This window comes from Paracoccidioides lutzii (assembly GCF_000150705.2).
Source record: "Paracoccidioides lutzii Pb01 unplaced genomic scaffold supercont2.46, whole genome shotgun sequence".
In the NCBI taxonomy this organism is placed as follows: domain Eukaryota; kingdom Fungi; phylum Ascomycota; class Eurotiomycetes; order Onygenales; family Ajellomycetaceae; genus Paracoccidioides; species Paracoccidioides lutzii.
The window spans coordinates 1-118,774 of NW_015440992.1; the positions used below are offsets into that span (position 1 = coordinate 1).

At 36.6% G+C, this 118,774-nt stretch overlaps 14 protein-coding genes across 14 annotated transcripts; 7 read left to right on the top strand and 7 right to left on the bottom strand.

The window, feature by feature from the left end:
* Window positions 1-1,051: 1,051 nt before the first annotated feature.
* On the top strand, window positions 1,052-4,031 carry PAAG_08767 (hypothetical protein; the record flags this gene model as incomplete). The annotated part of the gene is made up of 4 exons (XM_015846615.1): window positions 1,052-1,124; window positions 1,185-2,668; window positions 2,735-2,839; window positions 2,910-4,031. 4 exons carry the CDS (start codon window positions 1,052-1,054, stop codon window positions 4,029-4,031), a joined length of 2,784 nt encoding a protein of 927 aa, XP_015701412.1.
* A 1,002-nt stretch (window positions 4,032-5,033) lies between these two features.
* On the bottom strand, window positions 5,034-6,123 carry PAAG_08768 (hypothetical protein; the record flags this gene model as incomplete). The annotated part of the gene is made up of 3 exons (XM_015846616.1): window positions 5,034-5,453; window positions 5,490-5,851; window positions 6,075-6,123. The coding sequence occupies 3 exons, from the start codon at window positions 6,121-6,123 to the stop codon at window positions 5,034-5,036; spliced, it is 831 nt and encodes a 276-aa protein (XP_015701413.1).
* A 926-nt stretch (window positions 6,124-7,049) lies between these two features.
* On the bottom strand, window positions 7,050-9,431 carry PAAG_08769 (ATP-dependent DNA helicase 2 subunit 1; the record flags this gene model as incomplete). The annotated part of the gene is made up of 6 exons (XM_015846617.1): window positions 7,050-7,157; window positions 7,292-7,519; window positions 7,594-7,697; window positions 7,777-8,620; window positions 8,677-9,288; window positions 9,363-9,431. 6 exons carry the CDS (start codon window positions 9,429-9,431, stop codon window positions 7,050-7,052), a joined length of 1,965 nt encoding a protein of 654 aa, XP_015701414.1.
* A 503-nt stretch (window positions 9,432-9,934) lies between these two features.
* On the top strand, window positions 9,935-11,344 carry PAAG_08770 (ferrochelatase; the record flags this gene model as incomplete). Its single annotated transcript, XM_015846618.1, has 3 exons — window positions 9,935-10,177; window positions 10,237-10,819; window positions 10,887-11,344. 3 exons carry the CDS (start codon window positions 9,935-9,937, stop codon window positions 11,342-11,344), a joined length of 1,284 nt encoding a protein of 427 aa, XP_015701415.1.
* A 1,176-nt stretch (window positions 11,345-12,520) lies between these two features.
* PAAG_08771 (hypothetical protein) lies at window positions 12,521-14,606 on the top strand (the record flags this gene model as incomplete). Its single annotated transcript, XM_015846619.1, has 3 exons — window positions 12,521-12,784; window positions 12,918-14,358; window positions 14,446-14,606. The coding sequence occupies 3 exons, from the start codon at window positions 12,521-12,523 to the stop codon at window positions 14,604-14,606; spliced, it is 1,866 nt and encodes a 621-aa protein (XP_015701416.1).
* Window positions 14,607-15,223: 617 nt separating this feature from the next.
* Window positions 15,224-18,133, top strand: PAAG_08772 (pentatricopeptide repeat protein; the record flags this gene model as incomplete). The annotated part of the gene is made up of 1 exon (XM_015846620.1): window positions 15,224-18,133. The coding sequence occupies one exon, from the start codon at window positions 15,224-15,226 to the stop codon at window positions 18,131-18,133; it is 2,910 nt and encodes a 969-aa protein (XP_015701417.1).
* Window positions 18,134-21,283: 3,150 nt separating this feature from the next.
* On the top strand, window positions 21,284-22,817 carry PAAG_08773 (squalene monooxygenase; the record flags this gene model as incomplete). The annotated part of the gene is made up of 3 exons (XM_015846621.1): window positions 21,284-22,448; window positions 22,527-22,677; window positions 22,727-22,817. 3 exons carry the CDS (start codon window positions 21,284-21,286, stop codon window positions 22,815-22,817), a joined length of 1,407 nt encoding a protein of 468 aa, XP_015701418.1.
* Window positions 22,818-25,639: 2,822 nt separating this feature from the next.
* PAAG_08775 (PAP/25A associated domain family) lies at window positions 25,640-29,229 on the bottom strand (the record flags this gene model as incomplete). Its single annotated transcript, XM_002789264.2, has 4 exons — window positions 25,640-28,137; window positions 28,209-28,427; window positions 28,485-28,556; window positions 28,620-29,229. The coding sequence occupies 4 exons, from the start codon at window positions 29,227-29,229 to the stop codon at window positions 25,640-25,642; spliced, it is 3,399 nt and encodes a 1,132-aa protein (XP_002789310.2).
* An 8,834-nt stretch (window positions 29,230-38,063) lies between these two features.
* PAAG_08777 (hypothetical protein) lies at window positions 38,064-39,594 on the bottom strand (the record flags this gene model as incomplete). The annotated part of the gene is made up of 8 exons (XM_015846622.1): window positions 38,064-38,139; window positions 38,230-38,239; window positions 38,334-38,391; window positions 38,441-38,758; window positions 38,810-39,087; window positions 39,164-39,330; window positions 39,393-39,418; window positions 39,514-39,594. 8 exons carry the CDS (start codon window positions 39,592-39,594, stop codon window positions 38,064-38,066), a joined length of 1,014 nt encoding a protein of 337 aa, XP_015701419.1.
* A 3,640-nt stretch (window positions 39,595-43,234) lies between these two features.
* Window positions 43,235-44,048, top strand: PAAG_08780 (hypothetical protein; the record flags this gene model as incomplete). The annotated part of the gene is made up of 3 exons (XM_015846623.1): window positions 43,235-43,399; window positions 43,531-43,667; window positions 43,754-44,048. The coding sequence occupies 3 exons, from the start codon at window positions 43,235-43,237 to the stop codon at window positions 44,046-44,048; spliced, it is 597 nt and encodes a 198-aa protein (XP_015701420.1).
* Window positions 44,049-52,967: 8,919 nt separating this feature from the next.
* On the bottom strand, window positions 52,968-53,435 carry PAAG_12641 (hypothetical protein; the record flags this gene model as incomplete). Its single annotated transcript, XM_015848107.1, has 1 exon — window positions 52,968-53,435. One exon carries the CDS (start codon window positions 53,433-53,435, stop codon window positions 52,968-52,970), a length of 468 nt encoding a protein of 155 aa, XP_015702279.1.
* Window positions 53,436-56,854: 3,419 nt separating this feature from the next.
* Window positions 56,855-58,027, bottom strand: PAAG_08781 (hypothetical protein; the record flags this gene model as incomplete). The annotated part of the gene is made up of 1 exon (XM_002789270.1): window positions 56,855-58,027. One exon carries the CDS (start codon window positions 58,025-58,027, stop codon window positions 56,855-56,857), a length of 1,173 nt encoding a protein of 390 aa, XP_002789316.1.
* Window positions 58,028-72,358: 14,331 nt separating this feature from the next.
* PAAG_08782 (hypothetical protein) lies at window positions 72,359-73,747 on the bottom strand (the record flags this gene model as incomplete). The annotated part of the gene is made up of 2 exons (XM_015846624.1): window positions 72,359-73,429; window positions 73,532-73,747. The coding sequence occupies 2 exons, from the start codon at window positions 73,745-73,747 to the stop codon at window positions 72,359-72,361; spliced, it is 1,287 nt and encodes a 428-aa protein (XP_015701421.1).
* Window positions 73,748-80,794: 7,047 nt separating this feature from the next.
* Window positions 80,795-81,056, top strand: PAAG_08784 (hypothetical protein; the record flags this gene model as incomplete). Its single annotated transcript, XM_015846625.1, has 2 exons — window positions 80,795-80,968; window positions 81,024-81,056. The coding sequence occupies 2 exons, from the start codon at window positions 80,795-80,797 to the stop codon at window positions 81,054-81,056; spliced, it is 207 nt and encodes a 68-aa protein (XP_015701422.1).
* Window positions 81,057-118,774: the final 37,718 nt, after the last annotated feature.

Consider the following 118,774-nt stretch of genomic DNA (forward strand, 5'->3'; position numbering starts at 1 on the left):
ACCCCAGTCCCCAGTCTCCAAGTCCCCAGTCCCCAGCCCCATTCCACTGATCCCCATCCCATTCACGGAGTAGTTACGGATACGCTTCAAAAATTCTAAATTTGTCGCAAATCTCATTTTTTTTACTCTCATCTCTGCTCCTACCTGAGAACTCCTACTCTTACCCTTCCTTCAGTTTTCTTCTTCCTCTTCTTCGTCTTCGTCCTCTTTCTCCCGCGTTTATTTTGATCTAGTTATTCGTTCTCATCCCGGGAATTTTCACTGTCACTTGCTAGCAGAAGTCGTACCTTGTATTGGACCTCATTTAAAACCCCTTGTCTCACAGCTTTACTTGTCCCTTGTTCAGGTTTTTGCTTGCGCACGTTAACTACATCCCTTATTGATGGGCTTTCCGACGCCTCCAGTGCTGGCCTCTTCAAAATATTAATAAACTTGCCACAATTAAAATCGCCCTTGCCTGGACCAATGAGAATGTGAGGAAATTCAAGTCTTCTTTGTCTTTCTTTTCTCTGACAAAAAGAAAAAGAGCTATCATCAAATCATGTTCTGCAGTTGTGTTTGGTTTTGGTGATATTCTCTCTTGTTGTCATTTGATTTGTCTGTTTGCTTTATTCTGTTGTCCTTTTTCCTCCAGTCTCTTACTAACTACTTCGTTCTTAATTTCCAATTGTCTCATTTCTTGTCGTCTGGTATATTCTGTTTTCTTTGGTCATTTTTCCAGAGTCTCAATTGGCTTCTCCTGCTTACAACTTACTACGCCTCCGTTCTATATGGCGTACTCCCGGCGCGGGTACGCAGTGCACTTTGTCTGAGAGTGGTTATACTCTGATGCGGTGTTGCTTAATCCCTTTGCCTTTCAATTGTTTTCTTTTTTTTCTTTCCTCCTCTTTCCTGAGACTGCTCTGTTGCTCTTCTGTGTTCTTCTTTCCCCTCCAATACAGTTCGCCATACTCTTCCAAAACATCTCTTGGAACTGTCCAAAATTATGGTCACGTGAACTGACCTCATCCCTTTATAGCGGATATACATACCAGAACACTTCCCTTTCATGATGACAGGCCTTAAGCGCAAGCTGGACCAACAGCATGAGCTGGCCAGCGCATCTGGTGCTGATTCTTCTCAGAGTAAGTGTTACTATCAGGAGCGCACCGGTGAATATCTCCTGTTAACCGCTAATCATCTAGCTTCACCGTTTTCTCCATCTACCGGCCGCTCGCGTGGTGGAAGTCGTGGTAGCTCACGGTCACGCACAAGAGGGAAAGGCCATGTCTTTAGGGGCCGTTCGAAATCCCTTAATGGTAGTAATCTCGACAGCCTCTCTGTTCAAACACACTTAGATCCGCAAACACCGCGGGCGAAAAGAGTGAAGAAGGCAAAAGAAGATATCGCTTCGGAGAGCAGTGTTGCTGAGTTGCATATACCACGCCCAACTCGCCAGTCTGCTAGGATTCTTTCCAAATTCCATCATATGGATTGTGTGTCCGAGCAAGCTGATGAACCGGGGATCCAGCAAACAAATTTCAATGGGCCTCATGAGATCCATATTGGCTCCTATGAAACGGAGGTCAACGATAAAGAGGCCTCCCTAAAATTTCCCTGTGTGAATACGAAGCAACCAACTTCTGACTCCCAATTATCTTCATTTAAGTCAACATGGGCGGACCCTTCTCGACGTCGTCGGAGTTCGGGATATAAGACGGAAGTAGACACTTGCCCTGACACTGTTTCGAAGCTCAACAAGTCTGTAGGTGTGAATGCAGAAAGTGGGGATAATACTCCTGAGATAGCGCTAGCAGCTACTAGCGGACTTGTGAGTAAGAGGTTGAGTCCTGTAGCTACGAGGAAAAGAAATTCCGCTGGCATTGGCGCTACAATTGAAGAGACGCAAAACCCAAATCCAAGCACGAAGAAGTTGAAGGTGGAAAAGCTGGACCCTAGCTCTGGAACAGATTCTCCGCCATTGGGTGGAAATGGCAACCGTGGCAATAGTAATCATGGTGATAGTGATAGTGATGGACGCCCCATCCACTCTGAGGCTGAGCCTACGAGACAGGATCCGAATCTTAGTATTCTCGATGCCGACTTCCCCTCTCAGACAATGGTGGTTGAATCCTTTCAAGCTGCACATGAAACCACACCAACAGAGGCATCCGCCTCCCGGGCGCCGACCCCATCTGAAACCCCAGAGCTGCCTGCTACCAACCTTCCCAGCGGCGCGGGCAGAAGTCGTGGGCGCGGTGGATTCAGAGGAAGGGTAAGGGGTCGAGGAGGCTGGACCCGAGGTCGTGGAAGGGGTGGCCGTGGTCGAGGTTCTGGAAGAGGAGGTCGTGGCGGACGTCTTCAGGCAATCGATCGCGACATGTCGTTGTCGCCTAGCCCAGTAATCAAGCAGCTCCGCGAGAGACAAAAGGAACTTGATAGGGTGTTCCGTCGAGTTGCATCTGCTCAGCGAACAGCGCTCACCGTAATCGCTAATCGCTCAGAGGCTAAACTTTTAAAGGATGCTAAAGCGCATATGGCTGTGCCGGAATATGATCAAGTCATGAATGACCTTAAAGCCATGCTACAGAAGAGATTGGAGGTCATTGAAAATGAATATAATTGGCGAACAAAAACCGCGGATGCCCTGTTCGAGGCGAATAAAGAACGGGTAAATGCGAGTTTCCATGTAAGATATCTGGCCCAGTATCCCCTCTCTTTTTGCAGGACAATGTAACGTCTAACTTTTCAACAGGATAAGTCTCGACATATTAGAGAGGAACATCTCCTTGCGGCTCAAGGGAGCTATATGGCCTTTGTGGAACAGTGTCGTCAAGCAGAGGATGACGACCACACCGAGGTGAGCGTAAGAAATTTGGCAGCAAGGTTTTTAAGTTTAGCAATCCGAAATACTGACGAAGGAACTCCAGGCTGATGAATCGGGCCCGGAGCCCGAAATGCCACCCCGTCGACTTTTTGTCCGTGGATTCAACAGTTCTTTCGTCAGGGATCCAAAAGGTGCTGCTCTCTACGAACGAGCTGCATATGGTTGGGATGACTTCATACAGCGCGCGAAAATTGAGACAGACATATCTCCTCAAATAAAAGAGATAGATCAGGAATCCCGAGCACCAGTTCCCGCCAGCGACAAAATTTTACAGCTTACGGAGGCATTAACTGAGCTTTGCCAGCAGGAAGAGCGTCGCGGGGATGAAGGCAAGCCGGTGGCGACAATCCCCAACGAACCACCTACCGCATTGAGTGCATTAGCCGACATCGCGGTGGGCGACATTGGCCAAAAGCTGGTAGAACAGCCTACCATGCATGGGCCCCCTCAAGGGTTGCAACTCGCACCCTTCCGCAGCCTTCCCAGCATCACGCAGCAGCTTCCAGCACTACCACATCACCCACCCCATCTTCCACACCCATACGAACAACAACTTCCAATCGAACAACCTCGGGGATTCCATCGAACAATTCTCCCCCAGCCAGTTCTTGGTCAAATGATACCCCCAACAGACCCACGGTCATTTCTCCCACCGCCATCTCACCACCAACCACCCCCTCCTTCCCCCCAACGAGGACCACCTAGCATACCCCGCCGCCTTCTCCCAGCCTCCAGTCGATACCCTTCCATCCCACACCTACACGAACTCCCTGACCCATTCTCGTCCGCACCACCGCACCTCCCCGCGCCACATGCCATGGTATATCATCCAGGCTCTTATCCTCTTCACCCACCTCTGCCCTCTCCCTTTCACCCGCCAACTCATGCGCCGCCGCCACATCCACCCCAGTACATGCATGGACCTGTCGGGCATATGACGTTACCCCCGGTTTATCACCCAGCAACGTACGGGCATCTGCCGCCTCCTCTTCCGCCCCTTCCACTTCCACCCCCTCCGGGCTCACAATACCAGCACCAGCACCAACACCAGCATCAAAATCAGCTTCACCAACCACAACCACCCCCTCTGCCACAGCATCGCCACTCGTATTATCAACAGCAGCATCAGCATGCGCCCACTCCGCCACCGCCATATCGCGAGTAACAGACGGTTCACCTACAACTTACGTGATTTATTCCACCAAGAACAAATGCTTCGGTTTGGATTTTGTTTCACCGTATTTACTTATACGGTATTTCTGCACATTATTTGCTTTAGCCGATTTGTATAAAAGGGATAAAAGAAGGATACAAAATTTGGCCTTTTTTGATGCCTGGGGCTGCTTTAATTTTAAGTCTAATTACCTGTCTTTTTACCTAGTTATGATGGGATGGATGGATGTATGTATGCTTCCAATACCAACCGTTTGAACTTATTAATGTAAGATTATTGTGAGATATTTAATTCTTCGTGACGTTGCCCCTCCGGCTCGTTATCTACATCATCTGAATGCGACTGAGTATTCGTGTGTTTGTTCCATCTTGGCTCCTACTTTCCTTCTTCCAGGTCCGCGGGCCAGAGACCAGATATGTTCGTAGATACAGGTAAACTTTTCTCTTTACAATTCTTCCTTTTCCCTTTCTTCTCTCTCACTCTTTTTCAACGCCCGGAGCGCCGAGAATGTGGACTGCCGACTTTTCGGGGTGGGGGCTTTAGCGGATGTCCTCATATCTCATATTTGGCACCTTAAGCAGCCACCAAGTCACAGGAGCTGCAATCTAAATTAACAAGCCCCTGAAGCCGCCGACGAGCTAGTACTTTTTTCATTTTTCATTTAAAAAAAGAATAAATAAGAAAAAAAAGAAACCCTGTATGCATATGCGCGATAATGAGCACTTTCTAATATATAACCACACTTCTAATTATTAACTTGTTGTTCTGTCAACCTGTAAAAAAAATAAGGCAGTCTGTAGAAGATACACGTAAAACTCAACAAATATTGAAATACCCATCCTTTTAAACCAATGCATTTTTATAGAATAGACTCGATCTCCGATCGCCACTTCTGCCCGTCGCGAAGCCCAAGAACAGCCCCACCTGACCAACTTTTGTTTTATAAATCGCCATCCCCTCTGGCTCTCTATACAAAGGCTCTGCCGGCCTTCGTCAGTGTAGGACCCTTACCATCTTTCCTGGATTCATATCAATGCAAGCAACTTCGGAATTCACCTTCCCACCACTTTCATCATAAGATGTGACAGTCATAATATACAGATAGGACCCATACGCTGCATACCCCTGGAACACCTTGGATTTGAACTTGTCCAACGAGGGTTGCTTGAAGTTGGTTAAGGGTTTAGAGAAATCACCCCTGGTGGTGGCCTTCAAGTCGAAGACGGCGATATTCTTGCAGCTTTTGTTGTAGCGGACGATCAACCTATTCTGTACCGGGTCAATGGAGGCAATATGCTCCGTCGCGCCCTTGACAGGTGTGAATTTTCTCAATGTTGATGAAGTGTTGGATAACGTGGCCCTTTTCTTCCACTTAAAGCGTGCAAGCTTCTTGCCGTACCCATTGCTATTGGTCTTGACTTTAGTTCACAGATAGGTGTCAAAATTTACCTTCTGTGCACTGAAGGAGATGTTATGGTTGAACTTATTCAGGTGCATGTGGCCGATATACTTTCCGGAGATATCGAGCTGTGTAATGCAGAGGTGACCTGCGTCCCCACTGCCGTCGCGCAGCTGCGCAACGAACAAGCGTCTGTTGATATTGTCGAAGGCAAAGTTTTGTTGAACGCAGTGTTCGTGCAAGTTTTGGCCGCGGAAGAGGTCGTAAGAGGGTTTGGTCAGGTCGAAGTGTTTGGACGTTGGAAAAGCAGCGAGGGTGGGGAGGGTTAGGCATAAAGCCAGAGCGCCCATAGGGCGACATTGAAGAGTCGCTTTGCGGTATTTGAATTCTTCAGGATGGTTGAATTTCACTCCTGGTATGGACCTGGGGTAAAATCAAAGCGAACCAGGATTGACGGTAGGTTTTTATAATTACAAATGACTTTAGAACTTCTTCCCAAGAGTCCTGATGGATGTATATGATCCCGCATGCCCGTATACGTGAGATGGGCGCAGCCGCTACTGGAATAGAATCCACTTCGATCCACCCGCCAAACTGGAGGATTCCCATGTCAAATTAGACCTTGTTCTACGAACTCGACAACATAAGTTCGAGGAAGATTGAGAACGCGAGAGCCCAGAACATGTTGCGATTATAAAAGCTCGAAGGTTGCGGAAGCGAGTTAGGGTAAACGAGAAGGATGCGACAGCGTGCATTCAGCTGTTGTTGGAGCCCAAATAGCAACAAGGGTTAAAATTTTGATTGTCAAACCAAGGGAGTGTTCTATTATACGATCTCCCTTCCTCGCCCGGTTATCTCGGTGATATCGGCAACGCAGGGATAAAACTGCTTCGATTTTATCCTCACTGTAGAATGCACGGGAGACAAAGGTAAACAAGACGTCTGCCTCGTAAAACAATTGCCTGCTCACTGTTAACTTGTCATTGATAATTAGCTATTAGTTATCGGTTGTTTTGGGGGGACGTGGACACAAAGGAGAATTTTCCTGGAATAATTTGGGAATACAGAAATCAGAACTCGGATGCGATTCATTGGACCGTCAATTGAGCTCCACAGAGATTGCTTTTTGTATCCATGGATCGATTAGACAAAATGGCCAGAATTCTAGATAGGATGACCACGTGTTTAGTATTCATTTTGGAGGGAATATGAAGCTTTCCTTTAACAGCCTAAGCCAGGCTGCGACTGATCAACCATGAGTGGTTTGGCTTCAACACTGGAGCATCGACCCAACGAAAGGATCATTTGTATGTACCATGGTTGGTAGCCGGGCTATCCCTTTACTTTTCCGAAAGGCACCAATGGGTACTGATAAGGTACCAATCAGTAGTGCAGCGATGAATCACAACAAGATATAACTCCTAATTTCACTCATTTTCCAAGGAAAGGTTCCGCACAACAAAGTCGAAGGGGCTTGGTCAATCACTAGACGGAAAATATAAACCCGGGTATTTTGAAACCCAAAAGAACCGTTTAAGCAAAATGAACGTTAGCATATTCAAGCGCGAGGATATACCAATATAACAAACAAAAATGACCCATTATTAATTTCATTTCTGTTCAAAAAGTTCTTCAACCCTTTCAATCAAATCTGCCTTCTTACCCGTCGTAGACAAATTTTGAGATTGTAGGAATTCTTTCAGGAAAGTAACGGTTAACTGTTTTATTTTTCCATGACACGGTATCAGTTAGCTTGCGTATAGTCTGTCGGCACTCACCGCGTGCAATGCCCGATAGGTTAAGGGGTGTACAAAGAGAACATAACACAGGAAAAGAACCTGACCAAACTAACTTTATTCAAGGCCCCTTTTTCGTACTGTATTCTCACTTCGTCGCCGGCGCCAACAGCATCAGCATCAGTCTTCGCTTTTTTGGCTGGACGTGGTTCTTCCTTGGTTTGTTCCTGAGACCTGCTTGCGGGTCGCTTGACGAGCGTTGAGATGAAGGGTTGTTCCGTTTCCATTTTTAGATATTGGGATTCTAATTCCTCCCCCCAGGCTATCACATGCTCACCGGCGCGCTAAAACAAGGAAATGAAAGTTGGGTTAAAAAGGTAAAATGTTTTAAAGCGAAACATCTTACGAGGAATCGAACCTTATCGATTTGACGATATTTGGGTATCGTTTTGTCTTCAGGTTTTTCAGGGAGATCTTCATCAAGGGCCAGTGCTTGTAAGATGCGGTAGTGCCATTGCAATGCTTAATAGCGAGAAACAATTAGCTCTTAAAATCACTGCGGTTTTTAAAAGATGGCTGACGTTGTCGTTTGCGCACTTACAAGGATTTGGGTATTTTTGAGGGTCATACTGCGCCTTGGGTAGCTGCAGTAATTGGACGACAGTTCGCATTTTATCAACCAATTCATCCGGAGCGATGATGAGATTTGTTTCTGGATATTGTCGGATATCGTCCGCGAAAGGTAGCGGCAAGATCCACATGCCCTGCGGAATCATTTGCTCTCCATCCTCGTTCAGCTTGGTCTTTCCAGGAATCATGGCAGCCATAACTGGTGCGGCGTTTTTACGCGGCACGAACCACACAAGTGCTAGTTTCCGCTTCTTCAAAAGTGTTTGATAGAGGGCGGAGAAGACACGGGTGGAACCAACATATCCTTCCTCGGACGGATATATGAACGTTGGGTGTTTCATAGAGGCCCATATTGGGAGTGATGAAATTGGCTTGAATCCGATTATTCGGATAGTAGGGTCCCCAAAATTTCGCAACGAAGCCTGTTCATCTAGAGTGAACGAGATCTGCTCCCCACCAAATTTATATGCTTTCCGAATCTCCCACTTTTCTACTTCACGTGCAGAGTCGTCAGCCATCTGTGTAGTGATTCCTTTGCAGATTTGGGGCTCCTCTCCTCCCAGCCACACGTAACAACTCCGTGCAGGTTCTTGACGTTTGAATATTAAATAACCTGTCACTGAGATTTTGAAATCTGGTCCTATTTCCAACGGTACATTGGAAAATAGCGTTCTACGAGGCACCGACTTGGAGTTTATCGAAGACAGTAGTGACTTCAAGAGTGAGATACCATCACCACCGGAGGTTGAGGACTTTGTTTGAGTAGAAAAGGCAGGGGCTTCTGGATCTGTCGGAGAGGCTTTGTATATAATATCCTGATGCCAGTGTTAGCCCAAACCACGTAGGTCATGATGAATGTATTATAACATACGTCAAAGAATTTCGATCTGTCAAATTGCTGATTGGGTCTGGATATTGGGAATAGTTCGATGATAACACCAAGATCGTATAAATCTTTCGCTCGAACCGTGGCAGCGGACCTCAGACCCCTATCTTTAGAGTGTGGATCATCGTTGTCCGTTACGATAAATAACCGTCTGGAGGAGAAATTGGGAGCTTTGGAGCTAAATATCTGGTTCGCGCAGAATAAAACATTGGACATTGACACCCGTTCCTTTGAAGGTACCAATATCTGATCTGCTTCTTCCTCATCATGTACTAATGCCCTGAGTTTCTTCACATCCTCTGCGGCTGGTACATCAAGGTCTGTAAAGAGATAGCAGCGGGGGTATGACAAGTTTCCCCGCCCACTCTCTTCCTCATCGTAGAACTTGGATTTCTCAGTACCGTAGAGCAGGATCCCAATCATGTCCTTGGGGTTTGATATTATGCGCTGTTGCATCATATGATATGCGCACTTAAGGGCAGCAGTGGCGGGCGATTCTTTATCAGCTCTCTTGGAGTCACCATCGGGTGGCGGGGTTAACATGGACTCGCTAATCTCAATGGCGAAAAGGACAGCATCTTTGACAGTTTTATAAACCTTGAACGATTTACTTAGTATTAACAAACGTCAATTGAGTTCGCGCTCCATGAGAATTATCAAAATATAATTACCGTTTCATCAATATCTTCCTCCTCCTCGAAACCATCATCCTGCTGCCAAGGTGCCCCCTCGTCAGCCATTACTAAGTTTTATTAGAATCAAGGGCCGAGTTTTCGCAATAATTGTTAGAGAGCATATTACAGAATCACGTAAGGATAAGCGGAGTGATCTGTGTTCAAGTGCCCTGATATACATATAAGTTACCCCTGCGGCTGCTGGCTTCTGCCTGATATCAAGCGCGGCTAAATTCATTGTCATTAGAAGCGAAATAGCCGCAAAGGAACGCGGTTTCCCGGAACGCCAAAAAAGCGGAGAAACGTCAGATCACGTGATATATTACTCTACGCAGCTTCTGATTGGTCAGAGCAGACGAAGACTTGGCCAAGCCTTGGAATGTCGTAATAATCAAATATTAGACGTCAGCCCAACTACTCCGAATAATGACGAACTACCATTGACACAGTCCCGCATCATAACTCTTATTTGAGAATTTAGCTTGCTGCTGCTGCTCAGTTACCAGATTCAACTCACCCCTCCTATTCTGAAGTTACTGCGCCCACTGCCGTTCAGTGGCGCCCGCGAGATGTCGCTGCGAAAGTCCCTCACGGCCCTCCCCAAGCAAGCATTGAGCGGACATAGTTGGAGGCAGACAGTGTCAAAATCACTCGCAAGCTACGGTGAACATCAGCGATGTGGGATGGCAACAACTGTAGCCCCTGTTACACAGGATTCGATGGGCTCTCAAGGTCCCACTGCGATGGTGTTTCTGAATATGGGAGGCCCTTCAACAACAAAAGATGTTGGAGATTATTTGAGCAGATTATTTGTACGAACAACTAGCTTATGGTTTACTAAAGCCCTACTAATTATTCACTCCTCGTTCAGGCAGATGCCGATCTAATACCTCTAGGGCGACTCCAATCATATCTCGGGCCCCTCATCTCGCGTCGTCGAACTCCCAAAATTGAAAAGCAATACGCAGCCATCGGAGGAGGTTCACCAATTAGAAAGTGGTCTGAGTACCAGTGCAAAGAGATGTGCAAAATCCTGGACAAGATTTCTCCAGAAACTGCGCCACATAAACCCTACGTTGCGTTCCGATACGCTGCCCCGTTAACAGAGGAGATGTACGAGCGGCTGCTAAACGACGGATTCGGTAGAGGCAAGGGAAGGCGTGCTGTTGCATTTACTCAATACCCCCAATATTCCTGTTCGACGACAGGCAGCTCACTGAATGAGCTGTGGAAGTGGCGAAATCGACTCGAGGGCAAACGTGCGAATGCAGGCCAGGAGCCCGAGGGAACTATTCAATGGAGTGTCATTGATCGATGGCCAGTGCATTCAGGCCTAATAGAGGCATTTGCTCAAAATATTGAAGAAAAACTTGCGACGTATCCTGAAGAGCGGAGAAACGAGGTTGTTCTCCTCTTCTCTGCTCATAGCTTGCCTATGAGCGTCGTTAATCGAGGTATGGCTCCACTTAAAACTAACGCCACTACCTCAGGAGCCAGTAATATGTTAACATAGAGATTAAGGTGATCCATATGCAGCCGAAGTCGCTGCGACAGTCTACGCAGTCATGCAGAGACTAAAATTCTCAAACCCTTATCGCCTCTGCTGGCAATCACAAGTCGGACCCTCAGCCTGGCTAGGAGCTCAGACCAGCGACACAGTCCAAAACTACGTTAAAAAGGGCCAAACGGACCTCCTCCTCGTCCCGATCGCATTCACTAGTGACCACATCGAGACGCTCTACGAGCTTGACCAAGAAGTCATTCATGAAGCGAACAGTCAAGGCGTCAAACGGGTCGAAAGTTTGAACGGGAGCCCTGTTTTCATAAATGGACTTGCCGACATTGCAGCGGCTCATTTGCGCAGCGGGGAAAATTGCTCACGCCAAATGACGCTGCGATGTCAGGGCTGTACGAGCGAAAGGTGTCTGGAACAGAAGAAGTTTTTCGCGGGGCCTGAACTTGCCACTCTCGTTCGATAGGACAAGGCGAATGAATCTCTGTTTCTTAAAGCTTTCTCGGGTTTGAAATCAAAAGGCAGTCGCATGAGGTATAGAAACATTTAGATGGAATTGTTTTGCTGGATGTGCGAGTTTCTCGTATTAGATTTTGTTTTTGAAATGAATATACATTAACAAAATACTGCGGTTTGCATAAATTTATGTTCAAACGAAGACTTTCTTCTTTTCACTTTGCATATGTTGACTACGTGTGTCAGCCCTTTCTTCCTCTAACCACCGACACATTTAGCCCAGCTAATTGCCTACACGCTTCCGGAAGGACAAGTTTTTGTTGCAATTCTAACTCTTGGAAATGAACCCAGCCCTTTATCCCTTATAATGATGTGAAGCATATGGGGTCTTGCATTCGAAATATTCAAGCAGAGGTGATGTTCTGAAGAGTTATGATTTTCCTGCTCTGTGCCTGCTCAAGACTTGGACTAGATAGATCAAGTTGATGCACAATTTCGACTAACAATTTTGAACAGATATGGACCCGCAAAATCTTGACATTTTAACAGCGTATTGAAATGTAAGCACCCCTCCTCCTTGACCTTGGTTCATATTTACTCCGTACGTTAGAGAAAATAGCCCAGTCTCCTGGTTATGTCTGGTAGCCGGTTTAATGAGCGGTCAAAAATTTAAATCCATCTAAACTACGTCAGTTGGTCGTTAAATAACTACGTGACGGTCTCTTGATAATTTTATGCATCTTCATGCCTCGGCTGGTTTCGATGGTTCGGTTTGGGCCAACAGCGTATCCGAAAACCTCTTTTCTCATCTCATCCAGTTAAATAACTACAAACTCGAAGTTAAACAGTTCAGACTTAGCACGCTGGGTAGTTAATGATAATAGCCTTGAAATATAGAATGACGTTGGGCGTCGCAAGGAGTTTCATATTTTAGCGGAGAATTATTAGAATCAACACCAATAGCTCGTTGGGATCCTACAGGTTAGTGATTGATAAGCCCTATGACATGCATGACATGCCAGTATCGCTTCCTCTCAGATGTCATTGATACTCTATGAGTTAGTTATTAATCTTTTCTAGGTTGGTTTAGCCAATCGTAAACACTTGCTCGACATTTGTTTGAACTTAATGTAAAGTGACCGGTTCGGTTCCACTACAACTATTACATTCCCTATCCTCCGTCAAAATGGAGGTGAAGAATGTTCTGACAGCTAAGGGAGAAGAAAACATCCGAAGGGTAACTGCTAATACTACTCCTCCAAGCCGGCAGCGCTCAGGATCCAACTCAGAGGTGGGGAATTCCGCAATACCGACAGAGAACACCACGTTGTTGGAGAGCAGTGATCTCACAACATTGCTAGGAGAGGACGGTACTTGGGACGATGGAGGTGAAACTCAACATACGCCGTGGAAGGAAAACGATTGGAAGCCATGGTGGAAACGACCGTCTGTGAGGACTCGCTCTACACACACACATATATATATATATATATATATTGTTTTATTTATTCCATTATTTTTTTGTCGCTCCATCTGTTTAACAAATGCTTAACTAACCGTTCACCTGGGAGATCGGCAAATAGATATTCTGGGTCCTGCCACCCCTTCTTACCTTCACAATTGCCTTCGGAGGTATCGTCGTTCCGCAGATAAATCTCTCCTTGATCCTTATTTGTCGCGAGTATCTCTCCGATAGAGCCGTACAGGATCCTACATTTACGTATCTTCCAGTTGTTTTTGGAGATAATAACCCCCAATGTCGACTCCCCGAAATCCAGGCCCTCGTATCAAAATTTCAACTGAAATTGAACTTAATTATTGGCATTCTCGCAGCTATAGCAAGCCCAAGGCTTGGAATCCTAACAGACGCTTATGGAAGAAACAGAATCATTGCCCTGTCGGCTTTTGGAACCTTGCTTGCTCAAATTGTCCTGCTGGTGGTGGCATCCCAGGATGGCCGGCTCTCGGTGAATTTTCTTCTTCTCGCAGCAGTGTTTGATGGAATGTTTGGGTCCATCACAACCGCCGTAGCCCTAACGCAATCATATGCGGCAGACTGCGTTACCACACACAGCAGGAACGTCGCATTTGGATATTTCCATGGTGTTCTATTTACTGGTATCGCTCTGGGACCTCTGATTGCGGGGTACCTCATCAAATGGACGGGGAATATTCTCGTTGTGTTTTATGAAGTCATATGCTGTCTGCTGTTTTTCATGCTTTTCATGCTATTTGTCGTACCAGAGTCACTGTCTGAGGACCGCCAGCACCACAATCGCGAGCACCTCGGGATACGATTCTTCAATTTTCATAAGGTTTCTCACTGGTTGTTGGCGGATTTTAACCCATTGAATCTTCTAAGGCCCCTCTCCATCCTATTTCCCAGTTCCGCGAAGTCACGCTCTAGGAACGCCCTGCGAGATCTACAGGTGAACCTGATTCTTCTTGCATCCATTGACGCTGCGATCTTCGGTGTCGGAATGGGAACTATGTCGATCATCGTGATATACTCTGAGTACATGTTCAATTGGGGAAACTTCGAGTCAAGCATCTTCGTGTCTATAGTCAGCTCTGTCAGGGTTGTCATGCTGCTAGTGATTCTCCCGACAATAACTCGCTTTGTCCGTGGCCCACAGGGCCAACGGAAGCAGCTCAATACAGGCTCTGATATGCTGGACATAGTCCTGATTCGACTCTCCACACTCTTCGACTTGCTTGGATGCGTTGGGTATTGCGTCGCGTGGAATGGTGAGCTCCTGGTTTTCTCAGGCGCAACTGCAGCTATGGGCGCAATGGCTTCCCCAACACTCACGTCTTCATTGACAAAGCACATTCCGGCCAATCGCACCGGCCAGCTTCTCGGAGCGATTGGTTTGCTCCATGCGCTTGCTCGTGTGGTGGCGCCGACGGTTTTCAATCAGATATATAGTTCGACTATCGATAATCTTCCGCAGGCAGTGTTTGTATGCCTCTCTGCGACCATGCTTTTAGCTCTCGTCGGGTCGTATTTCATTAAACCTCATGGTATGCTATGCCACATATCTAACCCCTTTCTCCTATTCCAATGTCTGTTTATTGACGTTTCTTACCTATTTTTTTTCTTAAAAAAAGTATATATGGACGACGAGACCGACACGCACTACAACGGTTCCGAAACAGTTGAAGAAAATCAGTACAGGGTATTTATGTTTCACGTCGGAGAACAGATGGGCCAAGATAAAAGACTTTCGATACATCGCAGGTCTAGTCCTCAGTTTAGAACATTTGGTTGACACCTACCATTTTCTCATCTAAACCTCCATGTGAACCAATTTTCAAGACATTTTTGGGTCCCAGGTTTCGTTTTCTGTTTGCAGCATTTTGCTATCATGTAAAACAATACTTCTGTACTTAACACTCCCTTCTTCTATTTCTATTGTAGGTCATCACGTTATACATTGTACATACATGTACACACCTCATGGAGGCCGTCATCTCTATATAAAGATTTCTTCTATTATGTCTAAGACGATTTTGGAAGCATCCAAGGGATGGGGTGGAAGGAATCGAAAAAATGATGTCATGTGAGATATTTATTACTAGTTGTCTTTTTGCAGAACATAATTTTACACGTTCACGTGAATATGCCAAGAAACATCCAACTTCAGACTAATTCATCGTACCACTCGAAAAAAAAAAAATCAACGGTAACCAACAACTTGACAACACGCCGGCCTCCTTTCATCCATGTCAGCACACCTTTTACTTCAGGAGTTTCCGGATGCAATCTCCTCTACAGAATACAATCTCCCGTCTTCGTGTCCGGCCCAGAATCCCTTCTATGGATTTCACTTGAGGGGCCATCTCCCGAGCTAGTTCATGACCCCCTATTACCCACGCCTTGCTCACAATGTTTCCCCGCCAACCCGCTCGAACTGCGGTCCCGTCGCGGAATGCACTACGTGTTCTCCGGCAATTGGCATTGGCTGGGTCAACCATTGGTGCCATTGGAGGTCTCTGTACTGTTGGAACTATCGCCTATGACATCCACCGCAGAGTCCAGGTTGTTGAACGCATCGTTGAAACCAAGCGAAGTCTCCAAACATCATGCCCAAATTACACTGTGGGGGCAGGGGCTGCGACGGTGGCTCATATGATGGAGGCTGCGGAAGCAGGAGAGTTCCTTGGGATAGCTTCTTTTAAGAAACGTAGCGAGCGGCGCAAACAACAAACAGCCGGCCACGAGGATGTGAAGATTGATCGCGCAAATATGTATGCTATGGAGCCCCAGGTAGTGAGAGGGAGGGAAGGCGAATTTGGCATTCCCAACGGATCTCCCGACGCTCCCGGTCAACCTTCACGCAATATCTTGAATCCCTCACTTCATCTGTTGGAAACCGGGGCACCTCAGGCCATTACTCAAGAACCTCCCCAACCATTATTCCTCTTGAATAAATACAAACCAAAATTGAGGGGTGATAAGGAGTTCTGTTCAGACCCATCCTATACCATAGCTGTCTCTCCAGCTTTTCGAGAGAAGTATCAAAACCTCCCAGCAAGTGACCCTGCACTCTCCGTTCAAAGGCTTCTGGATCACCACATGCTGGACGAAGCTATATTGAGGTTCCTACGTGACGTGAATAGAGGTATCGAAGCAGATGAGGAAGCCAGGAATGACATCGCTACCCATCTTCTGTACACAAGTTTGCATCGGAACAGGCTCAACCTTGCACAAAAGCTCTTCTACTGGTTTGAGACAAACCACAAGGTAACTCCAGCACTGTGGGAGATAATGATGCTAGCTTTTTGGAAAAATGGAAGGTTCGAAACATTATCCACACTATACTTGAAATACGCAAAAGAGTTCGAACTTAATCCGGTTCTACTGAGGGTGGTACTCAAGTCTCTTATAAGTTCCTACCGACTGTCTGAGGCCAAGGGCGTGTTATTCAAGTACTTAAGAAATGATGTGGACTGTGGTGTCTGCGGCATATATCTGGGTGGACTCTGGAGCAGGACTCGAAGTATCGTCCTCCTGGAATCGCAATTCCGGAAGTTGCTGGACACCTTGACCGCTTGTAAAATTCCTCCAACCGAAAAGCTCTTTGATCCTTTGCTAATGGCGTACGTCGAATTCGGAATGGATGGGAAGGCTGATTTGCTTGTCAAGACCATGAGAGACACCTATAATATCCCCTTCAAGACACGGACGTTGGGCCTTGTTGCTTACGGGAAAGCTGTGAAATGTGATTGGGATGGAGTAAAAGACACTTTGGCGCATATGTATGAGCTTGAACTTTCCACCAAGGATCAATTCAGATTCTCGCAGATTTTTCATCGTGTTTTCCTTGAATTCTGGATCGCAAATCCCGGTCATATGATTCGCAATTTCGTTTTCGATGCAATTGATAACTATGGGTTAGTGCTTGATAAGCTACTTTTCGATCAAACACTGAAGGCATTTATTCAGAAGGGAACTGTGGAAATGGTAGAAGAGCTTTTGCAGATCGTGAAGGAAAAAGGCTGGCAACTCCAGCTCGAGCGACCATATTTCATGGAACTCCTTCAGGAAGCTCGGATGTCTGCCAGATACAGCCCGGCCGGGTTATGGCGAATGTTCCGTGCTTCCGAGCAGAAGTTCGGTTACGTTGCCGCTTCACGCCAAGTGCTGGGATATGATACAATTTCTTTTCCCATCAATGACGTGGGGAATAAACCAATTTCTCAAGAAACTGAAGCTATGTGGCGACGAGCGATGTCCCTGCCGGAAACTTCAAGGCATATCAGGCAGTTTATGCCACTTCATAGTCAGATGATGTATTTCATAAATGCGGGAAAACCTGAACTGTCCTTAACATCCTTTCGAGACGCCAGCATGTCCGGGATGGTTATGAAACATTTTCACTTAGATTTGGCAGTCACTGCTAGCATTTTACTCCATGGCGATACTCGGGATGCGAAGGCTATATTGGAGAAATTTGATGCTTTCAAGGCACCGGAAAAACCAGTTCCGTCACAATTCTTCCAGACAATAATGCAAACGAGTGAAATGGATGAGATTGAAGCGGTGAAGATGGCGGTTTTCAATTTTTACAACATCCGACAACAGAAATTTATGCCTGTTAAGCATCATGCTGCGTCCACTGTCGCTGCCCGACTCCTCGATATCGGCAACAATGCCGCAGTACTAGATATGTTCCGGACAATCAACAAATCCAAATATGCGGCTTTTGCCCCCTTCGACCCCGTTGCGATAAAATTCATTACGCGTTCATTTGCGCGGATGGGCAATTTCAAGGGTGTCCGGTGGGCGATATTTACAGGACTCAAACGCGCATCAGCAGTTAATCGCGACCTCTGCGACGAGATTAGCTTGATCGTTTCTAGATCCAGAAGCTGCCTCCATATTCCACTTCCACCAAATCACACACGAGAGAGTTTCGAGATGGAGATAGACCATATTGCAAAGCTTTCACGTCTCCTACGACACAAGGTCAAAGCCAGAAAGTTCGGACCAGCCCGCTTCATTCCATTTACCGAAGCTATTGAATTGTTGAAGAGCAAGAGCTGGATGGCTGATGCAGCGAGTGATGCTAGCAGCAATGCCTTGAAGAAGGGGCCGCAGCTGAAGGGGCATAAATTTGAGGATTTTCAGCACACTGATTACATCGTCAAGCACTGGAAGGAGAGGGCCGAGTTGGAGAAATGTTTTTTGCCTGATGATACGGAGGATCAGGATTGGAGTGAAAGCAGTGTGTGGGCAGAGGGGTTGGAGGACTCCGTTGAGGAGATACCCCTGGAGGAACCCGTTCAGATATGATATATTTCTTTGTGGTTGTTTATGTCTAATAAACTGTGCGGGCGTTGGAACCAGTCACACAGATTACATTTATTTTTCCTTATCTCCATTTCATGGACTTAATCATCCATTTCTTTTGTACATATGTTAATTGTATTTATTGTACGGAGTACATTATCCGTTTCTCTAAACGCAATTTATCGTTTTGCTAGGAGCTCATGAATGGATGGGTTTCTTGGCATCATTCTCGATGGGTCTTATCTTTCTCTTCTCAATGTGGCTTTATTGGATAATACCTAAGTGTTATGAATAGTATAATTCCGGTCCCTCCTCAATCGTAAGTCCTTCATTTGTATTTTTTGAAATCTTCAAACCAAAGTTGAAAGCCAACGGTTGAAAATGTATCCATGGTGGGTATCGTTGCGCTCCTCAAAACACCACCACAAAAGCCCGTGTTTCTCTATAGTTGTTATTAAGGTTGTAATCGTGCCGCTGCGCAACCCACACAAGGTGTGGGTGCACCACACCAAAATGATAAAAACACCAAAATGATAAAAATCTTGAATCACATCCTTGTTATTGCACTCTATATCAACAATCAGTAACTGTGATGGCGTAGAACAGGCTTATGTCCAACCTTCTCGACAGCATAATCGCCACAGGCCGAGGCGATCGGTAAACAACAATTGCCTAGGCAACGGCAAACAACCCCACAATTACCCCGTGTATGAATAACACATACACGTGGCAATCACCTGGCAACGGCGCTAGAGAAAAAGGGCTATATAAACAGAGCCTTCCCCAAACCCATCTTTTAGAAATCATCTTAGTATTCGCTCAGATAGCTTACCTAGTTGGCAATTGAACACCAGTTCACCTGCGCCTAGCTGAAGCCGTGACAGTAACTAATCTATAATAAAAAGATTATTTACATCATTCTCAGTATGTGTGCTATCTCTAAATCAATTTAAATCCTCTTCTGTCAGTGATGTAAGTGAGTTATTGTCAATTTTCATGAGATCAACTTCAAGTCTCTATCACTTCTTATTCTGCTTTTTTTCAGCTTCATTATTATTACACTACTTGATTTTTCTATTGACATCTTTAATAGTAAATACTCTCTCTACATGAATCTGATGACAGATTGTTTTAGCTCTGCAGTATTTACTGATGTTGAGAAAGTTCTCTATTTCAGTGATCTGTTACTCATTAAATTTCATATGAATTAAACTTGCTTTGAATATCTTGTTCAAACAACATGTCAAGATAAATGATTTCAATTCAAAAGTATTTCTAATACTTTGTATAATATTTTCTGCAATATTAATATAGTGTTTCAGCTTTTAAATTGTTTTTGATGAGAATAGTTGAGATAAAGAGATAGATATGTGATCTGAATCATTCTCATCTTCATAAATTTGCAGTAAAGGAGGTGATAAGATTCACTGCTTAAGAGTGTCAAGAACTCAGTCAAAATTTCATGAATATATATCATGTTGAGCTTATTCTGCAGCTATTATATCAGATTTAAAAATCTGCTTTCAAATAGCTAAGAGATTTTATAGAAACTATCATTTTTCATATTTAACAAGATCATAACATGTGATATAATTGACTGCTTTTGAATGATAATACTTATATTTCTAAAATGATAGACTATTCAGAGATTGTAGCAAATGAGTGACATGTGATGAAAATTCATATAGAATTATTTTATGAAGATTCACATATTGTATGAACTTCTCAGTAATATAAGATTCATGATTATTTATTAAAAATAATTAATGATTTTTCTTCTGTTTCTTTTTGGTAATAGTATTGAAATGTTTAAGTCATTCAAATTCAATTTCATCATTTGTAAATTCAATATCTGATATAGCAATTCTATAATTACTGAGTTAATCTGTCTATGTATATTAATTCTTTAAATGTGTTTTGAAAATCAAGATTATCAATAATGAAATGACATGATTATTCATGAATACATATTCAATGACTGTAATCAAATCTTTTGAAATGAATAAAAAAATGATAAAATTATCTTCTTTAAAAGCAGTTACAACTCATTCTTCACATTTTTATTCTTCTTGAAATTCAATCTCATTGAAGTTGTATGTATCACAGATGTGAAATTGATACTGTTCAAATAGAATTCAAAGACATTCAAATCATATATTAATATATTCAATATCTTCAACTGTCACTTTTTTTGAATTCATTAACTTCTATTTCACTCTCTTATACTCAGATACGCATTTAATGAACTTATAAGTTCACATCTTACTAACTTTTAAAGAGAAGATAGTAGAATTCATATGCTGATGTCTGAGTATTGAATTCACAAAATCTTTAATATGTTCAGCTATGAAAGAACAATTCTTTTCATCAAGCAGCTTAACTCATTGTTTAATTGTGTTCTTCTGACTCTCATTTAATCTCTTGTTAACTGGAATCTTTGCAGTATTCAGATTTCTTCCATTGATATGCACTTAGAGACATTGATAAGAAATCTCAAATTCTTATGACAGAGACAGTATTTTGAAATTTGAGTTTTTTTGATGATAAGTGACAGCTTTTTGAATACAGTATTTGATATTTTTATTCTTATTTGACATTGTGGTGAGTTATTAATTGATGAAGATGATGAAGATGATGAAATTGCAAGATTTTTATCATTTTGATGTGGGTTGCGCAGCAGCACGATTATTATTTAGTTTATGAGACTAGATTTTTTACCCCTGGATAATTAGGCTTTAAGGTGCATTGGCACCAAGCGCATGGTTTGGTTGAGTATCCAGGTATCATTCTCAGGGGAAAAGAAGCTGTCTCGGAACAACTATGAACCGAATCAATCACATGCTTCCAGGTTCCAGGTCACGCCACTTCCTAGATATGCCAGCACATGACTCAGCCATTTTTCTAACCCCATCACGTTTTATTGGTACCTGTCCGCCAATACTTGCCCTTATGTAGCATCGCGGCGCAAAAAGCTACTCCTAACAAACATTATACTGGCAGCTAAGGAAGACTTCAACTCTTACCCTTCTCTCGCTAATTCTTCTCTCCTGTTCCTATATTTCCTCTAGAAATTATGCAACGACATATCTTCATTCCTATACGCAGCTGATATCCTTCGCTTTTCCCCTATTTCTCCCTGGACGTCTCAACATAATGACCGCTAATGGCATCACCAAATCCCCTAGAGTGTACTCCGACGAGAACGAGCGGCGGCGATATGAACACCACGAAGCTGACGTTGCGATAGTGGGTGCTGGAGTTGCTGGCTGTGCTCTGGCCGTCGCATTGGGGAAACAAGGGCGCAGCGTGGTCCTCCTAGAGAGGTCGTTGAAGGAACCAGACCGTATTGTAGGCGAACTATTACAACCGGGAGGAGTGAGGGCTCTGGAGAAGCTGGGGCTGAAGCACTGTCTTGAAGATATCGATGCGATTGAGTGCAAGGGTATGGACGTGATATATCACGGGGACGAAGTTCCTATCCCTTATCCGAAGGATGAACACGGGGTTCCGTTTACCGGTCGTTCTTTTCATCATGGTCGCTTCATCATGCGCCTCCGTGATGCGGCCAGGAAGACACCTAACGTCACAATTTTTGAGACTACGGCTGTCTCTGTGATCCACTCGTCAACGGATGATGAGGCGCTTGGTGTGCACTGCATTACGGATGGGCAGAAGGACTACTTCTTCGCTCCCCTCACCTTCATTGTGGACGGATACGCTTCCAAATTCCGCAAGCAATATCTGACCACAATACCGAAAGTGAAGTCAAAATTCTGGGGTCTGGAGTTGATTGACGCAGAACTTCCTCGGAAAAATTTTGGCCATGTCGTACTACCTGATGGGCCCCCCATCCTTCTGTATCAGATCGGTACGCACGAGACCAGAATATTGGTTGATATCCCCGAAAACCTACCATCTGCGTCGCTGCAGAACGGTGGTGTCAAGGGTCATTTACGAAATAACGTCCTCCCGTCCCTCCCCGAATGCGTACAACCTGCTTTTGCGAAGGCCCTTGACAAAGGGGCCCTGCGATCTATGCCCAATTCCTTCCTCCCCCCCACCACGAACAAGACTCCTGGTCTAGTATTTATTGGCGATTCACTGAATATGCGACACCCATTGACTGGAGGTGGCATGACAGTTGCCTTTAACGACGTGGTCACTCTCTGTAACCTCCTTAGCCCCGAGAACGTCCCTAGATTATCAAACAAACAACAGGTTCTTAAACAAATGTCTAAGTTCCACTGGGAAAGAAAAGGGTTAACGACTGTCATTAATATCCTAGCGCAAGCGTTATATTCTCTCTTTGCTGCGGATGGTATGTTCCTGTATTTTACTGGCCTCCAGCCTCTTTTCAGGTCTCCTCTCCATACTAACGATTTATCCTGCCTTGCAGACCCCTACCTTGAAGTCCTCCAAAGAGGTTGCTTCCGCTATTTCCAGCTGGGCCTGGTTGATGGACCCATCAGCCTCCTCGCGGGGGTCAACCCGCACCCGTGGATCCTCATCAAACATTTCTACTCAGTTGCCTTCCTCTCAATATGGGAGTTTGTGTGCAGCCAACCCCTCTACATGTTTCCCATAACATTTTTTCAGTGCTTTATCGTTTTCTGGACTGCTTGTCGAGTCATCTTCCCTTTTATATTCGCTGAGATTAGATATTAAAGCAGAAGTTAAAGAAAGTTAGAAATGCTGCGTGAGATAAATCATACTCACTTCCCCTACTCCCCGATTCGTGTACAAGAAGGAATATCGTCCACCTACGACGGAAACATGTGTTTGTTCATCATGTTGTTCCATTTGTCTGTGTGTTTGGTTACATTCTGGAAGCTGTACATTGATATTGTTAGTTTAGATGGTTCGTATGCGCGAATTACGTGGTTTTTCCTGCCATTAGCAGTGGAATGGAATCGGGATTTCTAACCACCGATTTATTTTCCTGGGGTTTCTTTTTTAATTCCTTATATCCTATTAATGGCCTATTTTACTGTGATATTTTTTCTTTCATGATGTATTGTTTTGTTTCTTGTCTGGCACGTTTTCCTTTTGTATAGCTTCCTCTTCCACTAACGTTCTCAATATTTTATTATTATTCTAACCCATTTATTATCTTCCCGCCAATAATGGCTGGACGGAGCAAAACTCATCTCCTTCAAGAAAAGGAATGCCGCAGCGAACAAGCACATTGTGTATATTGATTCCCTAATTCTTTCCGTTGCTTGCTTTTTGTTGCCCCTTCATCTAACCCCAATACAACTCTCTTTCTCGCATTTCTTCTCTTCGTCTTCTCTCCTCTTTCTAATCATTCTCCCCTGGCACACTTCAACCTGATTATCCACACCTTCCCATAGATAATATAGACTAATCGTTTAATTTGCTCCAGCTGCAAGATACTTGTAACAATTCATATAACGTTCTCTCCAAACTAGCGTTAACTCAGAAACAGCAGCCCACGGCGTCACCGAAGCGCAAAGTCGGGTTTACTTAAGGTGGAATAGTACTTTAGATACTAACAACATGTAAATCGCGTTCTTTACCCCGCAAGCCCCGTGGCCAAGTTACCGGTTCGTTCTATGGCGTATGCACACAATACTCCTTAAACTGAGGATTAGAACTTTAACCTACGCAAGATTTCTTCTCCCGATCAGCATATAATACCAGACTCCAGATTGCCGTGAGACAGTGGTGGTGGAGGACGATGTAGGAATCAGAGTTTCAAGGCCTCTCTTTTCAATTGTGATGTATGGGGGAGATATCAATCTCGATTGATGAGGGGAAAATAGTGATGCCAACTTCAATTTTGTATCCAGAGCGATCACACAGAGAAACGATTCCTCTGCAGATTGAAGCGGATGGAATGCTAAATAAAATGGATACAATGTTTACTCTTCTCTCAACCAGCTTAACAAGAAATGACAATAGAAAGGAGACGGAGAAGAGCTAAGAGATAAAGCAAACAAGCGGCAAACGAAGGAGAGTGAAACTTAAGAGCAATTTATGGATATCCTATGTAGCATATATGTGGCAACGAAGCAATTAAAAATAAATTAGAAATCTGAATTAGAAAAATACAAACAGTCGTTAAGCAAATAAGCAAATTTTGACGTCTACCGATTATCCTAACGGCAATGACAATCAATCCATGGGGATAAATTTGCTTAATCCAAGTTACAAAAGACATCAGATAAGATACAACACACAAACGCCCATCCATCCATCCACCCACCCGCATAGACGCGCTGAGCTTACTTAGACCAAGCAACATACACGAGGACAAGAATAAAATAGTTTAACAATCATAATAGCTAACGTGTAATGTAAGTAAGGTAAGTAACGTGCTCAGACGAAAGAGTACACCAGTTTGAGTATGAATAATGTAACGTACCAAAGAGAAAAAGGACATGAGAAAAAGGAGCAAAATCCGACCTGAACCTATGTAGGAAACAAGGAAACAAGCAGCAGTACAAGGGGAGGGGGTTTAAGGGGAGAAAACCACGCGTGTTAAATAACAAAGCATCAAAAAATTTCTTTCAAAAAAATGAAATGAAGAAAAGACGCCACCATTGAGTACGACAAAAAACAGAGAACATTTATTTAGGTTTCTTTTGGCTCTTTGCAAACTCAGAAGAGGAAAAAAAGAGGCACAAAACCATAAAAAACATGCCAAAAGGAGATTTCGATCAAACACACGCAAACATTTTCATGATTGTGCAAATAAGCAATCAAAACATAGGAGCCAGTGTTAAAAAAAAAAAAGGGCCAAACAAACAAGGAAAACCCCGAGAGAATTTCTGCCAGAGATAATCTTTCGTTTCTTGTTACCTTCTCTTTCTTCTGCCAGTTTCGTGAGCTCCACTCACTTTTTGCCCTTCCTTCTAGAAGATCCCCGGCGCCCTGACTCTCTAGCTCCAGTATCACGACAGGGAGGGGGTGGAATAACCAACACATTCAGAGGGGTTTTATTCTTTTTTTGTTTGCTTTTACACATAAAACTTCTCCACGTGAAATTGGGCGGCCAGTCTCTCAGTCGTTTATTAAATCCTTGAAAAGCTGTCATCGCATCCTGAATTTGGGAGTTTTCCCGATAGTATAACGCGATTTATATTATCAAGGAATTATGAAAGAAAAACCGACAATTTTCTTCATATAAAGGCGAATTGAGTCTCGAAGCTAGGCTTGGAGTGGGTTGATAAATTCGATGGGATGGGTTGGGATCTTTAGTTAATGTAAGAGCTTATTCAGCCATGTTTTAAAACGCTGTATATAGCACACCACACTCGGGCCAACAAACTTTCAATCAGCAAGCAAGTAGAGGCAAGTCAAGAAGACTTTGACAAAATATTTGCACTCAAATTTGCTGAGCCAGATATTCTTATGAAAAAGTAAAAAAGAAGTCATAAAAGGGACCCCAATAGTGATGATAAGAATGAAAAGCAGAAAACACACATATCATTCGCGTGAACATTTCAATGCTCGCAATCCATGGACATTCTTATTCGCTTTTACTTATCAACCCCCTTTCCTCAACGATTCATCAGCCGGAAGAGGCTCGACACCCTTGATGAGATTGTTGTGGTTTGGTTCAGCGGGGACCTTATTGCTTCTTTTAGTTTTCTTCTTCGTCGTAATCTGCCAACCAGTCGGAGTTGACCCGCAGTGATGCTCGTTTCCACCAGCTCCATTAGCAGCCGGGTGGCCGTTTGGTTTTCGACGCTCGGGATCTGTTTGCTTTTCTCTATTATTGTTGTCCGTCTGCTGGGGAGTGGTGCTACGTTTATGTCGTCCATGTGGCCCATTTTTATGACTCGTCCCGTTAGCTTTCTCAGGATCCAAACCATTTAAGCGTCGTTTCGAAGTGGCCGGGGAGGTTCGAGATTCCTTGACGGGTGAGAGCGCAGGTGCAGAAGTAGACAATGGGACGTAGTTATCATGTGCAACATGGTGTTCCTTCTCAACCATGCCATTCTCTGCGGTGCACGGGTATGACTTTCCTCCTTTGACCTGATTCATATTTAACTTCCCATGAGACTCTGCTGAACGACTCGTGTCGGACATTTGAAATCTTTGCAGCCTTTCCGATAGTGTTTCTAATCTTCCACTGTGACCATTCAAGGTAACACCATTGGCTCCAACGGAATCCCACCCATTGATATGTGCATGAGGTTGGGTATCTTGCCGACCACGCCCGTACGTTTTCTCGAATTCCTCGTCATACAGAATATGGTCTGGCAGCCCCTGTGACAGGGTATCTGATGTACTACCAGGAGTATCAAATGGTCGATCCTCGGATGCGGAGGTGCTGAGACTCATAGGGCCAAATTGGTCTGCGTTATCTACAGACATCGAGTAATGGCGTTCATTGATTGAAATAGAGCCATCCACTATAAGTGGACCTCCATCTTTTTGTGTCTTAGGCTGAGATGAGGATTGCCCATGTGTTGACAGCGGGTTGTGATCGGGTAGATGATCGTGTTCTAATGAAAGACTTGCTTGCTCCGTGAAAACTATCGCGTTGTGACGGTAATTCGTTGGATTGCGAAGGTTTGAAAACAAAGAGCTACTTTGGATGGCCAATCCATCCATGACAGATTGCGGCGAACCCATTGAGGGGTGATGGATTGTCTGGCTCTGCGGAGAATCTCCTAGATAATAACCCACATACTCCGAGGGGCGTCTTTCCTCAGCGTAGGATCTTGAAAATATAGGAATGCCATTGGGGACCAGAACATCAACTTCGGCATCTGCCCTCTTTGGGGAAGAGGGTTGCAGTCTTGGGCTGGGGGTATGGGGAGCCTCGCTTAACGGGACGGAATGATGAGCATTACCAAAGTTCTGTACAATAGGCGATGGCAGAGGTCGCGCTGGTTGTGATTGTGCCCGCATTGGGCCACGAGGGGACCCACTCGCAATAGATGATCTCCGATGACTGCGACGAGTTTCGGGAGCGGTAGGAACTATCGATGGGGAAGGAGGATTTGCGTTGGCGTCTTGTATTGTGGGAATGGATAATGGAATGAAAGAAGGATTGAAGAAAACTTGTTGTCGAACGGGTGCTGTTAATGGAGGATGATTTACCGTCCCCGCTCGAGCTCGTGAATTTTCATCTTGACCAACCGCCTCTTGATGTTGGAACGGGAATTGCAAGTACGGCTGTCGTATCAGTGTGGGAGGGGCCCTGCCACTAATGAGTGCTTGGTTTTGTAACTGCATTCGCAACTCCTGCTCCTGGGCCTGCAGAATCTGTATTTGTTGATAGAGATGGTCGTGTAAAAGATATTGTGCCTGCTGTGCCTGTTGTGCTTGGAGAGCAATATCCGCTGCGAATGAAGGGTTTGTATGTTGAATGTTCGGGCGGTTCGCACTGCTGGAAGATCGGCGGCCTGTATTCGGTACTCGGTTATAGTGATTATTATGACGACCGCCTCTACCCCCACCCCTTCCGCCTCTTGAAGAGATGGAGGGATTAGGTGCAAGGATAGGTCGAGGTTGAGGTGGTGGCCTCTCCCAATTGCGTTCTTCTTCAGGGGGGTACTCATACTGCTCGCAGCACTCCTCAAAGTTTCCTTCGGACACTGCGTTAAACGCTCTCCGTAGTTCCATATGCAATCCACGAAAAGAAGTATCATCTGCAGTGTTCCCAAGATTTCGCGATGTATTGAATGGCTCCTCAACACAAAGTCGATTATTTTGAAGAAGGTGCCAGCCTTTTCCTTCTTTCGATATCAAAGAACCCTCTCGCACTGACATAACTTTCGTTTCGTAGTCAACTTCATAACCGTAGTACCGAAAGAATTGAAACAAGAGTTCGCCCAAAGAAGATTTGTTATCCCGTCCGAAGCCAACCAGTTTTTCCAGGTCATCATCGAACGATGACTCAGAATCACCCACATTTTTTTGTTGTTTGGAGCACCGTTTTTGAAGGCTGGGTAAGACTGGGGGATTTCTCGTTTGGAGGAAACTGATAATCAAGCAAATCCACGTATAGGAGCTTAGGGTTCCGCCGAGGGCTGCACAGGGGGTGAATAAACATTAAGCCGTTGGTATAGAGGAAACAGGAGTGAGCATAAGCAAGACCTACCAGCATCGTTGAGTATTCGCCGTTTAGTCCAGTATTTCAAAATCATTGCCAAAGGCCGCACCCGTTCATCAATATCAACATAGGTCCTGATCATTCTGGTGTTTTCTAGTGCCATGGTGTTGTTGACATTCATATCGCAGGCCAGCAGTAATTCGGGGTCCCATATTTTCACTATCGGAACTCTGGCATGGGAAACACAAACAACACGTTCCATACCGCCTATATAAAAGTCAGTTGGGCTTTTACTAGAGACCTTGTCAAATAATCAATCCATACTTTTCGCAAGAAAGTCTGCCAACATGCAAACCTTCTCCAACTCCTTGTACGTGGTAGTAATGCAAATGTCAACTAGGATAGTAGAAAATATTAGTTCCGTCTACCAATCATATATTCTTCCTTGCGGATGCTTACCGTCAGAATCACTGGAACAGAGTTTGTTCCCAGAAGACCCAAACACGCGAACACGGATATTGTTACCCGGCCACTGCTTGTTCAGTAATTTTTCCAACTTGTTAACAAACTTTAACCGCCGTTGTTCACTTTCCTCAGAGGGCAACAGTCTGTCGTAGAGCTCCCTCATATCACCACTAAGCTTCTTCTCGTCAGCGGGATCCAGTTGTTTTTTTAACGGCCCCGTCTCCTTGGGCAACAATTCACTTCCCAGAGAATAGGGTATCCGCCGCCGGAAATGGGCCATTCCGGTTTCATATTTACAACCTCCATGAGGTCGTCGTGACGATGGGAGTAGGTGGGTGGATTCTGAGTGGGTAGATCGGGGAGAACTGTTTCCCCGGGTTGGAGATGGCGATCTCGAGGTAAACTGGAGGTCTCGTGGATGTTGATAAGGCGTAGAAGGTAACGAGCTTGAGTGTTGAGAAGTAAAGGTGGGCGGTAGAGTAATGTGTTGTGGGAGGTCGGCGGGGATGGACCACGCCATTTCGGAGAATGTTTTAGGCGCTATCGGTGAGATGTCACCCGTATTATGTGATGATGCGGCATTCCCATGGGTTCTTGATTTCATATGGGTCCCTGGCACTCCCAAGCAACGCTGGTCGCTTCTCCGGTAATATACCAGGAGCGGGACACGTCAAGGAAGTCCAGAGCAGAAACGAAAGGGTTTGTCGGATCCTTGCACAATCTGCACGAACACGGGTGTCTCAGAAAAGCGGCTGACGGAGGTGGACGAGAAGATATGTTTTGCAGCAATATCAGAATCAAATATGAGGGATATGATTCCTGGAGCGTAGTAGAAAGCTGGTTTCGAAACCGGAATGGGAAAGATATGGCGGAATAACTACAGGACAAACACCCAGATATCGAAAATAGAAAGTAACGAGCGTCTTGCAAGAGACTGCAGCCAGTGTCAACTGTAACCTTCCGTTCAAAATCAACCGGCTCAATACCCAGGTTGGTCGACAGCTGAATAGAATTGTAGCCCCTAATATGAGTTTCGGGAGATGGCGGTCGGAGGTCGGAGGTCCACGAGAAAACCGGGGTAAACAGAAGACTAATCGGCAGAGGATCTCATCAAATCTCTTCCACCAATATCCTCAGTTGTACTGCGAACAGAGTAGCTGCGCAGGCTTTCCCGTCTGCAAGTTGTGTGAAATAGGGTTATTCAGCAAGATTGCGTCCACGGATAGGAGAGACACAGACGGGTTGAGACTTGATGGCGCCAGCCAAGACAGCGGGAGAACTGGCCACAGGAGATCACGAAGACTAACAGACAAAAGAGGGGTAGCAAGAAGACGTGTTCAAGGGATGAGAGAAAGAAGAGGGGTAGAGGGAGGTTCGAGAGATGGGAAGGGAGAAGATGGACGGGGAGAGTCGAGGATGGAGGTTGAGGTTGAGGTTAATGGCGTTTGGAGGTTGGAGGCTGATCGCTTCAAATTGACTTGATGTTTATTACAACACTGGTACCGTACTGTACATACCTATACTAATACGGAGGGCGTTGGACGTTGGCAATACTGCGCCTATTACCAAGTCTTTACCTGCGCAGAACTCACTGGAAACTCCTATCCTGAAAGGAAATGTAGCGCTAAACCGCGTCTGGCGTTCCAGGGTACAATTGCCTGCAATTTTGGAGGAACAAACGTTATCGCTTGTACGGAAGTATGGTACAGCACGGTATGATACGGTCAGATACTTGAGGTACTTATATCATACCTCTTTATCTTATCAAGTAAATAGCATTTTGAAGTACCCTCCCGTATCCTCCCTTTCGATGCAACAATACGGGTCAAAACTCCACAGAAAACCATGGGCAAGTCCGGGGTATTTGGCGAGAACCTTATTGACTTTCAATACCAAACATTGCTATTATTTTTAGTTATTATTATTATTGTAGAAATTCTGGTAGTTTTTTATTTCCGGTGTCGGAATACATCGTAAAAAACCGGCCATTGTTTGATCAATGATCAGGACTAAACCCAGGAGAATAATACAGAGATCCCGTTTTCAATTCTCCGCTGGCTGCGGGCTTGCCACGGCGTTCGGCGAAGTTATAACTATGTTTAACTAAAAGCTAGTTTACTGCAGCTGGTCCTGGTGTTGTTGCAAGTCCTGGATGCAGAGCCTGAATGGCTATTGCTCTTCATCACTATATTTACTCCGTATATCCTTTCTATAGTCACTGAGATAAATATTCAATACAGTCAACCTCTAGCTATGTATCCATATTACTCCCTTGTATAGCTTACAATCATTTCAAATTTCGTTCGAATTTCCTGCTTCCTAGTGTCCTGGATGCACTTCTTGGCTAAATAAGCAGCAAAAATAATGCATTTGTCAACATGCTGATGTCTCAACTGGTCTCCAAGAATGAAGCATCTCTACCAAGAAATAAAAGATTGGGGGTTTTAAAAAAAAAAAAAGGAGAAGAAGAAGAGAGAAGAGAAGAGATAAAGACTTGGCGCCCTTTCCACGCCATTTGCATCTTTAACTCTTTGCTTTTGCTCGCCAGACATAGACCAATTGACTAAGATCTCGCCGTGACATGTGAGCCATTGTGAGCATAATTCTGCGCATGTCTGGGCCCAATCGCAACCCTCCAACTGCCATCATGAATAGTATTCTCTAAACGCCTATGCCTTTATATTAAAAATGGAATTGAAAATAGGGGGGAACCACACAAGTCAGCATCAGACCGTTCACCCCCCAACTGGATTCCTGGGAAAGTTTGGTTAGAAACCTAGCAGAAAAAGCGATGGTTCGCAGCTCGGCCCTTGCACCAAGGGCCAGATATAAACTTCCGTTTTTTCCACGCCTTCCTACGTTTTATATAAATTGTCATGGACGTGGCCCGTGCAAATGTCAACCTGTGGAACTTGTTCAGGATTGACCCTCCACACTCATCACACCGTCCATACACACACGCCCATATGAACACCTTAGGTTACAGTGGATCGTGGTTCTAAAAGGGGCCTATAAGTTGAGCCCGATCAATTCTGGTCACCTCATCTGAAAGGAACACGGTCTACATTTCTCTATACACCCCACATATTACTCATACATCTCTCTTCAACCTCCGCCCTCAACACCAGGGGTAGGGTAGATTATGGGTTAGGATTAGGGTTAGTCAAGGGTAAGGACCCGAGAAATGGTGATAAAATCACTACCATTACCTCCATCAAGAGAATATAGAGATGTTAGAGATATATGAGTGAGATATGACTAATGTATGTAGTTTTAATGATGGGTGTCATGGTCTTACGCTGAAGGTTTTTCTGGCCGAGATTTTGAAAAACCACGTTCAACCTCACGCCTTGGACATTTGGTTGGTTTTCCTGCATGAAAGTAAATAATCGTCAGATATCTTGCAAACACCTGAAGGCCTACCACCTTCAGTCGATCGATCGAGAATATCTCCGCCCTAAGACTAGAGCGCCTCTTGAACTCTAATCTGAGTTCAGCCAACAAGAATTCCAGAAGCATGATTTTACCCCAGGTCTGCCGTTTTCAGCTCCATCATCAACACCACATGGTAGCTCGGAAATAGTTGGGTGGTTTTGTTTAAACCCAGAATCTTTTCTGCGGCCTGCATGGCCCCTGGGTTCAGATAACGGGGCCACGGATATGCCCTTTCCCAGGCCTGTTCGCCCAGCAAAGTTTATACATGAAACAAACAAATCAGAACGCTTCAACCGTCCATTTAGTCTACCTAGGTATTCCAATATCTGTTGACTGAACTTAGGTAGGTAGCAACCAAAATAGAAAAAGATCCCTTTAATTTCTCCTCCTATTGATTCCTTAGGACCTACATACCCGGCTGCAAGGCTACCAAGCAGAACGGAGTCTACCTATCTAGTAGGACTCAGCTCGACTCTAATATGCTCTTCACCCCTCTTTCACTTCACTAACGGTGCATTTATACACAGTTCCGCCTTGGTGGCTGTTCAGCTAAAAGTGGTAAATTCTGTACGACTGCAGTCTGTAAATAAATCATTACGTACCTACTGCGTATGTACTAAAGTTTAAGGGTGATGGATATGTAGTATTTCTTGAGAAAGGCTCCACAGCTGTCTTTGCCTTCGCATCCATTCAGCTCGCAGGATATTGTTATTGATGTGCCAGGAAAGACAAAATCATATTGAAATGAATCAGTGGCACAACTCAATCGGAAACACCACGCCACAGAGAAGACCTGGGTGGGGAACAGACAAACAAAGAAAGACAGTGATGAAGGCCAGAGAGAGAGACCTGGGGAGTCTTAACCAACACACGATATGAAAGTTTTGTTTCATGTAGCTTTTAGGTGTTTGTTAATCCACGCTGCTTTCGCATAATTAGTCTTGAAAATTTCTTCAAACACACTTATATACTGATTGATTACAGATAGTTAGTTACCATACGGGATGTATCATTTAGTTCTATATCCTTCTGCCAACCCATGCTTATGATGGGAATCCAACAATACCAACCAGTAAGGAATTAAACCAGTGAGCCTCTCCCCATTTCCACCATGGTTCAAATTAGTCCAAAGTAATGCTGGTGAGGATCCAGATGATGGAGCAGGACAACTCCCTTGGGTCAATCCACTGGCACCAAGAGAACATGCCGCATCTCTTTCACCATCCTGATTGGAGGTTAAAATGGATTGTGGCAAAGCAGCTACTAACTCGCCAGCTGAGTATCTCTTCCTAGCTTCAGTAGCTAGGTAGCCTGTCTCCGGAAAATGAATCCAGGGGTGGTAGGTTGGAACTAGAGATGATCTATATGAAGTATCTAACCTGGACCCTCGCGGACGGTCGAAGTAGCAGAGTATAGAGTTAGATTGTGGCTAAGGTATACGTTGAGGTAGAACTCCAGACCATAGTTCGCCGAAGCAAGAAAACCCAGTTATGGCCCAAAAAAAAATTTCACGCCGCACAGGGATTCTGACATGGAGTACGCGATAGCATCCCTATAATGATATCAACACAGAAAATGCCGTATGTCAAGTTTCCCCTGATCTCGGAGCGACATCATACACTATGACTATATCCTGCGGTCCGTGCAGGAGGGATGGACACATCAGAGTAGTGGCATTCTCGCCGCCAACCCCACACTTATTTCTTAACATTTGGGGGTTTCAGGTGGACGTGCCGCTCCGAGCACAGCACGGATGACCTGCCGGCCTGCATCACGATGCGTTTGCGCCTGGGCACTGACCTCCTGTTCATCGTTGGAGATGTGGGTGTGGTTTTCATTAAAAGCGAAGAAAATGATATCTAATGCATAGCTGCTCGGATCCGCTCGATCTCCTTCAGGAATACAGAATGAGACTAGCGCTGTCGTTACTTTACCGCTCAGCCCGACTATTTCTGCTCATTTTCCGAATCATGGCTCGCAACGGGCTGTCCGACTCTAATTCAGCTGTAAGTACTTCTTGTCGTCCTCTTGAAAAATCATTATCCTCGTCGATATAGGAGAAACGCTGCTTTTTGACACATTCCGATATATGTGGTGAAATCTTCAATTTCTTTTCCGAGATCAACTTGCCGCCAAACATGTATCAATTCTGGTGTTCAGTCCTCTGGAGGTTAAGCTTTGGGCGAACCAAGATCTTGTACTATTTCTAGCATTCTGCTAATTGAAAAACCTTACCCCCACATTTTCCGAGTATCGGTTTGAGAAGATGACATAGCGAGTAACCAATAGCCTTTCGGCGAGAGAAAAAGGGTTCCAATAACAAGGACGACCGTTATAAAAATTATGGTAATTTGCTCTGCTGACCCCCCTGACAAATCCTTTTGCACAGAACAACCGATATCAGCACCCGTAAAGCAGCTGGAGCAAATGCCGGAATTGAAAATATGAAGTCGAGCTTAAAGCTTACGATTTGCCCTTGAGGGATCATTTGACCGTGTAGCCCGATCATACCTCTAGGGGCGAATAACGGCCCAAAGGTCGTTGTCAATATTACATTTCGTACATGATTATAGGGCCGTCCTAGGTAACTACCCAAGGGGATCTTTACCCTCGACGGGCGCATATTCTTTTCAGTCAGACTTGATGAAAAAGTGAATGACCATGTAAACATACAAAGAGGCTTTAAAAAAGACAGAATTACTCCGTATCTACCACATGATTGTGAAATAAAATCATCATCACCCATTTACCTACAGTAGTACATCACCATAAAAGTGAGACATTGTTGGCAAAATCACATGCAGTTGGTGTCATATAATAGCAGTGACTCTCGCTGCTCACAGAAGATTGATAGATAACAAAAACACCATCTCAACTTCGGCTGAAAATCAGAGACATCTTCACTTACCTGGGTACCTAGTAACCATAGATGTGAGATTGTTCATTGGCAATTGTTGAGTCCCTGATCGGCTTCCTTGAGTCATTCGCCGCCAAACTTCTCCTGGGACAGTCCACGCGGAATTAAGAATAGGGATAATTAAACCCCGTGCACAAGGGAGAAAATGCAAGTGGTTCTCCTGTTAACGTATCATATTGTGGCAACGTTAAACTTGTTTTTCTAGTTGATAAAAATAAAGAGATTAATAGGTCGTCGTCAAGATCGTAATGTAATTCAGACGAACAAAAAGGGGTTCCATATTTAGTGACACACAGACTATCTGGCTCTAAAGCTAAAGCTTAGTTAATTAACTAACTAACTAGTTAAAGTTAACATAATCCACCGAACGGCGGATTCTCTCCGAAAGTCATCAAATATTCAAACTATCTTCAACACATCATTTCTTCACATTTTTTCTTCAAAATGTCTTTTATCTCAAATCTTACATACAGTTGATCATAGTTGCATATAAATCAAAAAATTATAAAACAATGATTAAAGATGATACATGAAGCTATTCAAGAACATGAGATTATAAGATCATAAAGATGATATCTGAAACTTTGATGAAACTGACTTTTCAATGAGATTTTATAACAGTTTTCAAAGTCATTACTGCAGCTAAGTGATGAGAGGTCATGTATAGTTATTCAGAGAAGTTGTGAATGAGTCATAATTATAAAGTCAAAAGAATGTTTTATTTTATTAGTGATGATTCTAAAAGAAAAAAAAATATTAAGTATTTTAATATCAAAAATTAATTCTTTCTCAGAATTGAAGAATAGCTATGAGTGCTAATAATTGAATTTCTGATGTAATAGATCTACATTGACTTAAAAAGATATTTGAAATCATATTTTTAACACTATTTAATGAGCTTAAAGCAGTCATTTATTATTAAAAATTATAATAGTCATTTGACTATAGAATTTGAAAATTTTTATAAAGATAATATAATATTCTATTTTTATATATCTGCTTCTATATCTTAACTTCTTCAATCATTAGATATGAATGTTTTTAAGTCATTAAAATGCATATATGAAAAACTGATTGAAGAAATAATAATTACAGAAAATAATCATATTGACAAAGATAATTCTTTTTTTTTTTATTTATTTATATGTGAGAAGATTTTTACTAAAATAATATTTATAATAATTTTGCTAAAGCAAAAAAAATGATAAAGATTCAATATCTTCAACATTTCAAATATCTTAAATTACTCATCAGCTTGATCATAAGATTCATAAATCTTCTCGCAGATTGAAGCTATGTGTTACGGCGCAGCTGCTTGTATATGGATTAAGGTTGATCCGCCCCGCTATGCTCTGAAGGTTTGATCTGTTCCGACCTCAAACCATATTCGGTTGCTCATGTTGATCCGCTCCGATCCCAACCATCTCTGCTCCGAAGGTTGATCTGCTCCGATCCCCAACCACCTCTATATATTCGGCTGCTCGTTCATTTCACATTCTACTCCTCAGTTTAGTATTCTCGTCGCAGCTGCCTAGTTAGATAGATGAATTGAAGCTGTTGTCTTGTTATCATTTTGACTCTAGTTGAGCCATGACAATATGTCTCATCAGCAAGCTCCACCATGCTGCAGTGGCTGTGGGACTATGGAACATACTATACACAGTTGCTCCAACAAATATATTCAACTATTAAATAGTCTTAAGTTATTAATTTTTTTTAATATTTAAGTGTGTTGGTTGTTGAATACATTGAATATCTGATGATTTTCAGAAAGAATTCACTGCTCGGTTGTGGATTACATTAACTAATGTTAACTGTTAGAGGATGCCCTGGTTACCCGAAATCATGTGCACCTATGTATTTAGTAGTTGTAGCTAGCTCGCTTAGTCCCACAATGCAAAAGATAGATATCGGTCCTCTTAGATTAACTAATGTCATGCCTAGCCAAACCCAAAATCAGAAGCAGCTCCACCACTGGTATTCGACAACGACACTTGCGCCTCGGAGCTGAAACACACTTTCGAGAATGAAATAACTTATAAATGTCATACGATGGAACATAGAAAACTGCAAACGTGGTCCATCAGAAGTGGAAAACAAGTTTTAGTAAAAAACCAAATGGTCCTCAGGGATGGCAACTTCAAAATTTCAAATTCCCAGTAGTTACTTAATGTCATGTGTAATCGATCGTTGGAGAATTATTTACCGAAAAACAATAATGCAACAAACTACTGTTTTTAGGAGATTTATCATATTCAACTGGAATGTCACCGATTAAAATTTCCAGTGGCACAGGAGCACGCAGAGATGGTGCCGATATGTATTGCTAGGTAAAGGTGTTAAGTAGGTGGGGACACTGGGATTCCTGGAGGAAAAGGGTTCAAGACTCCTGGGAGAACGTTCGAGCGCAATTCCATTCCTATGAACAAATTATTAACAGACTAGTGTGTTAAATACTCACAGCAAATTGAGATATGAATAATAACCAAGACAGGACGAAGAATAACTACAATTAAGAAAACATGCCAAATAAATATGTAAATCCGAAGGTAGAGATAGATAGATAGATGTATCCGAAGTTAAGGCAAAATCTGAGACTCGAACACGGAAATGGAAAAAGAAAAAAGTAGGAGAGAAAGAAAAGAAGTGAAACAAGATTTGTGATGTCAAGTTCAAAAAGTGTCCTCCAGCAAGCAGCACACATAGAAAAAATCATGACAAAGTTTCCCTATATAGAGCCCATATACAAACCATAACTGATCATATTGCAATATCCTGCAGTTTTTCGTGGGATCACTATCCAATTCTGAAACCTATTATGAGAAAAGAGAAGTGGTGATAAACCCTGTGTCCCAAGTCTTCTGGCATTTTCATCCTCGTTTACCCCAATGGAGTGCTTCGTACACAGTAATGGTTCATCATTTAATATACCGTTCGCTCAATTTTGAAGTCCAACACGTTAGACGCCCAGACTTCGTGTATCTTCTTATCCTTATTAGGGCAGTGAAATTAAGCTATCATCTGTCTTTTTCGCCTCCCCTCCAAAAGAAAATTCAGTAAAATGCATTAGCTTTTTCCAAAGTAGTTTAGCATTCCGTGTTATCAGATACCAGTAGTGCCATAAGAGCCAAACAAGTATCACTGCCACCGTCACCGGAGTAGCTATTGCCCAGTATAGCCAGAAGTTATTTGAAACAGTAAATGTATGTTTCCCTGTCTTTTGATCAACAGCGAAATCAAAGAAGTTCATACCAAACAGAGTCTATGGAAGTAATGTTAGACAAATAATTGAACATGTTAAGTGAAAGTTCTGGTTACACATACTGATATGAAGGTTCCGGGAAGAAAAACCAAACCCACTGCAGATATAATTTTCATTGTGGCGGTATCTGTTTGCGAGACGATATTAAATCCCTAGGCCATTGTTAGCAATATTACCATGAATTCGGGAAAAAGGTCGAACCAAGTTGATTTCATTCTGGAGGCGGTCTTTCAACGATTCGGACCGTGCTTTGATAGCACGAAGTTCCTTCAAATGATAGTACAGCTGTCGTTCAATGACATCGGCTACTAACTTTGGTATTGGCCGTGAACCAGGCGTACATTCTTGGCTCACATGGCCAGTGCTCCGCTGGTGCAAAATAAACAATCCGTGTTCGTGAATGATGCTGTCCATTGTGTCTACTGCAACATCTAGAGTCTCGTTTGAGTGAATTGCATGTCGTGCAATCTCGTGAAGTTGGGGGAAATCGGGCCGGGAGCTGTGGGTTCCGTTCCGAGTCTATATTAACTTAGCAAAGCAGTGAATATTCCGTAAGGGAAATATTTCAACCTTTTCAGCGTCGCGGACTAGATTTCGTATTTTCCAGACACACTTATCGTATACCACTCTGAGTTCATTAATAAAAATAGCATGCCAAGCATACGGATCATTTGGGTCAACGGAGGATACGCGACTGTTCAATCCATCCAGCACGTTTTTGGAAAAATCGAAACAATAGATAAATGTATTCTGTTCTGCCGAGTTCCATCTGATGAACATTGTCATCTGATGCCACTTGTATTCATCCTCTGCGTTGGCTTCCTTCATCTTGAAGCAGGACCACGTATCTAGCGTTTTGTTAAACTCTTAACCTCGCAAAGGCCAAACCAGTTTCAATGGGATTTTTCTCTAGGAAATTCTTACCAAGGCTTGTGATTGAGCCATTGCTATCCAGGGTATATTTTGCATTAGAACAACCGTTCAAGTCATCCGTGGCTGTTTTCCAAAATTCTTGGGGGATCGTAAGGGTTGTCACCCAGTTCGGATTGGCCTGTATCCATTTTGCCCAGTTTTCTCTTCTGCCTCCAAAACTGTCCAAAATGCATCAGCAAGATACATTTTCGGGGACGTCCATGATAGGGGCGAGACATACACGATGCGAACCGAATTGTGGGGTTGCTGGTACCGGCGAAGTTACTTGTAGGGACCCGCAAAACATAGAGCAACCAACTAATTGGACAATGCCATTGACTACATCAATGAAATTCACCAACCTGCTTCAGCTCCTCCTCTAACGTTGACCTCCGTCTCGATGGCGGCCCATTGCCAACTATTACATCTCTGTTAACATCCATTTTGGCCAGTGGAATTGTAGTTACTTTGCGTCTCACCATTTTCTATGACATCCACATTCATGTTTTCGCTCACTTCCTGGTAACTATATATCCTGCGAAATGTTGGAAATTCATATGACACTCCGGAGGGTTCTATAACCCTAGATATAGACAAAGGGAGGAGATGTCTTCCCCCCAAATCCTGCCAGGACATTCCCAGCCTCCACGGCGGCTGAATAAACCTTCAGCGTCTGAGTGGTCGGGATTCTGGCATTCCCTTGGCCTGCAGGAAACGACCCGCGCCAGCCGCAAGTTGACTGGCACTATCTTCCTCGCCACATGTAATTGAACATCATAGAGAGCTTCTTATTAGTGAATTCTCAGCTCTCTCCCTTTAATTCGTAATCGTCTGTTAACTCGAGTGAAGGCGCTGCGGCTCTTCTGAGCATTTCGGAGACTAGACTTTAGAGCCCTGTCATCCAGCTTGATAATTCATAGGAGTCTTCGACACACTCAGAGTTGGATATGGCAACAAGGAATACGCAGCGTCGATCGTTCATGGGCCCTCAAGTTATCACAGCTAAGCACATTTTGCACGAATGCAAGTTTAAGTTAAACGCTCTGACATTTCACTTTGCGAAGTCCACTATTTCTAAGTAGAGTTAAGTCGAATTAAATCGATTTTTACAATCATCCGAGTATGCGAGATTTTGGACCGATGGCCAGGAGGAAACTCTAATCCCTCAGCACTGTCACTTCTTGTCTTCGAAATCCTAAATCTCCCATTAATAGCTCTGAAACATGGGGTTGGGTCGCAGTTGGGGGAAAAAGAAAAGCTCATCAGAGACTTTAGTCAGTTAGTGTTGCATGCAGAAAGGTGTCGCACAAGTAACTATTCGAGTAGTGGGAGCAGCTATAAATTCTCTTGATTCAACGGAATGATCCAGCTCTCTCGAGTTGCAGAGCCCCAAGGCCTTCATCAGCATAAGGAAATACGTCTCGACAACCCTTTAACTGGTCTTGTTTCAACGGCCTACTGTTCCGAAAATCTGTGGCTATTCTCATCCAACACAATAATAATAAGTTCGACCATTTTATGCAGCTTTTTTGAAGGCTGCACATGCAAAGACATTTTTCACGGTTACAATCACTCGTTCCACACACTGACCCTCGTCATAAACGCTGCTCTCCCCAGTTTTTATTTTTGACCCCGCTCTCTGGACAATTGATGCTTTGGATTCACGTTTGTAAGCTAAAAATTTTCCGCCCCTAGTTTTAAGCAAGTTCTGGACAGATGTCAGGCCTGAGGTGCAGCGACACTTCTAAGGATATATCAGGTCTTGTCAAAGACCTATAAGAGTATAACGCAACCCGAATTCCTCTTGCGGATAGCCTTGATCCTTGAGAGATTATATTAAGTCTCTCTCTAATATAGAAACACTGGTCAACTTGAATTGGCAGAGGAAAGTAGGGTTTTTTTTTTCTCATCAAACAAGATTTGGATAGTCCTTGTAGTTAATTGATGGACCAGGTGCACTTTTAAACAAAAGCTTATTGTGATTCCAAAAATAGCTGTCAGAACTAAAATATACTACACAACAAGAGAAGATTGCTTGAGCGTGTGTAGGATTCAAACTCATAATCTTCAGGCCCGAGCAGAGGTGATCCGCAAGCCTGAATGCTAACCTTATGGATGGGTTTCAATTCACTTCTCACAGCTTTTTTAACTATCCGCATTCTCCTTAGCTCCAAACCTGCATTCGTTTGCCTTGATTCGTTGTATCATCAGTTCCCTACAGCCGAAGTTCACACCGTCAAGTTATATATCATTATATCATTCTGGGCATAAGAGGTGATTCGAAATTTGCCCTCTCAAACCCGAAGTGCTTTGTTTTAGACAAACATGATGGTCCTAGAGTGCATACTCTGCGAACCGCTAATGCTCCGTTGTGAAGGTCTTCAAAAGATGGTATTCTACCGTCACAGTCTCCTGTGAAGGAATTCTCAGTTCTACGTAGACTAATCAGCCTACAAGTCACCGGCTTGCCAGCACTTGTTACGGTGCCTCCTGGCAACTCCGTGACACACAGTTGGAGAGGGAGTATTATTATGTTATTGACCAAGTCTTGGCGTTCGTTGTAGGGAAAATCTCAGGGACCTGTTTGTTATTCCATGCCAGGGCCAGCTACTGGGCAGTGCTTCATGATACTCTTTTCGACTGGACAAGAGACAGAGCAGGCGCAGCTCCTGGTGAAATATTGTTGAGGAAGAGAGTCAATTGTTGGGCAAAGGACAATTGAGGTCGACCTTGGATCACTTTCACATTTGAAGCAACCCATTGTTTGACATCTAGTTCTAGTTGCTCAGAGAGCTAAAGAATGAGTGTCAAACATTTTAACTGCCTCATGCTTTTATGCCCGTGAACTGTGCTCTGGGCTCTGTCCTTTTGTCATCTTTGATATGGACTAGAGCCTACGGAGGATAAGAATAGTAAAATAAAACAGGCAGGATGAAAAAAATATAAATAAAACAAAAGTCGATCCATGATTTAAGATCTCATCTTTTACTGACCATGCTGCCAGAATGAAGTTTTGAGCGGCAGTTAGCCTCGAATGATCAATACGACTTAGTATTCATGAGTTATAACATTTCAGTCAATTGATATACATCTGGCATGTTTGCTTAGACATTGTGAAAAAAAAAAAAAAAAAAAAAAAAAAAAAAAAAAAAGAAAAAAAGAAAAAAAAAAGGAAGACATTTCAAACCACAGTTCTTGCTAAGCAAGAATTATACAGATGTGTCGATTGCAAACTCTCCACTCCACATTCCGTAAAGATATCTCTGATATCTGTCTTGGCAAGCCTTCTAATCACGGAGAACAATGCGAGTGATTGATTTCGCGCGTCTAATCCTTGTACTTCTGCAATAACCATCCGTCACCCACGGTGGTTTTGTCACAGACTTATGGTGCGTTGTTTCTCGGTCGTCTTCTCTTGGGTTTGACATTATTGCACGCTGAGTATCGCTAACAATTTTCGACCGTTTATTAATATCATTCTTGCTCTAGCTTTGGAAGAAATGTGGGCCTTAGTCTTTCGCCTTTCTAAGAGCCCAATCCATGAAGCTAAGGACGAGGGAGCTGATTATGAAATGCCCCGATGTTGGACTAAAAAAAAAAATTAGACATGTTTTCTTGAGTTTTCCCGTCTTCTTCCCGCTCAGGGGTACGAGAATCCTTGCCAGTGGGATTGAAAATAGCATTGCCGTTATTAATGCAGGTTACCCTGAGAGAAGTCGTCCCAAAATATCAACTGACTAGAGTGCAGTGCATTTCCCACTTCCTCACCCGAATTAGCTGCGGTGGAATATCAGTCCATGATGAATAGACCTGTGAAGTTGCGGGAACGGATCGCTCCGAAGAGATGCTGCTTTTCGGAAACTCCAGATATATCAAAGAGGAAAAGGAGCTTCCTTGAAAGCCTTGAAGTTCTACGATCCATCTCATATACAGACCATACATCCTGTTGAACGGCAGCACTGCGCATTTTCCATCACTTTTTCCTTCTCTTTTTTGCTTTATTCTTTTTCATTTTTCATTTTCTCTTTTCCTTTTCTCATTTCCCTTCTCACTGGATACCCATCTAAGCACTTAGTAGCCGCAATGTTGCTTCCATTTGCTAAACTATTGACACTGACGCTCGCCTTTGTCAGTGCCACCGCCGCCATCCCAGTTGAGAACCAAAGTCCAGAAAAGAAACAGCTGGAAACACGAGCCAAAAAAGATCTAAAGGGCAAAATGGTCATTGCCTGCTTGGCCGTTTCTGCAGTAAGTTCTTCTTCCGTTATCATTTATATCACACGTGTTATTATCTCCACCCGTTACAACTTGGCACTAAAAAGTGTGTATATTCAGAAGCGAGCCAAAGATTTCAACAAGTATAAGACCCTTACTTGGAGGGAAAAACGCGACAACAACACCTACAGCAGACAGGGCCTGACGTTTGGCCTGACGTTTACACCACACCCATAAAGGAACAAGTAAAAGCCCGTAAAGGCGAATGGAAGGTTCTTTCTCCTTCCAAAACCACCTGGAAGTTTTCTTTTAGAGATAGATATTACACATATACCCCGTAGTTTCATAGATATCAGACATGCTTATATTTTTGGGTTTTTTTCACAGGTATTGTGTAGTCCAAGCTGAGAAAGCTGCGATGGAACGCGTGGCGAAGTTCTGGGTACCGCAAAAACGCGAACATAAACGCCTCTGGGAGAAAACCAATAACAATCCGTACCTCTGGTACCAAGGCGAGCAGTCGATAATCAGTTACAGTGTCAGCAAGGAACCTTCGTGGATGGCCTTTTCGACCTTGCGCTTGTCCATTGTAGCTAAAAAGTATGACACCAGGGAAAAGAAACCTCGCGTCGATAGGAATACCGTCCAGATGTGCATCCCTGCATGGCTGATGAATCAGTAGGGTGGAGAAATGGGTATTACGGCTGCATGCGCTGAGAGCATGAGTCAGCTGGCGCATGAGAAGGTTAATTATGATGATTGGCATTCAAATATAAAAGCAAACAGGCTATAGGAGGTTTTGATATCTTATCTTTGCTGTTTCTCCTTAGCTATGAATTCTATCATAGACGACTTCACCTTGCCCCTTGCTGATTGATTTCTGTGTTTTCTTGTCTTAAGTTTTTGAATTTTTGTCAGTTGTATAATATGTCTTATTATAGTACATTTGAACTGGATTAACAATTGCCCTATAGAGTCAATAAACAACCGGATACATGGGTTTTTTTTAACCGGTCATCACTTGGACGAGAATGTAGTTACTAGTTACTTCGACAACTAAATTGATTCAAAGGAGAGAAGAGGGCGCGGCAATTGGTTCGGAATGCTCGGCATGCTGAGTAATGCATGTTACCAACGTAAACATAGAAGAAAATGACTGAATGGCAAGCTTGATCAAATGCAAAGGTTGCTAACTACGAGAATGACTAACCGTGCCACGCGCACTCACCATAAAGAAAATATCACTGTAAAGAAAATCTATTTGTTGTCTTTTTGTTGTATATTTATCACCAATCTTCAAGAACTAATAACCACCACCATGTCTAATAATATTAAATATTCGGAAGATCAGATTCAGATGGCATTAGACATCATAAAATCAAAATCAAATTTAAAAATCACAGATGTGGTATGAGAATTCAAAATTCTATATAGAACTCTATATGAACATGTTAAAGAAAAAAGATCAAAAAATATAAGAGCTCTGATCAATTAAATATTGAGTGACCATCAGAAGAAAGTGATCAAGAAGTGAATTCATCAATTGAATAAAAACTTTTATTCTTCTACATTTGAACATATTGAAGCTGCTGTGAATTAAATGCTAAATTATTATTATATTAATTCTGATACTTTTCTTTCTACTATAAGCAAGATGTAAATATATCAATTCATCAAATATATATTAGATTATAAAAGAATTAAGTAAAAATCTATGAATTTAAAATAAATATCAAATAAGAATATAAACTTTATTATCAATTGATTTAATTAATATAAATTTAATTTCAATCAGTATAAATTTTATATTAATGAAATTGTATTTGAATTCTCATTTCATATATATTATCTACTATATTCTTTTGATAATTGTCTTTCTAGCAATATAAGTATTATTATACAAAAGTAGTTAATAAGACTATTTGATATAAATATGAGCAATATAATAAAAGACTATTTTTTACTAATCTAGAGAGTACTTGTTATTAAATCTTCAAATTTATCATCATCAAAGCTGAATTTATTAAGATTCATATGATTGCTAGATAATTGAAATTCTAATAATATTTTTTTTTTAAAATTTAGTCAATTTTAGAAATTTTGATTTAAGAATGCTCTTATTTGAAAACTTTTATTAAAATTGATCAGCCTCTCAATTTTTATACTATTCAGATAAGATTTAAAGAATTGATTATTAAAAATATATTTTTCTTTATAAAGTAAATATTCATCAATAATTTTTATTATCAACCTATAATACTTAATTTAAAAAGTATGAAAATTGAACGAATAAAAGATTGATTAAGTTAAAATAATTCAGACAGTTTTTAAAAGTTTTTATCAACTCATTATTGAGAAAAGATATATCTGAACTCTTTGAAATCTCTGTTAATTTTGATTTTCTTTCTGTTATATCAAATATTTTGTCATATTATTTTTATCAAAGTTTGCCTATATATAGTAGAAAAGATACCTATGAAAAGTGAAAAGCACATGATTCAATGTCCCTGCATTTAACCTTTGTAAACTATGAGCTAAAGATTAAAACTAGCTAAGTATAATCAAAAATAAAGGTAAATTAAAATTAATTATATATTTATAAAATATTTTACAGAATTGAGCATTAACTAATTCTTTAATAAGCTTAATAGAGTTTAGTTAAAACTTCGTTAAAATTAACTGAAGCTTTAACTAAATCTGATTAAGCTTCAGTAGAAAAAGTTGTTTAGTGAAATCTGTGAATTTCTCTTATAATATTAGTTTTCTTGATTTCTCTTCAAAAAGTCAGAAAAATCTTACTTAAATTCAACTTTTTCTTTGATAAAGAAAAATATAGATATTGATTCTATATCTATTTTGAAAAATTGAGTTGCACACTAGTTGTATAAGGAAAATTTTTTTTAATATAGATAGAATTAATTACTTTTTAATAATTTTTCTATAAAAAATTATATTTTCTTATTAGTTTTTCTATTAAAAACTAGTATTTCTTTTCTGACTTAATCAGAATTGAAATCATTAATTTTCTATCTCTTCTGTATCTCAAGAAGTGTTTATAAAGATTTTATTAATTGATTTTAAAATTTGATCTCAGTTTATTAGATTCTCTTAAAAAATCTAGTCTAGTTATTAAACTAATAGTAAAATCAGAAAGATTTTATCAAAGTTTATTAAATTAAAAATATAAATCTATAGATAAAAGTTAAAATATAAAAAAAATACTTTCTATATCTGAAACAGAGAAAGAGACTCAGAAAAAAACTAATCAAAAACTCTCTGAATAAGAGATTAAAAAAGAAAATAAAAGAGATAAATTGATAAATCAAACTAAACAACTTAATAATCTATAGCTTATAGCATTTATCTTAAAAAAATCAAGTATATAAAAAGGAAAATTAAAAGATTATTAATCTTTTAATTTTATTATCAAAGTAAATTTAAAAAATTATTAAATTTAAAGTGAATATGACTAGCTTAATCATATATATTCTATTTTAGTATCAAACTAGTCAAGCTAAATAAAAAACTCTTACTCAAAATAAATCAAAAGTAGCATAAAGTGTAGTTAAAAAGTCTATTTTTACATAAATAGCTACTGTTATAACTCAATTAGAGTCAGAATGATAATAAAACAATAGCTTTAATTTATCTATCTAACTAAGCAGCTGCAATGAGAATATTAAACTAAGAATTAAAATGAAGAATGAATAAGCAGCTGAATATATAGATGATTGAAAATCAGATCAGATCAATCTTTAAAGTAAATATGATTGAGAATCAAATCAGATCAATACGAGTAACTGAATATAATTGAAATTAGATTAGATCAATCATTAAAGTGTAGTAAGATGAATCAATCTTAATTTATATACAAGCAATTGTGCTATAATATTACTTTTTAATTTAAAAAAGTACTTACTTTCAAGTAGCTATATTAGAAGCAAGAAAAGAGTAAAATGAAAATTCATTAAGCTTATCAGTAGACTAACTGTTTTGATCATTCTTCATTATATACTTATAGATTTTCTTTCATATCTTACTAACATCAGAGTTATCATCAGATTCTTGCTTAAAGACTAGAATTTTTTTGACAATTTAATAGTAATAGAACTTAAAAGAATATGAATGAAAATGATAATCTTTAACTCAATGATTATAAGATTGACAGTGTATACAATAGCCTTTTTGATGAAATTTTTCCTGTTGAGAGGATGAAATTAACAAAGCATGTGATAAAAAATCATTTAAAAAATCAAAAGTATTAACTTAAATCTGATTGAGATTTATAGAGTTATGATATTTATGATGATCAGGGTGATTAGAGTAATCAGAGTGAGTCAGACTATTGAAGTGAGCTGAGCTGTTAAATGATTAGAGTAAGTCAAATACTCAATTAGATCAGCTAAGAAGTATATAGCAAGAATAAATAAAAGGAACTAGAAGCTAATTACAGGATAACATATAGAAATTTTTTATAGATCTGAAGGAGGTTTAGCTGAGTTAGACAATTTTAAATTAATATACTAAGGTCTTAATGAAATTAAGATATTTTTAAAGAATTTAGCTAATTTTGAGCTTTGATCTCATAGAGAATATATTCAAATTTAGTAATATAGACTGCTAAGAACTTGATTGAGGTCTAACAGAGATAATTTCAGATAAGTCAAAATTAAGATCAAGATTAAGAGCTATTGATTTTGATGAAGCTTTTTGATAGCACTTTTAAATTTCTGATAAATGATAGCAAGAAAAGCTTTTAAAATAAAGATAAGAAAGGCAAAAATTAATAAAGATTTTGAGCACTCAGCACAGTCACAAACACTAAAAAGCTCATATAAATATAGATATAGACATAGATATAGATATAGATATAAATATAAATATAAATTTCAGTATTCAACATAGTCACAATCACTAAGAAGCTCATACAAATACAAATATAAATATACAAATATAGATCTACTACTAAATTTTTAAAGCTTTTTAAGAAAGAAAAGTTTAGTATTATATCATAACTCAACTAGAGTCAGAATGATAATAAAATAATAGCTTCAATTTATCTATTTAACTATATAGCTGTAATGAGAATACTAAACTGAAAATTAAAATGAAGAATAAATAAGTAGCTGAATATATAGATGATTGAGAATTAGATTAGATTAACATGAGTAATTGAATATGATTGAGGTTAAAACATATCAATCTTTATAGTATAGCAGAGTAGATCAATCTTAATTCATATATAAGCAGCTGCACTATAACAGCTACTACTTCTATTTCTACTTCTGCTCAATTAGTATCTTTGAAAATCTTAAAGAAAAAGAAGAGCTTAAAATCAGAAAAAAAAAAAGCTTTAAAATAAGAAAAGCTAAATCAGTTAAAAAAATAATATTTTATTCTAAAGCTCTCAAATAAAGAGGTAATAAATTAACTTTAGAGCTTAAAAATAATTTTTAAATTAAGAAATAAGTTAAATTAAAATCTGCTCTCAGTAGTAATAAATAAAAAAACAATCTCTATAATTAATATCTATTTTATAAGAAACTCTATAATAATTATTATATTATTTGAATTCTCAGCTAACTTTTTTATTGAAAAAGAGAATGAATAAAAATCTCTATTGAAAAAAATTACAGATAGAGATTAAATTAAATAAAGATAAAAAATAAAAAAAATCAGTTATTTATAATATTCTCAATAATATTTTTAATAATAAAAAAGTTATAATAGTACTGAAGAAAAAGATAGAAAATTATAATTTTATTATTCAACTGAAGAAAAATTTTATTTGATTAAATAAATCCGATATTAAATAAAAGAATGAAGTAGAATTAGTACTGATTATAATTGAGTTTTTAGAGTAAATAAAAATCTTATTATTTTTTATAACTGATCAAATTCTAAAAACTTTTAAGTATATTGATTTTAAATTTATAGTCAAGACTTATATTTAATACTAAAAATATTAAAAATAAGGTTACTTTATAGGAGCTGCAAATATTCTATAGTATATGAAATTTATACAAAAAATTATAGCACAATAAATTATTTTTATATTATATATAATATGAAAAATAAATTATATTCTCATATCATAATTAAATATAAGAACTGTAAAGAAAATTATATATCAATAATTTCAATTTACTTTTTTTATTCAAAGAATAAAAAAAATAAAGTTTTAAAAGATAATTAAAAAAATAAAATAGTCTCTAATAAAAGTAAAGCAAATTCTTAGTCAAGAAATAGAACTAAAAGAAGAAATTCTCAAGTAGAGAGATTATCAGAAAGCAAGTCTTTAGTAAAAACTAAATAAACTGTCAATTTAACTACTTTATAAAAATATTAACTCTTAGATCTTAGAAATTAATTCTTATAGAAGTTGTTGTAATTATTAATAATAGTGAATTACAATATTAAAATAAAAAAATTTTATTTATATAATTAGTTAAATATTTATTAAAATAAAAAAAATAAAAAAAGTAAAAATTTTTTTCTAAAATTATATTATTATAAAATAATATAAAAAGAAGTAATATTTCTATTTATTTTTATATAAATATAACTTTTATTCAGAAAATTAATTTTATTTTAATATAAGAAGAAAATTTAGATACTAAATATCAATTTCAAATTTTATATTTTAATTATTATTATTTTTTATCAGAGAAAATTAAAATCAAATTTAGAGTAATAATATACTTTAAAAGAGTTTAAAATATTAATTTAATTTAAAATATAATATAATTTCAGATTCTAATATTCTAATTAATAATATTATAGATAAATTTAATTAAATTGAATTTATTTAGCTAGTTAATATCTATAATGAAAAATCTTTACAAGAAGATGATAGTAGCTAAACAGTAAATAGAGCTCTTTTTGTCTTATCAATAAACAAAAGATCAATCATAAATAAAGATTTCAATATTTATTACTTATAATGAAGTAATAACTACGCTCAACCTATAATATCAGATAAATTAATAAATTAACTGATATTAAAAGAATTTAAATTAATTAATGAATCTGACAAAAAAATATACTATAAGTAAAATCTATTAAAAAAGTCAATTATAGATCTAACCTTTTTATATAAAAAAACTATATAAGAAAAAAATATGAAATTGATTTATTAATTCAGAAAAAGTATCAAAATCAAATCATAAAGTCATTCAATTCAATATATAATTATATAATAATAATATAGTTAAAAATTTATTATTATCTAATTAATATAACTTTAAAAAAGCTCAATAAATGGAGATTATAAATTATATAAAAGTTTTAAAAGAAAAAAATCAAGAAAAACTTTTATAGAATTTTAATACTGAATTATCAGAATTTATATTATAGAATAAAATAATAATAATAATTAATATTATATTATTAAATATCAAAGATAATGTATTCAAAAAGAATCAATTAAACTATTTAAAACTCTGATGATCTAAAACTCTAACTAATAAATATAAAAACTTAACTAAAACTAAAAATAATTAAAAAGAAAAATTAATATCTATAGATATATATAAAGATATCAAAAATAACTACTTTTTTAGTATCAAAAGAGTAAAAATTAAATACTGAAATGATTTTCTTGAAAATGCAGAAAATAAAAATATTTTTAAAGCTTTTAATTATATTAAATCTAAAGAAGTAGTTAAGCTTTTTATATTAAAATATGAATATCAAAATCAAAATTATACTATTAATATATTTCCAAAAAAATGTCAAACATTCATAAAAGTTTTATTTTCAAAGCTGATAGAATCTGAGAAATATATTTCTATAAATGAATATCATAATAATAGAACAAAGTGTGATGATGTAAAATAGACAGACTCTGTTCAGTCTCTTTGATAGTGTTAGATCACAGACTGAGATGATTAGTAATCATAACTGTCAAGAAATTGACATAGCAATCAACCTTACAATTACCTTGCATATGAATAATACATAAATGTGGGAAACAATGCTAAGGAAAAGAGCTATATAAACAGAGCCTTCCCCGAACCCATCTCTTAGGAATCATCTTAGTATTCACTCAGATAGCTTATCTAGTTGACAATTGAACACCTGTTCATCTGCATCTAGATTGAAGCCGTGACGTAAAACAAAACAAACTCTAGATCAGATTAGAACAGAATGAAATGATCAGAGAAAGTAAGTGAGTGAACTTGATTAGCAAGTGAACAGCTTGATAAAGAAATGAAATTGTGAGGACACTAAGGTGGATGAACTAAGTGTCAAAAGGAAGCGTGAGAAGCTCTATAACTAAGGTCGTAAGAGGGTAGGTGTATAGGCGCTGCGAGCGCTATGGAGGGAAGAGGATAGCGATGGATGAAATGTATATGTAGGATTGAATAGTAGCTAACCACTGAATCTCTTGAAGGAACTTTGGGGATTCAGGGTGTTTATATACATGAATGAGTAGCAATAGGTTTTATCTCTAATCTTTCATAAAATGGGAAATTAGCAATGCAGTGATCTGAATCTTCATGAAGTGCTGATCCTATCCTCAAGGAAGTGCTGGTGCTAAAGGACTGATTTTTGAGAAGTGCTGATCTATGCTGATCCTGAATGCTGAATTTTGAGATGATGCTGATCCTATAGGAGGTGCTGATCCTAAAGTGCTTTAATAAGTGAGTGTGAGAACCTAGAGGATCTGATCCTAAAGTGCTTTGATAAGCAGTATGGTAAGCAATGTGAGGACAAGGAGCTAGTATAGAGAGCCTTGACATCACAGAAATGTCATATAGCAGATGATGAATTTTTTAATCTCACAAATCAAACTAATAAATATTCAACAGATACAATAATCAGCTAAGCTTGATGATCTGAAGCATCTCATCAATAGAAAAGAATTGATATTTAAAAACTGACTCTCATAGATAAGATAGAAGTTAACTGTTAATGCTGACTACTTTTCAACAAAAGAAAATCAAATTACATATATAGAAAACTGGACAGATAGTAAAGCAGTAAGATATCTGACTTCTAAAATAAGAAAAAATCATTTTAAGAAGTTTAAGACTATCAAAAAGATTTTTGAGTATCTGCAAAGTATATACAAAAAGTCAATAAGCTTGAAAATGCAAAGATAAAATATCAATGACTGATAATGAGAAATGAGAATAATTATCATATCTTTATGATCAAGTTCTTGCATCTGACTGATGAAGCTCAAGTTCACAAGAAAGATTATAAAGTAAATTTTCTTCACAAACTGTTCTTTGGTCTTCAATGTATAATTACAGTAGTCTACATGAATTATAGCACTTTTCATGAAGTTCAAAAGATCTGCACTCAGATTGCTCATTATTGTTAGGGAGCGAATGCGAGCTGCATAAGAAGAAAGACTCTCTGCGTTGCTAACTGCTATATAACGAAATACTAAGCTTGATGGGATGAAAGGGGGTGCTGGGGGCCTGCGTGGATTATAACCACCTGCATGGTCGTGTGGTCACGTGATATGGATTAGGCCTAATCGGGCGCCGAGCTTAATCCGACGTCGAGTCTAACCGGGCACCGGCCTTCGGTCGGGCTCGGTCGGACGCTGAGCCTAACATCACCCCCCGGTCTAGGGGCAGGCATGTCCTCATGCCGGTAGGTCGTCATCAACCTCGTCCTTCAGGTAGCTGTCTGTCTCCCATGCCTTCAGCCACTCATCTAGTCGCCTTGGGGGTCCAGCTTTTGTAGGGTTAGCCTCATGGAAGTCGCGTATGGCGTGTGGTGATCCTTTGAAGTCGCGAGCGGGGTACCATGAAGAATCCTCATCAAACCCCTTCCAGCGCACCCGATACTGCAGCTTGCTCCGGCTTATTCTACTGGCCAGTATACGATCTATTTCCCATTCATTCTCACCATCTATTTCAATTGGGTCTGGTGGTCTGATAGTCTGGCCAGGTAGAGGGTCTCTGGAGTCCTTGCGTAGCTTGTCTGGGGAGAAGATTGAATGAATTTTCATTGTTATGGGGAGGTCCAGTTTGTAGGCATTGCCCACCTTTTCCAGGATTCTGAAGGGGCCGGCATTCTGCTCTGCCAGTTTACGGCTTGGTCGATCCATCTTGTATGATTTCAATGTTAGATAAACAAAATCTCCTACTGCAAAGTCAGGCTCTCAATGGTGCTTGTCAGTCTGCCTCTTCATCTGTTCCTGTGCTGTCTTTATGCCTTTACTCGCCTGGTTCCAGATCTCTCTCATTCGGTGAATGAAGCTCCTTGCTGCTTCTCGATTTCTTTTCTCATTCATGTCCAATTTCTCCGCCAGTGGTTGCCAGTCAAATGACATTCGGGGTTCATATCCATTTGCTGCGAGGAAGGGGGAGATCCCTGTGGAAGCGTTTGGGGTAGCTGCGGAGGCATGGTCTATAATGGGCAGCCACTCATCCCAGTCGTCTTGGTAGTAACTGACATAGGGGCGAAGACGGGTGGCAATGTATTGATTCACCACTTCTGTCTGTCCATCAGTTTGTGCATGATGCGCCGTTGAGAGTTTCAGTTTTATGCCCAGGATCTGTGTAAACTCATCCCAAAAGCTTGATATGAACTGGGGGCCTCGGTCAGAGACAATTGAGTCAGGCGCCCCATTGTATGAATAGTAGAATCGAATGAATAGTCGGGCCAGCTCCTGGGCTGTAACTCCCCGGGTGGTTGGAATGGAGATTGTCTTCTTGCTTAGCCGGCATACTATGACCAAAATGGCATCATAACCTGTTTTGCTTTTCGGCACGTCCATGAAGTCCATTGCAATATGCTGCCATGCCCGTTCTGGTATTGGTAATGGCTTTAGCAAACCAGGAGTCTTATCTCTTGGAATTTTACTGATCCGGCACACATGGCAGTTCCGAATATAGCGTAGGACGTCTGTCCGCCAGGTGGCCCACCAATAGCGTGATTGCACCAGGGCCAGGGTCTTTCGTCCTCCAGGGTGTGCTGTTGAAGCTTGATCATGAATTTCCTGCAGTAGCTTGGCTATCAGGGTTTCCTTTTCCTGAACAGGCACCACTAGTCTTCCATTGTACCGTAGCACATTGTCCTCCATTGTATAGGGACTATTCTCATCATCTGCCTGCTGCCGCAGGGGCTCAATTGAGGTGGCTGTCTTGTTTAGAGACACTATGCATTCAGCAATGCTCTCTTTCTCTGAGGAGTTGATGCTAGCAATGTCTGTAGAGGGAGTGATCTGGGGGTCGAGGGTCTCTGGTCCTAGGAGGATCTGCATACGGCCGTCCTGTTGCCTTCTAACCTGCTCAGGCCTGCTCAGTGCGTCTGCTAGCAGGTTGGCCTTGCCTGGTCGATACTTGATCTCAAAGTAGAAACGGGAGAGGAACTCTGCCCAGCGGGCTTGACGTGCATTCAGCTTCTTGGTAGTCATGAAGTATTCCAGTGCACGATGATCAGTGAGGATCTTGAATCGTTCCTCCCGTTGTAGTCCCTCAAGCTCTGCCCACCATTCTTGTAAGGCCCGGACTACTGCCAGCATTTCCTTATCATGAACTTCATAATTAAGCTCTGCACCATTCATTGTCTTTGAATAGAAGGCTACTGGGTGCCAAAGGTCATTTTCAAATCTTTGACTTAGTACCCCAGCCACTACTCCGTCAGAGGCGTCAGTCTCAATACGAGTCTCCCGCTCAGGGTCATAGTAACGCAGTGTTGGAGCCTCCACCAGCTGCCTCTTCAGTTTTTCAAAGGCTGATTTGCATTCTGATGTCCACACAAATGGGGTAGTCTTCTTTGTCAATTGGTACAGTGGCTTTGCGATTCGGCTGTAGTTCCTTATGAATCGTCGGTAGAAATTGCCAAATCCTAGGAATGACTGGACTCCTTTGACTGTGGTGGGGGCCTGCCATCTCACAATGGCAGCTGTCTTCTCTGGGTCTGCCTCAATCCCTTCTGTACTGATGATGAACCCTAGGTATTTTGTCCTCTGGACTGCAAACTCACATTTCTGGATGCTGGCTTGCAAACCCGCTGTCTTTAGTCGGTCTAGCACTGAGTTTACCTGCTGCTTGTGCTCCTCCAGATTCTTGCTATAGATTAGAAGATCATCCATGAATGCTGTCATAAACTTGTCCAGGTAGTCAAAGAAGATACTGTTAACAAACCGTTGAAAGCAGGCAGGGGCGTTTGTAAGGCCAAAGGGGACCACCCGATATTTATAGGTCCCGTAGCGGGTTCTAAAGGTGGTCAGGTCCTCAGACTCAGGGTCCATTCGGATGCGATGGAACCCCTGCCGAATGTCCAACTTTGTAAAGTATTTCGCCCCATTGAGTCGGTCCATCAGCTCATCTATCAGGGGCAAGGGATACTGATCTCGTTTGGTTATAGCATTCAGCTTGCGAAAGTCAACACAGAATCGTAGCTTCTTCCCACTACGGGCAATCAGGATTGGGGAGGCGTAGGGGGCTGAACTTGGGGTGATGAAACCCTTTGCTAGGTTGGCTTCAAGGTAGGTCTTCACTGCCTCTAGTTCCTCTAGATTCATCTTATATAGAGGCGCATGTCCAATGCCCTGGGTGAGGTCAACATCAGGCTGGAGCTCTATTTTAAAATCAACATTCTTCCGTAGGGGGGGCAGTTCATCTGATGCTTTCTTTGAGAAGCAGTCCTCCCGGCCTTTCAACCATTCTGGTAAGTTGCTGATCAGCTCCTCATCAGACTCATCCTCAGCTCCCACTAAACCCCGCTTCTCCTCAAGCTGTTTATCAATTTCATACAGACTGGTTATGAAGACTGTTGACTTCTTGTTCTTCATATAACCATGGAAGGAAGCAGCCCCAATGAAGTTCATATCCATCATCTGTGGTGCTGTCTCCTCCCAGGTCAGCCCCTGCCTCGTCTCAGGCATCACAACTGAGCTGGTCCCTTTCAATCTGCGGAGCTGAGCCTGATGCTCCTGTCTGATCTCCTCATCCAGCTTGATCTCTCTTCGTTCCACATCCGCCTGATGCTCAGGCTTGGGGTCTGGGCGCTTCAGTACTGACCAGGGTACTATCTTCAACATCGGCTCCGCCACCTGTTCAGGGATAGACCGTTCACTCGGCCAAACCAGGCGTTGGTTTTTAACATCAAGCCATATATCCTGTGCTGCCAACCACTTCCGTCCCAGGATGACAGGGTGCTGGCCTAGGTCTGTTACCAGCAGAGGGACATTCTGAAATCTCCGGCCATCCACCCAGAGGTTTAGGGTCAATGTGCGGTCTATCACCCCGCCGGGGGCGCCATTGTATCCCTTCATGCGGCATTTGAATGGGAGTTCTTGAAACTTCCTATCAAAGAATCTTGCCAATTCTATGGCATATCGGGTATCAATAAAATTCGCTCCATTTGCTCCAGTATCAGCAAGAGAATTTGTAGAAGTAGCAATTCCATTGTAGGCTAATTTGATTGGCACATTAAAGCTTTTCCCCCCAATCAAGTCCTTCATCTCAAACCTCTCACAGACTATTGAACTACCTGAGGTGGAGTCTTCTCTCAGGCTCACTCTTTTCCTGAATCTGCTGAGGGCTCAGGGGCATCATTCCCTGTGAGCTCAGCAATCACCTGCTGGGACTTCTGCTTTGCAGGGCAGTTCCTGGCAATGTGGCCTTTTTCCTTACAGTAGTAGCACTGAATATCCGGACGAGAGCTCAAGGCCTCCTTCACAGTAGGGGATTTTGTTGTAGAGATGCTGGGGGGTGTTTGACTGTTGGCGGTCCGCAGGGTGTTCTGCTTGAAGGTATTAGGCCCATTTCCCCGCGAGCTCTTTGATTTCTGGGTGGCATTGATTGTCTGGAGGGTGTGAGCTGCCTGCGCACAGATTTTCTGAAACTCAGCATATGTATCAGTGGTCGCATTGGCTACTGCTACCATCTTCTGGAGGTCAAAGGACAGCTTGTCATTGAAGTCTGTCTTGTAGTCCCCCCTGGCAATCTTGGCCTCACCTGCCAGGTGTAAGAATTTTGTGACAAATTCATGATAATTGTCCCCATTGCGCATAATCAGCTTGCGATAATCACTCTTGGCATTTTGCAGCTTGTTAGCATCCTCATATATTGACTTGAGGTGCTCAAATATCTCTTCTGCAGTCTGATATCGCTCGGGGTGGTCCTCTTCCATACAGGGCGCAATGTGACGTGCCGCGTCCCCATCAGTCCGGTTTTCGATGTATGCAATCCTCATGCGTTCAGTAGGGTAGTGGTCAGCGTTCTCCCGGAGCTTGTTCTTCATCCGGGAGAGCCAGTGTTCAAATTTTGGCTCCTTGCCGTCAGTGAGGTGTTTTGGGTCATCAATCTTGACAGACCTCCGGGTAGTCTCAGAGGGGGTGACACCTCGACTTGCTGCTTGGTTGCTGACTGTCATGCGGACCAGGGTGTGGCTAAGTTCATCGCGTTCAGCAATTAGCTCATCAATCTGGCTTTGCTTGACAGCGGCCTGGTCAGTGGCGTTGTTCCGTTCCATCCTCAGACGTGTGATTGTATCCCTTAGTGTTTTTTCATCGTCAAAGATGCCATCGAAGATCGCCGCCAACTCATTATAAACACGGTCGCTGTCTGAGTGGATTGCCTCTCTGAATTCCTCAATTGAGACGCGTGGTTGGTCAGTTGGTCTTGTTAGGAGGTATCGCCAGTCCTTTCGGCCCCTTCCAGGGGGTTGGGAGCCTGTGGTGGCCATCTGATGTTGGATTGAGCCGTTGTCTTCAACAGTGCTGTTGTCTTAGCAGTTGATCTGACGCGTTGTCAGGCTCTGAACTAGCAGGTTCTAATTCAACTGAGGCACTCAAGTTTTCTGCTGAAACCTGAGTGAGAAGGTAGAAGGGAAGCTTAGTATTGTGTTAGGGAGCGAATGCGAGCTGCATAAGAAGAAAGACTCTCTGCGTTGCTAACTGCTATATAACGAAATACTAAGCTTGATGGGATGAAAGGGGGTGCTGGGGGCCTGCGTGGATTATAACCACCTGCATGGTCGTGTGGTCACGTGATATGGATTAGGCCTAATCGGGCGCCGAGCTTAATCCGACGTCGAGTCTAACCGGGCACCGGCCTTCGGTCGGGCTCGGTCGGACGCTGAGCCTAACAATTAGTATCTCTTACTCTTAATAGATGAGCTGATGAACTGACTCAATAGAGCAAAATACTTTACAAAGCTGAACATTCAGCAAGGATTTTATCATATTCAAATGAACTCTGAGTTTGAAAATCTGATCATCTTTAAAACTCACTATAGAATTTATAAATATTGGATGATTTTCTTTGATCTTACAAATACTTCTATCTGCTTTCAACAGTTTGTTAATAGTATTTTCTTTGACTATTTGAACAAGTTTATAATAGCATTTATGAATGATCTTCTAATCTATAATAAGAATCTGAAAGAGTACAAACAGTAGGTAAATTCAGTGCTAGACTAACTAAGGGTAGCTAGTTTGCAAGTCAGTATTTAAAAATATATGTTTGCAGTCCAGAGAATAAAATATCTAGAATTCATCATCAGTACAAAAGGGATTGAGACAAACTCAGAGAAGACAGCTGTTATTATGAGATGACAGACTCTTATCATAGTTAAAAAAGTTCAGTTATTTCTGAGATTTGGTAATTTCTACTGATAATTCATAAGAAATTACAACTAAATCACAAAATTACTGTATCAGTTGATAAAGAAGACTACCTCATTCATGTGAATATCAGAATGCAAATCAGTCTTTGGAAAACTGAAGAGACAGCTGATGAAGACTTCAATACTGCATTACTATGACTCTGAGTGAGAGACTCATATTGAGACTGATATCTTTAATAGAGTGATGATTGAGATACTAAGTCAATGATTTGAATATAATCTTTGACACTCAATAGTCTTATATTCAAAGTCAATGAATGATGTAGAGCTTAATTATAAAGTCTATGATAAGAAAATACTGACAGTAATCTGAGTCTTACAAGAATAATGAGCAGAGCTTGAGAAACTATAATGAGAGGAACAATTCAAGATCCTTACTGATTATCATGCACTAAAATACTTCATGACTATTAAGAAGCTGAATGTGTATCAAGTCTGCTGAGCAGAGTTCTTTTTCTATTTCTACTTTGAGATCAAGTATTAATCAGGCAAAGTCAACCTGCTAGCAGATGCATTGAGCAGGTTTAAGCAGATTAGAAGATAACAAAATAGTCATATGCAGATTCTTCAAATATCAGAGACTCTTGAGCTTTAAATCACTCTCTCTATAAATATTATTAGTATCAACTTCTCAAAAGAAGAGAATATTACTGAATGCATAGTGTTATGAAATAAAATAGTTATCTCAATTGAGCTTTTGCAGCAGCAGGCAGATAATGAGAATAGTCTCTATATAATAAAAAACAATGTACTACAGTACAATGAAAAACTACTGATATATATTCAGAAAAAAAAAAAACTTTAATAGCTGAGCTACTATAGAAAATTCATAATTAAACTTCAACAGTAAATTCTAAAAAAGAAAAGACTCTGACTCTGATACAATCATATTATTGATGAGTCATCTGATAAACAGATATTCTACACTATATTCAAAACTGTCATATGTGCTAAATTAGTAAAATTTCAAGAAATAAGACTTTTGATTTATTAAAGTCATTATTAATATCAGAACAGACATGGCAGCATATCATAATGAACTTTATGAATGTGCTGAAAAGTAAAACAGATTATGATATCATTTTGATTATAGTATATCAGCTAAGTAAAAAGACAATTTTCATTTCAATCATCTAAGAAGTTACAGTCTGAGAGCTAATCTAACTATTCATTTGATTTTACTATTCATTCAATGAGGTGTTTGACTCAATTATATTTGACCAAGGCTCTCAGTTCATATCAAGCTTTTGAGATAAGTTTATATAGATTATGAGCATAAAATTGAAACTCTCAACAGCACATTATACATAAACTGATGAACAGACAGAAGTGACAAATCAATATATTATTATCTATATTCATCTCTACATCAGTTACTATCAACATGACTAAGATGAGTGACTGCTCATTATAGATTATACCTCTGCAGCTATCTCAAATGCTTTTACAAAAATCTTCTTTTTTCTCACAGTAAATGAATATAAACTCTGAATATCATTTGACTGACAATCACTAATAAAGAAATTGAACATGAATGAAAAAAGAAATCAAAAAGCAGCAAGAAACTTCATTTACTGAATAAAAGAAATCTGAAATCAGACAAGTAAAAGCATAAAAATAGCATAGAAACAGATAAAGAAACAGACTGACAAGAATCATTGAGAGTCTGACTTTGTAGTAGAAGATTTTATTTATCTAATATTGAAATCATACAAGATGAATTGATCAAGCTGTAAACTGACAGAGCAGAATGTCAGTCTCTTCAGAATTTTGAAAAAGATGAACAATGTTTACAAACTGAATTTTTCTGCAATAATGAAGATTTATTCAATCTTTTCTTCAAACAAGCTACATAAGAACTTTAGATACTTCCTACTTAGTCTGACTGTTAGATCACCAGACTCAATTGAAATAGATGATGAGAATGAATAAGAAATAGATCATATACTGGCCAGTCAAATAGATCAGAGCAAGCTGCAGTATCAGATGTGCTGAAAGAGATTTGATGAAAATTCTTCATAATACTTTCTACTTACAACTTTAAGAAATCATCATATACAATATGAAATTTTCATGAGATCAACTCTACTAAAGCTAGATCACTGAAACATCTAGATGAATGAGTAAGAGCATGAGAGATGAGTAGCTATCTGAAAAATGAAGATGATGATGATCTTTCAGCATGAAAACATGCCTGTTTCTAGATCAAAGAATGATGTTAGACTTGGCACCAGGACTAGGTTTATCTCTATCACATGACCACACCCCACACGTGACCTAGTGGATTGGTCATGATCTGGTCATGTGATTACATGAGCTGTTATAATTTGAGCAGATTTTAACATCTCTTTTTCCTTATCAATATTAGTATTTTCATTACATAGCAGTTAGCAAGCAATGCAGAGAGTTTTCTTCTTATGCAGCTCACATTCACTCTCTAACACAAACTAATATAAAAAAAATCTTAATAAAAGTATTATTGAAAATATTTAAAGGTTTTTTATAAGTTAAATATCAAATTTATTTGATATTGAATTTTATTCTCTAGAGTCAATTTTTATTTTCTTTATAAATTCAAATAAAAATTTTTTTCTAATTGAATATTAAATAAAAAAATTATATTTAATTGATTAATTAAGTATTTTTTCTTTTAATTTCTTTCTTATCTCATTATTTAATAAACAATTTATCAGTATATAATTTAAATTTTTAACTATATTATAAAAATCATATCTATTAGAGTTCAAAAAGTAATTAAATTTTTTTATATATGATTTAAAATAGTCATATTCAAATTTCAATTATATGATAAAGTAAAATATTTTCTTTCTGTATTTTATTAATATAGATTTTCACTTTGATTTTATTTCATATTTTATATATTGAATACTTTTTTTCTCTTTTTCTCAAATTTTTATTTATTTACTAATATATAATTTTTTAATTTTTTTTTAATATGTAATTAGAATATAATTCTTTAAGTTATTTTCTGAATTTTAGTTTCAATCTTTGCTATTAAATCTACTTTTTTATTTTATAAAATATATATATAAGTAAATATTGAAGTTAAATAAATATTAATATTTTTATTCTTAATTTTAATTTTTTCTTATTATTTTTTGAATTGATTTAAGATTTTTTTGATTATTTTAAATTTTATATTTCTGAAGTTTTTTAATATTGTTTGATTATTAGAAAATATTTAAATATTATAAATATTTACTCTTTAAGAGATTATTTTATAAGCTATTATAAATACTGTTTAAATTGTAAATAATTCAATATTAAAGACTTTATACTTTTTTTCTAGATTTTATAAAAGCATCTCATATTCTAAATTTAATTTAGAATATTTAACTGTTATATCAACTTTTAACTATTTTTATTCACTTTTTAAATTATCTAAGTATATTAATAATAAGTTCTTCTTATTTATCTCTAAAAGTTTTTAAATATATATAGTTTTTTCCTTTTCTTTTGACAATTCACTAATAGTAATATCTATTAATAATTTTAATTTTTTTTTCAAAAATAGAGTATATTGTGATTTATACTTTCTATATTTAAGCTTGATAATTAATTTTTAATCATAGTATGTATTTTTTATACCTGAAAAAATAATATCTCTTTTGAATTACTAAAGTATTTATTTTAATCTAGAAATCTTTCTCTATTTAAATTTTTTTCAAATATATCTGAGAGATATAAAGTAGATATTCTTATTTAAATTAAATAATTTATATTTATTTTTATAATTTTTAAGGTGTAATTTATACAACTTTTATTAAATCTAATAGCTAGTAGTGGAATTGATGTCTTTATTTTTATAGCTCTAACTAAAAATATTTTACAAGCTTCTAGAATTCTCATTAAAGCTTTATTTTATAACAGTTAAAATTAATTTAAAAAGATTTTTTACTTTTTTCATCAAATCTCTACTGCATAATCCTATTCAAAAGCTGTATAAACTATATATAATTATCTCATAGCTTGAAAAAATAAATCTCTTTCTGTATTAGAAATTCTAATAATATTATTCAAAGTTCTCTCAGTCTATAAGGGGTTGAACCCCTAGATTTGCTCTGGCTGGCTGACTCAGCCTAGTCATCATTCACATGTGCGCATGTGATCATGCTACATGAGCTTGCTTAAGCTCAAGTTCTCATCTCATTCTTTTCTTCCCTTTCTCAAGCAATTTATCCTTGTTATATAGGAGGACTAGCCTTTAGTTCTTAGAGCTTAACTCTTTATATTATGAATTGCTTCACTCCTTTCATTGATAAATCACTGAGAGTCTTAATTCTATATCATGAAGCTCAGCAAATGTGCTGACATATAATAAGCTATTGAAAATCTTAAATTCTGCATCATGAAGTTCAGTGATAGCACTGATATATGAATAGACTGGGTTAGCAATTGTGCTAACAAATGAATGAGCAACATTGAAAACATCTAGCTGAATGAGATAAAGTGACAGACTTGTACAACAAATGAATTAACATAAAGCAATGAGCATGAACATCCTCAGCAGCTTTGAACAACAATGAATGACCTTTCTTCAACAGCAAGAACAGGTTCAGTGTGAGAACAGAGATTTAATAGCAGCTCAGCAAGCTGAAATAGCTAATCTATGATAAGCTTTGAACATCTCAACATTAACTCTCTCTCAATTGAACTCACAATCACTTATTGCAGTCAGAAGACCAAAGATCAAGCTATCAGACTGTGAGAAGTATGATGATTCTAATCTGAAGCACTACTCTCAGTGGAAGCTAAAGCTTCAATCAAAACTTAAAATTGATAAGAAAGCTTTAGATAATAATGAGGAATGTGCTTGATATGTGTACTCAAGACTAGAAGAAATGGCAGCAGCTTGAGTTTACTTCTGAGTTGAGAATAATAAGGACAAGATCAACTTCACAGTAGAGGGCTTACTGAAGCAGACATGCATGCTCTTTAGTGATTCTGCACAACAGAAAAAGACTATGCAAAAGCTCAACAATCTACAGCAGAGTAGAAGAACTCTCTTTGACTTTCTGTCTGAATTTAATCAACTACTGCTGAAAGCTGATGATCACAGATGAGATGATCACATTAAAAAAAAGTATTTGAAATCTGCTCTAAGCATGAAGCTGAGAGAAGGCATGATGGGTGTAAGAGAATCATCTCTCTACAAGAATTACTGCAAAGAGCTTAGATTAGTTGATCATCAACTCTCTGAGCTTAAGACTTTAAGACAGTGATCTAAACATTATGAGGACAGATCTTCTTTGAATCATATAATATCTAATTCACACTCTTTACTTCATCATGCTGTCTTTGACTGATAAAACTGGTCTCAAGCTTTCACTGATAATCTGATGAATCTCTCTCCTGGTGCTGTGATCCCAAGCATCTGCCATATCAAATTGATAAATCAGACAGAGATTAATTGATGAAAAGAGCAAGGCCTGTACCTGAGATGCAGAGCTGAAGGTCATATGATTAAGAGCTGCTCATTCAAACCTCTCAGATGCTCTGTCACTCTCACAATAGTTAAGATGATCCCTGAGCTGGTACTGAATGACAACAATATAGATATGAGTAAGAATTTGAGAAAAGAGTAACTCTAACCAAAAGACATTAGAAGAAGTGAAATAAGAAACTTATGAAAAAGTAATGAAGAAGATTTAAATCTAAGATGATATTCAAACCCTTCACTGTTGATACTCTAGTAGATAATGTCTTTTTGACTAGAGCAATGATAGACAGTAAATGTAATGTCTATGATCTTATTTCTTAATTCTATGTTAGCAAGCATAAGCTTCTGTGTATTGAAATTCTCTCTGTTAAAATGACTGGCTTTGAAGACTTCATAGAACTCTCTATGAGCATAGTGACTGGCATTTGAATTAATATAGATGATTATATAACTGAATGAGTCTTTCTCTATGTGATGAATGAGTTATATGATCATGATATGTATCTAGGTGACCCCTGGCTGGCCTAGCAAAAGGTGACCATGATCTCTCATCAAAGAATTATGAGATTTGAAGAGAGTGGCATAGAGGTAGAATCTAGTTCAAATGCAAAAGCTGATATGATTTCCATCTCTGCTGTAAGCTTCTCTAGACTTGCAAGCACTTGAGAGAAGTGAAACATTGAGATCTTCACTGTCAGTTTAACTGACATTCAAAAGACTCTAGAAGTGAAATCAAAGATTGACCCTAGAGAAAAGCTGTCTGAACATTATCATGAGTTTTTGAATGTATTTGATAAGGAAGTCACTGATGTTCTACCCCTACTTTGTGACTCAGATAGAGATTATGAGATTGAACTGATTAAAAAGGCTGATGATAGTGCAGAACAACCTCCTTAGAGCTTATTATATAATATATCTCAAGAGAAACTACTGGCTTTATGAAAGACTTTTACAGATTATCTGGATAAGGGTTTTATTAGAGTGAGCAACTCCCCTGCAGCTGCTTCTGTACTATTCATGAAGAAGTCTGAGAGTGGGCTAAGATTCTGTGTAGACTATCAAGCTCTTAATAAAATTATCTGAAAGATTTGATATTCTCTATCATTAATTAGTGAGACTCTACAGTGAATTGAACAGGCTAAATGATTCACTAAGCTGGATATTATTGCAGCTTTTCACAAGATTCAAATCACAGAAGGTGATGAGTGGATGACAGTCTTTAGAATCAGATACAGGCTATTTGAGTGACTGATTATACTCTTTAATTTGGCCAATGCTCTGAGCACATTTCAAAAATATATCAACTGAGCATTACATGGATATCTGGACAACTTCTGCTCAGTCTATTTAGATGACATCTTGATATTTTCCTCAAGAAGCTTACAGAAGCATCACAAGCATGAACAAAAGATGCTTATATGTCTACAGGAAGCAGGCCTGCAGGCAGACATTAGAAAGAGTGAGTTCAAGATGAACAGAATAAAATATTTTGAATTCATCATTGAAGCAAGCAAGGGTATACAAATGAATTCAGAGAAGATTAAAGCTATTTTGAAATGAGTAACACCTACTACTCTTAAAGATGTATGAGAATTTTTAGACTTTGCCAATTTCTATAAATGATTTATCAGGGATTTCTTAAAAATTGCAATCCCACTAACAATTTTTACACATAAAAATATTTCTTTTTTGTGAATGAGCAAGACTGAGAAAGTTTTTAAGTATCTAAAATCAATGTTTATCTCTACTTCAATCCTGCTTCAATTTGACCCTGACTATAAGACTATATTGAAAACAGATTTCTCAGATTATGTCTCAGGAGAAGTGCTGCTACAATATGATGAGCAGAGTATTCTACACTCATGTGTCTTCTTCTCTTACAAATATTTACCTGCGGAATGCAACTATGAGATTCATGATAAGAAGTTATTAGTGATAATTAAGTATTTAAAGAAATAAGACACTGAGCTATGAAGTGTACAGAAATTTAAGATTCTCATAGATCATAAGAATCTAGAATACTTTATGACTATACACAGACTAAATGAAAGACAGCTATATTGAATGAATATTCTCTATTGATTCAACTTCAGAATTGATTACCAGCCAGAGAAGTTAAACACTGAATCAAACACTCTATCATGAAGAGAGTAGAATATGTCACAGGGTGCTGATGATGAGAGAATCAAGCAGAGGCAAGCTCAACTACTTAAGTTTAATGTACTGGCATCTGGAATGAAATCAATAGTGATCATTGTCAGCATGAAATCTGAGATGTCTCTTCAAGCTCAGTGAAATAAAGCTCATATAAATGACAAGATTCTACAGCATCTGAAGTAAATTCTTCATGAGAAAAGATTCAGATTTTCTTCTGAACTCAGCATTAAAATCTCTGTCTCTGAGTGCTTTTTAAATGAGAACAGAGAGCTTCTCTTTCAAGATCATAAGTGAGTGTCAGACTTTGAACCTCTTCAAACCAGGTTAGTGCATAAGACTCATGACTCATCTCTTATCAGTCATTCCAGGTGAAAGCAAATGGCAGAAGTTCTAAGATGTGAGTTCTACTGGTCAGGCTATGCTGCTGATGTGAGAAGAATGATCAGAAACTGTCATCTTTGCAGATCAAACAGTGCATGAAGAGATTGATGTCAGAGACTACTTAAGTCTCTTCTTATTTCTAAACACATGTGACAGGAGCTTTTTATGAACTTTATTATGAACTTATCAATCTCTAAAGAATACACAAACATCATGATTATAATAAACAGATTGATCAAGAAAGTTATATTAAAAGCAATTAAGAAAACTGATGTGAAGACAGTAACTAAAGTGTTTCTTCACAACATCATTTCTTGACACAGCATCTATAAAGCAATAGTGTCAGATTGAGAGTCAGCTTTTACAAGCATGTTTTGAACTTGAGTGTGTGAGAAATTAGACATTAAGAGATAACTCTTCACAGTCTATCACTCAGAGACTGATGGAGCTACAGAGTGAATGAATCAGACTCTGAAAATCTACCTATACAAGCACATTAGCTTTCAACAGAATGACTAATGTAAATGACTCTCTCTAGCAGAGCTGACCATCAATAATAGAAATGCTGTCTCAATGAGCATGAGCTCATTCTTTTTAACACATCTTTTTCATATCTTCTTCATTGATATAGCTGATGCACCTTCTGTTGAAATGCCACATAATCTCATTGAATTTGCAGATGATTATATGAGAAAGGCTCATGAAGTGTTGAAGTGAGCTCAAGTAAAAATAACAGATACTCAGCAATCTCAAGAGAAATACATGAATAGATGAAGAGACTCAGCTTCAAGCTTTCAATCTGAAGATAAGATCTGATTGAGCTTAGAGAACATGAGAACTAATCATCTGTGCAAGAAGCTGAATGTGAAATACAATCAATATACTGTGCTAGAAAAGATAGAATCTCATGCTTACTGACTGAATATCTCATCTGATATTCACAATGTCTTTAATGTAAAGCTTCTACATGCTGTGACAACAGATCCTCTGCCTAGTCAGAGGTAAACTGACTGACAGTCATTCACTATAGAGACTCTGAAAAGATCTGAGTTTGAGATTGAAAAAATTCAGAGTGAATGAATCTATCAGAGGAAAAAGCAATACCTTGTTAAATGAGTAGATTGGGCTGAGTCTACATGAAATGGCACAAGTCTTCTACAAGAAGTGAAGGTCTTGAATGATTGAGAGGCCTCTCAGCAGGCAAAATTAGATGTAAAGAGAACTTTAAATAGTCATAAAGACCTGTAACAAAGAGGAAGAAGAGAAGTATTATAAAAGGTTGAACCTCTAGATTTGCTCTGACTGACTGACTCAGCCTAGTCATCATTTGCATATGCACATATGATCATGCTATGTGAGCTTGCTTAAGCTTGAGTTCTCATCTCATTCTTTTCTTCCCTTTCTCAAGCAATTTGTCCTTGTTATATAGGAGGACTAGCCTCTAGTTCTTAGAGCTTAACCCTTTACACAGTCTGAGTAATTCTTTTTTAAATATGAACTTTAAAATTTAACTTTTTGTCTAATTATATTATTAGCTATCTCACTGAAGTTTTTAATTTTATAACTTTATTTCAAAGAGTAATATTTTTTTCTTATTTATTTTTTTAAAAATAAAAATGAATTAATTCAGTTTTATTTATATTAAATTAAATAAAATTTTTATTTTTTTTCAAATATTTCCTTTGCAGCTCTTTATATATTATTATAATTTTCTTGTATAGATTTAAAACTAGTAATAAGATTAATATTATCAATATAATTAAGAGTTTTTACTATATATATACTTTTGTTCTTGAATAAATTAGCTGTATATATAGCAAATAGAATAGTTGAAATGTATTATATTATAACTAATATTAGAATAATAATAAGACAATAGCTTTAATTTATATATATAATTAGATAGATATAATAAAAATACTAAACTGAGAATTAGAATATGAAATAAATGAGCAGTTAAATATATAGAAGTAATTGAGAATTAATTAAATTAATCTTTAAAGTATAGTAAAATAAATCAATCTTAATTTATATATAAGTAGCTGTGTTATAACATCTATATCTATTTCATTTTTGCTTTTCTATCTCACTTGTATTGAATATATTCTGATATTACTTTCTTATAATAGTGATACTGATTATATTATATTTATAAATTTTGATAATTTGATTAAAATCTTCTATTAAGTCTTAGAACTATTCATATTTCTTTATAATATTTTTAATTTTATTTATTTGCTTTTGCAATTATTATAAATTACTAGATGTTTGAAGCACTTAAAATGATATACTAAATCTGCTACATCATGATATAGAAATATAAAGTTGAATATTCAACTGCTAAATAATATAATTAGACTGAAATAATACTATTTCAATAATTCTGAAATTACTTTAAATAGTCTGAGCTTTGAAGACTTTTATACATACTGTAGAATAGATATATAAGAAGTCAAACTGTTTAATAATATTGATTTTAATCTGCATTTACTATTGAACTAGACTTCTATATGCTCACTTTACAACTATAAAAATACTCACATTTAGTGACTATAAAAAATGTAATAAAGAAGATAATATGCAGAATATAATAATTACATTACTCTGATAAATTTGATCAAATTCTGAGATAAGATGACTATTATATCTGTTCTAAATAAGAAGAATATGAAAGTTAATTTAATATAACTTTACTTATAAAATAAATATTTATATAAGTAATTTAAAATATATTTCATCTATAGTTCAGTTATTAGAACTAATATCAAGTCTTCAGTCTGTAGAAAAATCTTCAAATCATCTATTGAAAAAATTCTGGTCTTTAAAAATAATATATAATGATAAAGTTTATTCTAATATATTAACTGACTCAATCATGATAATTTATTCTTGATTTTTAAGCTGTAGTAATTTATCTCAATCATAGTATTTACTATTAATAATAATATTGATAATTACATAAAGTCTTATTGCAAAGTTAATCTCATCAAAATTATATATATATTTTAACAGAATATTATATATAATAATTGTATTTTTTAAAATTTTAAACCAGTTTTAAATAATTTTTATATCTTTATATTTAATCTAATAATAATTATAGTATTTAAAATAGCAGTTTTGAAGCTTTATACAGTATTTAATCAATCTTAAAATTCAGTTCTTATTAATCTGAGAAAGAATAATAATAAAATATTATAAGATAAAAAGATAATTAATTATATTCTCAATAAATATTATTTGAAAGAGAAACTAAATTTAGCACTTATTGAACTAGTTTATACTCTTCAGCAGAAGATAATATATGAATTTGTATATAAATTCATATATATAAACTTATTATGAAGTTGATAAATGAGAGTTGAATGTGACATATTAAATAGTTTTACAACTTTGTGAATTGACAATATTTCTTACTTTTTAATAGCATTTATTGCTAGTACAAGCCTTTTCTCTTACTCTATAGAATTTAAAGTTGTTTTATTGCAAATTAATTGCATAATTACATGTTAAAATGAATGAATAGTTAAATTGAAAGATATTTAAATTGATGATTTGCTCAGTATGATGACTCACTAGTGTAGTATGAATTTACATTATATATTATCATATAATGCAATAATATATATATAAGTTGTTACTCTCTACCTGCTGTATGTAATATAGTCAGTCCTACTATATATATGATAGCATAGTTAGCCTCTCCTCCCAGATCCTGAATAGAAAGACCACCAAAAGAAGATATGTATGTGATAATCATCATCAGAAAAGAGTCATGAAGAGATGATTCAGAATCAATTTTCTCATGTGAACACTGTTGACTATATATTTACTGAGTTGACTGAGACTGTGTTTTATCAACTCTATAATTCAATCAAATATGTCTGTTTTATTCTTTTTTTAACATGTTATGGATGTTTTGTCCATTTCCATAAATACAGGTACAAATACAGAAATACAATTACATCAAATAAAATGAAAAAAATTCTAAAAGATAATCCATAAAACCTTTCTTATATTATTTCTCTAAATGGGGAAAAAACTATTTCACAGGGTTTTCCGTCTGTGGAGAGTCAATTTAAGAACCAGGTAGTCAATATATACAGTTCTTCCTGGCTGCCGGCAGGCTTCTCCACTGCTTTCTGTTTATGGAAATATCGCACAATAAATTAATGATGGGGAAAATGCATATCGGCAAAGAGGAAGGAAAAATTATGATGAGGGCGGAAGGGACTTGAGTAATAGAAAATAGAACAAAAGAGATTATGCTTTATAAAAAGAAAATTAGAAAATTGTAAAGGAAAAGATAGAAATTCAATCATGGAAAAACATGCAAAAGGTATTTGATGGTATAATAATCAAACATGTAGACATGCAGATTTAAAGTAAACAATACATATTTTTTTCCTCATTTAGTCTATGATCTGCTGTTTCCACCTCTCTTGTTTCTATTGTTTTCTTCACACCACAAATGAACATTGCTAACTGCAATGCATTAAGAACAATCAAGCTAATATAAACACAAAAGAAAATGAAGAAGCTTTTTTTTTAGAGTCAGGGTTTACTCCCGTTTCACCTACTTCCTCATTTTCCAACTTTTTCAGCCTTTGTACAGCTTTCTTTGATTTTTGGAGCTCCCCACTGCCCTTGGTATGTTCCAGTATGGTCCCACTCCACGAGTGGCTGAGTCAGGCGAAGCCTTCCTTCCTATGAGGTATATATATATATTCAAAACAGTATTAAGGTGTAGCAAGGAAAGGTTGATGACCACACAACATTTATTCACTTGCATGCAATATGAAGACAAAGACTGAACCAGGACAACAAGGAGACGATAAGTGGTAGTCAAAGAAGTTAAAAGATGAGAGATGAAAGGATGAATGGATTTCACGGAACGCTTCACCAACAAAGGAAATAAAAGAGCAAGGAAAAGAAAACGAAAATGATACATGGGCAGAAATAAATTTTGATCTTTGATTAGAAACGACTCGCGCTTGCAATGCTAGAGGAAGAAATAGAATCACCCCTGATGGATGATATTAATTAGAAGCATGAAATGGTCAAATAAAAACAAGAGGACATGCACACATGATCCACAACCGCCGTTGCTGCCATGCGACTGTAGGAATCAGACGAAATGTGGAAGAAAAGGCTTTTTTTCAGTCATTCGAAACCTATATGATATCGGATGATATCCGCTGTTTGCCCAAGGGAAATCTTATGGCGGATAACAGCCTTAAGTGGACTTGGATGAAGCATTGTTTCAGTATGGATTAATATCGAATGTATATGGAAATACGGAAGTTGCTTGGCATATATAGATGTGGTACTGCTTAAGCTTCCGTGTCTGAAACACACCATGTCCAAGATAGAAAAGAACACGATTATTCCTACACCTGTCCATTTAAAAAGACTCCGTGGTACACGACAGCTGGCTGTTGAGTGAAATGTTGATGTTGGCAGTAGGGGATCTCATCCGGCCGTTGATGATAACCTTGCAGAAATTGAGCACTGGAAGGTGGTGTGGGTGAAGCATGGATGACACCAGAAATTGGTTTTGGGATACTTGCATGGCTCGTACCAACGAACGCCTCATTCTCAGGAGTTATTGGAGGGGTCAGATATCCATTGGGCATTGTGGACTGGTTCTGTGGTTTCTGCGGGGTAGCTAACCCAATCTCCCCATTATATGGTTTCAGCTGCTCGGCGGAAGTATCAGGGGAAGGTGTCGGTGGGCTGTTGTAGGCCTTAGGAATCGATGTCTGGTGAGCAAGGAATTGTTCTAAAAGCCTCGACACCCGAGAATAACGCCCGGACGAGTATTTTCGGGAAAGAACCAGCGATGGTTGGACCAAGTGCTGAGAGAGGTTCACCAAGGTCAACGAGTCATAATGAGATGACCAGTCGGAATTCCGTGGTTGAGGACGGTTCAAAACACATCGAGCAAGAGCAAGAGAGGCCCGGGCAAGATCCGACGATTGTTTAGAGACAAAGTCCCTATGAAACAGGGATATTTCCAGAATATAGAGTGAAAGGTGTTCTACTTCCGGGTCATATGGTGTGTCCACCACCGCCATTTGCAAAAAGCCGTCGACTGTGGGGTGACCTATCGCCCAACTGAGTGTTTGGAGAACATGCCATTCCATCTGTACGAACATATCGTCGTCGTATTGAGAACAGCACATTGTTTTAAGCTCTTTGATGGTTGGAACCCGATCTTTCCTATCTCCATACTTTGCCGCAATAAGCAGTGCCGCACATCCAACCAGTTGATAATGTTTCTTGTACACCACACGTTTGGAACAATACCGATCTAGCAAGTTCACCGTAAGAAACAGAGTAGCGGGCAAGAGCTGGAAAGCGGTATGGGCTTCTATGAGGAAGTCGAGGAGATAGGGGCGCATAAACCACTGAATCTCGGTTTGGATATCAATCGAGTCCACATCTGGTAGAGTTGCTGACTAGTTTTGAAGTTAGCTAAGATGTATAAAAGAGAAAGGAATAAAAGAAAACAGGATTGGGGGGAGGGTGGGGGGCCTTTTTTCATTTATAGGGAGACTGACATCCATCACTAGCATATGAGCCAGAATATCATCTTGGTATTCATCGCTAGCTTGTTTTGACAACTCATCAGCGATGGCAAATTGACGTTCGCGAGCGATGACTTTAGCATGCTCCCTAGGTCCAAGCCTGGGAGCAGGGTACTCCGGTTCATATTGCTCTACGAAATAGGTGTCGCAAGGTTGAAACGAAGAGCTTGGGTGTTGTTGGTATGCCATATTGATAACGTGTTGAAGGGTCCGAAAAGTTAGTAGGTCGCTTCAAAATGAATAAACTTCGCGTTTTGTTTCGAATGAGGGATGTGGAATATAACCCGTATATCTGAAAAGCCGAAAGGAACGACGAAGGTTAAAAAGAGAGTGACAGTCGTCTATTAAGTGACAATATAAAGATTGAAAATTAGTTGGTTGGAATTATTAAGGAATGTTGTGTCGATAATAATCGGCACGTTTAAAAGGAGTGGCCAATCGACCAGATGGAGATTTTTGGAGAGAAAGCTAGATGATGCATTCAATGTCAGCACGAAATCGTCTGTCGAGCTTATAGCATCGAAATAGCATCAGAATATTTAGACACAAGAATCTGAATAAGGAACATACCCAGTTTGACGTTTACCAAGAAGGGCACGTAATCACCCTTACTTTAGCAACTGTCGCGTCATCGAATCTAGAGCCTGTGTTAAAATAGATTCGAAAAGCTATAGCACCTAGGCAGGTGAACGACGAGTCAACGTCTCCACCTTTCAAGTCAACAGGTTAATGTCCTAGATCTCTGATGAGGAAAACAGAAGCTTCCACAAACTGTAATTGCAAAGCCTGCCCAAGTAATAAAGTCAATTGTGCCCCAAAAGTAAAAGAATTGATTCTAGAATACGATGGAAATGAGGAGATTTGTTAGGCGAATTCGGGAAGGAATCACAGCGTACTTTCGGGGTTTGCCTGACTTTGGCGTAGATGCTTCTTTAACTTGAGAACAATGCCTGATGAATACAGGGAAGGTTTCAATGGCGGTAACGCTGAGGCCTACCAATGATGATATGATCAGTATACATAATGCACACAAGGGATTCAAAATCAGAAAAGGTCAAAATAAGAGGTTAAAAATGAAGGTCTGAAATAATTAAATGAGATGACGTGATGGAATGATCTATGTCTAGTGTAGAGGTTTCAAGCCAATGGCAAGTATCGCCCGAGTAGCTTAATTCCTGTACCTAGGTATCATTCATTCACTTGAAAATCAAGTGAAGGTGTGCGGCACAAACGGAGATAAACGCGTATATCCTAAACTACCCCCATATAACCAGTGACATAGCAGAGCCAGTCACAAGCACAGGACTCTTCTTTTCGATCCGTCTAGTCTGCAAATCTGGAATATTGACCAAATGTTTCCTTGTCTCTCGAGGGGCTCTGGAGCCAGGAAAAAGCAACACAGAACAATGGTTTCATGACATTCTCCTCAAAGAGTTGAGGAATGAGGCAAAAATATAAATTCTTGGAAAGATTCTGACAACAGAATGGCAGGGATGGGATTGGCGTCGCGAGGGTGTATGAGGTTGGGCATCCAGCAGGCAGTTGGCATTTGAACTCTCGGTATAACTCCGTGCAGTAGAAATTGGTGCAGCAACGTACGAAAAGGAATTGCAACAAAAATATGAAAACGTAAAAGTAAAAGTTAAAAAAAAAAAAAAGGCCAGGCAAGAGACGGAGGGAAGACAAGAAAATACCGCCCAGCAAATTAACAATTGAGCTTACCTTTCGGGCGAAAGGGCTCCGGATCAAGCAGATTCAATAATGCAAGCAAAGCTTTTTTTGTCCCTAATTTCCTATTTTTCCCTAATTCCCTCTCTTCTAACTCCGGAAGGTAGACGAATAGTAGTGGGGAGGACTGTGAACGTCACGATTGGAGAGAACAGATCGAATCAAAGACGGAGCAGTCGACCGAGATAGAGGTTATCGAGGACGGATGATTACGAGAGGTAGCAAGAATTGTCGAGGAATCAAAGATTTGAGGACCAACGGAAAAAAGACAGCTCGAAGGGAGCGTTTAAGGAGAAATGGCAGAAAGGTAGGAGACACACAAGTCGACTGGGTCTCAGTCAACGAAAGTCAGCCACCGGCTGACAGACCAAACCACCAGTTCTCTCCGCGGTTGAGTAGAGTGACAAAGAGAGGAGAGGAGAGATGGAGAACAGGAGAGGGAGAGGGGGAGGGAGAAGAGAGGAAAGGAGGGCGGATTGGAGGAAGTCTCTCCAAAGGGAGGAGAGGATGACAGGGGAGAGAGAAGAGAGAAGAGAGAAGAGAGAAGAGAGAAGAGAGAAGAGAGAAGAGAGAAGAGAGGAAAAAAGAGAGGAGGTTGGACACGGGAGGGAGAAGAGAGGAGAAAAGGGGAGGAGAGGGGAGGGAGAGGAAGAAAAGAAAAGAGGGAGAGAGAAGGAGAGAGAGATGCTTGGGTTGGAGATGGATGCGAGACGGCGAGTGACGGAGAAGGTGAGGTTTGAAGACCACCCAAGTTCCTGACAACCTGGAAGCTGGCCCTAGCCTGATCGGTGATAGCGCACTTCTAGTTAGAGCCTCAGCTGGAAGCTCAGTTGGACTTGTTGGACGCGGCCTGTTTGGTGTGATTGGCCGGCAGTCGGGGGGCGTACTCGTGTGTGTATTTACGTATGTATTTACGTACGTATGTATGTATGTACAACGCGTAATAATGTTATGGTATCCGTTATTCTTCCCAGTTGCCGTATCTGGCCAGTCTGGTTGGTCACCAGCCTGGGTCTTTCAGGTCCTTAAGGTAAAGGTCTACTTCCCAACCCACTTCTACCAACTAATCTTGATTCCAGCCATGGCATTGAATTACTCAACTGCAAATAACTAACTAATGTACTGTATGTACGTTACCCCATTCATTACTACTGGCTGGTTCCTGGCTTGGTTCAATCCTCCACTTTTCTGTATCTTGCTGACCGTTGACTTCGAACTGCTCCAGTAACGACCTACTTCTCCTGTAATACCCAGTTTCATCAGTTCTACTATTAATAAATCGATAACTATAGATACCGTACATCCATGGATCTCTAGGCCCCGAGGTAATAATCACTTGTCACGAGAAGTTTCATCGCGTTCAAACGCGCCTCGCTTCGATGAAAATGATAACCTCTCGATTCTTCAAACAAAACAAAGGAAAATGTAATATCTAAAAAGTCAATCTAATGACGCGTGAATGAGATGGAAGCAAATTTTCGTGAATTATATATAATTTATGGATGGGTTTCTCCAGGCCCCGTGCCTCAATTTAATAATAATTTAGTTAAACCTCTCTATGAGATCCACCAAATTCAGGAGCCCAGGCCAGTTCTCATTTCACTCATCTCCTTAGCGACCCTAAGGTAAACCACCCAAGGCACTCCCGAACCTATGCACCTCATCGCCATTGATGCAAAACCGGAATTCCTGCTTTTCTTTCCCTCCTGAGGACTTTTGACTTTTTCCCCTTGGATGCTAGAAAGGGAAAGAAAATATCCTCCTGACAAGCTCAAAAAGACCTTTCCCGGTTTATATCCGGCAAACAACCAGGATGTTTCCCCCTTTCTCTCTGTCCTGTAAGTTTTTGGTGAGAGCGCTGATTATTGATACGAAGAAGGAGATATACAGATGAATCGATATGTTTTTTAAATTACTCCGTACATACAAGCAAGATCATCTGTAATAGGTTACTACACTAGAACACAATCGACAGAACATAGGTAATATATCAGCTAAAACTTCTATTCAGGGCTATTATTGCGACGTACTAGGTATCTCCCCTCAAAATCCCTCTCTCTTCCAGAGAACACACCATCCTTCTGAAGGACTGAAAGAAAATAGAAATGATGAAAGAAGGAAATGAACAGAACAAACACTTTGCCCCGATGCAGCGGTCAAGCAAAGGATAAACTTAAGTGTTAACAACTAACCTTGCCTCTTGGATCTGCTGTCCCTTGCTCAATCATCATAGAAAACCCCCATTAAATAACAACGCTCAAAGCAACATATAAAGCTATACGGAGTACATTCCAATGTTATTAATATCCATTGCTTTCCCTTAGCTTGCAATGCATTGCATCGCATCACTGTCATCAACCGCTTTTGAATGAATTGGATAGAGCTGTAGAAAGTACCCAGCGATCATCTCAGCGCCTCGATGGCTTTTGGAGGAGAAGCAAACTACATGAGGTGTATATATTTACCGATTTAATTAAATCCACACTCCAGTCTTCTGCAGTACATCTCCTTTTGCCACTCCACTTCCTCCTGACGTGGTTTGTCGGTGGTTCGTTTCATTCCATTCCCATCCCGACCATAACCCTCATCAGATCTGTAGGCGAGGAACTCTCCCGCCGAAACGCAACAATTTCAGCTGCCAAGCTGCCAAAACGACTTGGGTCCGAGACCTTGAACTGAGCGGCGAGTCTGACTGAAACAGGGTTCCTGACAGTTCCATCCATCGTGTGAACGATGCCGACGTTTCGAGTTAACTACTGAGTAGCATCTCCCTGCAACAAACAACACTAGCCAGGACAAAACTTTGGAATCAGCTTTTGGTTATGCTCGTCTATCTAATTCTAACCATGATTTGGACTGAACGCAGACATAAAGGGGCTGATGGTGGGCATTTTCAACCCGCACAGTGTTCAAAAAGAGCCCCATGGTCTGCAATGACGTGTGAGGAACTCCGATTAAGGATTAAGTGTATCCAAACACACCTTTCTCCACGGTTAAGTCCAGACAATTGTTTTTAGTGGACCTTTACAAATAAGGACAGAGGGCTATAGCTTCATTATCGCTTGAACTCCTGAAGCAACAAGCAACTCTACCCTGGATGCCAAATACAAGGGACAAGCAATTGAATTTGGTACCTGACATGGAATTACCCAGCGAAGCATGGCATAATTGTGTGTTTGATATAGCCTCCCTTTGCCGTACCCATCCCAGACTCTCACAGCCTGAATAGTATTTAGGATGTGGAGGCCTATAAAGTAACTCTTTGTCTCATACGGAACGTGGCATTGCAAGAAACATCCCAGGTCGTATAATCACCAAACCGTAACGGACTATATCCTGTACAGGACAAGGCGTTCCGACTTCTTAGCAATGTTTGAAGAGACGGGGGGAAACGTTTTAACAAAGACACGTCCGGGGGTTTTCTCGTATTGACGCTGAGCAACGCACAACCTTGTACTGATAGGACGCGTTAAGTACTCTGCATATAGCAAGTGATGGGAATTGAAAGAGAAAGTAAGTTGAATAGGTTTTACAACAAGATTACTGGCATGTGCAGTCAATCTGAATATTTAGGCTCATTTGCCTTATTTCCCAGCATACGACGACATTTATATGTTAGCCCTGATAACTACTACAAAAGATTTCAAAGTGTTAGAAATACGTTGAAACATGCCAGCGCCTCGTGCTCCGGACAGCATGGGGAGGGTGAGACAGGCAGCCCTGGAGAGCTCCTAGAGCCAGGAGACCGGAACTATTTCTGATATAAGAGAAGCAGAACTGCTGCGTATATTTCAACTAGCTTCTAAGGTCACTCTTAGCTCTTACGCAAACATAGAGAATAATCTAGGAGAAAGCTTCGAGCCTGAAACAGTGCAAGTCCTTTTGATAATTGAGTTAGTCGGTCAGAAAACAATACATCCCACTCATCAGCAGTGGACTCATGCAGCCTTGAAACAGAAGGGCCAAACGCGTGGCCTGAGAGAATGCATATTTTTCTATTCAGCTATCTTTTATTTTACACTTACTACGGTTTTAATATTCGGGATGCTGCTAGGTTTGGAGTGGACATGACAGGCATTAAATAAATGACGCAACATGGCACACCGCATATGGTACTGTACACTCATTGAAAAAGAGAATGAAACATAGGGAATTAATTAATTCAATGTAATATGTGCTTTTCTCTGGGTTATCGTGATTAAATCTCGCGTGTGTCACGAAACCGGAGTGAACGAACAAATTCAAAAATGAATGGGAATTACTTTATTCGTCAGCATGTAGAAACAGTTCCCTGAAACCATTCTGTTGTCATCTGTTATCACGATGCTCTATCGAAATAATACCCTCGCAAGCTTGTCACAGTGTGTCAGATCGTCGCATGCCGCCCGGCTTGAAGTTTTGTGGGGCTTTTGGTTGGTTTAACCATACCACACAGTATTCGAAGTTTTGAGAACTCTGGTCGAGTCTTTAAATGTCGTTGGTTGAGATCCATAGGGCTGTCCTCTTCTTCAGTATGTGACTGGGTAGTTATCATGTCCCGTCCTCTCAAACAGACATCCGGCTGCTGATACGGTTTCCCAGTAGATAAAGCAAAGTGCATGTATGTAACCAACTTCCTATTCACCCCGTACGTATATGAAATAATGAAATGTTTACAAGCACCTGAAAAAACCCTCATCCATAACCACTAGTTATCCCTCGTAAATCCATGGAATGAATTTACGAAATGGATCGAGAATAATTAACAAATGTCAACCACTAATCAACTTTTACGACCAGTCCCAAACGAAAGCTCTAGAGCCATGACGACTGTGGGCATCCGCTTCTCTTCGGCCCACCCGTCCCCAACAACAATGGATCACACCCATCATTCCGAGCCAAAGGGAAGCATAGGAGGAAGTAGCAGAAAGATTTTTTCCCCCAGTCCCATGGGGAACCCTTGAGAGGCAAGGTATATTCTGGTTGGTACGGCCAATAACCTTAATTTCGGGAAAAACTGAGCTTTCCTTCTTGCACCTGCGTTGCCACCGGTGTTAGTTACATGATGATACATACAGTAGGGCAATAACGCATCTTATCTTTTACTAAAAGAAGTCTGAAACGCCGTCCCTCCAACATCAAGAGAGTGAGGAACACCATTCATTTAGTCGGTATTCACATGAGGGACAAAACTCAAAGTTCCAAGAGAAGCGTCCATTCATTGATCGATTGAGGCTCAACTCAGGAGGCTAGAAATAACCCCTCCACATGAACCACGGTCCACGGGACAGGGTTTAAAATCTTCAAGGGCCCAGAGAGTGAATCTTCAAAATCCGCCTAACATATGATTTCATCCAATTTAACAAGAAACGTTAATTCGTATGCTCTATCCTTATTGTTCTTCTTTTTCCCGCCCGTAGATGTGAGAAGCAGCAGACTACTAACTATAGTGCTGCCACTCAGAACAGAATTACGTGGGATTAAAAAGGCGTGGGCACAAAAGTGCGAAAGAGGAATCCCACTCCCACGATGTTCATTGCGTCAATGGGGAGTGTGTCTGGCTGCTTAGCCTTGGTAGCAAATCAGGAGCCGGTGAAGGCGACTGAACAGGGAAGCGCGAAATGCATGTCCAAGGGAAGGCTTGAGGATGTTGTTGCGCTTAAGTATAGCTTGGCTTCAGATAAAGTTATATGCAAAGATATTGTACGTGTATATATTGTCTGTATTGTACAGTACAAAAAATATACAATACATACAGTCACAAAGTCAAGGCTTTCTCCTATTTCAGTGAATACGTTCAAATAAATCAACATGAGAATTCGCCTGCATATTTCAAGAGAGATTTATGTTTATTTTAACTTATTAATTCATTTCCCGTTCTGTTCCACTTACACAGGCAAGCAAGTTACAAAACGTCGTTCTTGCAGACTGAAGCAGGGAGTTAAAACATGGCGATTCTGCGCTGCTTATCTGGAGAATGCTTTCGATGTAATACATATATTTCAGCCTTTCTGGAATATCATGTAAGATACAACCCAAGAGATGCTTCTAAGATCTATCATTTCATGATCAGTTTAAAATCTTCTGTGACCATATATATAGCAATTACCAATGAAGAAAGGGGGATTCTCAATTCATCCCTTTTGATCTAAGCTACTACAGTTTCCTTGACAACTTAATAGTAGCTCTTTAAAGATCCAAGGTGATTGTGTGTAACTTCGCCCAGGAATGTTAAACGAGGGGAAGCCTTGCACAGGCTTTAGCTAAGCTTTTCTCGGGGATGGAAGTTAACAAGTTAGTTATGAAGTAGTTTTAACTACATAGTTACTTCAATCGTTCGTCTGGCAGAGGACGGTTGTCCCTCCAACCAAAACTCCCCTTTTCATACAGTAATACGATTACTATACAGCTTTGAAAATCCGGTACGTTTGAAGGCTTATTCGGTACCAAGGTCTCGATGAAGAGCCCTGAAACCGGCACCCAGCGCCATCATTCTTGCTCATTGACTCTTTGGTTGATCCCTGGTTCCTGTTGCTTTTGGATCTGGATTAATGATTTGAAGCCAGGACAATGTGCATGTATATTTAGCATGCCTTCCGGAAACAGCTTGAATGCTGGCTTTCAGTCTTTGCAGTTTCTTCTTCGCTTTGATGAATATGCGTTCCTTGGTTGGTCTGTAACTATGTACAGTACGTACTGTATATGTACATTTGTTTCTTTCATGATACATACTGTGCCTAATTTTTATCCCTTAACGGCACAAGTATGGTAAGCCAGGTCACTGGTTGCTGATTATTGCTAGGATTCTTTTCATTTGAATATACATTTATGGTCTGTGCTCCAGTTTCGTGTATTTTATTATGTTAGGAATGGATTTTATTTGTTTGGTAAGAAAGGGAGCAAATAAACTAGAAATAAGATCCCTTCTGCATTGTATGTTGTACGTAACCACGGCCAAACAATCCCCTTCTAGAAAATCCAAGAAAGAACCATAGATGCTTCTCAAACTGAGCCCCGCAGCATTAATGACAAGGGCATAAAAGTGGGCGGTCTCCCAAATGAGCTCCTCCATGTGCAATATGCTAAATGCAACTCCTTGTGTGGAGCGAAGCAAACTAATTGATTCAGCAGATGTCAAGTGGGCCGGCCCGGGAGTGAGCATCAATTATCCTTAATAATATAACGATGAAGCAGAATTCGAGGGAATGAAATTCATCATCCTCTTATGATAACAGCAGCTGAATGTCACAACATTAACTTCACAAGGCATTGAGAAACGTGGCAGCAACCAAAACTGCTTAGATGTTTCGAAATGCAAATTATAAATGCAAAATATATATATGAAGAAAAAGAATGAAAAACATTGAGCAGCTGGTCGCGGCGTAATCAAAACTGTCTGTCTACATTTCATCGACAATGGCACACGACGATTGGCTCCGGCACGCAGGAAAGATTTAATATTCCTCGCGCTTATTTTTAGTTACCACTAAAAACTAAATTACGTCATGGATTATGTTCAATACCCCTTTTCATTTCTTTGCTGGTTGTCTTCAATTTGATGATCAAGTGTGGGTCATAGCCATGAAATTATCAGGAAAACGGCTATGACGATGACTACAACGACTTTCCATGTATGGCAATGGAGTTGAGTTATGGATAAAAAATGAATGGGGGTGAAAGGGAGGTTCTGAGAAATCAATAATAATGGTGTAAATTCCTTCGTTCTCTGCTTATACTCAATCTTCTTTACGATTTGATCCATGGAAGCTAGGCTCTGTTGGATACGTAACTATACAGTATATAACGGAATGTAGTTTCTGATTCGGTACATACATAACAAGTACTACCTTGCAGCGGCAATCAGTTTGTTTCATTCCAATACATGGTTATTATAGGAACGTTTCTGTGCCTTGAACTTCCCCATGGTTCGGTTGAACTCTCAGATCGAAAAACCTTCAAGCTGTTTAAGACAACGTGAACGGAAAGGAGTAAATTCTTACCTCATGATCCGCTTCCATCGCTTCTATCCCGTTGCCTCCGTTGCCCCTGATGGCGGGGTTTTATATTTTCCTTCAAAATTTTCCGTCTGTGGTCATAAGCCGCTTAACGGCAGGTCGTATGCTCCTAACCTCCTCAACAAATTCCTCCGTCTAGGCTACTTACATGTATCTTGATACATAAAATACATATATATACATTCGTCTATTAATTGCCAATACTCTTCAGGTAAATGGATATTCAATTCACCCGCTGACTACTCGGTCAATTGTGTTGTGGTAGGTAATATTTAAGCATAAATTACTTGGTCGGTCATATTCGGATATGAAACTGGTCACCCCAAGAGTATAACGACTGTTTCTCCATGAAAATCTCCAACATCGCTAAGGACCATTAAATTCTCAAACCCGCCGCCACGGATGATCATTTCAGATCAAATACCTCTAGTTCAAAGTCATGCCACGGGAGAGTATGAACAAAATATAATAGCAATAACAAAAACAAAAAGCCGAACGATCGCATTTGACGTGAAACATCTTGGACAAGAATTTGCTCGAACTATCATAGTGTTTCCCAAGGTACTCCCTTCGAGCACTTTTTTCCAGGTTACATACATATTCTCGCCTTGCTGTGGTCTGCCTTTGAGTGCAATATATATACATATATATATAAACATTTATACACAAGATATCGTTGTGTCGGAACGCGGATTCTTGCTCGTGTTTGCTTGCGTGCTTGCGGGCTTGCTTTGCGGTAATGTATGTCAATTGAGCATCCATCATCCACCTTGGTTTTACGGTGTCAATCCAGTTTCTATACAAAATCTGTTTGTTTGCTGCTAGCTATCTCTAGCAATGACGCGCATAGCACAGGTTACTTGTTTTGATTATTTATTTTAAGAGCCGGATCTTTGAAAGTATAGAATGGAAAGAAAGTTATCGTTGCGCTTCGTGACGTATCCTCTCCCTTTTTCCTTATTTACTTCCTGGGATCTGTCATCTAACCCTAGTTGTCAAACCCTTCGGATTATTGTTAAAGTGATCACGAGGGACCTTTAATCTTTTCAGCTATTTCCCTTCCGTAGGTCCCTCATTTTCAACTAAGAGGCTCGAAAAACAGGAAGCTGTATGATGAAAATGATTGATTGGTCAACAGATGAACAAATTAAAATCTCTACATTGTTTCCTACGCGAGTATCACTATCTGGTTGCCTAGTTGAATGCTTGCCTACTTCCTGGATTGAGATTTCGTCCCACAGATGACGCTCCTGCCTGGTGTCGGAACATACAAAAAAAAAAAGAGAGAAGGAAATTTTACGGTCGGACGTCGTGCTCCTCCTTCGCATAGCTGTGCATAGATGGCAACAAGTTCTTGATATTATCTCCGAGTGGCTTTTGCTGTTTGGCTGATCGTGTTGGCACTTAACCCGGTCCTGCTGAGAGAAGTTGGATGCTTTAACTCCCAGTTGAGCCGCAGACAAGGCTTAATTAAGCTGGCCGCGGGGATATCGCTAGTCTGAATCAAGACTAGCGGGATCTTATAGCAAGATTCATTCTCCGCCAATCAGTGCGCAGCTCTGAGAGTGAGATCTTGACCGAGAGCCAGCTCTCTTAAATTCATTTTCCCACACTTCACTACTTTGTATTCCTATGAGACATAATTTGCCCCATTTGGTGTATGTTTTCCGGTGACCATACCTTTGGTCAGGGGAAGAGCATGATAAAAGGCTTACCGTTGGCACGGGCAGAATGTGAGGAGGACCCGCTCCGTGTAAATCCGTGCTGAATTTAAGAGAAGCCACCAAGAATGCTTGAAGGCCGAAATCCTAATAGCTAATCAACTAGCAATAAACACAACTAGCAATATACAGTCTATGATATCATTGAGTGTCATTGCTTAAAGATATCCATCACGACACTGCTTTCCGCCCTCTCCTCACGGCCAGATTCACTATCTCCATAAATACCAGAAATATCAAACATTCACCGGACATTTTTTGCATGCAGGCAGAACCCCTCTTACCCAATAATCTCAGCGCAGAGCTAGCAAGCTACTTGCCCCAAAACATCACACCCCTCTCTCTCACCAACTTACCCGCTAATTACCGACGAATTGCACCATTTATTCTGGATTAACTACTGATGAACTGACCCCTGACTGAAAAATAAATCCCACTGACGTGGCAAGCTCCAAATGGAGTCTCCCAGCAACTTGGGGAACCCTGACATTTACGTTACTGAGTACTGAGCCTCGAGGTTGTGAACGGTTCCTGGCAATCACCCCTCGTTCCAGCATATCAGAATAGGCTATGACTATACCCCTCATCGCCCTCAGCTCCATACACTATATACTCCAGCATAATCATACCAATCTATTGGTATCAATGCTGGTATGACGGGGGGATAGAGCCATGACATTCCTATTTATGTTTTCCTCGGCCCTTGCTTGATGGGAACACACAGACCAGCCAATGCGAGATATTTCAGTTCTTCTTCCACTCGCAGGTAACTATAGAGGTTCAGAACGAAAATGATTGGCGATCCTGGTGGCTAGTTTTTCTTGTGATATGACTGGAGAGACCTCTGCTCTGCATATCTGGATAGAGCTATGTTATTTTGCTCGGACGCGCGATGGGTTTTTGAATTTGTATACAAAAGTTTCAATGCCGAATGATGGATCAAGAATCGGGAAGGAAATTCCCAAAATTTCTCTCCACCTAATACATGTCTCGATGAACGATGAATACACCGTCAGAACTGGGAAGGAGAAGTGGCTAGTGCTAAAGATTGCAAGAATATCGGGTTTGTATATCTGTATGCCTATCTACAGTGTGTCGACGCTTCCCACTTTAAATGTTCGTTTTCGAGGGCAGACAGGACGGTACACGACAGGAATATGTCGTCAATTAGCGGAAACCTTGAAAGCGAGGGGAGCTTTTACACCAAACATGTCTTCTTTTCCTTCCAAATGTCTTAACAGTTGAAGAATCAAAGCTTGTCTGAATGAAAGGACAATTAATCAAAATAAAAGATTTTCCCCTCCCGTTTGCCCATTGTATTTATGTGAAGGATAGATTGCTTGATTGATTATGTAGCGATCACTAGCTACGCGGAAGTTATATACAGTGCGGATTACATAAGGAGGATAGGCCTGACACTCCCACTCACTGATGTAACTGTACGCGAGATTACATACAAAAAATAGCCTGTAGCTAGGTATTAGTACATAATTTGACTGGAAAACCTGTATTGTTGAAAAATCAGTCATTTCCTCCATATATTCATTTCTATCTGCTTACTGTGTCTTCTAATATCTGTCATCATAGAGTGTATCTAGTCACTTCAAGCAGCTTGATCAGCCTGTCTGCTGTGTTCTCAGCAGACAGAATATAATCAATTGAGATTTTATTCTTACAGACAAGATTCTGAAGAGTATGAAAGTAGACCTCTATATGCTAAGATTAGTGTGAAATAGTCTCACTTTTAGTCAGTTCAATCACTGATTCATTATCTGTCTGAATTGTATACATCAGCTTATTGACTAATGATTTGATCAGACTGTCATTATCATCAAGATTATTGAGTCAGGATGGCATGAAGTCAGTATCCTTTAGCAATTCCTAGAGGCAAACAAGCTCATAGACAGCCTCTAAGGATGTGATATATTTGACCTCAGTAGATGATTTTGAAACATCTATCTGCTTGCTGCTTCATCAAGCAATGAGACTCTCTGCTATATAAATGATATATCTGATGATGAAGTAAGAACCTTGATCACAGTCTACTCAATCAGCATCAGTGAACATCACAGATTCTATATTCACATCTTTTCAGTAGAACACATCTATGTCAGGTGTGTCTTATAGATATCTAAAAATTCACTTGATATAAGAGGTTGAACTCTTAGATTTGCTCTGGCTAGCTGACTCAGCCTAGCCATCATTCACATATGCGCATATGATCATGCTATATGAGCTTGCTTAAGCTTGAGTTCTCATCTCATTCTTTTCTTTCATTTCTCAAGCAATTCATTCTTGTTTTATAGGAGGACTAGTCTCTAGTTCTTAGAGCTTAACCCTTTACATTATGAATTGCTTCACTTCTTTCATTGATAGGCCACTGGGAGCCTTAATTCTGTATTATGAAGCTCAGCAAATGTGCTGACATATGATAGACTATTAAGAGTCTTAAATCCTGCATTATGAAGTTCAGTGATAGCACTGATATATGAATAGACTGGATTAGCAATCATGCTAACAAACAAATGAGCAACATTGAAAATGTCTAGCTGAATGAGATAAAGTAGCAGACTTGTACAACAAATGAATCAACATGAAGTAATGAGCTGAGACATCCTCAGCAGCTTCAAACAACAATGGATGATCTTTCTCCAACAGCAGAAACAGGTCCAGTGTGAGAACAGAGATTTAATAGCAGCTCAGCAAGCTGAAATAGCTAATCTATGACAAGCTTTGAACATTTCAACATCAATTCTCTCTCAATTGAACTCACAATCACTCATTGCAGTCAGAAGATCAAAGATCAAGCTATCAGACTGTGAGAAGTATGATGATTCTAATCTGAAGCACTACTCTCAGTGAGAGCTAAAGCTTCAATCAAAACTTAAGATCAATAGAAAAGCTTTAGATAATAATGAGAAATGTGCTTGGTATGTGTACTTAAGACTGAAAGAAATGACAGCAGCTCAAGTTTATCTCTGAGTTGAGAATAATAAGAACAAGATCAACTTCACAGTAGAGAGCTTACTGAAGCAGACATGCATGCTCTTTAGTGATTCTGCACAACAGAAAAAGGCTATGCAAAAGCTCAATAATCTACAACAGAGTAGAAGAGCTCTCTTTGACTTTCTGCTCAAATTTAATCAACTACTGCTGGAAGCTGATGGTCATGGATGAGATGATTATGTTAAAAAGAGGTATTTGAAATCTACTCTAAGCATGAAGCTGAGAGAAGACATGATGAGTGTAAGAGAATTATCTCTCTACAAGAATTACTGCAGAGAGCTTAGATTAGTTGATCATCAACTCTTTGAGCTTAAGACTTTAAGACAGTGATCTAAACATTGTGAGAACAGATCTTCTTTGAATTATACAACATCTAATTCATACTCTCTACTTTGTCATGCTGTTCTTGACTAATGAAACCAGTCTCAAGCTTTCACTGATAATCTGATGAATCTCTCTTCTGATGCTGTGACCTCAAGCACTCACTACATCAAATTGATAAATCAGACAGAGGTTAATTGATGAAGAGAGCAAGGCCTGTGTCTGAGATGCAGAGTTAGAGATCATATGATTAAGAACTTTCTGTTCAAATCTCTCAGACACCCTGCCACTCTCATAATAGCTAAGATGATTTCCAAGCCAGTACTGAACAACAATGATGTGGATATGAGTGAGGATTTGAGAAAAGAGTAGCTCTAATCAAAAGACACTGGAAGGAGCAAAATAAGAAGCTTTTGAGAAAGCAATAAAGAAGATTTAAATCTAAGATGATATTCAACAGATGTGAGCTAATTCTTTTTAATACATCTTTTCCACATCTACTTCATTGATATAGCTGATGCATCTCTCATTGAAACATCACATAATCTCATTGAGTTTGCAGATGATTATATGAGGAAGGTCTGTGAAGTGTTGAAGTGAGCTCAAGTAAAAATAACAGATGCTCAGCAATCTCAAAAGAACTACACAAATAGATGAATAGACTTAGCTTCAAGCTTTCAATCTGGAGATAAGGTCTGATTGAGCTTAGAGAATATAAGAACTAATCATTCATGCAAGAAGCTGAATGTAAAATACAATCAATATACTATGCTAAAAAAAATAGAATCTCATATTTACTGACTGAATGTCTCACTCAGCATTCATAATATCTTTAATGTAAAGCTTCTACATGCTGTGATAATGAATTCTCTGCTTAGTCAGAGGCAAACTGACTGGCAGCCACTCACTATAGAGATCTCAGAAGAATCTGAGTTTGAGATTGAGGAAATTTGAGGTGAATGAATCTATCAGAGGAAAAAGCAATACCTTCTTAAATGAGTAGGTTGGGCTGAGTCTACATGGAATGACATGAGTCTCCTACAAGAAGTGAAGACTTTGAACACTTGAGAGTCCTCTCAGCAGGCAAAATTAAATGTAAAGAGAGCTTTAAATAGTCATAAAGACCTGCAACAAAGAGAGAGAAAAGGAGTATTATAAGAGGTTAAACTCTTAGATTCACTCTGGCTGACTGATTCATACTAGTCATCATTTGCATGTGTGCATATGATCATGCTATGTGAGCTTGCTTAAGCTTGTGTTCTTATCTCATTCTTTTCTTCTCTTTCCTAAGCAATTTATCTTTGTTATATAGTAGAACTAGCTTCTAGTTCTTAGAGCTTAACCCTTTACAGAATTCTAATAATATATATATTTTATCTGATACTCTCTCTATATTCAGAGGTATTATGAATGATCTGAAGCTTGAATCACTGGCATACTTAACAGTCTCAAAGCTCAGAGTGATATCAACAGATTATAATCTGAATACTATATCACTGAGTCTTTTCAACTGTGATAATGTGAAGCAGCTAATTAATCTGAAGGATCTGAATACTGATACCTTCATTTTGTCCTCATCAATTTGACTACTCATAATTATGCTGAAGCAGCTACTGATTGATGAGTGATATCAGTGATTGAGTCATATTGATAAGAAGAATCTAATTAAAATGTTGTAAAAGTTCTGTTTCAGAATTGCCATCATCAGTCTGAAGAAGCTCTTATTCTGTGCTATGTATGTTAAAGTCAAGTATAAATGTGCAAGTTATAAAAATGCTCTGCTATGTCATGCCACTCAAAAAAATCTTAAGATCTGTGTAGATCTATTTGAAGGTAAAGAAATACTTGATAATGAAAAAGATACACCATCTTATGCAAATAAGAAGCTCATGATGATGATCACTGACAATGCCATGTGAATGTGATAGACCTTTCTATTGAAGCATCACAATGAGGCTCTAAAATATATATAAACCTTCAATCAATTTATGAAGAATCTGCTCAATCATAGTGTTGTGATTATTCCCTCTAACTGTAATGAGTTGAATTCAAACACCATAGCCACCTATATGATGAGTAAGAGTATTAAATGAGAATCAACCTCATCTCACACTCTGCAGCAAGATAATATGTTTGAACATTCTATTGGCCTGATTATCAAAAAAGCTCAAATATTATTAATAGATTCCTCCTCCCCTCCCCTAAATGTGAGGTGAGGTGGTAATTGCAGTGACTGAAATACTTAATCTTATGTCAACATCAGTTAAGCTCTATAATGATATAGAAAATCTGAATCTAAAGCTGGTTATCTCATATGAAGCTTGGCTCATGGCCCTGCTCTCTGCACACAGGATTCACTGATGAGAGTGCAAGACTTATTTAAAAATAGTGCTCAAGCTGAATATGAAGATGGCCTCATAATTGCAGAAGCTTATATTTACCGGCTATGATGACTTTACTAATTATAGATTGATCAATCCTTCTAATGATCATCTTTACACATTGAAAGATGTGATATTTCAAGAAAATCTTCATTTGATAGATTCTCTAGCTTTATCTGAGTAAGATGTCAAGAATCTGCCTTCTGCTGCTCATATGACTGCAGTTGCAATTCTCTCCACTCAACACAATTTATCAACAGATATTTTCATAATGAACAGAGAGTTTCTATCTGCTTCTTCAGTATTTCTACACTCTACAAATAATTGATGAATAGACTATGAGATTACTGCATGAATGCTAACATTTTTGATGTGAAATATTACTGCCCTCTCAGGGTCTGCTTTTAAGATAGAGAATTCTCTGATGCTCATTGAGAATATTACTTCAATGAAAAAAATCTTAGTGAGAGATTTCACTGACAATTTGACTGATGTTCTCACAGACTCTGAGATCATCAGCTTGTCAGTTTCAAAGAATCTCACTCAGACTCAGGTGTCTTCAGATTGAAAATATTACTTTCATGCTTGCATTAAGAAGATTAATCACCTCAAGCAGATTGGTACATGGTGACTAGTTGAATGAACCCCAGATATGATGATTCTACATGGCTAATGAGTATTCAACAAAAAGATTAATGATATAGATAAAATCAAATGATGTAAGATTTACTGATTAGTCTGTGACAATTATCAAGAAAAGAGTATCAACTATTCAAAGACATTTGCATCAGTTGTATCAATATCTACCTTCTGAGCACTTATGATGATCTTGATATTCTGAAAATGATATATTCTGCAGATCAATATGATTACAGTGTTCTTAAATGCCTTGCTTCCTACCAATGAACATATATATATACATCAACCCACCAGGTTCTTTAATGGATGTGATAATCTGATATGTGAATTGATACAGAAACTATATGATCTGAAGCAAGCAGCACTATTATGATATAAGAAGCTGTGAAAAATACTATTGAAAATAGACTTCTGCATCAGTTCTCATGATGCTGATTTTTTTATAAATGATATCTACAAGGTTTATATAATCATCTATATGAATGATGTTCACCTATACAGTCTGAATATATCAGATATTGAATGGACAAAAGCCCAGATCATCACTAACTATAAGATCAAGAATGTGAGTGAATTGAACTGGTATTTAAAAATGAAGATTGATCAGAACGCTGAATCATTATCACTATCCCAGTCACTGTTTATAAAAAATCTGTTTGAGAAATTATCAATGAATGACTACTACCCAATATCCTTCTTTATGAAGAAGAATGTTGATTTCATGAGTGATAATAAAGAATCAATTGCTTATACAGTGGAATTTACATTATATTTCTATCAATCAGGGGTTGACTCTTTGCATTATCTCACTATCAACACATATTCTGATATAAGCTTTGCTGCTGACTTTCTAGAGAGATTCAGCTCTCATTCTACCTCAAAGAATTGAGTAGTATTCAAGTGTAAAGGGTTAAGCTCTAAGAACTAGAGGCTAGTCCTCCTATATAACAAGAACGAATTGCTTGAGAAAGGGAAGAAAAGAATGAGATGAAAACTTAAGCTTAAGCAAGCTCACATAGCATGATCATGTGCACACATGTGAATGATGACTAAGCTGAGTCAGTTAGTCAGAGTAAATCTAGAGATTCAATCTCTTATAATACTCTTCTTCTCTCTCTTTGTTGCAGGTCTTTACAACTATTTAAAGCTCTCTTTATATCTAATTTTGCCTGCTGAGAGGTCTTCTAAGCATTCAAGGCCTTCACTTCTTGTAGAAGACTTGTGTCATTTCATGTAGACTTAGTCCAATTTACTCATTAAACAAGGTATTACTTTTTCCTCCAGTAGGTTCATTTGCTCTGAATTTTCTCAATCTCAAACTCAGATCCTTTCAGAATCTCTATAGCAGGTGACTGTTAGTCAGTTTGCCTCTGACTAGACAGGGGATCTGTCACTGCAGCATGTAGAAGCTTTACATTAAAGATATTGTGAATGCTGACTGAGATGTTCAGTCAATAAATATGAGATTCTATCTTTTCTAGCACAGTATATTGATTGTATTTTGTGTCCAGCTTCTTGCAAAGATGATTAGTTCTCATGTTCTCTAAGCTCAATCAGACCTTATCTCCAGGTTGAAAGCTTGAAGCTGAATCTCTTCATCTATTCACATATTTCTCTTGAGATTGCTGAGCATTCATCATTTTTACTTGAGCTCACTTCAACACTTCACAGACCTTCCTCATATAATCATCTGCAAACTCAATGAGATTATATGATGTTTCAATGAGAGATGCATCAGCTATATCAATGAAGTAGATGTGGAAAAAATGTATTAAAAAGAATTAGCTCACATCTGTTGAGGCAGTATCTCTATTATTGATGATCAGCTCTGCTAGAGAGAGTCATTCATGCCAGTCATCCTGTTGAAAGCTAATGTACTTGTGTAGATAGATTTTCAGAGTCTGATTCATTTACTCTGTAGCTCTGTCAGTCTCTGAGTGATAGACTGTGAAGAGTCATCTCTTAATGCCTAATTTCTCACACATTCAAGTTCAAAACATGCTTGTGAAAGCTGACTCTCAATCTGACACTACTATCTTAGAGATGCCATGTTAAGAGATGATGTTGTGAAGAAACACTCTAGTCACTATCTCTACATCAGTTTTCTTAACTGCTTTTAATATAATCCTCTTGATCAGTCTGTTCATTATAATCATGATGTTTATGTATCTTTTAGATCTCAGTAAGTTCATGATAAAGTTCATGGAAAGCTCCTGTCACATGTGTTCAGGAATGAGGAGAGGCTTAAGCAGTCCCTGACATTGATCTCTTCATGCAGTGTTTGATCTGCAAAGATGACAGTTTCTGATCATTCTTCTCACATTGATGATATAGCCTGACCAGTAGAACTCACATCTTAGAACTTCTGCTATTTGCTCTCACCCAGAATGACTGATAAGAGATGAGTCATGAGCCTCATGCACTAACCTAGTTTGAAGAGGTTTGAAGTCTAACACTCACTTATAATCTCAAAAAAGAAGCTTATTATTCTCATTTAAAGGGCACTCAGAGACAAAGATCTTAATGTTAAGTTTAGAAGAAAATCTGAATCTTCTCTCATGAAGAGTCTGCTTTAGACACTACAGAATCTTATCATTTTTTTGAGTCTAATTTCACTGAGCTAGAAGAAACATGTTAGATTTCACACTGGCAGCAGCCACTATTGATTTCATTTCAAGTGCCAGTATATTAAACTTAAGTAGTTGAGCTTGCCTCTGCTTGATTCTGTCATCATCAGCACTCTGTGACATGTTCTACTCTCTTCACAATAGAATGTCTGATTCAGTGTTCAACTTCCCTGGCCAGTAATCAATTCTGAAGTTGAATCAATAGAGAATATTCATTCAATGTAGCTGTCTTTCATTTAGTCTGTGTGTAGTCATGAAGTATTCTAGATTCTTATGATCTGTGAGAATCTTGAATTTCTTTACACTTTGTAGCTCAGTGTCTTATTTCTTTAAACACTCAATTATCACTAATAACTTCTTATCATGAATCTCATAGTTGCATTCTGCAGGTGAATGCTTGCAAGAGAAAAAGATACATGAGTGTAGAATGCTCTGCTCATCATATTGTAGCAGCACTCCTTCTGAGATGTAATCTAAGAAGTTCATTTTCAATATAGTCTCACAGTTAGAGTCAAATTGAAGCAGAATTGAAGCAGAGATAAACATTGATTTTAAATGCTTAAAAGCTTTCTCAGACTTGCTCATTCATAAAAAAGGAACATTCTTGCATGTAAGAATCATCAGTGAAATTGCAATCTTTGAGAAATCCCTGATAAATTGTCTATAGAAATTGACAAAGTTTAAAAATCCTCATATATCTTTAAGAGTAGTAGGTGTTGTCTATTTCAAAACAGCTTTAATCTTCTCTGAATTCATTTATATACCCTTGTCTGCTTCAATGATGAATTCAAGATATTTTGTGCTGTTCATCTCAAACTCACTCTTTCTGATGTCTGCCTGCAGACCTGCTTTTCATAGATGTATAAGCATCTTTTGTATATGCTTGCAATGCTTCTGTAAGCTTCTTGAAGAAAATATCAAGATGTCATCTAAATAGACCAAGCAGAAGTCATCCAGATATTCACATAATGCTCAGTTGATATATTTTTGAAATATGTTCAGAGCATTGGTCAAACCAAAGAATGTAATTAGCTACTCAAATAGCTTGTATCTGATTCTAAAGACTGTCATCCACTCATCATCTTCTGTGATTTGAATCTTATGAAAAGCTGCAATAATATTCAGCTTAGTGAATCATTTAGTCTGTCTAATTCACTGTAAAGTCTCACTGATTAATGATAGAGGATATTGATCCTTTCAGATGATTTTGTTAAGAGCTTGATAGTTTATACAGCATCTTAGCTCACTCTCAGACTTCTTTGCAAATAGTACAGAAGTAACTATAGTAGAGTTGCTCACTCTAATAAATCTCTTATCTATATAATCTGTAAGAGTCTTTCACAAAGCCAGTAGTTTCTCTTGAGACATATTATATAGTGAGTCTTAAGAGGGTTATTCTATGCTATCATCAGTCTTTTTAATCAGTTCAATTCTATGATCTCTACCTGGGCCATGAAGTGGGGTTAGAGTGTTGGTGACTTTCTTATTAAATATGTTTAAAAACTCATGATAATGTTCAGGCAGCTTTTCTCTAGGATTAATCTTTGATTTTACTTCTAGAGTCTTTTGAATGTCAGTCAAACTGACAGTGAAGATCTTGATGTTTCACTTCTCTTGAGTGCTCACAAGCTTAGAGAAGCTTATAGCAGAGATGGAAATCACATCAGCTTTTGCATTTGAACTATAATCTACCTCTATGCCACTCTCTTCAAATCTCACAATTCTTTGATGAGAAATCACAGTCACCTTTTGCTGGGCCAGCCAGGGGTCAGCTAGATACATATCATGATCATGTAATCTATTCACCATGTAGAGAAAGGCTCATTCAGTTATGTGACCATCTATATCAATTTGAATACCAGTAACCATGCTCATGGAGATTCCCATAAAGTCTTCAAAGCCAGTTATATTAACAGAGGGAACTTCAATGCAAGAGAGCTTATGCTTGTTAACATAGAATTGAGAAATAAGATCATAGATATTACATTCACTGTCTATTATTACTTTAGTCAAAAAGACATTATCTACTAAAGCATCAACAGTGAAGGGTTTAAATATCATCTTAGATTTAAATCTTCTTTATTGCTTCTTTATAAACTTCTTATTTTGCTTCTTTTAATGTCTTTTGATTGAAGCTACTCTTTTTCTGAATCCTCACTCACATTCACATTGTCATTATTCAGTACCAGCTTGGAGATCATCTTAGCTATTATGAAAGTGGCAGGGTATCTGAGAGATTTGAATGAGCAGCTCTTAATCATATGATCTCCAGCTCTGCATCTCAGGCACAGGCCTTACTCTCTTTGTTGATTAATCTCTGTCTGATTTATCAATTTGATGTGATGAGCACTTGAGGTCACAGCATCAGGAGAGAGATTCATCAGATTATTAATGAAAGCTTAAGACTAGTTTCATCAATCAAGAACAGCATGATGAAGTGGAGAATGTGAATTAGACATTGTATGATCTGAAGAGAATCTGCTCTCACAATGTTTAGACTACTGTCTTAAAGTCTTAAGCTCAGAGAGTTGATGATCAATTAATCTAAGCTTCTTGCAGTAATTCTCATAGAGAGATGATTCTCTTACACTTATCATGCCTTCTCTCAGCTCCATGCTTAGAGCAGATTTCAAATATCTCTTTTTAATGCAATCATCTCATTCATGACCACCAGCTTCCAGCAGTAGCTGATTAAATTCAGGCAGAAAGTCAAAGAGAAGTCTTTTACTCTGTTATAGATTGTTAAACTTTTGCATAGTCTTTTCCTGTCATGCAAAATCATTAAAGAGCATGTGTGTCTGCTTCAGTAAGCTCTCTACTGTGAAGTTGATCTTGTACTTATTATTCTCAACTCAGGGATAAACTCAAGCTGCTGCCATTTCTTTCAGTCTTAAGTACACATATCAAGCACATTTCTCATTATTATCTAAAACTTTTTTATCAATCTTAAGTTTTGATTGAAGCTTTAGCTTTCACTGAGAGTTGTGCTTCAGATTAGAATCATCATACTTCTCACAGTCCAGTAGTTTAATCTTTGATCTTCTGACTGCAATGAGTGGTTGCAGGTTCAATTAAGAGAGAGGATTGATGTTAAGATATTCAAAGCTTGTTGTAAATTAGCTATTTCAGCTTGCTGAGTTGCTATTAAATCTCTGTTCTCACACTGAATCTGTTTCTGCTGTTGGAGAAAGGTCATTCATTGTTGTTCAAAGCTGCTGAGTGTGTCTCTGCTCATTGCTTTGTATTGATTCATTTGTATATTTGTTGTACAAGTCTGCTGCTTTATCTCATTCAGCTAGATGTTTTCAATGTTGCTCATTCATTTGTTAGCATGATTGCTAACTCAATCTATTCATATATCAGTGCTATCACTGAACTTTGTGATGCAGAATTTAAGACTCTCAATAGTCTGTCATATATCAGCACATTTGCTGAGCTTCATGATACAGAATTAAGGCTTCTAGTGACCTATCAATGAAAGGAGTAAAGCAATTCATAATGTAAAGGGTTAAGCTATGAGAACTAGAGACTAGTCCTCCTATATAACAAGGACGAATTGCTTGGGAAAGGGAAGAAAAGAATGAGATAAGAACACAAGCTTAAGCAAGCTCACGTAGCATGATCATGTGCGCATGTGCAAATGATAGCTAGGCTGAGTCAGCCAGCCAGAGTGAATTTAGAGGTTCAGCCTCTTATAAATTCAAATTCACATAGAAGATGTTATTTTCTATAGGTGCTATTATCTCAAAGTAATTTCTAGCATCCACCTGCAGATCACAGTGAATGTAGCTCTAGCACTTCAATAGGCCAGTGGATATGAGATTGGCAGATAAGCCTGGCACCAAATAGATGTGATCAAATTCAATTAATCTTTCCTTGACTGGGATAGAGGCGACTCCAATTCCTTGAACCTTCAAAGTAGCCTTATTAACTACTTGAATTGTAGGGCTGCTAACCTCTGTTATTCAGAAAAATTGTGATCAATTATCCACAATATGACATATAGCCTCACTATCTCATATGATGAGTAGGTTGATGATTGGTTCAGCAGAGTACATAGATACCTCAATGACCTGCACTAGATTCATCATTTGAAATGTCTCAGAGCTGTCATTTGCAGTTGACAAAGTCTTTTTGCCTTCACTACTCTTCTTATTATTATATTTCTCTATTATCACTATATTAATAGTTCTTCATTCTTCAGAAGCACTATTTGAATTGACTGCCCAGCAGAGTCTGTCATGATGATGCTCATATTTCAGGCAGTTTGAGAGATCAGAATTTGAACATTCACCTATTCAATAGTCTTCATGTCCCCTGGGTCAGCCTCACAGGCTAAAATATTTTGAATGTTGCTGCTATTATTAGAATCTATAGCTGTGTTTTCAGCCTGAGCTATGTTGACTGAAGAATTAGTCATCTGAACAGCCTTCTTGACCTCTTTGAGAGAGTTCAATCAAGAGTGTATTTCCTCCATGATTGAATGAATGTCTAATATGACAGACTTTGATTTGAACTTTTATACCTCTTCAATTTTCTTTTGCATATAGTTTCATCATATATTGAGAAGTGCAGAATAGAACACGTGGAATATTATATCATTTGACAGTAAAATATCAAGTATTTCTAATTTCATAATAATGTCATTGAACTTATCAAAAAATATATGTACATCAGTGACTTAGGCATTACTCATTGATATAAACACCATGACTGCTTCTCTGCAGAGCTGTGTTCTCAGAATAAAGAACTTCTCCTCAACTGTACATCAAAGGGAATAAGTGATCCTGCCTTTATCATTCTTTAAAGTAAGAAAAAAAAACTTGAACTTGTAATAAATACTATTAAAAAATAAAAAATATTTTAAATTTATAAAACTATAAAACTATTTAATATATTATATTTAACTCTAATCTATAAACTTTATAATCAACTTCTATATATAAATTTACTTACAAATTTATATATATTATCTTCTGTTGAAGAGAATAAACTAGTTCAATCAATGTTAAATTTAGCTAAATAAGAATTTCTTTTTTGATTAGTATTTACTGAGAATATAACTAATTATTTTCATTTGTTATAGTATTTTATTACTACTCTTCTTAGATTAATAAGAACTAGATTTTGAGACTAATTAAATATTATATAGAGATTTAAAACTGCTATTCCAGATATTATAATTATAATTAGAATAAATATAAAGATATAAAAATTATTCAGAGCTAATTTAAGATCTTGAAAGATATAATTACTAAGTATATAATTTTATTAAAAGATTTATGCAATTTTGATAAAACAGATTTTATAATAAAACTCAGTGCAATTACTAAGATTATTAGTAGTAGTGAGTGCTATGATCAAACTAAGTTACTATAGTTTAAAAATCAAAAATAAATTACTATAATTGAGTTAATTAATATGTCAAAATAATTTCTATTATTATATATCATTCTTAAAGATTAAGATCTATTTTAAAAGTAGTTTTAAAATTATTCTATAGGCTGAAGACTTGATATCAATTCTAATGACTGAATTATCAATAAAATATATATTAAATAATATATATAAGTATTTATTTTAGAAGTAAAATTATATCAAATTAACTTTTATATTTTTCTTATTTTGAACATATATAGTAGTTATCTTATCTCAAAATTTAAATAAATCTACAAGAATAATAAAATTATTACACTCTGCATATCATCTAAATCATCATATCTTTTATAGTTATCAAATATGAGTGTTTTAACAGTTATAAAATAAGTATATAGAAGTTTAATTCAATAGTGAATACATATTAAAATTAATATTATTAAGAAGTTTAACTTCTTATATATTTATTTTACAGTCTATATAAAAGTTTTTAAAGCTCAGACTATTCAAAGTGACTTTATAATTATTATATCAGAGTTCAATTAAAGTTAGAATAATAATAATATAATAGCTTTAATTTATATATTTAATTTATATAGCCTATGATAAGAAAACTAAACTAAAAATTAGAATAAAGAATGAATGAGTAGCTAAATATATAAAGATGATGGAATCAGATTGAATTAATCTTTGAAATGAAATGATTGAGTATAAGATTGAATCAACATGAGCAATCAAATATAATTGAAGTTGAAATAGATCAACCTTGAGAGCATAGTAAAGCAGATCAATCTTAATCTATATATAAGCAGCTGCGCTATCACATACTAAAATAGTATTATTTCAATCTGATTACATTATTTAGCAGCTGTATATTTAACTCTGTATCTCTATATTATTATCTAGAAGATTTAGTATATTATTTTAAGTACTACAAATAATTAGTAATTTATGATAATTGAAGAAGCAGATGAATAAAATTAAAAGTATTATAAAGAAATATCAGTAGTTTTAAGATTTAATAGAAGATTTTAATCAAATTATCAAGATTTATAAATATAATATAATTAGCACTACTATTATAATAAAGTAATATCAGAATATATTCTATATAAAGTAGATAAAAAAGTAAAAATAAAATAGATCTAAATATCAAATTCAATATACAAAGAGTTTAATAAGAAATAAAACTCAGAATCTTATTATATTCTTTACTGTATCTATTAAGCAGAAATATATTCAATTTTGTAAATTGTTTATTCTGATTTTGAATTATAAATATATATTTTATCATACTACAGCAATTATAATACTCTCAGATATATAAGATTAAAATACTCTCAATCACATATAATTTAATTTAATTTAATTGAGTATTATAATATAGAAATATTTGAATTAAAATCTAGTTAGTTGAGATGTGCTGATTTTGATAATCTGTTTAGTGTAATAGCTCACTTAGTACAAAATTATATGAGAATAAAAACCTAGTATAGAAAGTTTTAATATTATAATTACTTTCTCTTTTATAAATATTAATTTTAACATCTCTAGAAGATAATTATTTATAAATATATATAAAAATATAAGATATTTATTGATATATAAATAAAGATATAAAGTATTTATTAATAAAAATAATATTATTTATAATATTTATTAAATAATATAAGAGGCTGATTTTATAAGATGATTATTATAAGAGTATTTACTATTATAAGAATAAAGAAAAAAGATATCTTTTATTTATTTAATTTTTCTTTCTTTATAATCTTACAATTCTATAACTAATAATTATAATTTATAAAAAAACTAAGAATATTTTAATAATATTTTTATTAAAAATTTTTTTATATTAGTTTATTATTTTATTTTATTATATTTTATTTTATTTAATTTAAAATAGAAGTTAAATCAAAATTGAAATTATAAATATTACTTTTATTAAAAGATTATTAAATGATATATTCTTCTAAGATAAAACTCTTTAAAAGTATAGATTGATTGCTATTTATTAGTTAAAATAGTAGAATAGTTAAATTATAAATTAATTAAATAGATATCATAGTTACTAACTGAATATATATTAAATAAATAATAATAATAATAATACTAATAATAATTTATTAATATGATAGAATATATTCTTTATATTATAGATATTTTTTGTGAGTGATACTTATTTAAACTAAGTAATTTATTTATAATATATAATTTTTCTCACTGTGAAAAGCACTGTAGCTCTTATCATTTTGCATATAAATCATGTATTTAAGTGAGTATTGAGTATGTTTTTAACTATTGTATCAAAGAGATCTTTGTACTATTATTGTGATGATTGATTGTTGCTTGTCTAGCTTATTTTCTCTCCTAAGTTAAGTTAACTACTTGTTTTTTGAGACTTTTTATTCTTTGTAGAGTGGGTGTGATTAGTGAAGATTTTATATTATCAGATTAAGCTATTGTATCTAATAGCAGTGTTAACAGTCTTCTTTTGTGCTGCTTATTTAGTAAAAGTTTATACTGCTATTTTAATTAATGTTACTTATTATGCTTAGTATTAAAGTGAGACTACTAATATATTAATAGTATTTTTCAAGAATGAGAAGTGAGAGAATATAGAAAAAGAAGTTATTTATGATATAAACAACTTTAAGTTGACTGAAAAGAAAAGTGTTAAGCTTGAGAAGAAAAGAATTGCTATATCTGAGTAGTATATAATGACTGTGGTAATTGTAAATAGAAATTAAATCAATGAAAACTAAAAATATATATTTGAGCATCTTGACTTATTCTATTAATTTATATAATAGTGAATTAAATTTTTTATAAAAATTTAATAATTTTTAATACTTCACTTGTCTCATTAAAATTATATAATCAAAAAACTTATTTGAAAAAAAGTAGTAAAAAGTGTGTATACCTGAGACAGAATTAACATTTAGTATATTTTTTAGATTGAGTTTGATATACTTGTTGTTATAATTTCTATTATTTAAAAATATTAAATATCTCAGTATGTTAAATATTTTCAAGAGATTTTTATATATTATTAAAAGATTCATAGCTTTCTTATGCTAATAATAGATCTGAAAAGCACTGATATGATTCTAGAATAATTCTAACTAATAAAGTAGAAAATATAACTAGACATGGCATCTATCTCAATCTTAATAATCTTTGAGCCTATCATTATAATTTTCAAAAACTATATATTTACTTTTAAGCTTTATATCAGTGATTTAAATCTCTATATAAGTCTCTAAGTCTCTCACTAAAATCTTTATAACTTTGCATTTGCTTTTAAACTTTATATCAATAGTTATTAAATCTATATACAAGCCTTTGAGTCTTTGAATAAATTTTTTAGAGACTTTATATTCACTTTCAAATATCATATTAGAGAATTTTAGATCTTTATATATATCTTTAAGTCTTTTATTATAATTTTTATAGATTTTACATTCATCTTTAGATTTTATGTCAAAGGTTCATAAATCTCTATATAAATCTTTAAATCTCTTATTAGAACCTCTGAAAATTCTACATTTACCTTTAAACTTTATATCAAAAATTATTAAATTTTCATATAAATCTTTGAGTCTTTTATCAAAATCTATAAAAACTTTATATTTATCTTTGAGCTTCAAATTGAAGATTCTTAGATTTTTATATAAGCCTCTAAGTTATTTTTTTGAAATTTTAATATCTTTAAAAAATAGCTTACTCACAAATATAGCTTTTATTAATGACTTATCTAACTATATTTGATTATACATATATTTTTTCTATGAAGAGAATGTGTTCAGCACATCTATATCTGATGCAGAGTACTAAATTAATCTTGAAAAAGTCAAACTCTCATTTATATATCTATATAATCTATTTAAAATAAAGCTGAAATCTTTTCAAAATTATTTGAATAGTATATTGAAAAGAAATTAAATATCTTTATCTCAGAGCTATGTAAATACTTTCATTCTTATTATTTCAAAGAAAAATAAAGATATATAACTTTGTGTAGACTATAAAGATCTAAATTATCCTATAATCAAAAACAAATATTTATTATTTATTATGAGTAAGATAATAGATAAACTTTTTAAAGGATAAATATTCTTTAAAATTAATTTTAAAGATGTATATTATATAATATATTTTTAATATAGCAATAAATAAAAAACAGCATTTCATATACAATATGATTACATTGAGTATAATATTATATCTTTTAAATTTATAAATATTTCTATCAATTTTTAAGTCTATAAAAACTATACTTTAGTAGATTTTCTTGATATATACTGTATGATTTGTCTAGATAATATTTTTATTTATTTAAACTTAATCAATGAGTATAATATATATATATAAAAGATTTTTAAATATCTAAACTATATAAATCTATTTGTAAAGTATATTAAATTTAAATTTATTGAAAATAAAATTTTTTTTCTAGGATTAATTGTTGAATCTCGGGATATTAAAATGAAATCAAATTGAGTGATAATTATTACGGAATAATCAATCTTAACTAGTGTTAAGAAACTTCAAAATTTAATAAAATTTATAAACTTCTATTATTACTTCATTGAAAATTACTTCAAAATCATAAAGTTTCTTTTTGATCTCTTAAAAATCTCAATGAAAAAAGTATAAAAGCTATAGTTCATATAAATAAAAGATATTTAGTATATTTTTAACACTTTAAAAAAATACTTTATATAGATTTTTCTATATATTTATTTTGATTCAAGTCAAGAAACATATATTGAATCTGATGCCTTTACAGTAACTGTGATTATTATTATCTTTGAAAAATAAGATAAGAATCAATGATACTCAATTGTATTCTAATTTTATAATCTTTTAGATATAGAAATATAATATAATACTTATAATAAAAAATACTTTGTGATTATTGCATCTTTCAAAAATTGACATCATTATCTGAAAGAGAGTCAATATTCAATTTTTATCTATTCTGATCATGTTAATTTTTAGTATTTTATAACAACTAAAACACTGAATTAATATCAGTCTAGATGAGTAGAAGTATTATCAGCATATGACTTCATTCTGTATTATTACTCAGATAAACAAAATTCAGCTGATAGACTCAATTATCATGCAGATTATATTAATTCTTTTTATGATAAAATCATACTTTCTATCTTGCAATAGAAGCTCTGTCACAGTATCAAATAGAATTGAGAATTTAACTCTCATAAAAAACTTACAACTCTTGTTAATTGCATATAAGTTCATGATCAAGAGCACATACTCTGCATGAAATCTTTTAACCTCAACACTCTGAGCTCTAAATCTCTATCAAACTTCACTTTGAGTGCAGATTCTCTCTTATCACTGCATCAAATGCTCACTCACAAGTTTATATTATACTTATTGAAATCACTCAACATGTTGATTAGAAAACCTCTGAGAGAGAGAAATCTAATTTCAAAAAAATATCTTAGAAATTGAGATATTTTTAAACTACTAATTAATACTGTTATAGTCTTTGAATCAGTATATATAAATATATCAGAGTTTCTTATCTCTTTTCTTGTAAAAGCACAGAACTCAGACTTTTTTACAATAGTAAAAAAGTAGAAAATAAAAGATAAAAATACAATCTTGAGCAGTAATATATTCTCAATCATCTCAAAAGATAATCTACTTCAGACAAATAATAGAGTCTATGTTCTTTTGCAACAAGTGCTGATCAAAGAGATAATTTACATCAATTATGATAACTCATAAGAAAGTCATTTTGATATAAAATAGTTTATTGAGTGTGTTCAAAGTAATTACTATTGATATAATTTTATCTAATATATCACTATATATGTCTATATTTATAATATTTATTAGAGGGTAAAAGTACATTATTATAAACAGTATAATAAATTTAATTCACTTTTAATATTAATTAATTTATGATAAATTATTATTAAATTTTATTATTAATTTTTAATCATAATCTGACTAAACAAGATCTATAATATAATTTTTATTTTAGTTAATATCTTTATTAAATATACTCTATATATTTTATTTACAAAAGATATTACTGTAGAAGATATTATAAATATTATCTATATTCATACTTATAGTATTTATAATATTTTTGAAAATTATATTTCAAATATAGAAGCTATTTTCACAAGTTGATATTGATCAACTCTATGTTATTAATTTAAGATCAAATGAAAACTATTTACAGTCTTTTATCTATAGATAGATAATTAAACTGAATGTCAGAATCAGATACTGAAGTATTATATTTAATACTTTATGAATTTTTATCAGAATGATTGAGACAGATGACTGTCTTTAGTATAGTTCATTTATAACAATTTATGATATAGCTCAATCAATGAAGTTTCAGCTGATACACTTCTCAGCTACAAATCTGTCCTTCAGATTAATGTCAGTAATTCATTCTATTCAACCTCAATTGAGAAAATTAACCAGATCAAAGAAATATAAACAATATAAAAAAAGATTTAAAAACAGCTAAAGAAGATTAAGACTCTGTAAAAGATATACTATAACTTCAAACACAGTGCAAAGTGCTTTCATGTGAGGGACTGAGTGATTCTCAATGTAAAAAGTTTTCACATGCTCTATATCACTAGAAAATTAATTCTTAAATTTATTAATTTTTTTTAAATTATTAAATTTTGAAATACATAGATATACAAACTCTCTCTTTTATATTCAATATGTAATATTCATTTTATCTTTCATATCTTACTGCTTGAATCTTATAAAATAAGAAATGATACTACTTCACCTCTAGCACCAGAGCTAGTGAATAATGAGAAAGAATTTCAAGTTGAAAAGATATTAAAAAAACAGAAATATTTAAATAAAGAATAATATTATATATGCTAAAAGAGCCATGAATTTTCTGATAATATATGAGAATTTTTTAAAAATATTTAAAAGACTAAGATATTTAATATTTTTAAACAACAGAAATCACAATGACAAGTGCACTGAACTCTCTCTAAGAAGTGTACTAAGTACTAATTCACTCTCATATATGCACTTTTTTCATTATTTTTTTTCAAATAAGGTTTTTTTTATATGATTTTAATAAGATAAGTAAGATATCAAAAATCATCAAGTCTTTAGAATAAATTTATTTCACTATTGTCTAAATAAATCAAGAGTTTAGATGCATATCTCTAGTTCTCTCTAACTTAATTTCTATTTACAATTATCACAATCAAAATCATTATACATTGCTCAAAAATAATAATTCTTTTCTTTTCTAACTCAATACTCTTCTTCTCAGTCAACTTAAAGATCTTTATCTTACACACAACTTCTTTCTCTGTATTCTCTTACTTCTTATTCTCAGAGAACACTATCAGTGCACCTGCAGTCTCACTTCAGTGCTGAGCACAATAGATAATATCAATCAAGATAGCAGTATGAGCTTTTATTAAATAAACAGTACAAGAGAAACCTGTCAATATTGTTATCAGATGCAGCAGCTTGACTTGATAATATAAAATCTTCACTGATCTCACTCACTCTGTAAATAATAAAAAACTCTGAAGAGCAAACAGTCAACTCAATTCAGATGAGAGAGTAAGTTAGACAAATAATTATTAATTATCATATTGAGTAAAGAAGCTAAAGATGTACTATACTTATTTAAATATATGACTTATATGTAAGACAGCAAAGATCACAGTATTTCTCACAGTGAGAATAATCATATATCATAAATAAATTACTCAGCTTGAGTAAGCATCACTTACAGAAAATATCTCTAAGACAAAGTCAGTCACATGATTAAATAATCATAAGTTATGATCCAGTAGATTTGTCAAACTGTTATTACATAGATGGCAGCATCAAATTTGCTAAAAAAAAAAAAAAAAAAAAAAAAAAAAAAAAAAAAAAATAGAAGAACTTATTTAAACAATGCAGAAATTAATTCTGTAATATTGACAAAAGTAAGAAAGAAATGCAAAAAGCTTTAGAATCAGAGATAGAAGCAAATACAAGAAATCTATAATAATTTTAATTGTGAGATTGTAAGAGAAAAAAAGTTCAAAGAGCAAAAAATATCTTCTTTCTTTATTCTTATAGTAATAAATACTCTTATGACAATCATCTCATGCAATCAGTCCCTCAATATTACTGAATAAGCATCATAAGTATTATCTACTATATTAATAAATACTTTACATTTATATCTTATCACTATATTTAAAAACAATCACCTTCTAGAGCTGCTGAGATCAATGTCTATAAAAGAGAGAGTAACTATAATGTCAACACTTTTTATACTAGCTCTTTGTACTTACACTGCTTATTACACTTAATTACTAGAGCACTTATCTTTATACTGCTTATAAAAGTACTTTAGAATCAGCATCTTCTAGAGAATCAGCATCATCTTAAAATTTAGCATTCAGAATCAGCACAAATCAATACTTCTCAAAAATCAGTTCTTTAGTATCAATACTTTTTGAAAAATAAAATCAGCACTTTATGAAGATTCAGATCACTGTATTATTAATTTCCTATTTTATAAAAGATTAGAGATAAAATCTATTGCTACTTATTTAAATATATATAAATACTTTGAATTCTCAAAGGTCCTTCAAGAGATTCAGTAATTAGTTATTATTTAATTCTACATATATATTTCATTCATCACTATTCTTTTTCCTTTATAGCACTTGCAGCGTCTATATATCTGCCCTTTTACAATCTTAGTTATAGAGCTTCTTATGCTTTCTTTTAACACTTAGTTTATCCACTTTAGTATTCTCACACAGTATGTTATTTTGTCAATACTGTTATAATTACTAGCATTTTCTTGTCATGAATTTTATAGTTTTTTTTTACTTTACTTATTAAAGCTGAGTAGAAAACAACTGAATGTCACTATTTATTTTTATGCAACTAAAATAGAACATCAGCTATAGTAATATTTAAAGCATTTGTCTTCACTTAAGTCTTTTAAATTAAGTCATAATGACAGAGCACTGAGACTTCAGATAGAGCTCTATTTATTTGATTAAAAATATACTGATAGATCTTATTTCACTTAAAAGATTTATTTTTTTAGATAAGCTTAAGTAGTAACTTTATAATTCAACTGTATTTCTTTATAGAACACTAATAGAAGTTATAAAAGTTTAAGAGGAATTGAACTTTCTTGACTGTACTAGACATTGCTCATCATGATATCACTATAATCTTTTCTAAATTCACTTTGAACTCTTGATCAGTGATAATAACTTTTAAGTACTTTATCTGTTGAATATAAAACTCATATTTTGAGATGCTTGTATATAGTTTAACTTCTAATAATCTAGTCAATATTTTCTTGATATACTTCTTGTATTCTTTTAAGATTTCACTATAAAAAAGTAGATCATTTACAAAAGTAGTAATGAACAGATTTAAATAATCAAAAAAATAGTATTTACAAAGTATTAAAAAATTACTGAGTTATTACTTAGATCAAAAAGCATGATCTTGCACTTGTAGATTTTATAACATATTCTAATAATAGTCAAATATTCAGTTTTAAAATATATGTATATTCAATAAAAGCTTTAACAAATATTCATTTAGTAAAGAACTTAGTCCTATTTACTCATTTTATGAGCTTATCAACTAGTGAAATTAAATATGAATCCTTTTTTGAGATCATATTAAATGAAGAATAATTTATATAAAACCTCAGCTTATTTGCTGTATAAGCTATAAAAATTGAAGATGTAAATAAGAAAGTTACTGATGAAATAAAGCTTTTCTCTAGATTGATCTCAAGATACTGTTTGACTATCTCAAGTTTCTTCAAGCTCATTCAATATAATAATGTATAATTGATAACTTTATTTGAATCAGTCTTCTTCTCAAGCTTAATTTTATAGTTTACTTTCTTTTAAAAAAGTGATAATTGATCAGAGACAGTGTTTAAAAACATATTATAAAATTTCATATAGTTCTTCAGTAGTTGTTGTAGAGGATTAAGCTCTAAGAACTAGTAACTAGTCCTACTATATAACAAAGACAAATTACTTGAGAAAGGGAAGAAAAGAATAAGATGAGAATATGAGCTTAAGCAAGCTCATGTAGCATGATCACATGCACACATGCAAAAAATGACTAGGCTGAGTCAGCCAGCCAGAGTGAATCTATGAGTTCAATCTCTTATAATACTTTTCTTCTCCCTCTTTGTTACAGGCCTTTACAACTATTTAAAGTTCTCTTTACATCTAATTTTACTTGCTGAGAGGTCTTTCAAGTGTTCAAAGTCTTTACTTCTTGTAGGAGACTCACATTATTCTATGTAGGCTCAGCCTAACCTACTCATTTAATAAGGTATTACTTTTTTCTCTGATAGATTCATTCATCTCAAATTTCCTCAATCTCAAACTTAGATCCTTCTAAGATCTCTATAGCAGGTGACTGTCAGTTAGTTTGCCTCTGACTAGGCAGAAAATCCATTGCTGCATCATATAGAAGCTTTATGTTAAAGATATTGTGAATGCTGAGTGAGATATTCAGTCAGTAAGCATAAAATTCTATCTTTTCTAGCACAGTATATTGATTGTATTTTGCATTCAGCTTCTTGCACAGATGATTAATTCTTATGTTCTCTAAGCTCAACCAGACCTTATCTCTGAGTTGAAAGCTTGAAGCTGAGTCTCTTCATCTATTCATGTATTTCTCTTGAGATTGCTGAGCATTCATCATTTTTACTTGAGCTCACTTTAACACTTCACAGGTTTTCCTCATATAATCATCTGCAATCTTAATGAGATTATGTGATGTTTTAACAGAGAGTGCATCAGCTATATCAATAGAGAAGATGTGGAAAAGATGTGTTAAAAAAATAAGCTCATACTCATTGAGACAGCATCTCTATTATTGATGGCCAGCTCTGCTAAAGGGAGTCATTCACATCAGTCATTCTGTTGAAAGCTAATGTATTTGCATAGATAGATTTCCAGGGTCTGATTCATTTGCTCTGTAGCTCTATCAGTCTCTGAGTTATAGACTGTAAAGAGTCATCTCTTAATGTCTAATTTCTCACACATCTGAGTTCAAAACATGCTTGTGAAAGCTGACTCTCAATCTGACACTACTGTCTTAGAGATACCATATTGAGAAATGATATTGTAAAGGAATACTCTAGCCACTATCTCTGCATCAGTTTTCTTAACTGCTTTTAATATAACTTCCTTGATTAGTCTGTCTATTATAATCATGATATTCATATATTCTTTAGAGCTTGATAAGTTTACAATAAAGTCCATGGAAAGCTTCTGCCACATATATTCAGAAATGAGAAGAGGCTTAAGCAGTCTCTGACATTGATCTCTTCATACAGTGTTTGATCTGCAAAGATAACAGTTTCTGATCATTCTTCTCACATTAGTGACATAGTCTGACTAGTAGAACTCACATCTTAGAACTTCTGCTGTTTGCTCTCACCCAGGATGACTAGTAAGAGATGAGTCATGAGTCTTGTACACTAACCTGGTTTGAAGAGGTTCAAAGTCTGACACTCACTTACAACCTCAAAAGAGAAGCTCTTCATTCTCATTTAAAGAGTACTCAGAGACAGAGATCTTAATGCTAAGTTCAGAAGAAAATCTGAATCTTCTCTCATGAAAAATCTGCTCCAGATACTGCAGAATCTTGTCATTTTTATGAGTCTCATTTCACTGAGCTTGAAGAGATATCTCAGGTTCCACACTGGTAGCAGTCACACTTGATTTCATTTCAGGTGCCAGTACATTAAACTTAAGTAGTTAAGCTTGCCTCTGCTTGATTCTGTCATTATCAGCACTCTGTGACATGTTCTGCTCTCTTTGTGATAGAATATTTGATTCAGTGTTCAACTTCTCTGACCAGTAATCAATGCTGAAGTTGAATCAATAGAGAATATCTATTCAATATAGCTATCTTTTATTTAGTCTGCATGTAGTTATAAAGTATTCTAGATTTTTATGATCTATAAGAATCTTGAATTCCTTTACACTTTGTAGCTCAGTATTTTATTTCTTTAAACACTCAATTATTGCTAATAACTTCTTATCATAAATCTTGTAGTTGCATTCTGCAGGTGAATACTTGTAAGAGAAGAAGACATATGAGTGTAGAATGCTCTGCTCATCATATTGTAGCAACACTTCTTCTAAGATATAATCTGAGAAGTCTGTTTTCAATATAGTCTCATAGTCAAGATTGAATTGAAGCAGGATTGAAGTGAAGATAAACATTAATTTTAGATGCTTAAAAGCTTTCTCAGCCTTGCTCATCTACAAAAAATAAATATTCTTGCATGTAAGAATTGTCAGTGAGATCACAATCTTTAAGAAATCTCTAATAAATCATCTATAGAAATTGATAAAGTCTAAAAATCCTCATACACTCTTAAGAGTAGTAGGTGTCACTCATTTCAAAACAGCTTTAATCTTCTCTGAATCCATTCATATACCCTTGTACACTTCAATAATGAATTTAAAATATTTTATGCTGTTCATCTTGAACTCACTCTTTCTGATGTCTGCCAGTAGATCTGCTTTCTGTAGATGCATAAGCATCTTTTGTACATGCTCATAATGTTTCTGTAAGCTTCTTGAGAACAATATCAAGATATCATCTAAATAGACCAAGCAGAAGTCATCTAGATATCCACATAATGCTCAGTTGATATATTTTTAAAACATGCTCAGAGGATTGGCCAAATCAAAGAGTGTAACCAGCCACTCAAATAGTCTGTATCTGATTCTAAAGGTCATCATCCACTCATCACCTTCTGTGATTTGAATCTTGTGAAAAGCTGCAATAATGTTCAGTTTAGTGAATCATTTAGTCTGTTCAATTCACTGTAGAGTCTCACTGATTAATGATAAAGAATATCAATCCTTTCAGGTAATTTTGTTAAAAGCTTAATAGTTCACACAAAATCTTAGCTCACTCTCAGACTTCTTCACAAATAGTACAGGGGCAGATGTGAGAGAGTTGCTTACTCTAATAAAACTCTTATCTAGATAATCTGTAAGAGTCTTTCACAAAGTCAGTAGTTTCTCTTGAGACATATTATATAGTGAGTCTTAAGAGGGTTGTTCTGCACTATCATCTATCTTTTTAATCAGTTCAATTCTATGATCTCTACCTGGGCCATGAAGTGGGGTTAGAGTGTTGGTGACTTTCTTATCAAATATATCTAAAAACTCATGATAATATTCAGGCAGCTTTTCTCTAGGATTAATCTTTGATTTCACTTCTAAAGTCTTTTGAATGTCAGTCAAACTGACAGTGAAGATCTTGATGTTTCACTTCTCTCAAGTGCTCACAAGCCTAGAGAAGTTTATAGCAGAGATGGGAATCACATCAGCTTTTGCATTTGAACTAGACTCTATCTCTATGCCACTCTTTTCCAATCTCACAATTCTTTGATGAGGGATCATAATCACCTTTTGCTGGTCCAGCCAGGGGTTACCTAGATACATATCATGATCATGTAACTTATTTACCATGTAGAGAAAGGTCTATTCAGTTATGTGATTATCTATATCAATTTGAATGCCAGTCACTATGCTCATAGAGATTTCTATGAAGTCTTCAAAGCCTGTTATTTTAACAGAGGGAACTTCAATGCATGAGAGCTTATGCTTGTTAATATAGAATTGAGAAATAAGATCATAGATATTACATTCACTGTCTATCATTACTCTAGTCAAAAAGACATTATCTACTAAAGCATCAACAGTAAAGGATTTGAATATCATCTTAGATTTAAATCTTCTTCATTGCTTCTTCATAAGCTTCTTATTTTGCTTCTTTCAGTGTCTTTTGATTGAAGCTACTTTTTTTCTGAATTCTCACTTATATCCATATCATCATTGTTCAGTACTAGCTTAGGGGTCATCTTAGCTATCATGAAGGTGGCACAGTGTCTGAGAGGTTTGAATGAGCAGCTCTTAATCATATAATCTTCAGCTCTGCATCTCAGGTACAGACCTTGCTCTCTTCATCAATTAACCTCTGTTTGATTTATCAACTTGATGTGATAAGCACTTGAAGTCACAGCACTTAGAGAGAGATTCATCAGATCATCAGTGAAAGCTTGAGACTGATTTCATTGATCAAGAACAGCATGATAAAGTAGAGAGTGTGAATTAGATATTGTATGATCTGAAGAAGATCTGCTCTCTCATCATTTAGACTACTGCCTTAAAGTCTTATGCTCAAAGAGTTGATGATCAACTAATTTAAGCTCTTTGCAGTAATTCTCATAAGGAGACAGTTCTCTTACACTCATTATACCTTTTCTCAGCTCCATGCTTAGGGTAGATTTCAAATACTTCTTTTTAATGTGATTATCTTATCTATGACTATCAGCTTTCAGCAGTAGCTGATAAAATTCAGGTAGAAAGTTAAAGAGAGCTCTTCTACTCTATCATAGATTATTGAGCTTTTGCATAGTCTTTTTCTATCATGCAGAATCACTAAAGAGCATGCATGTCTGCTTCAGTAAGCTCTCTATCATGAAGTTGATCTTGTTATTATTACTATCAACTCAGAGATAAACTTGAGCTGCTGTCATTCCTTTTAGTCTTGAGTACACATATAAATCACATTTCTCATTATTATCTAAAGCTTTCTTATCAATCTTAAGTTTTGATTGAAGCTTTAGCTTCCACTGAGGGTAGTGCTTCAGATTAGAATCATTATACTTCTCACAGTTCAGTAGCTTGATCTTTGATCTTCTGACTGCAATAAGTGGTTGTGAGTTTGATTGAGAGAGAATTGATGTTGAGATATTCAAAGCTTGTCATAGATTAGCTATTTCAGCTTGCTGAGCTGCTATTAACTCTCTGTTCTCACACTGAACCTGTTCCTACTGTTGAAGAAAGATTATTCATTGTTGTTCAAAGCTGCTGAGGGTGTTCCTGCTCATTGCTTCATGTTGATCTATTTGTGTATTTATTATATAAGTCTGTCACTTTATCTCATTCAGCTAGATGTTTTCAATATTGCTTGTTTATTTGTTAGCACAATTGCTAACTCAGTCTATTTATATATCAGTGCTATCACTAAACTTTGTGATGTAGATCAGCACGTTTGCTGAGCTTTATAATACAGAATTAAGGCTTCCAGTAGTCTATCAATGAAAGAAGTAAAGCAATTCGTAATGTAGAGGATTAAGCTCTAAGAACTAGAGGCTAGTCCTCTTATATAATAAGGATGAATTGCTTAGAAAAGGGAAGAAAAGAATGAGATGAGAACATGAGCTTAAGCAAGCTCATATAGCATGATCACATGCGCACATATAAATGATGGCTAGGCTGAGTCAGCCAGCCAGAGTGAATCTAGAGGTTCAGCCCCTCATAGTTATTTATTAATTATTTTTTTACTCTTTAATTTTATAATAATAATAATTTTCTTTTTTTTAATAATTTTATTTATTTTATAAAAATTTAAAATAAAAATCTTTAACTTTTTACTTCTTTCATGATGATGAAAAATCACACTTTCAATGAATATCATTCTTTACTGCTTGCTTAATTTATTTTTTATTTAAGTTTTTATAAATTTTTTAATAACTTTCTCTTTGAATTTCTCATTAATAAATCTATTACAGTAATCTGTATTTTATTAACACTCTGGCATTGCAACTAATCTCTTTAAAATCTTTTTTGAAATTATTATATTACATTCTTCTAATATTTTATTCTTAGTTATTCACATACTTGGTCAAATTAGATATTAATTCTTAATATATATAATATTATTTTTTAATTTAATATTTTTTTTAATATTTTTTCAATTTAAAATTCTTTCTCATCACTCACTATAATAGTATATAATGGCATAATTATCACAGGTTAAAGTGATCAATTATTATATAAGCTGAGATAATTGATAATTGTAACTATTTAGACAACAGTATAGTAGTTAATCTTATAATTACTCTGCATATAAATAATATATATATATAGCAATTATTTAACAATTATATTAAGAAAAAGAGCTATATAAATATATCCTTCTTCAAACTTATTTTTTAGAAATTATCTTAGTATTCACTTAAATAACTTATCTAGTTGACAATTGAACACCTGTTCACCTGCATTTAGATTGAAGATGTGATATAATACTAAGATCAAATACTTTTCTTACACTTATTTTAAATAAGATTTTATATAAAAAACCTCTGAGAATTCTTATCTACTTTTGTTTTTAAATCTTTGAAAGGACTGTTAACATGTCAGAAGTAGTTAGAGAATTTGATAATCTATGAAGATCTGACAAAAATATGATAACTCTGATTGAGAGAAATATGAGATTAAGAAATCTCATATTAATAAAATAATTTCTTGTTACAATTAAAAAGAATTCAAATTGAGTATATAAAGAGATTGCTGATCTCATGAATAAAGTAAGAGATACTTTAGAACAAATTAGAGTAGAATTAGATAAGCAGAGGATGTAAGTGAATGAATTTAATCAGTAAGTGAACAGTTTGATAGAGAAATGAAATGCTTTACAGCAAATAGTGAACTCTTTAGTCTCTTAAATCAAACTGATAAACATTCAATAGATGTAATAATAAGTTAAACTTAATAGCTCTAAGTATCTCACTAATGAAAATAAACTAATATTTAAAAACTAACTCTCTCAAATGAAACGCAAGCTAGCTGTCAATGTAGACTACTTTTTAACTGAAGAAAGTTATATTGTTTATATTGAAAACTGAGCTGATGATGAAGCTATTAAATATTTAACTTTAATAATAAAGAAAGATTATTTTGAAAAGTTTAAACCAGTCAAAAAAGTGCTCAAATATTTATAGAAATTATATTAAAATGTCAATAAACTTGAAAATATAAAGATGAAATATCTATAATTAATAATAAAAAATGAAGATGACTATTATATATTTGTGATCAAATTCTTATACCTGGCTTATAAAACTCAAGTTCACAATAAAGATTATAAAGTAGACTTTCATCATAAAATTTTCTTTGATCTTCAATATATGATTATAATAGTCTGCATCAATTGCAATATTTTTTAGAAGATTTAAAAATCTGTATTAGAACTGTTTATTATTTTAAAAATATATTTAGTTAAAACAATTAATGATTACTTAACTGTGAAAAAACTTCTATAATCAGAAACTGTTATGAGAGAACTTTTTTAACTCAAAATCAGAAATTGATTTCAATTATACTAGTAAAGATAATCAAAAATGAAAATTAAAAAAAGAATATAAAATGCTTTAATTATAGAAGTAAAGATTATATATATAGAAGCAAAGATCATATAATATGAAATTGCTCATATAAATAAAAAATATAACCGAAGAAAGTGAATACTGAGACTGCTATCACCAAGTTAGAAAAAAACTAAGTTTGAGAGAATCTCTCTTTTGAGAAGTTGATAAAAGATTATTAAATCATGAAATTCAATAATCAGAGAAAAACTCCAATTATAAAAGTTATCTTTCTATATTTATAAGTAGGGAAATAAAGATTTTTCAATATGATTATAAATATATAGTTAGAAATATCAGTGAGTAATTCATTAGCAGCATCTATTACGCTAATATTTATCTCTTTATTATTTAATTTTTAAATAAAATAAAATTCTTCATTTATTCAATCAATGATAGAATTGAGTTGATTGAGTCAGAGAAATTCTAATATCATATCATATTGAGAAAGTTTGTGTTTTAGTAATTACAAAACACTTAAGATTGATATGATTATAATAAACAACAATTGAGTGCTGACTCTATTTCAGATAATAATATTAAATTTTGAAAAATATAATAATTATAAAAAGTTTTTTATTATAAATATTATATCATATTTTTATATATAGAAGTTTATAAGATTGAAATATAATAGAATATTATTGATCATTATCTTATTTTTGAGAGATAATAACAGTTACTGCTACTGTAGAAATATCATATTCAATCAAAATTTCTCAGCTTAAGTGAAAATAAGTAAGTAGAGAAGTCTTTATAAAATATTCTTTTAGAGTGTTAAAAATATATTGTATATTTTTTGTTCATATAAATTATAACTTTCACTTCTTTTTAATCAAAGTTATTATAATACTATATAGAGACTTTTTGATTTTGAAGTCGTTTTTAATAAAATAGTAATAGAAGTTTGCAAATCTTAAAAAAGTTCAAACTCTTTTAATACTAGTTAAGATTGATCATTTTGTAATGATTATCACTCAATATAATTTTATTTTAATACTCTGAAATCTTATAATGAATCTCAAAAGAAGATTTTGTTTTTAACTAATTTATATTTAGTATACTTTGCAAACAGATTTATATAATCTAAATATTCAAGTATTTTTTGTATTTATATCTTATATTTATTTATAAAGTTTGAATAGATAAGAATGTTATCTAGATAAATTATACAGTATATATTAAAAAAATCTAATAAAATATAATTTATATAGATTTGAAAGATGACAAAGATATTTGTAAATTTAAAAGATATAATATTATACTCAAAGTAACTATATTATATATAAAATATTACTTTTTATCTATTACTGTACTAAATATATATTTTATGATAAGCATCTTTAAGATTAATTTTAAAGATAAATTATATTTTAGAAAGTCTATTTAGTATCTCACTCACAAGATATAATAAATATTTATTTTTAATTATGAGATGATTTAGATCTCTAGTCTACACAGAGTCATAGATCTTTATTCATCTTTGAAATAAAGAGAATGAGAGTATTTGCAAAACTTTGAAAAGAATATATTAAGTTTTTTTTCAATATACTATTTAAATAATTTTAAAAAGTTTATAATATTATTTTTAAAGAAATTATAAATAAATATAAATGAAAATTTAATATTATTTTTAAGATTGATTAAATACTCTACATCAAATATAAATATATTAAATATACTTTTTTCAAAGTAAAAATATATATATAATTAAATATAGTTAAGTAAATTATTGACAAAAGCTGTACTTACAAATAAGCTATCTTATAAAAGTATTGAGATTTTAAGAAAAGACTCAGAAGCTTGTATAAATATCTGAGAATTTCTAGTATGAAGCTCAGAGATAAATGCAAAATCTCTGAAAATTTTGATAAAAGATTCAGATATATATATAGAGATTTGAGAATCTTTAACATGAAGTTTAAAGGTGAATATAGAGTTATTAAAGATTCTGATAAAAGATTTATAGATTTATAAAATTAAACAGATATTATTATAAGTATGTAGTTAGAAATATCAATAAGTAAATTATTAATAATATCTGTTATACTTAGAATTATTATTTAATTATTTATTTTTTTAATAAAAATAGAATTTATTATTCTTTTAATGGTGTGCAGTAACTATTAAGTTAGAGAAATTTTA